We start from the raw sequence: 144,179 nt of genomic DNA on the forward strand, positions 1-144,179 counted from the left end.
GTGTTATTTTGATATTCAAAGAAAAATTCTATTTTTTATTCATTATAAAGAGGAAGGTATACATCAGGCAAATGACGACCACCACCACGCGTACAGGACAAAATGGTTTTCATGAAATTTTCCATAACCGAATTGCAAAGTGGCTGCCCTATGTCCTCAATATCCTCACGAATTCTATCTTTGAGGTCTTGAATCGACCCTTGTCGTCTTGTTGAAAATAAACGTTGTCCAGATCAATACCATCCAATTCCGCCCATAAAAAATCGTTAATCATCTCTCCTGTTTAACACCTAACACCTGTTATAGGAAAACCCCTTACTTATTCAGTACGTTTTTTACAGATATATCCGCATTGCCTGTGTATTTTTTGCATACTACTTTTTTGCAAGATATGCAACAATTGCGGCTTTTATTTTTGTTGCAGTATCTCATTTGGCAACTTTTTTGCTCTTGGAATAAAAAAGAATATAGTAGATGATGAAGAAGCGCCTGATGGTTGGAAAATATTCTCCTTGTTTTCCGCATCTAATTTTTTGGCTTGTTTCCCGGATATTATGGCTCCAGTTCACTATTTATATTGCATCCACGCGTTTATTTCTGCCAAATCTAATATATTTGAAAATATTAGAATATACCTGCTTTTACGCTAAAAGTGCATGCCATCTGGTCAACGACGACTACTCCAAACTTCGTTTTATTATAATATGAAATAGATTCTGGAAGACGCTTGTGGTTGTCTTCTATTCGCACACCTCCATGTCGAGTGTTTAGAAGGAAACTTTCTTTTATATACAGTAAGGATGCGATTTTCTGATTTATATAAATATGAAGAAAAGAAAGTCATCTTATCTTTTTTTTCCTTTACCGGTTTTTGGGAGTTCTTGTTTGTTTGGTCGAATGGTGCGAACTAAAGTGGTTTTTCGAGCAAGTAAGTTTTGAGCTTACGCGATGCTTGTAAAGAAATTATATGTTGTTATATTTCTGGTTCGATCTAAAGATGGTTCAGCTAATGTCAATGTGACAAGCTCACCCAACAATTCTGAACTTCTCCTCCTCCCTATCTTAAGGTACTTCTGTCCATCTACTTTCAATAGATTGTGTAGTTTCACTTTCGGGTTCGCTTTCGTCTAATTCACATTCATTTTCTTCGAAGGTATCCTTCGAATAATCCCTTTTGATCTCTAGAATTTTATCCAATATATTATTATTTATTAATAATGTGCTTTAGTTCCATAACCTATTGTAAATATTTACATTACAATAAGCGGAGACTATCTACGGGAACCGAAATTTTTGACACGGTCTTTCTGAAATGTTCGTACACTGTAAATGCAGAATTCTTACTCAAGATCATTTCTTGAGATAAGCGGACACGTCGTTTTAACGGATCCCGTAGAGATAGTTATGATTCTCAAAACGTAGAAGGCTTAGGAAAAAACGAGTGTGTTTCAAAATAGTTTGCCTTTTTCAATAAATTATTTTTCGATGCAAGACGGTTGAAATCGATCAAGCGGTTTTCGAGATACTTCATTGCAAAAGTTTGAATTCTTTCAAATTGACGTGTTCGGTTAATCTAGTGTTAAAGTACCCTCTTTGACCTGCCCCTGCATATATATTTGTAAACGAGTATACGTATACATACATATGTTTGGATATAAGTATCCATGCAAGCACAATTGAATTACGCCAATAAGCATTCAAGCCTTCGAATAGTTGATTAATTTTGTGCGTGCCTAGTTTAATAAACTTCGAACTGTAGTCTCAACAATGTTTATCATTTTGTTTATAAACAAATGCAAACAGCAAATAAAATATAAAGAATAGACAAATCATGACGGATACAATAAGTGCTAATCAAATAAACTTTAAATGAAGTTAAGAGGCGCGACACGACATTTTAGCTCAATCTATAGTAATTGGCTAAAAAATATAACTTAAATTAATAGCAAAAAACAGTATAGAAATGCGAAAAATTAAAAACAAATAAAATGAGACTATTGGTAACAATTTTTATCATAACTTTACAAACTTTGCTACCTTTTTTAACTTCACTTCTTCTTTCATCAGCTTCATAACACTCGCTATATCGTTACTTGCCGTATTTTATTTTTTTCAATGTAGTTTTGGAAAATATATATTGTATTTTATAAGTCCTACAAAATATGTCATTTTTTAATTAAGTTTAGCCAATAAAGAAAAATGTCCTATTAAACTTTGAGTCATTCCCTATATGTCTCTGAAAACAAGGTCAGTCAAAAGTCTGATCAGCAATAACTTACAAAACAAAATTTAATTTTGCAAAAGCATTTAGCGCACTTTAAACATACCCCAAGCACAATAAAACTACCTTGTCGTAATAAAATCTGAAATTCAAACGGACATACGGAACGCCCCATCTTTTGAAATCAATGGGTAGCTTTAGAATTGAGAAAAGACACAATGTGGCATAAAATGAAACATCCAATTTTTTTTTAATTACTTTTGCTAAATAAAAAAATAATAGGGTGATTAATTCTGCGCCACCATGCATATGTACATACATATGTATGTATGCATGTTTTCGAAGAGATTATCAGATTTATTCACATCGCTGTTCCTTATACATATATTATACCATAAAAATGTTGTCTAAGGCATTTGAAAGTTCAAACGTGAAATATTTTGGTGGAAACGAGTCAAACAGAACGCACCATTATTTTATTTTGCAAAGTATAAAATTCGTATATAATTATGATCTATTGAAAAACAAAAGAAAATTATATTCAAACAAAACCTGCATTTCTATTGTTTGCTCTGTTTCTAACTTTTAAGCACTGCTTCGCTGGTCTTCCCAATCAGTTTCTTTATATTTTTTCTTTTCTTTATAGTTTATTGTTTCACAGCTGGTTTTGATAAAAGAAACCATAATTGAAACCAGAACTTGAAAGCTTTTTTTTGTGCTAATTGTGACGTTGTCTCATTTACATTTTATATCCGTAATTACGGGTTAATAAGTAAATTCATTTGAACTAAAGAGAGCAAAACAGGGCAGACTTGGTTAAGCTGGTTAAGCAAGTTCGTTTGTGGGTAGTTGAAAAATAATTAAAATGATTTGTGAATTTTCGGAGGTAGCTTTTATGTTATTGTATTTTAAAATAATTTTTAAGAAATAAGCCAGAAACGAGAATGCTTGTGTTTTTCTTTTAATGGTGATAATTTATTTTTTTTAATCCCACACGATATTTGTGCTAAATCTGTAGAGGCTAATTCTTAATGCTCTATTTAATAATTAAGAAATGTATACATAAATACAAATATTGCAGTTCGTGGGTGGGGTTTATGGTCAATTTATTTCACAGAAAATTGCACATCCAATAATTATCTGAAGCTGTGGAAATGACAGCTGACACTTCGGTTATAACACTTCATTAGAATTCATCATATGTGTAGTATATACAACATATTATATTTTGAAATATCTTTTTTAAATCGAGATAAACTCTGGTGTTATGGACTACTTTTTTATTCAGCATTTTATGGTGTAATGATAGAATTTACAAAATATTTTATTTAAGAGCAGTACTCACTAAGAAAATGTCTTAAAAAAGCAGAGATGCGTCATTCAGAGTCTTCCTACCCTTTATAAAATATTACCAATATTTTTCATATTAAATTTCAGCTTTTAAAATGCGGTTTTCAATTTTTTTATTTTCTTAAAAACTTCTGGGTATGCAGTTTTATAGCTCATGTATTTTAATTCAATAAATAATAAGTTTTCAGCCCCCCAGAAAAGGCGTTGATTTTAGAATTTTTTTTTTCATGTAACATATGTATATAAAATCCATGTTCGGAAATCCTTTATGTGGAAGAAAATGCGCAACATCGATTGCAAAAAAACAAAAAATTAAAAAAAAATCAATGTAATATTTGAGTGACTTCAGAATTGTATTTCATTATGCTAAAATTGAACAGCCCGGTAGTTTCCTAAGGATTAAAAAAATTCAAACTTTATTATACTAAAATTAAATGAGCTACAAACGAGTCACTTAAAAAGGTCTAAAGATCCTGATTAAAAAGTTGAAGATTTTGGTGAGCATTTTTTAATTTGTTAAATTTCTACAAAGTTTGGAACTGTAATTTTTAAGGTTTTTGGTATAAAATTACCCATATATATATTTATAAAATATTATTTTTAAAATTTAGCATGAAAAAATAGTAAAAAAAAAATAAAGTGACTTAGCCATGTAAACAGAACTGTATATTGGATTCCAAGTGCAAGTCCTTGAACTTTTTAGTAGGACCAATTGGCATACACCATTCTTCACATACGGGCTTTAAAGCATAATGTAATAGTCGAAATTGATGGTTTAGGATGAAAAACTTCAGATGTTCTCTTTATACAAATAGTCCGGAAATTATTTTCCATCCTTAATGCCATGGAACTATCTACCGAAAAAAAGTATCATGTTGCAAATCTAGGCTTTTCAGTAAGAGCGCTTCAACTTTTGAACTTTTTTGAATAAAACACAAACGGTTTGACTTTTTTAACTAATTTTTTTTTTATTATCGAGTTTGAACATATACATTTAAGTATGAAATTCGATTTCTTTTGCATGACCACCGCGTGCACGTTGAATCGCAATCGTTGAACTCAATTTCCGACCACTCTTTTGCATAAATCGGCCGAAATTCCAGCAATTTCGCGTTCAATATTGGCTCTGAGCTTCAAATCGTCGCCGGCTTGTTACTGTAGACCAATGACTTCACATAACCCCAAAACGGGACGGCTTGTTAAATGGACCGTAAAAAATGGCCGTAATGCTCTTAAAGTAGCAGCAACAGAACGATTATTTTCATAAAAAATTTGCACGATTTGCAATCGTTGCTCAAGTGTGTAGCGTTCCATAATGAAATGTATACTAATGAAGTTTACAAATGACAAGCGAAAAATAAAAAATATTGCGTCGTTCGCCCTCCCTATCGGAAAAAATTTGAAGCGCACCTATTGAATAACCCATTACTTGTGTGTCTTTTATTTAAATTTATAACACTTGCTCTTTTTCTTCATCTTGATGACTTCATGCCTAACCTAACTTGAATGTTACCAATTAGAAACACCAAGTGAAAACAAGTCTTCCTTCAATTGGTCTTTCCAACACAGAGGATACCTTCTAATCCTACAACACCTTCCACACCAACTGCTTTAAAGGCTATATAGTCTATATACTTCCATGTACTTATACATTCGTACGACGATGGGGTTTGGATTGTGGTATTATGCATATGTTCCAACAAACTTCATACAGCCTCTTGTTCCATCATCTTCGACATTCATCGCTGACGAAGCAAAAATGGACATAGGTAAACCTTTAGCAGACTCTTTCTATCGAATACTACCAACCTTGCTCATCATATAATACAATCGGTTGTGTTTGGGGGGATCTTATGAAGTGTGATTTTAAATCGTTTAGAAGGGATTTTACTTTTCAGTTGCCTATTTAGCACGTAGTGCTTGTTGACAAGCGAGATTCTCCGTTGCATTTTAAGACTAATATTATTGTTAGTGTTGGGTACCAATAAGTGAAGCCCAAGTTTGTGTACCGAAATGAGGGTTCATCGACTCTTTGTTTGATTACAGTCCCTATCTCGTTTTGTTCTGGTTCACCTTCATATCATTTCATTAAAGTATTTAAATTTTCTATTCGAATTATATGTTGCACAGATATCTCCATTTGCATTTTTATAATGTTTTTGATCGATATAGGGATTAGACATCGCTTCGGAAATCTTCGCTATTTTTTACTATCGAAAAAACATGGTTTAAAGAATATGCATTTGAGGGCCAAAAAAATTCCATAATCAAATCTTTAGCTAAAGTATTCATCGAATTGGCCCCTGCGATTTTTTGCTGCTCCAAAAAATTAAAATTTCTGAGAAAAGATGGATATCATCCAAGATTACGGGGACATATGCCGCAGAGCTGAACCAGATCAATACCATACAAAAAGGTATGTACGTGAAGTATTGCGCTACAATAAGTGTATTATATCTGGATGGCAGATTACTCTGAAAAAAAAAAAAAAAACAAATATACATACATATATGTGTTGATTAAAAAATAAATAACTTTTGGAAAAAACCAATCTATACTTTGATTGGCATTATCCTAATGCAAATCATCCTGCTGAGAGGAAAGTGATTGAAAAACATGCCATTTGCTCAAAGAATGCTAGGTATAGGAGATATGGCTTACCGAAGACATGTAGGATAAAACTTTCAAAACTTTTTACTTGACCTCACCTCCAATCGCTATGGTTAATGAGCTTCTCATCCATTCTATTTATACATATATGAAATTATTTAAATCAAATTTTTTTTCGTAGGCTTGGTTGTAATAATAAATAAACTGAAAATATTTAAAAAAAAATTTATAATTTCGAAATTTATTCACTGTTGAAAATTTTGGAATAAAGTTCCTTAAAGTGAAATGTCTCTGCTTAACATTTTTATACAGTTTTTTTTTTATTTTTTAGGATAAAGTTTTGCTGAAACATCAGTACAAAATACCGTTTTAGCGAAGAGCTAGCATACGTAACCGTATAGTACGTATCCCTTGAGTAGGACTATTACGCAGCAAAAAGCAGAACGAAATATATCTTGAAGTTACAGGGGAAAACCCGGTTATTTTCTTCTGACACAGGCTCTACGTTTGCAAATCAATCGAATCGTCCTTACGTGGATAAGTAAGCAAATACGCGGTATTTTTTCAAAGATTTGTTGTACATACATATTTGAATATAACTCGAAAATTTATAGAAATTCCTCTATGAAACTCTTCTATTACTATTCTTCAACAATTCCACAAAAAACAAAAAATCAAAAAATCATTAAAAACAAAATTTTGCCGATAAAAAGATTGTTTTTAAAAATTGTATTTTTTCCTAAAATGTTACAGAGAAAAATTATACAAAATCTGAGGTGGAGTGTGTTTTTCCAAAACGACAAAAAAATGTTTACCTCCAAATTATAACGAAAAAAATAATAAAATAAAATTATTTCCAAAAAAAAAAAAAAATGTTTTTTGTTGGAGTATTTTACCTCAAAAAATTAAAAACTAAAATGATGAAGGTATTAAAAAGAACCAACGATACTTCACGTTAATTTTATCAAAATTTCTCAAAAATCTCAAAGTTAGAAAATTGTTTTCACAATTTGTTCAGTTTACATCATACTCAAGCCTACAAATAAACCAATTTCCAGAAAAGTTTTGGACCACTTAACTTGGAATTGTTCATGTGGAGTTATCCCGTACCTGTCTTTAAGTTTTGCAAAGTTTAATTGAGGGTACATAAAAAAACGCTTTTTCAGTAACGAGATCAAGAAGTTCTTTGAGCTCCCGAATCACTATTTATCAAAGCGACGTTAATGTTTTCCAAGCACATAATTGAATAATAAAAATAACCTTCAAGCAAGTTACGAAAATTAGCGAACCGTTAAAAACGCTAACTGCTAATACATGTGCATACATGCACACATCTACATATGTATATATAGGTAGGTGCTATAAAAATTTGCGTCGACCTTGCCTATAACTTGGCATAGGAAACTCTGAAACGACAAGTAAACAAACCAGTTAGAAGTGGGATGCGGGTTAGTGTGTTGTTTTTTTTTTTTGTTTCTTCTACTACAATTGCCGCCAATAACAGTTTTCGAAAATGCCAAGCCAAGCAACATCAACGGCGGCCAATTGTCCGACTCATCCGCATGAAATCTGTGTTTGATGAAATAAAAAAAAAAAATGTGAAAACAATCGAAAAATCACATTTCTTTTTGGATCTCGCTACGAAATAGCACGATTTTCACATTTTAGTTTAGGTTTCGCTTTGCTTTTTTCTCGATATTTTCTTATCTCCGGACCGACATGGAACCCAGCCAGAGAGCACGTGAAGCTACTCATCCGCATTTAATGTGTGTGAGTGTGTCGGGGTAGTGGAGGTAGTAGTCGAAGTGTATATTTATATACATACATACGTACGCACAATGCATGCAGGTTTTATAACCTTCGTAAACGTGTTCAGTTGTTTTGAACCACTTTTGCTATAAAAAATATACATATATGTATGTATGTAGATATGTGTGAGTACGAATGTATGTAGTTATTTATGCGTGTACATTTATGCAAGTACGTGCTGTTGTTCTGATGCTTTGGACCACCACGCGGTACGACTATTGGGCTAAAAGACTTTTCCTTTATTTCATTTCGTTTTCTTGTTTTTTTTTTTTGTCTCTATGACAGCGGCAATTTGCAATAGCATTTCAACATTGACGTCATGTAGCTGCTTGAAATTACTATCAGATGCATATGGCTAAATATATGAATGTATATATGTATGCTTTTATATTGCATCTTCAGATATTCGCTTTAAAGTCAGAAACAGTCCAGAGTACGCATTTCTTCCATTAAAAATTCTATGTTGAAAAGTAGGAAATGCATAGGTCTAATTAGATGATTTTCGGGAGGGTATTTTTAACGTGAAAGCCGTATGTTTATAAATTTACGTTTATTTTAATGAAAGATTATGCCTTACTGGAACGTTTGTCCATTGGCAAGTACATACCTTAAAAACTAGGATAAAAAAATAGATAATTCGTAATATATAACAATAATTCAAAGCAATTATTAAAGAAAATGATAAATTGTCTAACATATTTTGATAGCAAAATAGCAACATATGTATGTATGGTACAAGGGTCGCTTGAATGCTCCGTGCAAAGTCAGTGAGGTGGTACTACTGGCGCGTATTGAGGTTATGCTTCGTTAGTGGCGTTTCCTGGAAGAACACCCCAAGTTTTAGCCAGATCGTTCTTTTTCTTTGTGTTTGCCGTTCGAATCGAGGAAGTCGAGTTATATTATTTTCCATAAAAACAACGTGCCAGCTAATGCCTCAGCAGTTGCGGTTGCAAAATTAATGGTAATAGGGTTACAATTCGTTTCAAAAGCTCCCTATTCTCCAAGCGTGGCTCCATGGATCCCTTGGGCCACTATTGTTTTCGCAATTTCAAACGGTGGACCTCATTTCCATTATATTGTTTTTGAATTTACCTAAGTTTTGCGAAATATGCGAAAAAACAAATGTTAAAATTTAATTGAATTTTGTGCAAACCTACTCATTTGCTGAGTGAAGAACAATCCATGACAAAAACACTTAAGGTTACGGTGGTCTAGAGTTCGAAAATTTAGGGTATTTTCCGGAATTTTTTTACAATAAAAAAATGAAAAACGATATTTAAATTTTATAGGTTTTTTATTTACCTTCTTTTACATACAACAATGGAATTTTTTTTTTTTAATTTTAATAATTTTAAAAATGGCGCTGAAGTTGACCCTCCCAAAAAATTGGATCCGGACGGTGTTGTCCATTTTGGCTCTTCTATTTATCTGAAACACGAAAACCAAAAAATTTATTAATCAATATGACTGTAGCTATGTCCCGTACTAGAATAAAAAAAAAACGACAAAATGGCGCGGTTTTGAATTTGGCAGTCTAGAAATCGGTTTTTTTTTTAGTTTCTTAATGAAAAAAATACAAAATAATTGAAATAATAATATGATTCTAGTACGGGTGATAGCTGATGTTATGAACAACATATTACAATTTCAGACGATTTGGTTGAATAGGCCGAAACAAGTAGTTTTGAAATAATTGAGTTTAAAGTTTTGACAGTGGCCGCATGACGAATCTGGCTCTAGCTGCTAAAACGGCTGTAGAATTGAATATACTGGGAATATCCTTCCAAAAATTTTACGGTATATTCTAAATCCTATCCTTTCGATATCAAAAAAACAAAAATCGATTTTTTGAAAACTCTAGACCGCCTTAATGAAAATTCTCTTATATTCTTAAAAAAATGCAGCAAAAAAAAATTTAATTATTTTGTATTATTCTTCACGAAGTTAAGATTAAGAGGTGCATATGACTATGTATTTCTCAGACTTGAATAAATCCTGTTATTCCAAAGCGACCAACAAACTGGAATAGCGTGCCAAAAAGTCGATAGGCCTAAAAGGAGACTATGTCGACAAATAAAATAAGTATTTTCACTCGACCCATTTGTGTGGCAACATAACATAGACGCACACCACAAATATCAAACACCCAAGAAAAGGTGTGAGCGCCAATTATGATTGCAAAACTTGGAAAAAAGTCTTATGTCAATATGAGAAATTTTGAAGCAATAGATTTTGATTTGGGAAAATATATTATTTTATTTTAAGCAAGTTAAGAGTGCTATTATTTCAAATGGAAATAAACGTGTAGATCAAATAAGCAAACTTTTCCTAATCTTAACTTTCTGATGAATAATAAAAACAATTAAATTTCACGTGTTGTACTTTTCAAAAACAAAACTGAATTATTGATTAAAAGCTTTCCTCATAGGTTGTTCTTCACTAAGCATATTAATGAATTTGAACAAAATTCAATTAATTTTTCACATCTGTTTTTTCGTATATTTCGCAAAGATGCCTTTTGGCAAATTTGAAAACAATGCAATGGAAATGAGGTCTCACGTATTCGACGCACAACACATTTCACTCGATATACATATGCACATACATGTTTATGTATAAATGCATGTATATATTGACATCACACCAACTATTGACTTTTTTATTCAAGATTTTTTTTATTTTTATAAAAGTTTGAAACTTTATACAAAAACTATAAAATACCACAAACTTTTCATTACAATTCCATGGTTTTTAATTAGAATTTCGGAAGTGTTTTTGGTATGCTGCTGTATAGCTTATTAAATTTTAGTGCAATTAAGTGCAAGTTTGAGGAAGCTAAAAAATGCAGTGGATTTTTTATAATTTTTTTCCTTGACGGTTTTACGCATTTGAATGTAAATAATAACAAATGCATGCCATTATTTATCGTATGGAGAAAATATGGAGGAACTTACAGGAGTGCAGATAGTCTTTTCATGACAGGAATACACTTGAATAGTTAGCATTCACTGCTGAGCTGCGGCCGCTGCGCGAAAAACGAATACCTTTGTTTTAATACCATGTTTCACATCTAAAATGGGATTTGAACACCGACCCATCGAATAACACTCACGCACATATCTACTCGGCCATTGTGTAAAAATATCATTTTGTCTTTTTGCGAATTTTACTTCCCTTCTATATTTTGGCAAAAGTACCACTGCAAGTTGTCGAATGTGGTGGCACGTGTTGCATGTTCGGCAATATGTGGGAGACTTCGCCAAAACATATTTGGAAATATCTAAATGGAATATCCTCCACTCTCACAATCATTGGCCGCACCAAATTGTTGTTTTCAATGGATGCAATGGCTGTTCTTGAATGGCTTCGGGTTGTTCTTTAGCCCAAATACGGCAATTTTGCTTATTGACGTAACCATTAAGCCGAAAATGCGCCTCATCGCTGAACGGTTATGTACACCATAAGTTGGCCTGAGCACGCGATGAGCACTTTTCACAGAGCGTCGATTTTCGTCAATTTTATTTCTTAGAGTATACATTATATTACATTGCCATCAAAAAGTATAATAAAAAAATCATCTGTCGTTCGGAGTCGGCTTAAAACTGTAGACCTCTCTATTCGTCCTTCTAATGAACAAACTCAAGACGTACGCCACAAATAGGAGGAGGAGGAGCTCGCCAAACACCCAAAAGGGGTGTAAGTAACAATTATAAGTATATGCAAATACTATATATTTAAAAAAATAATTGGCGCGTACACTCCTGTTAGGTGTTTGGCCGAGCTCCTCCTCCTATTTGTGGTGTGCGTCTTGATGTTGTTCCACAAATGGAGGGACCTACAGTTTCAAGCCGACTCCGAACGGCAGATATTTTTATGAGGAGCTTTTTCATGGCAGAAATACACTCGGAGGCTTGCCATTGCGTGTCGAGGGGCGACCGCTATAAGAAAAATGTTTTTATTAATTTTGCTTTCACCGAGATTCGAACTGTGAATTCCGAATGGTAATCACGCACCAACCCATTCGGCTACGGCGGCCGCCTATATATATTATATATTATTTATTATACATATATATATTTGGATTACAAGGAATTCATGCAAATTTAGATTCAGACCCAAAATTTTTTTAAGCGTTGTTAATTTTTCCGCGGTATGCAATTAAAAACCTGCCCTCAGGTTCCTTTGTTATTAAGTATTATTTGGTTTTTTTAATTGTTATTTTTTAATTTTAAACCTCTTTTTAATTTTTTCTTTAAGTTAAGTTAAAACATTTTTAGTTAATTTTTTCATATATTTTCATAAATTATATTAAAGAGTTATTTTATTTTTACCTAATTTTTTTAAATTATTTTTAAGTGTTTATAAATAAAAAAAATTCTATATATCTTTTTTTACTTTTTATATTTTCACTTTTTAAATTTTTTACACTTTTTTAATATTTTTTGGGAATATTTTATATTTCGTTCTCTATGCCGGAAAGCTTGAAATAGTTTAATGCATTTCCTAATTGGTCTTTAGCATCGGAAGAATAATGGTAATGCACAGTTTTTTCGCATGAAGTTTCTTCCTCAATTAAATGTATAAATATTTGAAGTAAAGCAGCTCAACTGCGCTGTTTCTATAAGATGAACCAGCCATAGACGCTCGCTACGAAGTTCAATTAACCGAGATGTGCAACATGTAGTGTCCCCTTTTTTCGGACAGTGTTAACAGAGCTTTACAATTGCTAACCGGTTTGTTGTAGAATTACGGAACATAGTGATCAGCAAAGTGCAGGGATAAATAATATATTTTTTTAAACTCTCTTTAGTTTTGTAACACATTTTTCAAGTGTAAAGAAATTTATAAAAACCAAGAAAATGCTCGCACTAATAAGCTTGTCGGGTAATATGAATTAAAATCGATTAATTGTTTCTTCAAAAGTTTCGCCATTTGGGATCCAGTGTTTTGAGTTTTGAAACTCTTACTTCGGATTTGTAATCATTGGTTGCGAGGTTTACTTAAAATTGGTTAAAAGGTTGATATTTTCGTCACTTTTTATAGACTTCTGGTTCATAACTAGTGCACTAAAATTCTCTGTGCTCTTGTACCTGCCGTATGTTTATACGAAAAGGATTGTATATTTGTTTTAAATAAATCTTTCAAAAGCAACAATTTTTATTAATTATTTATAATAAAACTGTTTATAACTACTTAAAAAATTTGCTCACAAATATATACTTTATATGTTTGTATAAACGTACATTAATATGTATCAGAAAAAAGTAACCACTTTGCAATTATCACTGCTAATAGATTTTCAATTTCGAATTGCCTCCATTTGATAATTACCTATTACAATGTGTTCGCGTGTCGTTCATCATTCAACGTGCGCCATTGTGGTTTTTGTGGTTGCCGCTATTTATGCCGACAGACGACTAATTGCATACATGTAAATTATACATCTACAACATTGAGGCATATTACTCTCTCGTACAGTATCTGATCAACAAAATATGAACGCTAAGAGTTTGTTATAAAATTTGCCATTAACAGTAATTTTCTGACCCAGACAGTAATTTTCTACCGTCTAAAAAAAGTGAGCGTGAGCTCTGTTCAGCTGGTTTTTGTTTATATCTATGCACAAGTTCGTCAAAATTGTTGTTCAAAAATTTTCATTGCTACAAAAAACAAAACAAAGTGAGTAGAATCATTCCATTTCATTATATTCAATATATGTACATGCATACATATATCATATTTGATTATATTAAATTTATAACTTGTGCAAGCGTAGAATTTTTCTTATTCTCTTCTCATATGAAATACGTAAAATTTTCCACTGCGTATGGCAATATTTTCGCAATGTCGACATGTAATGAAACAGAAAAGAAAACGCTGTAAGTATGTCTTGATATAACGAAGACGTTATTGTAGACTCAACTGCCTAAAGACTACGTCTCAGTCCATTCGAGCAAATTCATATTTTTGAATGATATTATTTTGGGCACTTGTATCGACAATGAAAAATTTCATACGTTTGCTGACAAAATGCGGGATTACAAGTAGGTACACATGGAAGAGAGAGAAGAAACAATTTATTTCATGCAAGGAGCCTAAGTCATTACCAACAATGCGCTCGGACCAATAAATTTCAGCGCTTAATACTTTTCTGGTACCGCATTTACTTGTATATAAAATTTATGGATCATACCTCAGACGAGCGTATCTTCATGTAAGATGGTGCACTTTGTCATTCAGAAGTCTTATTTCACTTAACGAGCTAATTTTGTACTTAAATTCGATCAATGATTCGAAGATACACCAATGAAGAAATTATGGGACAGTAAGAGTGTATAAAGCATGTGTTGGAAAACGAAGTCGAACTTAGGGAAATGAACTCCCGTTTACCAAATGGGTAGTTTATATCCGATGGATTTAATGTTTTTAATCGTTGAATGACTAAATAAAGAACAAATAAAATTCAATTTTCGTTTTTGTCGTTGCTCAAAGATAGAGTTTGAAATATTTACTAAATGTTCATAATTTGTTGAACAGATACTGTACTTGAATTCTCTATTATCATGTGAATGGACTTGAAATTGTGTAAATCGTTTATCGATTTTCAGTCAAATGTTTTCCTTTGCTCTCCAACAAACCTTAGTTAGGCTGTAACGGTTGTTCATTTTGGAAAGATATAACTCTTCTAAACAAAATACAAAAAATCGAATGGATAACCAATTGCTTACCTTTACTAGGTAATAGTAGCATATAATAGATGGAAAGAAGGACTACCTGAATGGCATAATTTTGTAAGACATCTGCCGATAGACGAGATAGTGCTTGATCTTACTATTAATGCGCTTGTAGTTGGCTCTCAGAGCGTTAATCAATGATCAGTGACCTAACGTATGCTCTTGATGTACTCCAAAGGAGTCAAATCCCATGACTTGAGATCAGTACGTCGCTAGAAATTTGTACCAAAAAAGTAATGTTTTTAAAAGCTTTAACGCACATCGCTCAATCTGGCTAAAATCTGTTATAACTTGCCTAATAATGATTGATAAAATACCGCCATCATAAAAAATAGATTTGAAAATAATTAACCACGTTGCAGATCGTTCTTCGAGTGTAAATTTTTGTTTGGTGACGTATTCACAATTGAAATGCCCAAAAAGTGTGCTTGATTGGGCAACTGGCTTGACCAATTTTGCTGTCGTGAGTTTTGTAGATCTCAAAGAACACCCGTTTTGTATGTACATGCATACATATGTATGTATCAGCGCAAATTTAAATTAGCAACCTTGAATTAATTATTTTATTCTATGCATTTCGACATATGCCATTTGTATTTTTTTTTTTTTGTTAATTTTATTTATTTGTTTTTTGTTTTGGAAAATTACTTTGCTAGCCAATAAAAAAGAATCCCAAAACTGCATCGAAAGTGCCAAGAGAAAAGTGTATTTGTAGTAAACAAAATAGTAAATAGATAATTCACGCTTTCCATTTCGAGCAACTTAAGGGGTGGTGCCCTATTTAGAAACAAAATATTTACACTCGTACACTGTCTAAACATATTTTATTGACGTATGTATGTCTTATAGCAAAACAATTTGTGTTAATGTGTGCGTGTGAGAATATTTATACTTCATTTCGTTTATTTACATTAGCAGCAACATACTCAGAATTTTAGGTCGTTCGCCAAATGTTTGATGAAGGCACCTCGAGGTCAAAATCCAAGCGCCTTACATGTAATTTACATATAACTCATAAATGTAAATATTATCGAGAAAACTACACTGTGCGTAGATTCATACCCAACTCTTTGAGAAATTTAAAATGTTGTTCAAATAGTTGTTGTTCAGATGTTCAAAAGTTTAGCGAAATCCAGGAAGTAACTCAAATTTGAGTGAGTCAAAAATCCATTTGATGGGGATTACCAACATAAAGTAAAAACTTTGTCGGCGAACTGTGTGCCTAATGTGAGCTGAGTAAAATTATTAAAGGAGTTGGGAGAAAAGTAGTCACATTTTCAAATCTGGAATATATCCCGGGCTCAAGAATTTCATCAACTTCAAACCGAGAACATGAATTGTGGCCTACGATCTAACTTAATCAAGCGAAAAATTTATTTATACAAAATGTAACTTTACCTAAATTTAATAAAATAGTTAAAAATAACTTGTTGTGCAAAGTGATTGGGACTGTATGATCAACTCGGCCGGAATCGAGCGAGACCATTTCAAGCCGTTGGCTATCGAAAGAAAGTTCATATAAAATGTTCTATTTTGTATGATTTACTGAACGATTGAGAATAATGATATTGAATAAATATGTATAAATTTGCACCCCATTTTTTGTGTCCTAAGCTCGATATCATACTGCGATTCTTTCAAGGCAAACAAAGATGAACCGGGTTACGAAGGCATTTTCTGAATGTACGTACCAAGAGTAAATCCCCAGCTGGATTTTGCAAAAGTTAACTCGATTTTTTATAGCCACTTTTTTATACATTTTTATACACCTAAGTCTTACATCTGAATTGGGTTTATTGGAAAATATTCAAACTTTGTTCTTAGGATTGGTTGCAGAAATGTAATGAATTAAAAAAAATGTATGTATACTGCAGAATACCGTGGCCGCCGTACCCGAATGGGTTGATGCGTTACTATCATTCGAAAGGAAGAGAGAACGGTGAAACATCAAAATGAAGAAAAAGTTGTTTCTAATAGCGGCAGGCAATGGCAAACCTCCGAGTGTATTTCTGCCATGGAAAAGCTCCGAATAAATAAAAACCACCGTTCGGAATCGTGTTGAAACTGTTTTTGACTTACATATATAGATTGGACAGTATAATTCACACTTATTTAATATAGTATTTTTTCTGTCTGTCTTCTGAGTAAATTCGTATATAGTAAATTCATATTCAACTTTATCCGTTACATAAGTTGGTGGTTAAAGTATTATATTTAAATCTTTGCGTTTTTATAATCATTTCAGCATTTTATGCACTATCCTTACAGGTGCGTTGAAACGCATCTCATTGTTTTATTTGGCATATTTTCTAATCTATTTAGTTGTGTTTGGTTACAGAAGGTATTCAGGATGGTTGAACAGTATACAAATATATATAAATATATAATAATAACATATTATTATTGTTATTTATATAAAAAAGTAAAGAAATTGCGAATTTTAATTTTAATTTTTATTAAATATTCAAATATTTATTGCAGTTTTTGTGTTGATTTTACTTGGTATTCTTTTGAGGAGGCCAATCTTGTTTCCAACTCTTTTGCACACACCGTCAGCGTTAAAATAAAGTGTACACCAAATATTGTTAAGTTTTGACTATTTGTTTTCTTAATTTATAGTTTCAATTATTTGATTATAAAAATATGGTTCGTACTAAAATAAAATCCATATAAACTAAGGTTTCGAAGTTAACACAAAATTTATAAAAATGCTGCAAATGTTCAGCAAAATTTCACAATTTTTACTAAGAATTTATAGGAAAATTGCAGGTACACAGTTTTGTAGATTATTGAATTTTGGTATACTAAAATACAATTTTGGTATACTGAAATACAAAATTCAATTAGTTCAAAAATTGCGTTGATTTTTGACAATTTTTTCTGCTGACGGTATAGGATGTTTTTTCCATATAAGAAAATTGTGTCGAATAGAGACAAGACCGCTTCCTAAAAAAATTGTCAAAAATCAGTGCAATTTTGAATGTACTTAAAACTTGCACTTTATTATAAATACCAAAATTGAATGATCTATAATACTAGATAACCGAACATTTTCTACAAATTCTAAGTAAATAGTCTGAAATTATGATGAAAATTTGACGAATTTTTACAAGTTTACAAAATTCGAAACTTTAGTGTATATGGCTTTTGTTGTAGTTGAACTATAGTTAGAAAAAATAATAGAAATTTGAAAATAAATAAGTAAATAATCAAATCTTAACAATATGTGGTGTACACTTTATTTTGACGCTGACGTATATTCCAAGTGCTCATAAAATTTCATAATTTTTTCTATTATCACATCTAAATATTTTATTCGATCGATCTATTCAATAAGAACATAACTTATTTTGAATTTAATTTGGCTTTCATATTTATTTCCACCATTTTTGTTTGCTGTTCGTTTAATTTTAGTTTATTACGTTTGCTTTAAAACGTTTTCAATGCAGTTTTTGTAAATAATACAATACATAATAGAACACCTAGGATGGACCCTTGTGGCACTCATATTTCTACTTCTCCGAAATCAAAGACGCATCCATTTACTTCGGTAATTTGAGTCGCTTCGCTTATATAGGAGTTGAAGCAATTTAATTCATTATTTCTTATTCCAAATATTCTTAGTTCGTCTAACAATATTTGTCTTTCTATTTTCGTTTGCCTTTCAATACTTTTCCACTCGTTTACTCGTATTAGATAGTCTACTGTGGTTTCGCATGAATATTTATTTCTGAAATTAGATTGGAATTTGAAGAGTAGGCTTTTAAGGAGCCTGCTTTAGAGGATTCAAAAAAACGATTTTTCGTGGATTTTTTTAAGAAGGAAAGAAATATTCGATTGAAACGAAACTTTCAGGTTTTATTGTTATATATCTCAGCAGTCTTGTCAAACTTTTTCACTAAAATATATAAATTTTTATATATTATGCCTGGTACAAGCATTTTACCGAGGCACCTCGAGTGTACATGTGTCGTGCGGCGGGAAAGATGCAGGTCGCACTTTTCATCAGAAACCAAAAACCCAAAAAAATTTTATTTTAGTATAGTATAGCTTCTAGTTAAACCAAAAAAATTAAACAAAAACTGAGAAATTCAACAATTTTTCGCTAATTAAAAAAAAAAAATTTTTTTGGAAAAACAAATTCACTTTAGATTGGGTAAAAAGGGGGTTAATCATAACTTTCTTAAGGTTTTTTAGGTTCAACTAGAAGAGAATTTAATTCCGAATACAATTAATGCTATCTCGGTTCGATAGAATGTTTAACTTTTTCCCTTATGATCCCTATCTTTCCCGCCAATTAGGAAAAATCGTAAAAATAAAAAACCGAGAAATCGCACTTCGAGCGATCCGGCCGCTCGTATACCTGCTCGACGCTTGCTCACAATTTCTTCTGTAACTCCTAAAATATTTTGAATTTGCTTCTAAAATTTTGAGGACACATTTTTGGATAGTTTGGGAAGACATTTATGCAAAAAAAAAAAATCGATTTTTTGAAGCCTCTAAAGCAGGCTGCCCCCTTAAGTTGTTTGACAAATTTACTTTGTAATTTTTCGTAGATTTTTAACCCCTTTGTCTGAATTGTTCGCAATTGTCAGTATCTTTCATTTTCTCGATAGGTGTTTTCATTGAATCTGTTCGAGTTATTCGTGAAGTAGAGTCAGAACACTTCAACAAAGCTTTAAAAAATTGGGATGGAAAGGTGCACCACTACAAAGCTCGCCGATGCCATTACTTGAACGAAGTTGTTTTCCACGATTACAATTTATAAATACTTGTTTTATCAAGAAAATAAATTCATATTATCCATTAATAATATGAAAATTTTTATCACAAGAAATTTATTTCTTTTATTGTATTTCATTTGCAAAAATATATTTACTTGTATATGTACTCCCCGGTATACGAATATATGTACATACATACATATACGTACACAAACACATATATTTGAATCTTTATACTATTGCAATTTTATTTGAAGCACTACCAGAGATTTTTCGTTGTTTCTAATCTTCATCCGCAAGTACTCTCAAAAATTGTACATCGTTATTGATTTTATGACTGTAGTATAAAAATTGGTTTCATCGCCCATAGATAAGGCACGAAATATAAACAATAAATAATAAGAAATATACAAATAAGTATGAACTTATATATTTGTATATTTCTTTCACTTTTACTACGCCTACATAACTGTTAGCATGCAATCTTATCGCCGCGCAAACAACAGAATGCTCGCTCGCAAAATTAATTTTTAGACGTTTAATGCCGAAAATGTTCGTGACTCAACATTCATGTCAACTTATATGTATATAAATATGTATGTATGTGAAGATTAGATGCACGTTTTTATGTACATAGATATAGGTGTATGTATGTATGTGTTAAACATTACTAGATAGTACTTCATAGTAGAAACAATGCAATGGGCATTTTTTAATACAAGTAAAACTCTAATAATTAATACTCACAGCTACGGCATTGTATGATATGGTCAAGTAACACAGCATTTAAAATACAATTCATTAGTATAGAAATTTAACAACACACAAAAAATAGCAAAATATCTTAATTAATTTTTGCTATTGAACATTGTGCAACCGCTCGCTAGCCCAGGCAAATGCCTTAGCGTACGTCATTATTCATTTCATCACCTTTGCCTGCGAAGTGTCGACAGCAGCATTGTGTGATTTTGCTTGTGTGATTTGAAAGATGAACAGTGAAATTAAAAAAAGGGAAATATTGAAATTATGAATATATTAAATGTACTCGTATATGAGTAATGGAATATCATAAATTTTAATTTACATAAGCTACATAAGCGACCTTAGATCGCTTACGATATATGTAAGTACATACATTTTTATTTTAGTCTGGATGGGTTTAAGGTTCTGTTAGAGGCTCAGATTTTATAAATTTTTCAAAATATTGACCAAATTTGGACACATCTATTTAATATTTTTCAAACTTGGTTATCATTTATGTACCTACATATACTGACATTGTTAGACTCCAAATGTCGGACAAATATTGAGGGACCTTCAATACTTTAGTACTCGATGTAAATTCCCCTTTTACTTACGAGTTTTGAGAAAAGTCCATTAGTAGTTTTCAATATATCTTAGTCGTCAGTATCAGACGTTTGCGCAGTCTCTCTCTCGGACTTTGAAAATTTAAAGTGGTGGGTTTAACATACAAGGTGGCTCAAAATTAATTACACTATTAGAAATTATAATAAATATATGGCATGCCTGAAGGATAATAAGGCAGTTCTCACATCTCAACATGTACTCCTTAGCTACTCTGTTTTATAATCTAACAGTGTTTCCGTTTCTACGAAAAAAAGTCGCCCTTGGCATGTTGTTTGTCTACTCAGAAAAGAGCACAAAATGCTTTGTGTATGGATGTATCTTTGTCTGGCACACACATTTATTAGTATTAACGTAAGTAGTCAGCTGATTTTCAGGGTAACCAACTCTTCTAACAAAGCTTTCCATGGGAGATAATTTTGCCTTATTTGCTGTCATTAAGTGTGACAGTTTTAGAAACGAACACGATAAAATTAGAGTGTAATGGAAAAGTTCAAAAATTAGTACTTGACAAATATTTTCGATAATTTAATTTAGTAGTTAGAGCAAGTAGAGAAATTTTTCAGTAGTCTGCCTGGCTAAAACGAAAGAGAAAGCGAAGGCTTAGCTACTCCATGTGCATTTTTATAAGCATTTTCATTTGAAATTTTTTGATTTTGTTTGGGCTGAAGTTCACTGTTGATCAATATGCTTGAAAAGTCATATGGTTCTATTTGCCAATTTGCGAAAGATACTCTACATATTTCTTCACTCATTCGCGAGGTACTTTAATTTTTCCAAAACTTAAAACTTTCTTTTTCCCTTTCAAACTTTCTACATCCTTGTGGTAACCTCTGAATATAAAAATGAATTATCTTCTACTTAACGCACCTGCAGTGGCTAGCACTTATTTTATTGAAAATTGCTGAAACCGATTAATACGATGTATTCATGTACCTGTAAAATATTTCCTCGTTATCTGAGACTAAAAGCAATTATCTCAAATTTTAATAGATTATCGTTATAGGTATTTAAGATATTTATGTATGTGAGTATGAAGCATATGGATTGTTTTGTTTGGTTTTTTGCATTCTCAGCAATAATGAGAAAAAACACGAGAATTTCACGAACGCGGCTGAAAATATGAAATTTTAATATTCCAACAACAAATTACCGATTTTTAATTAATTATTACACTATAGTGAGAACAAATTTACCAATAACCGCAAACCGGGTTTTGCTTCTTTAATCAATTTAGCAGTTCAAGTCGAAGCATTTTTTTGTATCAAAATTTTAGGGAAGCACGCAGTAAAGCAGTAAAATAGGCTACATAAATGTTACTTATCTTTGATAGTTAACATTATTTTTAGCAAAAATAATGCTTAAGTTAGCAAAGTAAGAGGTGATAAAAAAAAGTAAAATTTGGTGGAACAACGAAATGTTAATAAAATTTGTTTATTTGCTAAACTTATCACTTATCCCTTAAGATCTTTTTGCTTAGCATTTAAAAGTTTGTTGTAAAGATTATGAATACTTTGAGGTATATATGTAAGTATTTTACTTATCAATACTCAAATGAGTGTCGTTCACTAAATTAGGGAAACACATATGTAACTGGGGCAACTTCTATAACTTGCTAAAATGCTAATGCTAAATAAATAATTGGTGCAACAGCAGCCTGTTCACACCGGTTTGGGAACACTTAATAATTTTTTTACACAAGAACAAAATCATGCAGTTCCTATGTAAAATCGATTGCAAAACCGCATATCCATATCACTTTTGTTTTGTGTCATGTATTTTTAGAGATATGTAGGTTATGGATTAAAGCAATAAAGAGGAACCAGAAAAACTTGTAATATCTGGAGAATTCGTTAACCGATCAAAATAAGTGATATATTAGATACAAAGGTTATTGTATTTGGTATTTTCCACTCACGCTTTATTTTTCATTAATTTTTCTATATATTAATAAAGTTTAAAAAAATGGTAATATTTTTGCAAAAAATCAAACATTTCGACTTACACTGGCCAGCAGCACTAGGTACATACGAGTTTTTGTTCGTTTTAATTTATAATATATTTCAGGTTACCATTTCTTAGTTATTCTTTTTTTATATAGTTCGTGCTTTAACCAAAACCGTATAAATCAATTTTTCAGACTTTGTATAAAATATAAAAAATTAAAAAAAAAGTTCAACTTAATTTAGGAATTTGTCGCTGTTTTTCTTATGAGGATTTTCGGTCTCAGCGACCGATTGACATAGGAATAGGAAGGTCTGGTTCTTCAGCTCTTTTTGTTGTAAATTGGTGCTGTCAATAAAATGCGAAAGTAAGAAAAGTGACACCTAAATGTTTGTACTGAATGTACACTTTCTTAAAGTTTTCTTTGACATTTGTCAAACAGACAGAAGTACAATTTTACACGGTAGAACAACGCGTTAAGGCCCTCGCCTCATGAGAAATGGTGTGTTTTGGGTATTTCTTTAAAACAGTGTAAAACGGAAAAGAAAAAAGAGTTTTTATTTTTATTTTAAGTATTTCTTTTTCTGATGTAGTGTTAAAAAATAAAAATTTTCTTTGGACCATACGAGGTTTGTTAAAAACTTTTTCAGTCTTCAAAAAGCAGTCTTCCAAAAAAAAGGTATGACGCTGGCGACACGGATTCCGGGACTCACAGGTGTCTGAAAAGGTTGTTGTTCAGTGTGAATGTCGTTATCGTGTGAACTACGTTCTTAAAAAAAAAATTGAAAAGATGGCTCATGTTTACAGATGAAAAACCGTTTTTGACCCTTTTTTTGGCCTCTAAAGATCTGAAAAAATACTAAAAATTGTTTTCCCAATTATCGTGGTTCACACGAGAACGACATCAATTCTACGTCATTTAAATTTTATTTCCCCAAAATCGGTTCAGTAAAACCGGCTATATCTGTGTCCATTTTCCATGCGAAGACCATTTTTTGAAGGCTGATAACTTTTTGAACGAATCTGGCCACAACAATTTTTTTTTAAATAAATAAGAAAATAAAATACTGAAAGCAAAAATAAAAAATATTTTCTCTTTTCCGTTTTCAGTTTTCAAATGAGGCGAGGGCCTTAAAATTACTCAAACTCATAAAAATGGTCGATCTTTATGAACAACATATGGCATAATTCAAGATTTTTTGGTAGAAATAATTGTCCGAATGAGTCGAAAATTCAAAGATTAGAGTCTGGCAGACCAAAGACTGGACGTTCAATTTTTATAGCCATATTTTTAATAAAAATAGTGAAACCAGAACGAATCTAAATTTTTATATGTTTTATTTTAAAACAACATCAAGCGTCGTGTTTGAAAATAATCTTTATATGTATGTTTTCTTAATTTTATTTTTTTAACCAGATTTCATTATTTTATTAGAAATATTAATAAAACAATAGAAATAACGTTACATCAAAATTAATTCCAAAGGTCTACTAAATAATTCCACCTACACTCATAAAAAATGTTGTATTTTGGGGGCGCGCCTTTGCCTTACCTTTGCTTAGAGCACTTGCTATTTATTTCTTATCTGCAACCACCTTGAAAATAAATAGACATGCATTTATATACAAGAATAGTATCGGGTGTTGCTTTAGCTGCATGAGAACTATCGATATCGATAGCTATGGTTTGTCAGCTGAGAATGGCAAACTGGGCTGACACTTCTGTTCAGTAACGTTTGCCTAGCCATCAAGACGCGCAGATTAACGCTAATAAATTAGAATTTATATATATATATATATATATTGTAATAATTGGCGCGTACACCCTTTTTGGATATTTGGCCGAGCTCCTCCTCCCAATTGTGGTGTACGTCTTTATGTTGTTCTACAAATGGAGGGACCTACAGTTTCAAGCCGACTTCGAACAGCAGATATTTTTTTATGAAGAGATTTTTTATGGCAGGAATACCCTCGGAGGCTTGACATTGTCTGCCGAGGGGTGACCGCTATTAATATAGAAAAATGTTTTTCTTAATTTTTGTGTTTCACCGAGATTCGAACCCACATTCTCTCTTAATTCGAAGGGTAGTCACGCACCAACCCATTCGGCTACAGCGACCGGAATTTGCTTCGAATAAAAAAAACATAATACATAATAAATTTATTCGCGAAGCTCATAGAGCATTGTCGAATCCAAAATTAATTTATTTCGAGAGGACCGTTTCAGTGAATTGCAAGCGCTATCGAGTCATGCTGAATGAAGTTTCGTTTTAGAATTGACGACATTTAGTTCCATACAAGACGGCACAACTTGCCATAAAGAGCGCTTAACAACCCATGGGCAAAGTAATAGAATATTGGGCTGATAGAATGGATCATGTAACTCGCAGTCGCGGCAACATATGCCAGATATCATATTCAAAAAATAAATACCATGAATTAGTCTACCAGATTATAATAAAAGAAAACTCATTCCAACAATTTTTCTGTTTTGTATTGGTATTTTATGTTATCAAGCTCTTAAAAAACACCCGATGCAACGCGTGTATATGTATGTAAGAGAATTTGTATAACAATTACACACACCCCAATTTAAAAGGCGGTTATCAATGCATACCAGTGCACATTGCACTGCTTTGTTTGCTCTCATTTGTCACCACCAAGTATGTTAATATTTATAAATATTTCTCCGCTGCAGCGTTCACCAAGTGACGCGTATTTGAATCCACATTAACTGGTTACTTAGGAAAAACCGAAATTTGCAAGTTATTGCGATGTCTGGTGTTTGCGCCAGAAGCCCGTTTTTGTTGCTATTACACATAAGCACATGCCGGTACACAGGCTGGTTGAAAAGTAAAAATGCAAAAATTAAATAATGTAAGATTTTATATGAAATTATCATTTTTTAAATCAATCAAGTTTTTATCTCCCTCAACTTTAATACACCTATTCTAATACAATCTCTGCAGTGATTTTCCGCAAGCTTTGCTAAATAATAGGCCTCTTCTTTCGCCAAGAGTGGCGAATAGACGAAGCAACTGGTACAAATGAACATATGAACAACGCGGAAAGAGAGTCATCCCAGTCTAATGAGCTATAATAATAATCACTAGCGGCGAATCTTACTCGATAACTTTGATGTTGCTTTTGCATGCAAATTTTTCGTGAAGTCAATCAAGATTAGAGATAGCGAGCAGGTAAATGGCGAATAGAAAAGGCCTACTGTTTCAAAGCTATTTGCTGATTTTTAACGAACACAGCATTAATTTTCCGAGTTTTTTCATAAGTGCCTGTGGTAACAGCAAATTCACACTTAGTCAGACTTGGATCTTCACCAGCAATATCAAGCACTCGCTTAATGATTTCCGATGGTTTTTTTCATGAGTTTTCGGACGTCTACTACCTGGCTGATCTTCAAAGCCTGTAGTAACGAGTATCACATTCTTTAAAATATTTCCCTAGTATAACTTTTTGTTAATCTGTCGTTTCTGCCACTGCCAGCAAAGAGAGAATCATTTGGAGCGTACAAGAAAAGGAGTTTTGTAAAATATAAAATTGTAAGTAAATTATCATTATCAATAAAAAATAATATGCCCTAGCTTAAATCTTAATTCAAATTTATTGCGTTGCGCAATATGTGCACAGTTCCGGTTAGCTTTACTTTAAATCCCATCGAAGCATTTTTGAAATCCAAAGGTAGATACTTGTAAAACTTTCAACATTTTTTTAAATGAATGTCTGTTGCTCACAAATATTTAAAAAAATCTATCGCACGATCTTGTAAACAAAGCATAAATTGAACAAAATTAATTTAAGAAATCAATGAAAAAAAAAAATATATATACAACATTTTGACTCCTCTCCTGGCTAATAATAGTTGAGTATAGCTTTGAATACTTTTCAACCAACCTATATTTGTATTGCAAATGGACATTCACTATTTTATTTGCATTTCATCTCGTGCCTTTTCATCTCAAAAATTACGTAATTAATTACTAATTAATTGCGGCATTTGGAACTGCAATGTTCTCATGAATCGGGAAATTGATTAACTTTTTAAATGCTGTATGGTTCTGAAGCCAATTACTTTCACTACATTAACTATAATTGTGTGAAAAGATATACACACATCAATATACACATGCATGTATGTGTATTAACTATGGGGAAAAGCCTAGCTACTCAGCAAATATTCTAGTTAATGAATTGATATTTGATGAAAGCAGTCAAACTAGTTCAAAAGTGACTGGAACTGTACCAGTTGCAAACTAATAAATTAAGGCTATACAAAGTAAATATCGGGCATGTGCTACAATTCATTTTCGCATGAAACTGCCACCGAAAACGTCCTGACATGTGATGCATTTCACTGTTCCGTTTTCGTTTTCGAACATCAAATCGCAGCGATTTGGTCAGAAATCCAAAATGAAATTCTTTTGTTCAGTTTAAAATAGGGAAATTATTTGTAATTGGTCATTATCGATTACTTCTACGGAAAATGCGACCATCATTATTCAATAAATTAAGATATTTTGGGAAAAGTACAGCATGCGTTAAAAAATTTAACAACTTTCTGCGGGGTATATGGCAAAACAGTTTGCAAACATTTGAAACTACTTTTGAGCCCTTCGATTACTTTTTTAAGGATGTTACGAGTTTTTGGTATTGCAAGTTAAATTTATGTTACGATATTCCAGCAGTTGGATCAGTATAACACGTGAGCCGGAACAGCCGGAATCTCCTAGTAACCAGAAATCACCGATTTCATAACTCGATAACAGAGATAACATAGCCCCTAAAACAACCTTTCCAGTTCAAATACAAAGGCTCGTTGTCGCGATGTTTTAATAATTTGATGTGCGTTCCGTCGATACAGTCAACCACTCGAGCGATTAAAAGTTTGTTGTTCAAATGGAAATTAGATTGCTGACCTTCATATTGCGTCCTTTGAAGCTTAAACTACTTTAGCCACTATGTTTGTTCGAAGATATTTAACTTTTTTTTTTTAAATTTAAGGTACCGTTTTCTTATAAGGTGCCTTTCCGATGGATGGTTGGAATCCTCGTTCCGCAAGAAATCTCAACGTGGCTGCTAATTAGGACTCAACAGCCACATACCATTGTTTTATTAGAGTCTTAGTATTATTAAGGCGGGAGGAAACACGTTAATGTAGAGAATATAGCTTTGTACTCATACATTCTCTAGAATATCTAAAGGATTGGGGTGGTCTCTAAGAAGACGGTGCTTAAATTGCTCATGACTTCACAAGTGGCTTTGATGTATTAATTAAGCAGAAAAAATAAAAAACCCTCATTTTAAAGTTAGAAATAAACTGAACTATACACTAAATGTGGAATATATTTTATCCTAAGTATTAAATTCAATGTATTTTTTTATTCACTTCGTGGCAAAAATTAAGAAACATTTTGAGCTACTTGAAACTTGCACTTTGTTTTACTAATATAGAAAAGCTATAAAACTGCATTCCCTGAACTTTTCTGAAAATTGTGAATAAAGAGTTGGCATGAATAAAAAGCTGGAAATTTTGATGTATTTTTTTCTTTTTTTGAAAATAATTCAACTTTTGTTAATTTTCTAAATTTGGCGGTTTGAGTTACAGTCATACGTTGTTTGTTATAGAATGCACTACACTTTTTTAAAAACATAGAAAACTAATTTATACCACAAAACACAAAAAAAAAATAAAAGTTGAAAAGTATGCTCGAAATCAATCTAAATGGTGCCGTTCAGGGGAGGAATAAAGCTGTAAGAGCTTCCAGTTTTGGGAAAACATTAATACGCACGCCACAAATAGGAGGATGAGCTCGGTCAATAAACAGATTAAACTAAACAATTACATTTTATTTTAAAAATTTATTTAAAAATAATTTAAACCTATACTTATTTCATTTTAATGTAGAAAATGAAACATTTTGTTTAAAATGAAAGAATACTTAGAAGCTAGTTAAGTAATTCATTTAGTGATAAATAGTGATAATAATTTATGGAAGAAAAATCAAGGGTAATAATAATTGAAAGGCAATTGACTGCTCTCAAAGTTTTAGAAACCGCTAAATAATAATTCAATAATTTAGAAATATCTCAACTTTACTAACTATTAATTTTTAATATAATTTTTTACAAAAATGCAAAAAAAAAAAAAAATCCCGAATATGAACCAAACCATACAATAAATACGATTTTTCAAAATATTTTACTCAAAATATAGATACACTGCAGTATTCTTGCTGTATATTTATGAAAAACAAAGGAAATAAATAAAAATAATTTAAACCGATTGGGAAGCACAGGAGAAAATTTATCGCAAGAGCATTTTATTTCTATATTTCTTCTATGCTCGACTGGTTACATATAAAAAACTGGAGTGTTTACGGTATATGTGATGGCGATGTTCCCATCGATTGCATGAGAGGCGAAGATAAAATCAATTTGGCTCTCAGCACTGCCGTGAGTACTTCAGGTTGAGCTGCTTTCAATGAAGTTATTGTTTTCGCTGAATAAAATTCTAATTTTACCAAAGTAACATGAAAAGTGTCTACTTTAATTAGTTTGTTGCTTAGATAGTGACTCTTGCAATTGCACCACTCTGTGTAATGTGAACAATTCATTCATTATGAGCCAATTAAAAATACTGATTCTCGATTAGGTGACACCGATTGCAGGATTGCTCTTATTGTAACTTAGTTGAGCTTATGTGCACTCGCACATAAATCATCGCATACAAAAAATATGTAAATGCACCCACACTAAAATGTAAGCCAAAGAGCCGAATGCGTGAAACTTAAAATTCCAGTTTATGTCCATCCATTTCACTAAAGCCATACAAATGCTTATCATTGCGTTTAAATCAATCTTTGATGAGCACATCTATCACTCAATCAATTTGTGGTACTTATTGATTTCGCAGCAAAAAGCTCTACAGGCAAATTTGCAAATTTATGTGTGTAGTTATGCACACTTATCTATTATTTGGAGTCTCAAGCGCATAAATCCAGCAACAAGTGTACGTGTGACTGTGGAATTCCAAATAAAATTGAGTTTTTTGGCTTTATATGTTATTTATGCCATTTAAGGTTTTATTGATATTTATTGAGCGCCTCTGAAGCAATTTAGCCCCATTTAAATAACTTTAATAACATAAATAACAATTTGGATGCGAATTGCGACAATTACGCAGACAAAGTGGGCTTAGCAAAAACAAGAATTTCTTAGATATTTGAATACATGCATATACGTAACACTCATTACAAAAAAAGTCTCAAATCATCAAGCAAAAATTAAAAACAATTTAAAAAATCCTACATGCAACATCTGGCGTTTTCATTGCGCAATTCTATCTTCATACTCAGTATGTTGAAAGAATGACTCACTTAAGTAAATCTTAGTAAATCTCTTAGTAAATTTTCCCATTTAAACTGTAGCACGTTTTTCGTGAGTTACGAAACCAACAGCGCATGAATAAAGCCAATAAGCCGGCTCCTTCCTCTTCTAATAATCTCATATTTCATGTCTAAATTATTTTGTTTAAAGATACTTATTCCATCATAATGGACACGTGTCACCCACTTAGGAGCAGCTGAATATATTAAAATCTAACAATATGTATTATTTAAATTTTCAATCTCCTTTTTGCATATTTGCCATCACGGTTTTACATGTAATTATTGTCATTATGCGTTTCAATGACAAAAGAAAGAAGGTGTGTTTTGCATAAGCTCATAAAAATATTAGCATGACAAATTCTGATGAGCTCATTCATCTTATGTGCGATTGTATAGAGTTCAATGAATACTTAGACCTTAGTCTAGCACAGGTAGCCCTTGTAAATCAAATTAACAATGAACTATGAGTATGTTTCAATTAAACACACTTTGTGTGAAGGATAGCTGAAGGGGGTTATCATTTATGCAACATACTGGAATTAAAAGTTAAAACTTTTATTTAAATTTTAGATTTTATTTTAATTTATTCTACCCTATAGTACTTAAGTTTTTTACTTTTTTTTATTAATTTTAACTAAATTTTAGATTTTGTTATATTTTATTTATTTATTTTATTCGGCCGCCGTAGCCGAATGGGTATGTGCGTGACTACCATTCGGAATTCACATAGAGAACGTAGGTTCGAATCTCGGTGGAACACCAAAATTAAGAAAAACATTTTTCTAATAGCGGTTGTCCCTCGGCAGGCAATGGCAAACCTCCGAGTGTATTTCTGCCAAGAAAAAGCTCTCCATAAAAAATATCTGCCGTTCGAAGTCGGCTTGAAACTGTAGGTCCCTCCATTTGTGGAAGAACATCAAGACGCACACCACAAATAGGAGGAGGAGCTCGGCCAAACACCCAAAAAGGGTGTACGTGCCAATTATATATATGTATATACCTATACCTATATTTTTTTTTTATTAATAAACTCAAACATATAACCATGGGTTATTGTTACAATGATTGACATTAAGAATAGTTTACGTAATCAAATCGTAGATAAAAGGATGAACAGTAAAAATCAATCAAAATTAAAGTTAAAATTACAGCTAGTGGTAAAGAAGTTGAAGTTGGAAAAGGTATTAAAAAAGGAAAGCAAGGTAAAAATAGTAGTAGTAGGAGTAGGCATTAATTGGAATAAATTGAAATAATGTAAAACCATTTGAGTATATTCAGCAATTTTCGGCAAGGTAGCAAAGCAATTTATGTTTAAAGCACGAGCTTTCTTTTATACGTTTAATTTTATGAGGTAAGGTATTCCAAAGACGGACAGGGAACTCAAAGTATTCACGTTCACTCAGCAAACAACTATATTTCATCGGGACTATGTGCATCTTTTATTGGTGTATTTATTGTCCTATATTTTTGTTTTTTATTTTATATTATTTAATATAATTTTATTTTATTTTATGGAACTTTATGTAATTTTTTTATTTTGTTTAATTTTACCTGATTTGCTTTATTAATTTTTTTAATTTTTTTAATTTTATTTATTTTATTTTTATTTTTATTTATTATATTTTATTTTATTTATATATAATTTTTTTTTAATATTTAATCATTCTACTCTATTTTAGTTAATTTTAGTTTAATTTTATATGCATTTCTATATTACTTATTTTTTAAATTTTTATTTGTTTACTTTTATTTATTTCACTTTATTTTTTTATGTTTTAGGTTATTCTATTTTATATTATTTTACTTAATATTATTTTAGTTTATAAAACTTCTTTTATTTATTTTAATTAAATTTTAGATTTCTTTTTATTTGGACCTTTTATTAGTTTTTGTTTGGCATTTTACTTTTTTACGATTATTTTATGTTATTTTGTTTTGTTTATTTTTTACCTCAGTTGGTTTTTTATTTATTACACTCTGATTTATTCTTTTTAATTTTTTCTGTTTTAGTTTAATAAATTAAATTAAATTTTATTATAATATACTATTTATATATATACAATATATATATATAATTATAATATATGTATCACTTCTTTTTGAATTATCTAAACTTTTTATTTTATTTTGTTTTAATTTATTTTATTTCATTTTATATTCTAACAGAATAGACTACACTTTTTATATTATTTTATTTAAATTTAATGTTTTTATTATTTATATAGTTTTATTTTATTTTTTTTGTTACTTTGTGTTATGTCTTGTATTCTATTTTAATTTCTTTATGTTATTTATGTTATGTGTTTTAATCAAATTTAATTTAATTTATTGTATTTTATTTTATTTCATTTTATTTTTTCCTTTTTTATTTTTTTATTTTAATTAATTATTTTTATTAACATTTTTTAATTTTCTTCTTGTTGATTGACGCGGTAATCGCTTACGCGATGTGGGGTGAGTTTAACAAAGCGCGCCAGTCGTTTCTTTATCGTGCTAACCGCCGCCAGTTGGACACCAAGTGAAGCCAAGTCTTTCTCTATCTGATCTTTCATATTTTATTTTAATTTATTCATTTTGGGAAATAAACAGCCAAGCTTAAAAGTTATTTATCTACGAGTATTTGAAAAATTTCTATTCAAATTTCCAGGTTTGTGTAGTAAATATATGAATTGATTGTACAATGAAATCTATTTACACAACAAGTTTAAAGTAGTCAAAATGTTGTGGTATGATAGTTTTTTCACGGGCTATGTATATACATTTGGATCGCTGCTATATTCCTTATCTGGAGTCTGTAATACTCGTAGATTTTAGGAACTTCGTTCTACGAAATTTCGAGACGCACTTGATTTACAATAAAGCGATTACTGATAATACTTATATGCGTCTTATTTCATTATTCTTTATTATGTCGGTTATTAACCCTATGTTAATTAATAATAAATAATTAATTATCTCTATGTTTTGTCATTGAAGCACCCACTTTATAAATATTTGTCACCTTTAGGTGCCCACTATTCCTTTAGATTATTTTTCAACCAGGTTTGAACCTTAAGTTCGCCTCTTAGTTTGAATCCCTCTGGCAAACATCCCAGTCGGGGTTTTTAGTGGGTCCCAAAAGTGTGGCCAAATTTCGTGGAAGCGAAGATACTTAGGTCACCCGAGCTGACTTTTTTCTTTAATTCTCCTGAACAGAACCGTCACCATGGTCATAGGGCGGTGTATGAAGGTCAACAGAGTAAAAACATCTTAAGGTCGAAATATAAACTGCCACATTTAAAATCTATTTGGCAGAACGAAGTCTGTCGGGTCCGCTAGTCTGAATAATAAATCTGAATGCGCCCAATGGTCATTTGGCTTGTTGAGTGAATGACAAAGTTTATATTACTTAAAACTCCCAAAAACATTAAAAAATAATTATTAGAAATCATTAATGAATTACAATCAGTTAAAAAATATTTCATTTTTCTCTTTCCAGGTAAGAAGGCTAAATACACTCTACTGAATAAAAGCAGATACTTGCGCACGAGGTATTTGATATAACTTTATTCTGCCTAGAAAATAATTATTTGAGTACAATATAATTTGCTAATTTATATTCTTCAGTTTATATTTTGTTACCAGTATTTGTATGAGGCAAATTTATTTAAGTTAGTGTGATTTTTGTTTAAAAATGCATTGCCAATCCGGAGGTCAAAATAAAAGAAATTAGTGACTCTTTATGTTAACATTTAATATGAATATCCAGAGATTAGCCCTCCCATTGTGCTATAATTATTTCATTAAACAGTCAAGTGTGAAACTAAAGATTACGCGCTACTTCATACTGCAAAATAATCATTGTTCCTTAAGTCTTCTTAGAATTTAGGATTCTTTCAGGAATAATAGCGCTTCTGAACCACTTCCGAAAAATTTACGCAAGAACTGCAGGCTTATTGATAATATTGTAAAGAATACTAATTTAGCCAGGGTTTGATTCACAGAACCATATTATTAGTTAGAGGTTTTTTTGAAGGTAGAAAATTAAAGGTATAAATGAGGTAGAAAACAGTAGAAAATTTAAATTAGTAAATTTCTTGGCAATACTTTCTATGCGAATCGTTAATGAAAGTTGCGCATAGCATCGGTTCTTCATGGTACCTCACAAAAAAAATCTAAGGCAAATAGCAGGTGGCCAATGGACATCGCCGAGATGGCTAATGACACGATTAGTGAAATAAAAGATCGCTTAAGTCGACGTCTGCAGACTTACCTGTGACCGAAAAAGCGTTTTCAGCACTCTCTTCTTGATGCTCATATGCGGGTTTTCCGATCATCAGATGTGGCAGTTTTGCTTTTTAACATAGCCGTTGAGATGCGTTTCGTTAGAAATTTTGGGTTTATTTTATTTTGAATAAATGCACTTAATATTTGGGCTATACGACGTTGACTTTGAAAATAAGTTTGTAATATTTCCCAACGATTTATTTCGATCCGCGGGGATATGCTATTGACTTTCTACTAAGATTTGCAGCGGGAAAGATCTGTCCCCATCCAACTAATATAAGACTTACAAACAGATTAGCAATGCGGCGTGTAAAGATCAAAAGATTCCAATAATTTTTTATATTTAATAAAAATGTTATTCAGAAACAAATTAAGTGATTAAGTTTGCGCCACCTTGTATGTGTAAAAGATATGTGAATCCCATTTTATATATTTTCTCAAGTTCCACCTGCAATTTGAGATGGGCGTCTTTATGTCGTACCAACATTATAGAACCTATAGCTTTCTTTAAACCATAGCTGGTTCTTATGGGAAGCTTTTCCTTGGTAGAAATGCGGTCAGCGGATTATCGTTCCCTGCGGAGAGGTGACCGCGATTAGAGCAATTTTTTTTGTTGCAGCTTACCGGAAATATTGCCCGGATTTGGAGAACAGAGGTCAGGTATGTTTACGACGTCTGGGTTCTGTAAATAAGCCGAGGCCTAACTTCGAAACTTTTAGGCACTACTTTACAACTGAAGCACTCTAGAGAAATACTAATTTAAAAATTTATATCTGGATCTTTAGTGCCCTCATTGGCCTCATGGTTTGCACCTAATCCGAGGTAATCAGGGCTGATCGAGGATAGTCTGTTCACTGTGATTCGGAGAAGGATTGCCAGGAATTTTTCCGATTAGCTCAACTACAAAATATGAACACAAATGATTCATACACAGAGACTGCGTCGATTCGAAACTAAATCGCATTTGATATGTAAAACAGGTATTTGTAGCAATAACTGTAAGTACATACGTGCTGATGAAAATAGATATAATAAAAAAATAAAACATCGACGTACTTACAGGAATAATTACAAATTTTTGACAATGCCAGCAATTTTTTTTAACTTATGAATACAAGTACAAGTCGTAAATATTACGCCAACCCGACAAGCAGCAAAAAATATCAAAAAAGCAAAGCTATATTGTATTTATAAGTAGCTACATTTTCACTTTGTATTGAGTGTGCGACCATCGAATATGATTTATTGCTTTGAGACATGTCTTGAGTAGCAAATGAGTTAGTAAACAATTCCATTGAAGTTGTCAATTTCGGCTTAAATGACAAAAGCGGCTAATGACAATTGAAAATAAAAACGTTTGCAAATTAAAAAAAAAAAAAAATTGTAAAAAACTAACTCAAGTAAAAGCAAAGAGAGGCCTAGCCTTTGTACACACACACGTTCATAGTTTTTGGCTTATCAAAATTTATATAAGCAATCATGAAGGTGAGTAGTTTGTGTTGCTAATGAGAAGGTGCAAATATTATTGGCTATGATGTCAGAGAATTTCATTAATTAGCAAAAATGTAAGAAAAAAATTTACCGTGCGACTTTAATTGCACGTGAGCTAATATTTTCACACAAAACCGCACCGCGAAAGACAGTGCTGGCCTACAGCTGTCGACTTGTTTATGTTTAATTTGTGTAAATAAAATTGTTCCTATAAAAAATCACTACATAGAACGTTTGAAACAAGCGGGCAATGCTTACAAACTGTAACGAATTTCAAGGCCCAGAGGGAATTAGTGCATTGAAAGAGGCGAGTAAAGGCATCATTAATTGTGCGGGCGAATAAAGCTATAAATGTACATACATACACATATGTATGCAACACATGCTTATAATCGCGTATTAATACAAATAAATACCGACATAAGTATGTATGTATGTATGGATACGCAAGCGAACTCCAACTGCATGCCCGCATACGCAGCGCACGAAAAGAAACCAAAAAACTGAGTAAATAAAAAAAATAATTCACCTTTCGACAGTAAAAAAAAACAAACACAAAAAAGCACATAAAAATTCGAGGTTATGTAAATAAATATTTCAATTTTCACATACATGCATCGGAGTAAATTAAAGCTTTTGAATAATTTCGCTTTTTCAATCTGCTATAAAAATTGTATGTTTATGCACAGGAAATAAATTATTCGCTTCGATTCCGTTGAAATGAAATTAATGATAAAGCTCACCTCACACCACTGATTTTTTATAAATGAGTATGCAATCCTCGCTAATGCTCTTTGAAGTCAGTGTTATGAAATTTGAAAAAAGCATCAAAGAATTATGAACTTATACAATACATAGAGTAGGTTGAGAGTCAAGAGCGATGGGTCCTCTTTATGATATTTGAATTTGATATACGCTAGAAATCATTGCAATAGCAAACTAAAACCTTAAAAAGAGAAGGGATAGAAAACAAAATTTTTAATTAAATCAGAATATTCCAAGTATTTAAGATCTTCCAACATGGAAAATATTTTTTCAAATATATTTTATTTATGTATGTAAAACAATGTAGCTACTTGCAAAACCCGTGAAAATCATCTCCAAAGCAGACCAATCCGCCAGATACGTACTAGCCCTGTCTGAAAAAGAAAGCAGAACTATCATAGGTATACTGACAGACCACATCTTGCTAGCGGCACAGGCATACAGGATAGGAACTACAAACAACGATAGCTGCAATGAACTGGAAGACAGGGAAAAGCTAGAACATTTTCAATCTTCTTGCCTTGCGTTAGCTAGGATCAGATTGAAATGCTTAGCAGCTCTACAATATGCCTCTCGGGGCCTTCAGAGTTTACTTAGATTCGCAAAAGACGTAGACGTATCACAAGATCCATCTGATAAAACTAAGAACCAATAGGTATATGACAGGCCAGCCTAACCTAACCTTACCTCTATTTATATATAAATATACAATAAATATTCAACGAAATTATTCAATACCAGCAGCACCATCAGAATTGGGAAGGACCCCTCTGAGCCGTTTGATACCAAACGAGGTTTCAGACAGGGTGACGCGGTATCGTGTGACCTCTTTAACCTGATATTAGATCTGCCTTTTCCAAACTGAGGATAAAGAGGCAAAGCGAATGGTTCTGGTGGTGAACGAGGACTGTTTTCAAGGCTGGCTGGGTCATGTCGTCCGAATGGATACAAACACTCCGGCTCTGAAAGTATTCGATGCAGTACCAGCTGATGGTAGCAGAGAAAGAGGAAGGCCTCGTTTGCGTTGGAATGATTAGGTAGAGAAAAACTTGGCTTCACTTGACAAGCCAACTGGTGCCGGTTAGCACGAGAAGAAAACGACTAGCGCGCTTTGTTAAATTCGGCCCAAAATGCATAAGCGGTTATCGTGTCAGTTAAGAAAATGAAGAAATATTTAACAACAAAAACAAAAAAAGAACAATTTTGACTTGACAAAAAAATCATCATATGCTCAGATACCAAAACTATATGCTATCAAAACTGCACACCTTTGCATCCTACGCAGCAAGCATTGGCCTAACAATAAATGTTGATAAAGAGCTATAAACATCAGCACTCCGTCTGCATCTTTCAAGGGTTACAACAAACTAATTGACGAGATGCACGAGTTCACGTATGCATGCAGGTAGCTGGATAGCACCTGATAGAGGAGCAAAGAACGGCCTCGACGCAAGAGCACTGAAAGCAAAGGGTGCATTTGCTAGCCTAAAATGCGTTTGGTATTCGAAAAAATTGAACACAAATATCAAATTACGAGTGCTCAACTCTAATGTCACATCTTTGTTGCTCTACGACTGTGAAACATTATTGGTGTCCAAAGAAACATCGGATAAACTGCAAAGTTTTGCCAGCGTACCATCTTCGAATCGGGTGACCGGAAAATTGGATCTTCAGCAAAGAAACTATGAAGTGGAGTAGGCAAAAGCCCTCGATTTTGAAATTAGAGAAAGAGACTGGAAATGGTTGGGACCTACCCGCCGTAAACCCGAATATTCTCTTAATTGGATGACATTAGAGTGGAAACCTCAAGGCTGAAACTAACGAGAAAGACCCAAAGGTTCTTGGCGCAGATCTATTCAATCTGAACTCCAAGCAGTTAATAGTGCTCTATCATGGAACCAGCGGAAGATTTAAGCGAGAAATCGGCAGCAATGGAAGTATTTCACTCTAGCACTATGCGTCTTCGTCAGCATGAGTGAAAGACATGAGTACCCACATATCGCCACAAAAAAATCGAAATTCGAATATATGTACGTAACCTGTGAAAATTCAAAATTCGCTACACACTTCGTACATACACACATATAAAGGTATATGTCAGAAACATTTAATTTTATTATTGTATTATGTAATATGTATGCAATATGGCTCAAGGTATACACTGGACCGGTTATTTAAGTGCATGAACCACAGAAAAAAAAATGATTACAATCCAATCATCGCAAAAGCAAAGGCAGACCTAAGCTGATATGATTACAAGTCATCACCGAAAACATGAAGAAGCTTAAAGTAAAAAGATGGTAGCTCTTCACCGAGCTAAATGGAAGAGGATCGTTGAGGAAGCTAAAACTCACTGCGAGCTGTACGGCCGTTGGATGATGATGATGAATGCCGCCTTTAAATCGCCGTATAGTATGACACGATGCAATTTTTAAATCTTGAGATCTGGCTTAGAAACATCTAGCGGGAAAGAGCCAGAGAATTCCGAATGGTAGTCACGCACCAAGTCATTCGGCTACGGCGGCCGCCTCGACTCGCAAATGACTCCCAGAAGATGTATTCACTTTCAAATTTATTTACAATCAATTACTTTTACATATACATATATAAGTATATAGTAAATGTTGGATAACGTTCTCTTCTCTACTCCATTGCGCACATAATTAAATTGGCAAAAAAGGAACGGCCAAGTAATGATATAAAACATTTAAGTTTTTGATTGGTTGCAGATATGTATGCAAGTAAAACATATATGAGCCACTCAAAACAAACAATAGCAAAATATACAATTGAGCCTTTAAAATCTTTTATTATCCGTAAAAAGCGTCCAGATGTTTTCAATTTCACAGGGCATGCGAGTGATTCTGCAGCTATGTATGTCCATACATGTACTTATATGTACATGTGTGTGTAGGCACCACTGAATGATGCTGCATATGCTTTCTGTTTGCCTGCATAGAATGTAAATACTGCATGCGAGTTTCAACTGAAATACAGCGGTAAAAATCTTTTTATTCAATAATTGTACGCTTTTTCGCTTTACTACTTCTTAGAATTCGCTTATATGCGCCTCCCATGAAAATTGAATTTCAATTCAGTAGTGGTAGTATTCGAATATTCTCTAAAGCGTTTTTAAAATATTAAATCTCATTTATCATTTTTATTCTATCGTTAAAATATCGCTTGCCAGCGAGCCTCGCAGTTATTGCCATGACAATTTGAGCAGGCAAATAACACAAGGACTAATGTTAAGGGAAGATTAATTGCAAATTCAAGTTTATTAAAAAAATAGTATTTAGCTAAAATATTCATTTATTTAATATATATAATACACGCACTGTTTATGAAAATACATTTCTTGAAAAAACAAAAAATGTTGCTTGTATGCTTCCCTTATTTAGAAGTATACAAAATTTAAATTAATATATGTACTAAAGTGGTGCACAAGTCGACATATATGTGCTTTCAAATCATTTGCTAAATTCACACAACAATGCAGTGTTTTGTTCTCAACTAACAGTAACAGGCAATAGCAGCTAGAGAGAAAACCAAATCATGCTTTTGTATGACTTGTTTCTCTCTCAGCATTATCACAACACACATATTTCGGCAAGATAGCAAGAAAAGCAATGACACTGAAAGGCAATGAAAAACAATTCAATTCAAACAAGTGAATTGTGTCAAATGTGGATTATTTACTTACATGAATTCCTGATATTTTAAAATCAAATAGACAGTTAATGTTTGGTATGATGGTTTTGTAGAATAAAAATTAAATTCTGATTAATATTTGAATGTAACTTACACTTTGCCTGCTAATATACACTACGTACATACATACATATGACACCAATTCACACATTGTACTTGATGTCTTTCGGCAAGGCTTGTATGAGAATGTTTTTCTACCATTGCCATGCAAGCATATAAGCAGCGTCGTGCAATTCGTGCACTGTCGATAGAGCCGAAGTAGTATTGCTTGTTGAAGACAGTTTTTCTTCGTTGCTGTTCAAGTTGTGTGCCTACATTGCTTTTTGTCTTCACAAACAGTGTCACATGCAATGTGTGACTTGTTGCTTTGTAATAAGCAAGTCATTTGTGCACCACTTTAATATGTACATACTTAGGGGGCGTCCATAAATTACGTGAGGTGTTTTTTTTTAATTTTCTGACCCTCCCTCCCCCCTGGTGAGGTGTCGTGAGATTTTATTCAACCCCCTCCCCCATCCCCCAATCTCACGTGAGATTTTTCAAAATGTGGGTTTCTTATGTAAACGCGTTAGATTGTTATTGTAAAAAGAAAACAAATTGCTTCGTGCTTTTATTTACGACTAGTTAAGACTAGTAATCAATATTGCTGAGAGTTATAAGTGTAATAAAAATTTAACAATAGAAGACTTAAATCGTAACTACTGCGATTAAAAAAAGAATATCTACTCTAATTCAGTCCATGGAGAATCATGTGCGGCTTCAAGAGAGACTATTATGACCAACATGTCCATAAGATTTTCAGTAAAATCATCTGCTCCTTCAACTTCGTTCTGATCTATCCACTCTAAGGCGTTGACGCTTGCGCACAGTAACTCATTAGCTCGTCTTCTGACAATCCGTGAGGGTCGCACTTTGCTGAACATACGCGCTTGCTTAGCTGGTGCAATGTGAGCTGCTGGCCTGTGCTCTGCAGCTCTTGTGATAGATGCGAAGTAAATGCCGCGTGTACTGCAGCATCTTTTCTCTAAATTATCACGTATACTTGGGCAATAGAGAGCATAAGGCGTGCTGATGAAGGCATTCAGCGGTTGAATCGGTAGGCATATTAGAAATGGAGCAAATGACTTTGCGTCATGCTCTTTAAAGTCCGGAATTGTCAAACGTCCATCAACCTGAGTGATAGGGTATGGAGGTGGTAGAAAACGGTCGTGAAGAATCATACGCAGATCCGTGTGTCGCTGCCACTCAGCTCGTACGCTCTTGTTCATCGAGTCGCGCGTTCGGCTGATAGTGGCGCGAAAACAAACGACGGGCTACACTGTACAGTAAATTCAGATTAAATTGAGCTATTTGGTATAAAACAAATATGGTGGTTTGACAGTTGTAATGTATAACGTCGAAGTATGAATGAAATTATTTTCTTTTGAACGAATTAGTGAATGATCTTAATCATACTACGATTACGCTTAAGATTAAATCTTAAGCATGTACAATCTGGATAATGGACTAAAATAGTATACTTTTTTTTTGTTTCAATCAGAAAAAAAATTGCGTGATATTTGCCGTACGGTGGAACACCGAGTTGTGTGAACTAAATATATAGGGTTATGTACATAGTTAAGCGAGTAAAAGTACAGTGGCTACGCTGGTTTGGCAAAGCCACTCGTATGAAAGAAGACACTACAACAATGCAAATCTACGATACGATAGCCCAAAAAGGTAGACGAGGTAGAGTAAAACCACATCTCTCTTGGATAAACAAAGTGCTGCAGGATATGTCAGCACTTGAGATTTCTAACTAACACCGCACGATTGAAACAGTTGGCGCTTTATTTTGGATTCAGCCAAAACCGACACACGGTGGTAGCACCTCTTAAGTAAGTAAGTACTTATGTCAATGATTTTCATCATTCAAAACCACTTTTTTCGGACTCTATTCACTTAAGTATCTGGATTATAATATTTGCATAACAAACAAACAAGTTTGATATAAGCTGTAATGCTGTCAAGTGGCATCGCTAATAAGGCCTGTCAACCCGAATAACAAACATATGTAACTCCAACATGACTAGGGATCCATAATATAAATAATAATTTTAATTTAACATTTAGTTGGTCGGCAATAGCTGAGACGCCCGACTTGTTGTGGTTGTAAATGAGGTACTTTCCTTTTTAACTTTTGTTCAAAGTAAGCCATACAGAAGTTGGCTTGACGAAAGAAGAAGTCAGTATCTTTTCCATTAGTGATAATAGAAAAGGAGATGGTTTCGGAAGATTTGGAACCATCTATAAAGATCAGCTCCCATTGATCTTGATGAAGATGCACAGTTCAAAACTTAATGTTTCAGTGATGGAAGGTTTTTGTGGAAGAGGGTTTTATTCACTTTGTAATCCACAAACAATTGTTCTTACTGACTATATCCTTATAAAAAGTTTATATAATTACACAACACAGTTTAATTAAGCAGAAAAAACATGGTTCAGATAATGTGAAAATTCAAAGTATTTTTAGATATCATTGAATTCATGAAGAGAGTGAGCAGAAGGAGCATTGCAGGCATAATTTGTCCTGAGCTTTTTCAAATGGAGCGCATATTTATTGTGTAAAGGCCTGGTAGGGTCTGAAAAATTAATCCTTTCTGAATTGAGCCTTTCATTGGAGAAGACCAAGTTTTAAATTATTAGACCAGATAGGTAATATTTGCAAAATTAAAATTACCAAATACACATACATAAGTGATTATTTGCTAACTGATTATGGACCATGCATGAGCTCAATAACTACTCCCAGGTGGGACGCATGATGCCAGTAAATAGAAAATAATACGCAGATGTGCAACCTTTAGTACATACCCATAAACATATAATAATTGATCTGAAACTGAATCATTATTCCTTAACGAAACCTGTAAAATACTAAGATACTGCCAAACTGCAAGAAGAATTCCCTCACAATGAGTAAATCCCGTTCTCTTAACATCGCGGCCTTTGCGGAATACGTTCAGAAGAAAATATTCACTATCAAATTTGAAGTTCGATTTCAGCTATGTTTCCACAAAGACTAAGATCAAGAAGCAGATCAAAGTCAGTCAATGCTGACTAAACTTTGCAAACTTTAAGTGGAAAAATTAATTACAAATTAATACAAAGTTCTAACCGTGCCAATTGGTGCTTATAGTAGTAGCAGCCTTCTAGTTATTTGGCGTTGGAGAAGATTATAATACAATTTTTGGTTGAATTTTGTAATAATAAGCTAAGCTGGTATTTTATTGCAGTTCACAAAAACGGTTTTTTATTTTAACTTTTTTCTTACTATTCTCCAAACAATTAAAAATGTGTTGCTTTAGAATCAAACTGTGGTATATAGAGCTTATGGGAGACGTAAAGATGTTGCAATACCAAATAGTCCTTGCTATTTATGGTATTAAGTGGAATCTGATAGTAAATTGTTTTTGATTCGATTGTTGAAACAGAAACACCAAACACCATTAACTTATGTACTATACATATTTTTGAGTTCTCGGAAAAAAGACGAATCGATAAGTGCTAGATTTACATAAATTGGACTCAAGAATTTTTGGTTATTTTGCAAAGCTTTCTCAATCTTTTTGTAGCAAATGATTTAACTTGCACAATTCAGTTGGTTCTATTTGACTGTAATAGTTAAAGTAGGTATTATCCCAATTTATATTGAATTATTTTCAAAGAAGTTAGAAGATTTAAAGAGTGTCAGTAGTAGGGAAGATTTTGAGGTTCATAAGAATATCTAAAATTTTCCTCCTCGCAAATAATTTATCTTAGTATTTTCATTTTTGAAAATTATTATAAAATTATTTCATTCTTCTTTATTGTGATACATGTGAATGTATATGTATGTATATATGATTATAAAGATATGCATCACGTTTAGTCAAGTACAATTTTTTTTATTTTTTTCTTGTCCTTACAACTGTTAAACCATTTCAATTTAGCTTGTGGCTATTCAACCGTTTGTTTTTAATATGTACGTGCACACTCATATGCTTATTTGGCCAAAGGGATATTCTGTCAGTAGAACGTAACCGCATTTAGTTTTTGCCGACTTTCATTCGTGGTTATATTTGAGTTTTCGATTTTGCACGTACACAGCTTCATTTCATTTTTGATATGCGTATACACATATATATTAATTTATATATAATCATACACACACAAATGAGTGCTATACAGACATATACCAAAGCTAATATATGTGGTGCACATCAGACTATTAGGGAGAGCTTAAATCAAAGCATTCACTCTTTACAATGTTCGTGGAAATAAATAAAATTGTTTAGTCTGTTAAATTTATGTATACATGCAATACCAAACATCAATACTTCATATGACACATGAAATATATTCTGCACGGCTTTTAGTAACAGATAGCAGTAAATGCATGTTGAAGAGATTAATAGAGGTGCGGCCAAAATAATACCGTTAACCGGCTCCCAGCGAATTTGAAAGAATCAGCTAATTGGCTAACCTGGCTTGGGTCATGACAGCGGTTTTATGTACGAAAAAACTAAGATTCTGTTGATGATGTATGCAAAAATCAATGCAGTTTCCGTTGATGTTGCTCCGTTGCCGTTTGAACAACGGCTGACTGGATGAGGGTGTGAAATGACCGGGCATAATTTCGCTACCGAGTGACGTGGCAGCCGATGTTACTTTCACAATTTTGTTTTTCTCCTTAGTGGATGGTCAAACCTGGTATCCTTGTAAATGTCTCCCATATAAAAATGTACAAAATTAATCATCCAATTTAGTTTTTGTATAATGTTTTTACTAAAACCCAAAAAAAAAAAAATATTTTGAGTGATGGAAATCATTATCTTGCCCTTTGAGCGATCCATTATCTGGTCGATTGTCTGTTTGCTTACTGTAGCTGTTTAGTTCAGAAATCTTAAATATTATATGATTGATGCCTTTAGTAAAAATTATAAATATTTCGACAGAGGATTCTAAGGGCAAGAAAAATTAACCTTTCATGAAGATAAAACGTATATTAATTTTCGTCCGATATTTGTAAGTAAAAGAGGAAGAAATGTAAAATAAGAGAGAGAAAAGAAGGGAATAGGGTGAATAGAACAGGTAAGCCCGTAAAAAATGTTTAACACAATTATTGGAACGCTGAACTGAGTCGAATAAGCTTTTTCGCCCATCCGATGAACAGGACGTCTCTTTCAACGCAAACAAGTCACTTAGTTTTATAGATATCTGCTGAAATTTAGTTGGCTGACGTCTTTTTATAAAGCTTCATAATGTATTTTTATAATGATACTGTTGAAACTAACAACCTCAGATCACGCGTATATATATTTATTTCCTGATTGTTTAGATGTGAAGTTTTGTTCTGATTTTTTTTTTATCAACCATCACCTACTATTACGATCGATGTTCTGTAATGATAAATCAAAGATAATTTTTTCATATTCATGAAAGTATGGGGCAGAACCGAGGACAACATTTTACTTGTTATTACTTTTTGTGTGTTAACTGATTAAAGGTCTTAAATTAAAGAAAAATAATAAAGCAGGCACGGCAGAATGCTCAGAAATTGTAAACTTATAGATATTTGAGATATTTGAATCAAAAGGACTCTTCCATCTCTTGCTCCCTTAAACGGTTGGTATAACATCAAGGCTCTGTCAACTTGTCCACGGATGGTTCGAAGTTGAATGGGAAGTGTGGTATCGTAGTCTTCTGAAAGGAAGTCACCATTCATATTAAGTTAATGCTTATGGATCAAGTGTGGTGCTTAAGAAGATGCAGGAGCTAGGCGCAGTAATGATGTATTCAAAAGTCGGTGGATGCCTGATTTCCCTTTTGGGATAGTACAGTAGGTTGTGCGAGTACTAGGTGATAGGCACTTTGCTGCAAACTGCATAAGTAATGACTTACTACGAAGGGATCCGTAATTTGGAAAAGAGGTCTGAGTTCACTTGTTCACCAGAGATTTGAACTTGAATACACCAGCTTTGGGTCAGTTTAGTGAGCATTGGAAAATATTATATATCATTATGATCACGTGTAGATCGGCAGCAGTCGAGAAAACTTCTGAGAATATATGAGGGTTCTTAACTGGATACTGTTTGGCGAGACACAACACAACTGGTAATAGCATAATGAGATAGAATTGATCCAGCTACTAAACTTTTACGAGAGTAAGATTCAGGAGTCCCGATTTTCACAGTTTGACTATGCCCGAGGTGTGTTTCCTGATTCTCATAGTTTCAAATAAATATTTTTATTTCGCGCTATCCCACCCATTTCCTTTTAATAGTCTTATAATTAATGGTTTAAACTTGCCGTCTTGAATTCTCCACCTTTCGGGTAATTTTCTATGTTATCCTTTTAACCTATATTAACTTTTGTATTTTCGTTAGAAACTTGTTTTCTTATAAGCGGGTTGTAGTTGAGGTTGAAATCATGTTAAAAAATTCATATGGCGCTGCAAACTCCGATTTCACTGGCATACACCTGTACATTTTTGATATTTTCTTGCCCAAAAAGGTGAGCTCGAACCCGCAACCTGTATTAAGAGAATAATCACACTTGTCAAAATTAGCAGCAGAGGTCATAAATAATTGGTTTGAGTAAATCTTTGCGTATATAGATAACAACAAACATATGCCTAGTAATAGCAGAGTACTTTACAAAAATACCTCATGTTAGCTCTATTTGGTAGAACCAATATCATTTAATTTTTACTTCATTTTATTCTTGCTGGTTGAGCTTTCATGCAAAAGTAATTAATATTTGAATTTTCATTTGTTTATTCTATGAACGGAAATGACAATAGCGATTCCTACTTTGGTTATTTTTGATTGGGTAATGCATTTTCTTTTTGTTGGTTCGGATATTTTGATAGGGTAGGTTATTAGATTAGGTAGATAGGTTGGAACAAGTATGGAAAATATTTTGTATGTGCAAAATATATAAATTTTTTTAATTTTATGCTTGTGATTAGTTTAATAGAATATATTCATATTCAATGCCAGTTGTTTTGATTGAAAATTAGGAAAGCAATTACATCTCATTTAACAGGGATTTTTGTAATTCTCTTTTGATTTTTTAGTTCTCTTTCACTAAGACATTTTTTCACTTCCTATACGGGCAAAATATTGTTCCAAGGTATATGCAAAATTTCCTGAGCTATTTAAGCTTAAACTGATTTTTTTGTGGGACATTTCACTGATTATTGTGTGGGACATTAAACTGGTAAAAAGAAAATAAATAATAAGATGGATATATAAAATTTTCAAATTTTTAGTAAAGAAAGTATCGTATAATATTTGGATAGCAGCATGTAGGAGTGATTTTATTTGTCCGATTAGTAGACATAACTGTAAATTTTCGGCCTGCTCGTTTTAAAGTGTCAAATAAATTGGGTTGGGTGTAGTGGCATTATAGGTAAAGTATGACGATTTGTTTAATAAAACTTGGTGTGGATACTTAGGGGCAATCTTTACAACTCTTACTTTATCACAGCTACCTTTGTAAAGTTAGCAAAGTTACCTAAGAATTTTTACCAAAGTGCAAATACAACTTTTATCTCCTATCACAAAATTTATTAAAATCTTATGTAATTATTGCACATTTTGTCTTCGATCAAGTACTTTTAGATTAGATTAAACAAAAACTAAATTAAAAACATCCTTAAAATTTTACTCATATTTGCATAGTACTTACAGCAGCTGTGGGTAAGAATTTATTTTCAATTCAAAAGTTATTAACATTTAGTATGTGATGAAATGATTTGATGGACATAGTACTGTATCTTGCTAAAAATTAAAATAAAAATTTCTTGCAAGCAACAACTTTATCCAAATGATAAATGGCATACAAACTATTCCCCATATATGGTGCTTTTCGCAGAAAATTTAATAAATAATCTTAAAATAGATGCATCCATAATATGCAAGCGAACAGATGGCAACGCAGAAATACGTAGTAGCATTATATGTACACATACGCGAGCAACTGACTGCTTGGCTTTTGTATGATATTGAGCTGGTAGGACCTTTTCGTTTGCCAATATATGCTTGCATGAAGTGATTGTAACAGCAGCAGCGCGCCAGTGCGTATGAGTGACATTCGACTCTAGTCGACGACACAAGACGGAAATGCTGTCGTTACTACAACTCGATCGTTTTACCACTTCCTGCTGCTGTTGTTGCCAACTCTTAGTACTTGCAACCATATATCGGGCGTCCACTATTTGTCAGTGTGCTGATGTGTTTTTATATTTGTCAAAGCAATGCATTTTCAGCATTTCCTATCCCATTTGGATGCACATACATATGTACTTATTTGCATATGTATGTATGCATATAAAAGGCAGTGCCATGTATGAAAAGCATGTGCCATGTACTAGGCGACGTAAAATTTTGAGGAAGTTTTCCCTTTTTATTTGAAAAATGAAATTAACATAGGATCTGATCTCTGATCTTGGCAAGAATTTTTTTGTTAATCATCAAAGACGATTTCCTCGGGAATGACGATATTTTATGATCCCAGTGATATTTCGACAATTGACATATCATAGCGCATTGCAGCTTCGAAGTGTAATATTAGCTGAATTTTTTTATCTTGGACGTAGTGGTACTGACAAATTAATCTAATTATCAATTTTCTTTCCTTAATTTTGGAATGCTGTAACAGTCGACTAATTTCAGGAAAAATTAAATTAACAAACAAATGTTTCTTAAGAGAGTGGTGACTTCTGTCCTCTTCTGACGTTCACAAAGAAAACCAAGTACGGAAAATATAAATTTTATGCAAAGAACCTAAACAAAATTTAATTAGCTGTATAAAGTTTTTTGAAATTGGTGCGGCAGTAAACTACAGTATTAAATAATTCGAAAAATTTTCAATAAATATTCCAACTTTTTAGTTAAAGATTCTAAAAAAATATTGGTGACGCAGTTTTATAGCCCATTAACTTTTGTTATAATAAAATGCAAATTTTAAGTGGTTGAAAATTCGCGTGATTGTACATATATATATATATATATTGAATGAAATATAGTTAAAACTTACTAAAATATAGTGTAATTATTACGTCACTAAATTTACTTAAACAAAAGCAGCAAGCGGGGTATACTTTTCGATGCTTTCTCTCGCACGCCTTGCATCAAGCTTAGATAACATTACGTTTTCGTGTTGAAGCGTGAATAAAATTTATACAGATTTTATTGATAATACACACTGGCGTAAAACTGCTGTTCTTAGTTATAAATGAATGTATGTTCAGTTTCGAATTTAGCTGAGTCTTAATGCCAATTCTTAGAAGGAAGTTTATACTTGGCATCTTTTGATTCTGTTCCAGATACTATTGATTTCAACTCATCAAAAATATGCCTTTTTTGCTGAAAAATCCATGATGTTGTTAGACGCCAGTCTTCTCATTTTCTCATCCACATGCTTATAAAATAGTATATTTTGCTTTTGTTCGCTCCAAACTTGAAATTGCAGCCTTTATATATATTGAGACCCTATCATGCAATAGACATAAACCAATTGGAAATAGTCCAGAGACCCTATTCTGTAACTCGGTTCGAAAGTTGATTATATTCGAATTTATTCATCGACTCGAATTTGTGTAAGCATTCTGTAAAACCTTCGGATCGAGTTATTAGTTTTGCGAAAGTTGTATCACCGTGTTGTCGATGTTTTGGAATGTTATACGTCTATTTCTCAGTAATTTATGAAACAAAGACAAGAAAATATATGACTGGGTATAAACTTGTTAATGTTTATGGGTGTCATACAACTTATCTATAAGATCTACGGCAGTAGTGGCAACAGTAAAACTTCCTGTTACTACCAAATTACTTGGGAAAGGGGACTATCAGCATTAAATAGGTCTAGACCGGTTCCCATAGTTAGCACAATCACACCAAAGTTTACTTTCCTCCATGAAGCCACATTCCACAATGGTAGTGCGTCTCCATTTAACTCTTCAGTTAATTACACCTACAATTTGCATATGCTTGCTTAGCATCAGCGCACTTTATTGGTCAAATTTCAATGCAATTCCATAATGGCTTCGTTTTTTTGGGCTGGAGTTTCCGTACTCAATCTCTATTGATAAGTATTTCAAGTTTAAACTTAAATTTTTAAAATAGTTGAATTTTTTCAAATTCATTTCTACAACCCAAACGCCATCGAATCTTTTTTGCGAAGATCGAATGAAAAATTCGAGTACTAAATACGAGTACGAATACTAAATTTAAATTTGTACTAATAATTGCAAAACTCAAACTAAAAAATTTTATTTGGTATAATAATTAATTTAATGTTTATTCAGTACCTAAGCCTCAAGTTTCTGCTTTATGAATTCGACATAAATAAATAAGTTAGTAAAAATAGTGCAGAGCAAGGTATATGGTCAGTTTTAAGTTTTATGCATTGCTAACTAACTGATCTAGTGCGTCAAAACCTGCTTCTATTTACTATATATAGACCAACACCTTTATAAATCCATCATAGCAGACGTAATGATACCATATTCACAAAACAATTTGGTCTTATGACGCCATTTTCTTCGTGTTCTTGATTAAACCGATAACCGCTTAAGGAATTTCGGCCTAGTTTAACAAAGCGCGCCAGACGTTTCTTTCTCGTCCTACTACTAGCTGGCCCCAGCCAACGAAGACGCTGAATCTTTTTCGTTCGATTATTTTACGCATGACAATTAACCAGAATGTACTTCTAGGTACAAAGGCATTGCTTCCAAGCCGATTGAGAAACTTTGGTGTGATATTGAGCTACACTTTAAGGCAGTAAAACCAAGCATTTCGAATGATTTGTGGACACAAATGTCTGGAACGCAATATCGTAGGAAAGTTGTACAACTTTTGGGGAGGGTTTGTCACGGCCATGTGATGCTGTCATTGAAAATAAGGAATTTCTAATTAAATATGAAGTGGTTTTCTCTGTAATTTGCTCTTATTTACATTAAAGCATATGATTATTTTAAAAGCACTAAATTCGTCTCTAGATCTTACTGGTGCTACTTACATGTAAATACAGGGAGTATTAAAAAACTTTCTATGAAAAGTGTTAGAAAAACTATAGAGAAAATGTTGTCTGGGCACAAGTGCTAAACTTCGGTCCACCACTGCGTTATTTGGATTTGCGTCGTCTAGTAACCAGTAAATACAGCGTGTCAAAATCATTGTCTACTTGCAATTATTTCCTCTTACAATGTGAATATGTACACGTACACATACACAGATGTACATATACATATTTACAATGTACACTTAGTTGTTCATGTAGTGATAGTAAACCGCAATATCCAATTGTAATGCTGGCTCTATGGTGACGTCTTGGCTTGCTTGCTGCTTTGATGCCACTGTGACAACTCTCTTCAACCAGATTGAGGTTGCCTTCACAGCAACGAGTATTTGATTTTCCATTGTAATTGCCTTAATTATGTTTCAAGCAGTTGGCCTTTAAGTGCAGATATGCTTTTGCCTATACACAGTAGATAGATATACTATCACCGTTCCTATGGTATATTATAAGTATTTATCGATCTGTTTGACCACTTATTGACTGGCTTTCAATGCAGCGAGTACAAGTCGTAAATGGTTTCATCAATAAATGCACACTAATTACGTTCACACATACAAATTTAAGACTAAGTTTGTTTATAAATATGTTACGTAGAGCAAATGTTGCTTACTTTTTCATTAGGTGAAATTGTTGATTAAGACTGAATGAAAGATTGAAATGTCCTTTAATGTCCAAATTGTTTCTAGAAACGCATTTCATGAAAAAGTATACTAAAAGTTGTGAGATTGAAATTGTTAAAGCCCTCCTTTTTTCCATCAAAGATTCTACTTGTAGAACATTACCGCTTAGCAAGCTACACAATTCTACATTTTCTTCTCCTACTTTTAAATGAATAAATTCCTACACGTAAATATATTCGCCTGCTGTAGAAATATACGGACTGGTTAAAAAGTGTTGAAAATAGCAACTACTAACCAGTAGAGACATCAACATTTATTTCAATCATTTGAATATTTTAATTGAATTATAAAAAATTGTATTTGCAATCGCTTATTCATTCGTTTAAGTCTTTGTTGTGGAAGGTTTATGAACAAAAGAAATTAAGTTCTTGGGTAAAAAAATTAAATTAAATAGTGAACACTAGCGTGCGTTGATTTTCCGTGACTTTAAAGTAGAATAAACCAACAACAGTGGGCCCATCACTACGCTTCGACAATGTTGTGCAAGACTTTTATCGCAGCAAGTCCAGTTCCATTCCATGGAATGAAGCCAACATCGGAGCCAAGGAAGCTTCACCGAGGAAGCCAAATTGAATACGTATTTACATTTTCTATAAGTTCCGACTCGTATCCAAGGGACCGAACTTTATCGCGAGTTAACGCGATTTAAATGTACATACGTTTGTCATGCGGATGAATTTGTATTCCCCACAGCCACTCGAAAAGGGTTTCCAACATAACGGCTAAACACTGACAAAACTAAACTGGTATTTCGTTTCTTTTCCATAATTAAACACAGGAAATTTAGTGTGCAGCATGGCTACTTTTGGCTATCAATATCGAAGCATTCCATGCTTTTGGCATTTTGGTTCCGCTGTTGCCTGAATATTGAATATTTGTATGTATTGTGTTTTTGACGCACGCACTTAGCCATAAGGCGCGGCCTGCTAATGAGATGCTAATGAGCTAGCTAAAATTTCGAAATCGATATTGAACTGACATTCTTTGGGACATTCCTTACGTAAATTATAGCGTACTAATTGCTTTGTAGGACTAATTAATTTCAACAAAGGGGCGAGATATGGCTTTGGAAAGTGGCAAAGCTAACGGCTGAGGTAATGTCAGCAATTCATCATTTACGTAAAACTACTATACACATACAATATCCTTATGCACGTATGTGAGTCGCTTGGCGGTGGGAGTTTAACATTCCAGCTTTGTTTGAAATTATCATAAGTTTTGATGTAAGTTCGATTATTTCGTCTTGCAATTAAGATACTCATTGAATTGAAAACAAATATTGAAACTTTCGCTAAATGATAAAGATAAAGATAGAGATAAAGACAAAGACAAAGACAAAGACAAAGACAAAGACAAAGACAAAGACAAAGACAAAGACAAAGACAAAGACAAAGACAAAGACAAAGACAAAGACAAAGACAAAGACAAAGACAAAGACAAAGACAAAGACAAAGACAAAGACAAAGACAAAGACAAAGACAAAGACAAAGACAAAGACAAAGACAAAGACAAAGACAAAGACAAAGACAAAGACAAAGACAAAGACAAAGACAAAGACAAAGACAAAGACAAAGACAAAGACAAAGACAAAGACAAAGACAAAGACAAAGACAAAGACAAAGACAAAGACAAAGACAAAGACAAAGACAAAGACAAAGACAAAGCCAAAGATAAAGATAAAGACAAACATAGGGGTAAAGGTAAAGAGCGATATAAAAAAAAGACTAAGGAAGAAAGAGAAAGACGAATAGAGACAAAGCTAGAGAGCAATATAAAAATAGAGACTAAGGAAGAAAGAGAAAGACGAATAGAGATAAAGGCAAAGATGCGAAGATAAAAATAAAACTGGTTGAATTTCAGTCAGTAGACGAACACTGGTTATAATAAAACAACGGGGAGTATTGAATTGTTTAACTCTTGCAAATATTAATCAAAACATTATTGTGGATGTCAGGGAATTTAACAGAATATAAAAACAATGGTGGCCTGTTTGCGTGTTTTTGCGACGGAAGTAAATTATGCTCAAGCAGAACTAGAGGGAAACTTGCAAAACGGAATCGAAAGTCTAACGAGGAAGCTGGGTCTAGTCTGAAGTTTATTGGGGGGTCAAAGCTTGCCCTAATTTAAGGTGAAATATTGGATCCACTATTTCAAAGTACAAGCATATGTAGTTATTATTACTAACTTTAAAAATGTTTAGCACATTTATTGTTATTTAAATTCGAATTAACAGATAATGGACTTAGAGAGGCCAATTTCATTTACGTGATATCTCAGACTACAGAGGCCTGCAAGGAACCAGTTAAAAGTCTTTAAATTGCTTTGATGAGCGAGTGAACCTTATCAGAAATTGCGCTGTGCGGCGATAGGAATTGTTTCGCTTGTCGCTGACCGAAAAATTTTGGCCAGTGATCAATGAATTTCTTCTTCTTTCACTATCTGAGAAATTTTTAAATGTTCACAGAAAGGCTCAGGACCAATTAGTGACATATTTGCCCCTTCTTTGGCAAATTATCAGCAATTTCATTTCCTTCACAGACTCAATTCCATAGTACTCTGTTTTCTAATGAAGGTTCAGTAAATTATTACCATTTTTGAAGTGATTACAGGTGATAGATTGGCTTTCAAAGCCACCTAGATACCTGAATGTGCTATGTGGGGTTCTTTCATGGGAATAAACTTTTTGAACTTTGAGCAGTTTTTTCCTGCCCTTGTTCTAGCATCTTCTAATTTTGACCCATCAGTAAACCAAGCGCATCAAGTTATATAAGTAAGAAAGGAGGTTTGCCATCGGCTTCCCGAGGGCGACTGCTAGTAAAACCAACAAATTTATTGTTGTTCAATGTACGCAATAAGGATAAAACCTGGGAAATAATAGCAAAAACAAATAAATGCACTGAGTGTTGAAGATTGAACAAACTCTGCCAAAATTGGAGTTTGCCACGATTGTATGGGGGCTTTAAGATGTATTTCACAACGGATAGTTGGAATCGGTGGGCGCAGAGAGCCCTTATTTGGTATGTTTTACGGTCTCAAGGCGAATTGATCAACCTGATGACATTGCGTAATAGAATAATTTGTTTCTTCCATCACTCAAAATCATTTTGGTGCTTTATTTAGCAAAACAGTTATACATAAATAAAATTGGATGATTAATTTTGCGACTCCTGTTATTAGTCTATAATACGTGCATACTTTTTTTTTATATTGAGACTACTAAACTTTTGTCTACTTAACTTTCAATTAACCAAATATTCTTTCACTTGCTCACCTTAAGCGCGTCTCATTTCGTTTCCATAAGTAAATACTTCATATAGAAAAATAGTTTTCGAAATATTTTTTCGCTCATAATTCGTACTGCACGTCCTCTGAATACTTTGAAATTCTTTCAGCTGTTCAGACGCACAAACTGCCAAAATACCAGAAATGTTAAATGGAATAAATTTTAGCTTCCTCGTTAATAAAATTTGCTCAAACGAGGAGACAGAAACATGAAAGCGAACAAGTAACCTCTAAGGGATAAATCTTTAACATTTCTGGGTTTGCAAATCGAACTAAATGAATAAGAAGTTTTCTTTCTCAAAGTTTGCATACTTAATTGGAAATCCGCTTAGTTATAGTAAGTATTTATCAATATATGTACGTACGTTGATAGACAAGTATGTATGGATGCGTATTTTTGATATTCACATTAAGTCGACTGTAAAAAGGAGAATTTTATGAATTTCATATAAAATTTGCCATGATTACTATGTATGTCAGGTTAAGTGAATGATAACACATTCTCCCATGAATTATATGTATGTACATACATACACACAATGTACACTCGTTCTTTTACAGCCGCTGTCCTTCATCCTCATGCACGATTACTCCACTTTGATTTTGCCCGGCATTTAGTTCAACTGCCGGGTATTGTTAAAATTTATTGTATGAAATTTTATTGGAATTCGTAAACTCTCAATAGCAATACATGTAATAAATATTTACTCTTAATATTTGTGTTTGTATATGCACACATTCATACGCGTGTATGTACATAAATGTAGGAATACGAGTACGTTGAAGTTATTGTTGTCGGCCAACTGGGAAAGAATTTGCCTTTATACAGAATATTTGTGAACAAATACTGCGGCATCTATCCGTACTCTGATTTGGTTGAGCAAGAGCCTTTAGTATGATAGAAAGATTGTGAGTTTCATATTTATAAAAATGTTAGTAAAATTGTTACCGACAACTGTGGATCAATGCAACGGAATATCCAAGTATTTTTATTCTGAAGCAGCTTGGACTACATTTTTATATAAGTATTATATAAAAAATTGAATCACTTAGTAAAAATTGGAGAAGAAGCTCAGTTTTGCCGCATTGCTTCAAATTACGACTCTGTATGTATTATTAGTAATACAGTATTATGTTTATTTACAGTGAGAGTGAAAATCATACGCTTTGATAGAGGCAAAATATAAATAAAAAAGTTCAAGCTTTTTTTTTTGTATTTATAAAAATTAATGAAACATAGATAATTCAATTACTGGACTCATTATGAATATCATATACTAATAAAAGCTACTATAAAAATTTGGAGTTAAAAAAAATTAATATATCCATGTATCAGAAAAGGGAGTTTAAGGGAGAGTCAAAAAATCATTTTGCATGAAAAAACTAATTTTTTTTTGTCGATTCTAAGAAATTTGTATATGGTTTTTCACTTGGTGAGACACAAAAAGCCATAATTTGCTGAAATATTTACTAAAAGTGCAGAAAAAAGAGGTAGAGATCTGATGAAACGTATTGATTACCTTTAACAATTTTGCTTGTTTCCACTTGCAAGTCCCCGCTCCGTAAGTAAGGTTACATAAGTTTATTTATATTTTTGGTTTATAACATCCATTATTTGATTTTGCTTTTATTTGAATAGGTTTTCGCTGCACTCGGAACTTGAGCACTATTTATTCTCGACAAATAGTAATATTTTAGTTGCGATATAAGAAAAGAGAAAAGATACGATATTCTAATATTTATTTCTAAAATATGTGACAAGATCTCTATGACATTGCCGTATGAAGAAGGAGGCGGTGTTTGAATGACCTTTGAGCAGTTGTATAATAGCCACCCTTGCACAACGTTGGCATTTTGTCTGCGTTTAATGCCTTGAAATTTGCTCTAATTACCAAATTAGCAGTACTCTCATAAAGACTTTTGTTTTTGAAAATGTCGAGGTACATAAACTCATTTATTCATGCATGAAAGGAACTTACAATGAGGGCTTGCAATGCTAGTCTCCAATTCCTGACGCTAACATCTCTCACCAAATAATTACACCTATGTTTCTGCATTTTTTCAATTGCCCTCATGACAGGATTTTTCCACACATTTACTTGCCCATTTGATCTACAAATATTAAAATTACTTTCACCCGTAAAGAGCAGGCACTTTAAGAATTCAAATCGATTCATACTGCTTAGTAATTTTTTTTCTAAGAAGCATATTTTATGTTTGACGAGTATCGCTTTTTACGGCCAATCTGCCCGTTGAAGCCCTCTTTTCATAATAAAAATATATGGCATTCAGAGTTACATGTCTTTTCAATTATAAATACAATTCAGCTCCACAACTACTTTACGGATAATCCATTGCTCGTAAGCATCATTTAAAATCACTTTTGGTTTGCCGTTTTTCTACTCTGTTCTTAATTGTATGGCGTTTTTTGACACACTGAGTAGTGATACTTTTATTCAATGCTTTAGCAATATCTCGAGACATTTCTACGGACCTGTGGAGAATAATTACACTTTTACTTTTTTGATTATCCTGACCTTATTCTGGCACGAAGTTTGTACAACTGAATAGGCAATGGACGGAACTGATCTGCAAAAACTGTGTAGTTGAAAAAAGTCTTAGCTATGTCTTCTTTTTCTTAATTGGCGCTATAACCGCTTACGCGATTTTGGCAGAGTTTAACAAAGCGCGCTAGTCGTTTCTTTCTCGTGCTAACCGGCGCCAATTGCACACACCAAGTGAAGCCAAGTCTTCTTTACCTGATCTTTCTAACGCCGAGGAGGCTTTCCTCTTCCTCTGCTATCACCAGCTGGTACCGCATCGAATACTTTCAAAGCCGGAGCGTCTGTATCCATTCGGACGACATTACCCAGCCAACGTAGCCGGTGGATCTTCATTCGCTGCGCTATGTCTATGTCGTCGTAAAGCTCATACAGCTCATCGTTCCATCGTCTGCGATATTCGCCGTTCCCAACGTGCAAAGGTCCAAACATCTTCCGCAGAATCTTTCTTTCAAACACTCCAAGCGTCGCTTCATCGAATGTTGCCATCGTCCAAGCTTCTGCGCCATACGTTAGGACGGGCATGATGAGAGCCTTGTAGAGTGTTAGTTTTGTTCCAAAGTAGCATTTGTTGGCAAGAGAGATTCTACGTTGCATTTCTAAGCTGACATTGTTATCGGTGCTAATGCTGGTTCCTAAATAAACGAAGTCTTTTACAACCTCGAAATTATAACTGTCTACAGTGACGTGGGTGCCGATACGCGAGTGAGCCGACTGTTTGTTTGAAGGCAGGAGGTACCTCGTTTTGTCCTCGTTCACCACCATGTCTACTATTTGAGTTTTTCAACTCTAACCACCGAAACTCATTTATTTTTTGTTTTGTGACACCATCGGGGTCCGCTATTATTTCTCTTTAAATAGCTTAGTGAGAATGGGGAACCAAGGATAGCGGATGTCTTACCAGAGCTTCTGGATGAGACCTCCCACAGCTTTATTTATTTGTGCTTAATAGCTTGTAAGACCAGTGTGGTGCGGCTAAACACCTGCTTACAAATATATTTCTGTTATCGCAGATTTTCCCAAAATAATTGATTTTTGAAAATATGTCTTAACAAATTGTATAACTTCTTCCGCCTACATACATATGTAATGCTTCAATTGAATTCTCTTTCAACCTAAAAGACCTTTTATGTGACTACCTGGTGGGTGAGTCTCAAATGCATCACTGAACAATTTGTCTGTAAGATTGTTAGTGAATTTATGTACTCGTATGAATGAAAGTAAATAAAAGTGTGTGAAATGCCCCAAAGCATGTGATAAAATACTTGTCTGGTGAGTCAAGTGAGCAACGCATAGCTGTGGGCAGCAAAAAATAACAAAGTTACGCACATACATATTTATGTATGTAATAAATGTTATACGTTTTATATACCAGCAAGGAACGGTTAGTCGAGAATTTGTCACAGATCCTGTTAGGAAAAAGGGATTCTTATAATAATTGTTTGTAAGAATTGTTTTCTTAATTTTTTTTAAATAAAATAAGCAAACATTTTAGAAAAATATTTAACAAATATATACATGAATGTATTAATGTACGAATATTTTTTCACTTAAAATATCAGGCTTTTTCCGTATAATGTGCATACACGACTTTATTTCACGTTAATTGGCAAGGTGACAAATTTTACTAATTATGAAAAAATGTAATCTAAAAATATAAAAATTTAATTAATTTTTTTTTAATTTCTGATAATATGTATATTATAATATATTTATGTACATATATATAACTTATAACGATGAGAATCAGACCGCTGATTTAATCGTTTTTTTCACAAATTATTGTAGATCATGGGCTTGAAGAAAAGAAACTAAATTCTATTTAGAAGAAAAGTATACAAATTTATTGAATTCACTTAAAAATTTTTGCTCGGAAGTTTTAGAGATCACGAAATATTAATTTGTCATGTGATTTTTGAAAGTAAAAATGCAATATGGCAGATGTATTTTTGATTTATTTTTAAATGGACTTGAATTGAAATTGAAATTTATTATTTTTAAATATGGCAGCAATTTTTGTTTTTTTGGTGTTACAATTCTTAACTTTATAGTAGTAATAAATGAATCTAATAAGTAATTTGGTAAATAATTCTATTTTGACATTAATAACTAATCAAATCAAGCGGTTGGATTCTCCTTAGCTTTCTTGTTAGGGTTGCTCCAACACGAAGTACGGCAGCTTCATAGCTTACAAGTGTTTGTAGTCTTTGAAATAAAAAAAAAAACGATTTGTGAAAACAAAGCCCTCGACTAGTGGGTATCGAGCGAATTATTTCTGCCTCCTAAAACTTCGTTCGCCAGATGGGATTTCACAATCAACGGTCCCTAAAAACCTCTGGAAACTGGAAACAAAAACTCAGTCCGCATGGCTCAATATCGCTCGCCATTTACTGTAACGGCAGCTCCTTCCCAGTGCTCAGTGAACTTCGTGAACAGATTTATTTTCTTCAAAGTAAATTTTTACATTTTGGAAGAGGTATTCTGGTTTCAAACGATTTATGGTAATTTGCCAAACCTTCTGAACAGAAATGAACCATAGTAATCGATATCGGTAGTTCTCATGCAACTAAAAGAACGCCCGATATAATATTGTATGTGGTATATCGGCGGCCGCCGTAACCGAATGGATGGTACGTGATTAGCACATGGTGGTGTCCAGGTTCGAAACTCCTGGCATGAAGAATCAAGTTATAAAAAAAGTTGTTTTTACTAGCGGTTGCCCCTCGACAGTCAATGGCATACCTTCAAGATTATTTCTGCCATGAAGAAGCTTCTTAAAAAACAAAACCCATATACCATTCGGAGTCGGCTTAAAACTGTAGGTGTGAAGAGGAGTTCGGCAAAACCCAAGGCAACAGATGTTCTAGATATTTCTGACGGATGAATATATAGCAATGTGATAACACTTCTTTCTTTTTCTCTTTAATTAAGTCCTACCACATTTTGAATGGCTTGACAAGACTTTCTTATTATAAATATTTAACTATTGTTGCCAAAAACATTTTAATTGTGCGCTTCGATGCATACGAACTTAAGGACTTGAATATGCATTATCTTTCGTATACTCACAAGAAATTATCTTAACAACTAGAAAGCCAAAAACTTTCTAAGTACTATATCTTTAAAGTAACTTTTTAAAGTACATCAGACGAAATTGTGATGTTTTAGCGTTGTCAAAACAATTGGTTCGCTACGGGAGTTTTATCATACATTACGGGCAACTGCACTGGCAAACCTCCAAGTTGGATATGAAAATATTTCCGATTATGACCATATTTTTTATTGGCCTCAAATAGAAATGACACGAAAAGGAAAGTTTTTTCATTATAATGCCTCTCTTTGTCATAAAAGATATCATAATCAAAACCAGGTATTATTTATTCATAATTACTTAATGCACAATTACATTCATTTACATCTACGTTTCTATTTACTTTCTGAAACACAGATAAGTCTGTTAACAACTTCTGGCCGTCGATTGAGCCCAAGCCGAACTGTGTGCCTATTTGCGGCCAGACTGACACTACAGGTGAGCTTAATTGACAACATTATAATCAACGTGTAATTGGCGCGGGCTAAGCTACTCGCATCCAGGTTAACCTAACACCAAAGTAATGAGTTTGCTATGCTTGAAGCGAAATGCATGGGTCCAACCATTTGCAACCACAACACCATGCCTTACAATAATTCGAGTATTGCCAGTTTAAAATAAACAAACGCCTGCACCTTTTATCGCTAGTGCAATGATGGGCTCAGCTGCAAGGGAGATGACTAATTGTATTGTGAATGGAATTCATACGATAATTCTACAGTAACTCAATGCATTTATTAAGCTTAAATGCTTGTATCAAAAGTACTTTGACACATATATGAGAATGCATCTAAATTTAAATACGCTTTTGAAGCTTGCGTCTCAAACTAAAATAAGTGCAAAGTTCACTTCACAAACTAATTAGTAATCACGAAGGAAATGCCTTTGTTAGAGCAGACTCGAGCTTTATGCACCAGTCGCATGTTTTTTGTGATATTTCAGCCATAATTATTCTCATATAAGAATCACAGCTTTTTATAATTTTCAGATTGCTTTAAATGTGCTGATTTTTCAGAATTGCATTCGACTTCTTGTTGATGCTGCAGATGTGACCTAGTGCAATGCAGGAATTGATTGCGATCGAATTTCAAAGAGTGCTCTTTGGTTAACATATTCACACTAATAAGTGGGCAGTACTATAACGCGTTTCTGATTGAATTATCGCCGCAAATAGCGTTGAAGACGACAAAATAACAAAATCTCAAAAATAGAAGTCATTTGATTTGCTTTTACAATTTTTCGGTGTAGGAGAATTCAAGAAACTTATCCATAAATAAAATATATATTATACTTGTACATACGAGGTGGCGCAAAATTAATCATCGAACACAGTTTCTGAATAACTTTTTTACTAAATAAAAGTGAAACTATTTTGTGTGATGGAATATAGTACAATACTTTATTTCGATCTTTACGCGCTCCATTGATTTTCTCTTTGTTTGTTGCAGCTGTCTAGTTCATACGTGTAAAATATTATTGACATACGACGCTATAGGCGAAAATTATAAGTCCTCCGACAGGGCGATTAATTTTGTGCCACCTTGTATATACAAACGATTTTATGTCAAGTAATTCAAATATTTTGGACATTGTTGTCGATTCTTCCAGAAATTGGTTTATTTGCAGGCTTGAGTGTAACAATAAATAAACTGAAAAATTTTTTAAACATTCTGAAAAAGCAAAAAAAATAATAATTTTCAGATTAAATTAAGATTGGAGCAAGGAACTCGATCAAAAATTTATATACTTAAATGAAACCTGATCTATGTTCTATTCTTTCTCCAAAGTAGTTTGGTATTAAAAATTGGCGAAATCAATAAATAACCACACTCACCTCCCATTTTGTGTTAACTCCCAAAAAATAAAAAAATGTGATATTTCTGTTATACACGAAAAAAATATATGAAAAACGAGCGGTAATTGTACGTATCGCGATGACGACTTAATAAAACTCGGTCAAACTTATTACACCCTTGCTCCCTACCTCCTTTAGATACGTCATAAATATTATTGACATTGTACAACAACAACGCCCACTTTTTATATGTTAAGACTAAACGTCCGTCTATCTATCTGGTGCTAAAGCCTTATTCCCAATGAGTTTCCTTGATTTCAAAAATTGACCGGCACCCCAAATAAATTTTATTAAAATGAGCGCGGGTATATTAAGTTTGGTCCACCCGGGTTTAGCCTGCCTTATTTGTTATCTAAGTATTCGTCTGCACCAGGTGAACAGACACACATCCATAGCTTAATCAATTCTTCTCAGAAAACTGAGCAATTTTATATATTTACATTACCCAGCGCGATTAACTACTGCTCAATTTTTTCTTTTGATGAATTGCTGGAAATTGAATTTTGGTTTTAAGGTTCACTCTGCGTCGTAATTTTGGAGATCAGCTTGTCTAATCCGACTAAGTTGCGTTTTTTTTATTGTAAATAAAGTACTTACCTTTCAACTTGAGATATACAGTGCGTTTCATAACTATAGCATAGGGACTTAGTGGCAATTTTTAACACTCTAATTTGTTCTCTTCTTATTTCAATATGTTTTTTTTAAGAAAATATAGTTCATTCTTCGGAAAAACCCAAACAATCTTAGTCTCAACTTTGTTAAATTAAAAAAATCTACAAACTTTCATCAAAGACTCAAACTTTTAATAAGAATTTTTAGAAAAATTTCGAGTATCTACGTAGTTTTATATCGTATTAAATTTTGGTACCTTAAAGTGCAAGTTTGAAGTGACTTAAGTTAGGCTTAAGCGTTCCATAAGTTTTTGGTATAATTTGCGACAGAAATATTATATTTGTAGTAATAGAAGCATTAGATCAACCGACATTCTCATTTTAGTGTTTTCGCTGATGACTAAAGTAATGCGTCTAATGTCGCCTTGGGTGTGGTGCTACCACGATATGTTCAATAATATGCGTATTGAGCTAATACAAGTGATTTGTTTCGAATTTGTATTTCGATGCTTAGCTGAAATTGTACTGGATGGACTTTTAAAAAATCTCATTGATGAAGTCAATCATTGCCAAAGTTATTCAATAGTTCCATTGACTAAAACCGTTTCAGTTCCGGAATCCGTGTCGCCAGAAACAAACCTTTTTTTGAAAGACCATTTTTTGAAGGCTGACAAACTTTTTGAACGAACCTCGTATGGCCAATATAATTTTTTTTTTTTACAATGGAGCAAAATATAAACTGCTAAAAACAAGAATAAAAAATCTTTTTTCGTTTCCCTTTTACACGCTTTTAAAGAAACACCGAAAGAGCACCATTTCAGATGAGGCGAGGGCCTTCAATGGCTCCCAAAAATTATACTATCTAAAAATCGGCAAGTAAAAATCAAAATAGTTCATTCAAAATAGAGAACAGAAATATTGTTGGACTGAACTATTTCTTTTATTATAATTTGATGTAGATGATTTCATGGCATTTATTTTTGAATTTATCAAAATTCTCATACCCACAAATAATTTTCTTTCAAAATTGGAAAACAAAAATTACATTACCCATATTAAGTGAAGTAAAAAGTTCGTAGTTAAAAACAAACTATAATAGCAAAGCGATGCTTTCAACGTTTAGATTCTGGGTATGTGGACGTCGGACCTATTGTTAATGTTACAGATACTCTTTTACAGTCCAAATCAATGATCAATTGATTTTTTTTGCAGTGTCTTAAAGACTAATATCTTAAAAATATTGTGTGAAAATTTGAAGTGAATCTGACAAATACTTTTCGAGTTATTCAACAATGAACAAAGGAGGCTCCGGCAAAAACAAAAAAAACTTTAAATGCGTTTTTCTCAAAACTATGTTTTTTGAACTGGTAATCACAGTAACTTAAATACCGTTTGGTAGATTTCAATAAAATGTATACTGCTTTTAAAAAACATAATAAACTCGTGCCTGACTTCTAGCAAAAAAAATAAAAAGTTATTGAAAATCATCACTTTTTCGAGCCTCTGACTACTCCTAACCCCTTAAATAACTATAACACCGTGGTCTATTGACAATCTTTGTCAATTTATAGGCCCCTGGCTTAATGTAAAACATTTTTAATGGCTCATTGAATTTGCTGCATGTTTCGAATATCTAAAAAATTGAGTGGATATTTGAAATATTTTTTGGTAAGTTGTTGGGTGTTTCTTTCCACATTAAAAAATTTAGAGTGTTTGTGTTATGAAGAAAATGCATACTACCTCCAGCAAAAAAAAAATATTGTCAAAAATCAACGCAATTTTTTAGTTGCTTGAAACTTGAACTTCTTTATATCAGCATTTAATAGGTTTAACTAGAAGTTCGAAACGAGAATTTACATGGAGATGAACTACTATATTTCGTAAAATATTATTAATATTAAAAAAGAAATATAAAAATTGTCAAAAGTGGCCAATAAGTTCAGACACGATGTCTGTGTCAATTTAAAACAAAACAACGGTCAGAAATTTACACTTCATCTAATACCATTTTTCTAAATTCGAATAAGTGTGATCTTAAGCTAATAAAGAGTTTTGTTTTTTATTTTTTAATTAAACTAAAGACTGTGTTTTCTTTTCTTTTTTCTGCTAATAAAAGGAATTTTCAAAGGACGCGCTTAATTTTTATGTTTTAAAATAAAATATGTAGAAATTTATATTCCTTCAGTTTTAAATATTTTTATTGAAAATACGGCTCTTAATAATTATATATAAAAAGTAACATCATTTAAATGTTCACCGTGAGCATGTCTTCAGGTGAAACCCGCCAAACTGCCGATGCATGAATATGTACTTGTTGAAAACGTCGAGATTTCGATGGGGTCCAGGTTGTTCAGCAACACTTTGTGCTTCAACAGCAATATTATCAACAGGAGAATTTTGGACAATTTGGTTTTTTTTTAAGCGCGACAATTTTCATAATAAATTTCGTCTAGGAATTATTCACTACTGTTATTTAAGTTTTATTTAAGTTACACTATTGAAATACTCTTTATAAAGTTATTAGTTGCCTCTGTGCAAAGTCAGCGAATGAGTACAAGTCTGCATTCTACAGTCACTAAAAGCTTTTCAATTCGGAAATAATAAAATTCACTGCACAAATATACTTATACACATACAAAGTGTGTGCATACACAAAATTTTGTTTCTTTACTTTTTGCCCATTTGCCAATTTTCTACTCTTTCTTTCTACCTCCGCCAACTCACCTCTCTGCACGGATGCCTGCATGGTGCTCTACGCCCGTAGCTGATTCCTTACGATATCCTATTATTTCTAAATTATATGTTTGCAACAGGTGTTTCATTGTTGCTGCTATTACCGCTGTTTCGTTACCAAATGCTGTCAGCAATATCAGCACTTTATTGTTGTAGTCAATATTAAAAGGCTCACCATCATTTGTGGATTGTAGGTATTTATTGGTGTCTAATTCGTAGTAAGTTAATACAATTTCTAACTATTAAATGCACTTAACAGTTGAATCAGTTGTTGATAATTTTTTTCACATACAGTTAAAAGTTTTAATAAAAACAAATAATCGCGCCCGTAAAACTCTAACGAAGAGGAAAATCACTTTTGATTTGTGCTGGTGGCTGGTGCCAAGATGCGTTCGTTTTAACGGTAGCTACTCGATTGGAACCCCAAGCTCAGTAAGATCTCACAATTTATTAGCGAGATTTTTTATGAAGCAATAAAATTGCCACAATAGAAAATACAAATACACCAAGATATATGGCAAATTGCAATGCTGTAGCTTTCATCAATAAATGGTAAACTTGATTTTCATTGACAATCACTAAGAAGCAACTCAACCGGAATCTAGTAACAGCAAGGATATAAATATGTACAAGTGCATAAGTGTGTAGTATATAATTCGTACATAAGCATACACAGGCAAACTTCCACATACAATTTACCTCATACAGTAGCCAAAGCAGTGTACACCTAAGAACCTTACCACTACTGGTATGTAGACTATCGGTGCGGCATAGTTTTCAAGGCGCTTGTCTGCCTGTAACTGAGTATCATTGAATAGCAACCCACAGCTTTGCTTCGAGTCCTATTTTCCGCTTGCCCATATAAATGAAATAAAAATTTGTTTCACTGCAGTTTGCGGTTGAATTAATTTACGGCAAGTGCTGAGCATTAGTAACAATAAGTGATTGTTGGAGGCGAGGGAATAGTATTCAATGCAGAGAGGACAGCTTGGCAGCTGCGCCTGTGCAACATGTGGATGTATAAGTTAATAAGCTTAAATATTGATTGATATGTCACGGTGGACCACCTAGTTATGGCGTTCATTTTACAAGGGGGAAAAATACTTAACTCCGCAACATAAATGTGTCCCTTAAGCAGAGTTGTACATAAAAGAGGCTTTTAAAATTACTATGCACTTATAATTATACCTAAAATTGAAGATTGTCACTGAGTTAATTATATTTCTGCTAAAGGAAGGTGGTTTTCAATCACTTGAAGATCGCACGAAATATCTCAGAAGTCGTATAATATACAAATTATTCTGCGATTCCACTCATATTCTTCACCATAAAATTCGTTTACTGAATAAAAGAAGAAGACCACTTTCACATAAATCAACATTATGCGAGGTAAAAGAGCTCGCCGATAATTTAAACTTGAAGATATCTCCAATGAGAATACCTCAAACCAAGCTACCACCCTGGGCTCTAAACTCTGAAAGCTTTATCGAAGACTTATGCTATTTACGTAAACAGTGCACGAACAACACAACATATCAGCAAATTTTCTGGAGCATAGTGCACCCTCTGAAACGAAGTGGTTGGAATCTCCTTTTCACTGATGGCACCAAGCAAGTCAATGGCATCGCATTTGCTGTTACAAATGAAGCTGGGCAAACCCTTTCTCACGGACTACTACCGCAGGACGCCAATATCTTTGAAGCTGAATTACAGGGCATAATTTCAGCATTAAATCTTGTAAAGATTAGACAAAAGGTTTTAATATGCACTGATAGCCAATCAGTGTTCAATGCTGCAAGAAACATTCGAATGGATGTAGGCCCAATATATCACATGCAACAATTGTTAATTAAGAAAGCGTCAAACACAAAACTAATGTGGATACCTGGACATTCGGGCATACTCGGCAATCATCATGCTGACTATGCCGCAAATCTTGCCTTAAATTCATGTTTGCACTTTTATAACCCATTTAGTACAACATCAATTAAAACCATATACTCCAGAGCTTTAAAGTCTCAGCTGGGTGCCAATTGGTATATCTATCAGCATGAATACAAAGAAGTAAATCCACACGGTTCCGCTACCATACTGCCAACTTCGACTACTACTTGGATGAACCGATGCTTTGTACGTTTAAGGCTAGGACATACTCTTTTAACACACCAATACCATTTAACAAAGAGTCCACCGCCAATGTGTAACTTTTGCAACGCGAACCACTTAACCGTACGCCACATTCTCCTACATTGTCCATCTATCTCCGCCTTACGCACCACAACACTGGATAACGCAGATCCAATCAACGTTCTCTCCATCTCTTCTGAAGCAAATATAATAAAAATGTCAAATTTTCTTAAAGCTATAAACATATTTCAACTTATTTAGTCTTATAATCTTTATTTAATTACATTTACTATCACTTGACTAGCCGATAGCCCTGGTAGCTAGAGCTTTTATCTTAGATTAATCCATAATTTTAATTATATTTTAATAAATAATAATAATAATAATAATTATATTTCACTTTGGTTTAGATAGTCATAATGGACCATACACTTCACATCAGAATGGGTACTATCCTCTAGGAGAGTAGTACGGCTGTATCTCTAATAATTACGCGAAATTTGCTAGAACGTCAGGCGGAACACAAGTATCCAATGTTTATCTAGTTGTTTCTCTAGTAGAGGTTGATATGAGATAAGACGTCTTCGATTCGCCACATGTAACCAACAGCAAAGTTATCGAGCAACATTCCCCTTTAGCGAGTATTATTCCTCATAAAACTGGTATAACTCACTATTTTCAATGCCATTAAATCACTTTTCACTAAGAACTCATAAAATTTAGAACGAGTTCCGGTTAATATATTCTCCTATGGCAAATATATTAAATAAATAAAGAGTAGTATTGTACTTTTTAAATTATACTTTGATAAGCTCTTCTTTGAGTCCTGGTCCTGGTTATATTAAAAAAATGGTTAATTTAAAATTGCTACATGTACAACAAACAGCGGTTAGCAGCCACCGTAAGGGTATATACAATTCAAGTACCGACATTTTGCCAAGTGATACAAGCAATTTTTCTTCTGTTTTTGAATGTTCCTTATTTTCATATAAAAGCATAGTTTGTTATCTAACAAACCCTATATAATATAATGCATATTTATTACAAATGCATGAAATATTTTTATATGAAGAAAAAGTTCAACATCGTGAAGAAAAAAGGTTACTAAAATTCAAGGACATTTTTAAGCAACATTAGAACATTGGAACTTTATTACACTAAAATTTAATAAACCTTATAACTGCATAGGAGAAACATTTCTAGAAATTTTAATTAAAAACCGTGGAATAAAAAGTTTGTGTGGGAAAATATCGAAAATCTGTATTTTATTTAAGAAAGTGTAGAAATGTAACCTCAATTAGCACGAAACGTGTTTAGATATTCAATTACAGACATACTAAATTACAGGACAGTAAGGTTCTGGCGGCCGCCGTAGCCAAATGGGTTGGTGCGTGACTACATTCGGAATTCACAGAGAGAACGTCGGTTCGAATCTCGGTGAAACACCAAAAATTAAGAAAAATATTTTTCTAATAGCGGTCGCCCCTCGGCAGGCAATGGCAAACCTCTGAGTGTATTTCTGCCATGAAAAAGCTCCTCATAAAAATATTTGCCGTTCGGAGTCAGCTTGAAACTGTAGGTCCCTCCATTTACGGAACAACATCAAGACGCACACCACAAATAGGAGGACGAGCTCGGCCAAATACATAAAAAGGGTGTACGCGCCAATTATATATATATATATGTATATAAGGTTCTCATTATGTTCATAAAAATATATTTTTGAAATACGTACTTAAGTGTAGTTACGTAGTTATTCAGCAGTCTCATTTTTCTCAAGACAAGCTGAATAAATGGAGGTGCAATTAATGATGATTAATTTCTGTTGTTTATACTATAAAAATGAGCTGTTTGAATTTGGAGCAGATACTTCGATAGATTTTCTAAGGTTGATATAGCAAAATTCCACATCTCCTACCATTTAAAAAGGTTAGCCCATTCCTTAAGGGTGGTTTGCTTTTCAAAACACAGGCATCACGGGCACACAACTTCGAGAAACTAGTTGTTTTCTATTTGCTACTTCTCTGCTCGCTTAACTGAAACTATGTAAGGGAAAACTGATGGAAATTAGGCGACCTGCTTTAACGAGTGCTTAAAAATTTAATTGAGGAACATACATTCAAGAATCGTGCTTATTGTGCAGTATCAAAATGACGGGCCCAAATATGGCTCAGAATATTTACTAAATTGTTATCATTTTTACATATTTTGTAAATATCATTTTCTCCGCAGCGAGTTTATTTACTACTATCAGCAAAATTTAATTCAAATTTAAAATATGTACACAACAAATAACTGTTTTTTGTTTTGTTTTTGGGCAAAACGATAAGTTGTTGCCGAATCAAAAGTAGCTTTGGAAAAAGTATATGTACTTTTTTGTGTGCCTGCGAGGTATTATTTTTAAGTCATTTTACTTGAAATTAATCAACATTTAGCTACTTATTTGTTTATTTATCTGTTTCTCTAAAATGAATAACAGCTCTTTTTTTACTACTATATAATACAATTATATTTCAGAATTAGTTATAGCATCTAGCAAACGAATTTTTCTAATTGAGTGAGGTAGCTGTAAATATGAAAGTTTGTTTTATTCTAATTTTTTACATAGCTCCAATTTAGAACTCCTAAATATGTATTGTAATAGTTTGCAAAACATATTTCGCTACGAACAGGAACAATGAAAGAAAGGGTGGGTCAGTTAACACAGTCGTTTGGAATATTAATCATAGTAATATATAAATATACATATTACAGGGTTGGCCATATAGCGTTTGCTTTTTGAACCACCTATTTTTTTGAGAATGATAACACAAATGACATGTCAAATGTGTTCATAATTTACTTAAAAGTTTGACATTTACGAAATGGGACGATATACGCTTGAACAAAATTGGGAAATATTGAAAACCTATTTCTTCTTCTTCTTCCGCGGTTACAGTAAATGGCAAGCGTTACCGTGACATGCTCAACTAGTTTTTGTTTCCAAAAATTGAAGAGGATGACATGGACGACATTTGGTTTCAACAGGACGGTGCAACTTGAATTCCGATATCAAATGGCCGCCTCGGAGCTGTGATTTAAGCCCGTTGGACTGTTTTTTGTGGGGAGCCGTTAAGGACAAATGCTATGCGAGCCATCCAGAGACAATTGATGCTTTAAAACACGAAATCGAAGTTGCCATTCATGAAATTGGAGCCCAAACAATCGAAAATGTGCTTAAAAATTGGGTTGATCGAATGGCCTACTGTAAAGCCAGTCGTGGCAGTCTTTTGAACGATATTATTTTTTATTCAGAAATAACATTGTTCAATCTTAAAAATAAAAGAATAGTTTGAAAAAATATTGATTAGTTTTTTTTTATAGTCGATTCAAAAAGCAAATTTTACTTGGCCCACCCTATATATAATATATTAATATTTTAAAAGTGCAGGCAGGAAGATTCCTTCTACTCAGTTACCGAAATTCGAGGGCTGTATGATAAATACTGGGCTTGACAAGAAAGAAAAAAATCATTTTTTTTTTTGTAGAAAATATATTTTATTTTTCAACGTTATTTTTCAGCTCGATCGTTAGACCTAAATTTTTTCCATCGAGCAATTTTTTCATATTTGTGAATTCGAAATAATCGCTGGGTGCTAAATCTGCGGAACATGAGGAATGAGAAAGTAAATTCGTATTCTAATTCGTGGAATTTTCGAAGTTCACACGCGCATATTTATTATCAATCGTGAGAAAAAGCAGCACTAATTTCACGGAAAGTTAGTTGTTAAAATATTTGGTACCCATTCAATGGAAATAGCCACTATCTAGCAATCTCAAACTTTCTTACTTTCCGATCGTTTATCCCAATATTGTAATTTTTTTTATCACTTCTTAATAGGTAACCTCAATTGGATGGCCTGGTCCTCATGGTCCATGTATAAAATGCTTACACGGCCCCCAATATTTTAAAGTTGATAACGAAGGCGCAGTGTCTCCATAAAAGCCTCTTAGTCTTTAGCCCCTTGATAGCTTTTAACTCCGTTTTAATCACATTCTTGGTTTTCTTAAAAAAAAACAAATTTTGTCACTGCTCTGTACTCTATTTTTTTATTATTTTGAATTAGCTACATATATAATTAAAATTAGTTATAAAATATACTCATAATTTAACAGATTACAAACAGTGAGTGACTGATCTGGGCCACTAATGTAGTATATTTACAATCCTCTTACAAACATATAGCAATCTCATATACTGATGACGAATTCCATCTTACAGTGGCAATACATCGATTAGGCTTTAGAGGTTTATGCTCTACTAGCGACTTTCATCAGAGTATGTACGAGGTGTCTTGAAAAAGTGAGGTGACTTTTTATATTTCGCGGGTAACGTGCATTCGATTTTCGCTTTCGACTTTTTTTAGTTTGCTGAATTGAGGCGCATGTCCGGAAAAATGTTTATAGGTTCAACTGTATGCCATATTTAGTTTGTTTTTGACCGATACAAAGGCTATATGGTGTACTCAATGACTTTCTGCTATCGGAAGAAATGGGTCAAAGAATCGGCATTATTTGGCCAAAATAATATCATTCATATAACCGAACTTTGTCCTTTGAGACAAAATAAGAAGGTTCTTAAACTTTTCTGTATGTTGACATTTTTTTATTTTTATTTGTTTTTATTTTATTTCATTTCTTGGTCTTTACTTAAGCAAGACTACAACGACTAGATTTTCTTAGAGAACATTTTTTAATAATTATTAGCTTATTAAATTTAAGTCCACGTTTGAAAAAATAGTCTCCCTTACGGTGTTGCGCATTTTTACCATATACAACAAAATTCTCCTGTAAGACTTCTTACCACCGACTAGTTTGGTATAAAGTTTGAAACTAGGATTTGTATGTTTGTTTTAAAGAACTAGGTTCACTTTTGTGAAAAAAATACCGAATATTTAAAACACAAAAAAAAAAAACATCGTGGGCTGAACCCACTTTTTCCTACACATAAAAAATTCTAAAAAAAAGTTTTGCCGTGTACATATGTAATTTCATCAATAAGAGGCAGTGCAATTTCAGAAAATTAAAATTCAAATTATAATATTTCGCCATTTTTGCTGTTACATTTTTTGTCAATATCACGATTGGACAGAAATTCAGAGGCTGATTAAAAAATGCTGAAAAATTGTTCATTAATAATTGTACATTCACCGATAGTTTCAGCTGTTCGGCAGCTGGGTGTCATGGGTTGGTGCGTGGACACCATTTGGTAATGCCAAGGCTGGAAAGCTCGGGAATGAAATTCCAAGTGGTAGAAAAAGTTTTTTCTACTAGTGGTTGCCCGTCGGCGGGTAAATGCAAACCGATGTGCGATGAAAAAGTTTCTCTTAAAAAAATTATTCGCGGTACGGAAGCGGTATAAAACTGTGAAATATGTAGCTTGGTGCATAACATACTCCGTACTTGATGAATACATTTTTGTGTTAAGCCCCGTTTCTCATGAAACTTGAGGTACGGAGTTATTCCGAGATAGGGGCAGTGCATTGGAGTTTGAGCTCCTTTAACTTTTAAAGTGAATTGCATTACTGCATAGTAGAATTCGATTATTCTCTACTATCGCTAAATGAAGGTAATCAGAATGATTAGGTTTAGGCCCAGAGTCACTACAGCCCCGAGTAGTGGTAGCAAAAATATCTTCAGTAAGTAAAAAAAATTACCCGAATTTAAAACCATATCAGCAGTTTGAAGAATCTTTAATTATAAATTGAGTAGTAGAGTAGTATGCTCTTCGTTCTTCGACTTGATTGTCGTCATTGATACATAAATAATTTTGGCGAGGCTTTATACCAATCCTAAGTTAGCCAGTCTTTCTCTTGCTAATTGACGTCAGTTGAAACCACGAAACAAATTCAAGTTCTGCTTCACTTAGTCTATCCAACGCAAAGGGAGCCTTTGTCTTTCTTTGCTACGACCAGCAGGCACCGCAACGAATTGCAGTACTCGGAATATTTAGTAGTCCTAATTTTTGAAGTACAAATTCTTAGCTTCCTCCAGCACTAAGCTCGTAGTTGAACGTTTGTTTCACTATTTCTGATACGTGTGCTCGTTAATTGTAATAGTGTAAATCGATTTCCTTCCTCGAAATAAGTAGATAACTGTACCAATTAGTTCCAGTACCAGCAAGTTTGTACGACAGTGAAGGGCGTTGTTCACTCAAAACCTACCGCACTAGCCTTTGTCCTACAAAGGAAGAAAACTGCATTCGTATGCTGCTTTGTAGCAACCTTTTACCCCTTTATTAGCCAAATAAAATAATTGAAATCTCGGACCTATGCGATCTTTACATGTATACGCACACATGCATAAACATATTTGCCAATTGTGGTACGAGTATTAGCTTTAATTTGTTCCTTCTTCCTTCATCCTTCACCCTTCTTCCATCATCACATGTTTACTGATTAAACGAACACGAAACTGTACTATTCGTTACTATACCCAGCTATAATCTGATGCGTGTGCGTTAGAAAAAAGTGGAGCCACCCAAATATAAAATGAACAAAATATTCTTGAATTCAACACAAATACGAAGTTGCTGCGCCTCATTAAACTATGCACATAAGAAAACTTTTACCCAAGCTGATGAAGTGGATAACAGACAATGATGAAAAGTTAGTTTGTTCGTACTCGCACTTTTTATTGTAGTATGTATGCGTGTATGTATGAATGTAAAGGATACAGTTGAGCTAGGATGCTAGTGCTAGTCGGCGTTTCAGTGACGTGCGGTTAAAATGCCTTTGGAATTCGTTGAAATGGAAGAATGAACTTGCGACTTTTATTTACACTTTTGTGAATTTGTAATTTCGTGAAGGATTAGCAACGCGGATATTGATTAGATTTATTGATTAGAAATGATTCGACTTTCAAAAAGACTGTGAACTGTAGTCCAGTGTAATCCATTTCTAATACACTAAATTGTAACGATTTAAGAAAAACTTTATTTAAAGAAACTGATATAAAATATCAAATACTGATAAATACTTAGCACACAATACACTGTTCGAAATTTGTTGTCCAGTGCTTCCGGAAAAGTCTTGCATTAGAACAAAAAAAAGCGGAACTGTAATTTGATAGACATCCCTGGTATCAATTCAAGCATACAACATTTGTTATTGCCTAGAAATAAGGCAAAATAAGTAAACTCTTCAAACTCTGTTCTTTATTAACTTCATTTCATTTACATATTTGGAAATTCAAATAAATTTGAAAATTAATATAATGAAATTTAGTTCACACATAATTACTTTAAGATTTCTCTACATATATACTCTGTTTGATACTTTCTAATTGCAAAATTTACTGATTTTTGGCAGATCTCACTCGAGATAAGCCAGTATTCAAAATTATTCGTCCAATTTTGTTTTTGAATAACTTTTTTAATAAATTAAAACAAAAATGGTTTCGAGTGATGTAAATCTTTGTTTCGACCTTTACGCAAAAATGAGTGATGAAAATCCTAATATTGACCTTTATGCGCTCCACTACCTATCTGTCTTTGCTTTTGGGTGATCAATTTAGAGGTATTGGATTTTAAATTGAAATAAAACAACGAAAATTCAAGTTGGTGGGACAATCTTTATTATTTCTGTGTAGACCCATTCATAATATTCACATATTTCTTAAAGATAATCCTTTTCAAATGTTGGCCGCAACTGCGTCGTAATTCGGCCATCGGTAAACACCAATTGTGGATGACTCGCTGGAGGACTTCGGTTGGTATTTCGTGCATAACTTTAGTAATATTGGCTTTCAATACCTCAATCGTAGCCGGTTTAGCCACAAAGAATTTAGGTGTTATATACCCCCACAAATAAAAGTCCAAATGTATGATATCACACGATCTTGGTGGCCAATTCCTTGGTTCGAGACGAGAGATAAATTGCTCACCGAAACGAAGATACACTAAATTCATTGTTTCAAATATTGTGGACATCACGGGCTTCAATCTCCGGTGTCTAAAAGTCATTTGTCATGGCGCGATAGCGTTAGTCATTCACTGTTCCATTGGTGCTAGCCACGTCTTTGAAGAAATATGGGCGGATGATTCCTCCAGCCCATAGACCGCCGCAAAAGGTTGTTTTCAATGCATGCAATGGCTATTCTTGAATGGCTTCGGGTTGCCCAAATACAGCAATTTTGGTTATTGAGATAACCATTAAGCCGAAAATGGGTCTCATCGCTGAACGGTTATGTACACCATAAATTGGCCTGAGTGCGCGATGAACACTTTTCACAGAGCGTTAATTTTCGTAATACAATTGTAAAAATTGTACTCGGTGCTTAGGCGTAAGTCTTTCAATGATGAAATGTCAATGAATAAAGGAAAAAAAGTTGAAAAAATTATAAATCTTCTGAATCTTAAATCCACCTTTGCATGTGTTTTCGATTTTTCACAGTTCTAGAAATGGTTTTAAATTCACAACAACGACTTTGGATTCAATGGTGCGAGAAATGTTGGGAAACTGTTTGGTTTAATGATACTCTAAAGAAAACAGCTATTTACGTGTGGCATGAATGCTTCAGAAAAGACTGTGATTCCATCCGAAATGACGAACGTAGTGACAGGCCATCGACATTGATAACGGATGAAGACATCAATAAAGTGAAAGAAAAATTGATCAATAACCACTTAACCTCTTAATTACCAAAGACCTGGCAACGGAACATTGTAGTTAATGATTTGCGTTTGCGTCGCCTAGCTGCAAAGTTGGCCCAAAAGGATTTGAATTTCATGCCAGATACCGTGTTGATACCACCAAAGACGTGATTTCTTAAGCTGAATCCGGTCCAACATTCTTCAAATGAATCAGTACTGAAGGCGAGACCTAAGTTTATGAGTACGACACGCAATCCAGACATCAGGCGAGCGGAGAGCTCCGAATGAACCAAGACCAAAAAAACCACATCTTTTTCAGTTAACAAAGACTACCATATTATTTGGGCATTGTGAGACGTTTACGTAAAATTTTCGAAAAAAAAGATTTGTGGAAAAACAATGCGTGGATTTTGAACCATGAGTGTCACCATTATCTATGAATTTTTGACCAAGGGCGAAATGAAGCGAATACCATCCAACAGCCATCGAGTTTATCGGGCGTGGCTTCCTGCGATTTTTTTCTATTTGATCAAGTCAAAAAACCACTTCAAGAAACGCGTTTCAACAGTTGAAAGGCGGTAATGGAAAAATCGACGACTCTGTTGACTACACCGAAAATAAAGTTACTGAAAGGCTTCGAGGAGGCTGGATCAAACGCTGGGATAAGTGTGTTGTGCTGATGGGAAGTCTCTTGAAGGCAATAATATGTCTTTTGAGGAATTTTCGGAATATATTCCGCGAATTCCTAAAGTGGTATTTCTGCGAAATTGTCATTTTTTATCTCGGACACGTGAGCAGTCACATTGAAAATTTTGTTGACGATATAACTTTGCTCCCATTGTTTTTTCACTAAGTAAGAAGCAGTAAAAAATTATTTAAAATATACTGTTAAAAATAATTTCTTATTTGGTATGTGAGCATTTTGTTATATTCTGAGAAAAGAGTATGCACAGAGTTTTTGAGTTAATTGCTCTATGTACGAGTATCTAGATTAACAGAGATAAAAGCATGTATATATGTACATATAGTATATATATGCATTAATTCGTTTTGGAGGCGTTGGCTTTTAAATTTTCCACTGAGTCATAGCAAAGGAAATAAAATAAAATAAATATTTTTTCATATATATTTTCCCTAGAATTTCAGACAACAAGAATGTTAAAGATGTTTCAGAAGCGCTGTAACGTGTCACGCTTCAAATACCTAATATTGAGTACACACTTTTTCATATTAATCTTTTACCAAATTAGTCATTCTATGTAAATAAAGTTCTTTTAATAGAGAAGTGAAGTGAGCTTAACTGTTCCTATCATGGATACCATTTGTGATTATTTATTTTAAAATGTCAATTCATATTTTGTTTGCTGACTAAACAAATGCCAGATGTGAAGCGTCAGCAAATTTCTGGTATTATCGATATCTGCAATTATGAATGAATTTGGCGCCAATGCACGATAAGAATCTTACTGATAGTACATATATGATAAATTTAAGAATGAATGCCATGAAAGATATGTTCGAGTACATATGTAGGTATGTGTAAATACTCAAGAGCAATACCATCAATGACGCATTCAAAGGGCGATTCGAGTGTCAATGAAAGGAAAAGTGAAAAGACAGGGAGTGAGGTTGAGTGCGTCAACAAAAAACGTTTGTAATTTCTGTTTTCTCCCCAAATAGGTAATGTTGAATAAAGAGCGTGCCTTTTCAGCGTTAATTCAATATATCTTAAATAAAGTTGAGAGTCAATACGTTTTTTTATCTATGTATGTATTCCTCATAATTTGAATATCTGTTGTTGGTTGACGCAGAGTATGTTGTTTATTTATTTAACATTTTTTGTTATTGCTGTTTTTTTTTTGCTTTTGGTTTCTGCTTTTGGGTTTTTGCTTTTCTTGTTTTGCCTTAAGATCCTCCACCTCACCTCAATTGCTTGCGTATGCTGCAGTTGCTATGAGAGTAAAATTGACTCATTCATGTTGATATATAAAAAGCGTTGCTGCTGGTATATGACTTCTCAATTCTTTAGCTGAATCGCAATACGCTGGACGTATTCAGCCCCGAAAAATACATACATATATATTTCCTTTTGCGTGTGTCTGGCAAGCAAAAGGAGTCACGTACGCGTAGTGTCCTTAATTGAGGTAAGATTTTATGTGTACGAGCTAAATTGTGAATAACTGTTAAAAAATAAAAATAAAAATTTATTTATTGCTGCTGGCAAATTTGGAGCAAAAAAAGTGAAGGTTATAAAAAAAGAAAAATACCAAACCAATTGATCGAGTGATTTACGCAAAGTGGTTTAAGCAGCCATAACACTAGTCGTTGGGACAAACAACAATAGAAAAAGTAAATATTTACATATATGTATCTGCATAGACTTAAAAATGTAAACAATATCAATTGTGAGAGTTTGCGATCTAAGCCAAAATAACAGTGTGCATGCATTGAAAAAATCCTCAAGCAAAAATTTGTTCGTTGAAAACATCTGACCATTGTTTATATATTAAAAACAAAAAAAAAATAAAAGGAAATATTTGTGCCTTGCTTATAAAAAATAGAAAAAACACAGTGACTTAAAATAATATACATTTTTTGATAAATGTTTATATGAAAAACCTAAAAAGTATGGTTGAATAAAAGTTTAATACAAAATGTTGCATAATTAAAAAAAAATATTTTCTATACGAACACTCATACTCTGCAAATAAAAAATGAAACGAAATGTGCGCTCATCAATGCGTTTATTGTGGAGAAATCCACGAAAAAGACTAAAATTAAGTTATCCTTTCTACCAAAAGTTTTTAATTTTTAATCGGGTTTTTTAGATAAATATTTATCCCAACAACAAATCGTTTTCTATAAGAACTCTACTGACAGCCAGTGACATACGAACATATGTGTATTCTACAAACGATTGTTTAATAATTTTACTAGCCCATACTAATTAATTCATTTTAGAAAAAACGCTCATCGGCATTTGATTGTAACCAATAAAAAAATTGAAATTATCTACAACTACTTCATAAAAACTTAAGGTGCAAAAGCATATGCGCTTAAAAACAATCATAGCGATTAATTAAAAAAAAAAAAATACATTGGAAAAAAAATTTGTTACTGTAAACTACATAGATGCCATAGGTATTAATGATTCGATTTCCATTGGTGATATGAAACACCAAAGAAAAAAATAAATAACTTTAACCTACGCTGGATAATGAAAAAATGCCATGAAACAGCTTCTCATAGAAGTAACTCGCGCCAACCAGGTGCAGCAGCAAACTTTATGAGAAGCTCACCCGAATACCTGGAAAATGGATGCAAAAGAGCAACAACTTTAATTATTCATGGCATACGTTTCAAATTTAGTTGCGACTTAAACTGGAATTGCAGTAATTCACCTTTACGACCCACCTCTTAGAGATCTGGTCAACGGTTACTGGCTCTTTCTCACGAGTGGTTCGAATAATACCTATTTAGGAGTCTAAATCCTTTCAGTGCTAACCAATTCACGCTGGTTTTTCAAAAAATTCAAAAAGAATAGTTAAATAGTATCTCGAAGTTTTATCCAGCAAAAGCCACTGATAACACGCGCAAAATATCGATTGTTTCATGGTCTGAATGATGCGCCTTCCTGCTGAACTCATAGATCTTCCAAGCTCAAGCTTTTAAATTTCAACCCATAAAAGTTCAGAAACACTATGCGGTGCTCATATTCGACAGAAACGCTGTTTCACGTAGCAGTATCGAAAAAAACACAAAAAAATGCTCTAAAAGAAATGTGTCAATACTCCAACTTTGCACCAAACGCAGAGAATTGATTGGCTTCTCGTCATACACCTGCATTTATTGCATTTTTTTCAAGCTACGCTGGCTACAAATATTTCAATTGCATTTGTTTGCGCCTGTGAGCGGAACCAATTGACAGGTGTACGCTGTAAAATAAAATTTAATTCTAATATGACTATCCACTATTACAGAAAGTTGTCGATTATCCATACTGCGAGTTGGATTTGGTGCTTTAAGAAAGGCGTAAAGTATTATAGGGTCCACTTGCTAATAGAGATGGTAAAATAAAATAACAGCGAGTGTAAGCGAGTGGTCGCAAGTAGATATTCAGTCAGTGCACCATTTAATTACAGGAATGAGAAATGCCGTTTTAAAATTAAAATTAAATGCGAATCACGCAAATAAAATCGTTTATCTAATAATAATATATTTCTTCTTCTTTTCATTAGCTGCTCCCACTCCTTCCTTCTACATTTTTCTGATTTTTATTTACGATGGTCACATTTGATTAGCTTTGGAAAAATATCCCAACATTTTTTTGCTAGATTGTTGATTTTTTTATTAGACACGTTGACATGACACCATATAATGTAGCTCGTAAATTTTTACGACACGCTAAAAAGACTACTGTTGAAAAACATGCATAAAATACAAATAAAAAAACCGAATACATATTTTTTTCAAGCGATGGATTAACAACAAAGTGTTCACAAATATTGTGTACGAGCGTATCAAAGTTTATGCTGATGAAATAATACATAGATGAATACCGGTATGGCTTTAGAAGCAATCGATCAACAATTCATCAAGGTTTACTGGTAAACCAAATTTTTGAAAAATTTTTCGAGCGTAACATTGATATATTCTGCCTATTTATCGATTTTAAACAAGCGTTTGATAGTCTAGACAGAAAGCAAATCAAACACTGTTTCCAAAAGCTTAGCGTTCCGTTGAAACTGATTGAACTGGTTCTTTACACGTTGAAGAATACTACCAGCAAGGTGCTATGTCAAGGAGAAATGTCTGAACCCTTCCAGGTCCTCTCTGGTGTTAAACAAGGAGACGCATTGTCCGCTCTGATTTTAAACCTTATGTTGAACACAGTTGCAAAAGAAATTAACTTGCCCGGAACAATATTTGACAAAGGTTTTTAAATATGTACCTATGCTCATTGGCAGAAAACAAAAACAAACTAATTCGCATATTAAAGCTGCTATAACCAAAAGCAAAAATTATAGGCCTGAATGCCAAGGCCGAAAATACTAAGTTTATGCTTCGCTCAGTACGTAATATGGATGCCAACAAACTAGCCATAGATGATTTTGTTTTTGAAAATGTAAATGAATTTTCGGCTTGAAACTGTAGGTCCCTCCATTTGTGGAACAACATCAAGACGCACACCACAAATAGGAGGAGAAGCTCGGCCAAACACCCAAAAAAGGTGTACGCGTCAATTATTTATTTTTTTTTAAATGAATTTAAATACTTCGGATTTAATTCTTTCATCTATTGCAATTGATGTGTTTTTACTCGCTGATGGTAAAAACACATCAATTGCAATAGATGAAAGAATTAAATCTGCTAATAAGACGTACTATACAAATATAAAATTGTTCAGATCAAAGGTTTTATCACGAATGCAGAAAATCAAGATGAATAAAACTTTGATACTACTGGTTTTACTTATGATGCTGAAATCTGGACACTGAAAAGCTAATGATATAAATCAGTTATTGCGATTTGAAAGAACCATAATGAGAAAAAGCTACGGTCCTATTCGGCTTGAAAACGGCACGTATCGCAGCCGTTATAACAACGAAATTGAAAACCTTATTGGTGGTGAAAATGTAATACGTTTTATTAAAGCGCAGTGAATTAGAGGGAATGTCCACATCATAGGAATCCCCATAGAAAGAATCCAAAAAAGGGTGTTTACTTTGCGTCCAGTTGGAGGAAGAAAGAGAGGCCGACCAAAAAGAGATGAACGTTCGTAACTGAAAGCTAGAGAGGAACGGAACAAAATCAAAATTAAATGGTAAATTTTTCTCTACATTGTGGAAGTTTTGCAAAGTGGCTGCCCTATGTCCTCGATAACCTCACGAATTTCTTCTTGGAGGTTTTGAATCCTGGGCTGTTGGCGTAAACCTTCTCTTTCACGTGGCCGAACGAAAAAGGTCACAAGGTCTCTTTGAGAGATAACACGGTCCGGAAACTTTTCCCGTAAAAGATCAATGGTTTCATTGCTTGTGTGACACGTAGCGCCGTTTTGTTGAAAATTGCGTTGTCCAGATCAATACAATCCAACTCCAGCCATAAAAAATGGTTAATCATCCCTCGATAGCGATAGATAACACCTGTTATTGGGAAACCCTTTATTACGTGTATGATTGGCACGCATAGGCATTTTTGTGGTTGTATCGACATTGCACGTTGATAAAATTTTTTTTTAAATTTACTTCGTTCTGCAATAAGAGCCATATAACTTCTATTTTAAACTATGTACAAAATGTTGTTTAATAAAGTGCAAAACTGAAGTGGCTCAGTAAACGCTTTGAGTTTTGCCAATTTTGTCATTGCTGATGATTTTGACGTTATCAACACAGACAGAAAGGAAAAAGTGCGTAACATCGTTAACAAAGTTGCATACCTAGAATTTTTCGGAAAATCTTAAATTAAAAAATTAATAGTCAAAACTTTGCCATATATCGCGCTACTATTACTGTAAACCAGGGTCGCAGTCACTTGCGATTTAGTTCAGTTGCAGTCACAATCGATGATTTCAATTTTTGAATGTAGTCATTGACTAATGTTTGTAAATTAAAAAATTAGCCCTGAGGCCTTTTTTCGGAAATCCCATTAATTAGTCATTTTGGGAAGAAATTTTCATTTTTCAGCGTAGTCACAAAAATATTTGTAACAATTTCTATACAAATAGTTTATAATCATTAATAGCATTGGAAATTAATTATTTTAAAAGCTCTTCAATTATTTTGCAATTGCGAATCTATTGTCTGATAGACGGGGTCTGCGTGGTGCATTAAGTAGAGGGACAAACGAAAATAGTCTTTTCATGGCGACGGAGCTAAATAGGGCTGCATTGAATTAAATGTATGCTCTTTTAATAGTAATAGTTAATGAAAAAGCGGAAATGACGACTCTAGATAACTGAAAAATACTTCAATGAGAGACTTCATTCACATGACTTCAACTGACTTCTGAAAATGACTTCATTCAAGTGATTGTCTAACAAAAACAAACTTTAAAATGAATTATTAGTACCAAAAATTTAGTCTAACTATGCCATAAATGGCTCGATTCTTTTACAACTCTGCTGCAAACACAGGTATAAATCATACCATAGTTTCAGCTAAACTGAGCCAATCATTCGAAAGATACGAATTATTGAAATATTTTTAGAACCCTGAACATTTGCCAGTTAGCAACTACCGAAAAAAAAACGCAGACATCAATCCCATTCAAGCAAATTCAAATGAGAGATGGGAAAGACATGAATCAGATTTTTTATAATTACGCATTGCTGTTCGGGACTCTAATTCATTTTCCATATAGTGTGTTTGACTGACTGTGTTTGAAATATTATGTTTCAACATATCTTGCAGAAGCTTCTATCAAATTGGCTTAAGGGGTTAGGGGTAGTCAGAGGGCCGAAAAAATAATGATTTTCAAGAATTTTTTTTGCTGGTCAATTGCTTTATTTTACAAAAATAAAAACATAACATTAATACATCATGTTTCGACTTGACTTAAGCAAAATTTCAAAAAAAAAAAAATAATAATAATAATGATTGTAAAAGTTTTCGCTGTTTGTGGGGAGGCCTTTTCTCCAGAAGACCCTTGCGGTGATCATCACATGTCCTCAGAGATTTATCTAAAATCAATCGGACAAGAGAAACTAGTTTTATTAATAGATAATCTTGAGCCTGGTTCAAGCTTTTTTTTAAATTAATAATATGGTGACCTCAGAAAATATTTTTCAGGTTTTTCGAGAAAAAACTGGTACTTAATTGTTTACAAAAAATTGAAATTTTTGAGAAAAAAATCCTTCGATCAGGCACGAGTTTTCTATGTTTTTCAAAAGCGGTATTAATTTTATTGAAATCTATCAAGCGGTTTCTAAGTTACAGTAATCACCAGTCCAAAAAACCTAGTTTTGAGAAAAACGCATTTAAAGTTTTGCTATCGATTTATCTAGTGTCTGAGCGCACTTTGTTAACTGTTGAATAACTTTGTCGGGTTTTGAGATATTATGCTTGAAGAAAATGCAAAACAAAAAGTCCATTGTCTTGAAAACTCAGTCTACCCCTAACCCCTTAAATAAAATAGTGCAAAGAGGTACTAAAATATTTTCTGAGTTTACCTTTCTCTTCTAGTATTTTGATTTTGACTTATCAGATAATAAATCTATGGTTAAAGCTTCATTGAAAAAATTTGTTGACCTAATCATAAAACATAATGAGTTTCATGTTTAAAATAGACTAATTCATATGTAAGTAAAATACAATATATATATATAATACATATAGTATTTAATATTTCTTTCTTCGTGATGGCAAAAAGACTCTATCGAGAAAAACTTTTTCGAAACATACTTATGTATATATTTTTAGAATGCACTTAAGAAAAACATAAAATACGCTACCAGTTGCTGGCATTTTTTTCTGCATAATATAATGGGAAATGCTTAAGTGCTTTCTTGTGAATAAATTTCTTGCCAAAGTCAATAATTTTTATTTTAGCTTTAGCAAATATGCATTCGGTCGTGACCAACTTACTTAGTGTCAAAGTACTTGAGTACGTAAGTAAGCAAGGGGTGTTTTATTAAAAGGATAGAACTGAAAACGAAAACAGAAAAAAAACAATATTTCAGTTTCTTTAGCTTACCCTTAAAGCTTCTAAATAACTTCGAGCACATTTCGACTCGATGATTATGAACATCATTTGGTCAGTTCAATTGCGTACATATCAGTGACCTTACAATTATGGTTCGAAGTAGTGAAATCTCGCGATTTACATATTTGGACAATTGACCCGAGTTTCTCGAGTAGATTCAGGTACCAACATTTTTAGGCTAAAAATGATATTATAGTTGTTCCTGTGTAGCAGCGTCTGAGTAAGTAATGTCTCATTTATTTCTCAGAGAATTCAGGAAATTCAGGAATTAGGAGTTTGTTTAGGGAATCAAAAATACCCAAAGCAATTTTCTCTAGTGCTCATCATTGAGAGCAGCGTCAGTTTCAACCTCGTTTTGAAAACTTATGGAAGAGTTATGCCTCCAGGTCATAAACTGTACTAATAGTGCATGGTTAGGGGTGAATCAGTAGTTTCCAAGTCATTGTCTGAAGTTGACATTTGGTTTATTTACAAAGCTTTAACGTCAAAAGTGAACCTCGTCACCTAACACGGAACATTGGGCTTGGCGCTGTGTGGACAAACAGATGAGAAATAGAAATAGATTTTCATTTACATTATTTCATAGAGTGAAAAAATGTTAAGAAAAGGCAAAACCATACCAGATATACTTATAAAAAGTTGTGCACATCTCAAAAAAACACCTGTTACAAACTCTTAAAAATTGTGTAAAATAACCTGCCACTGCCATTTGCTTTCCATTAACTTTTCCACGTTCCGCGCAGGCATTTCCAAATAACAAGCACTGCCGCAAAGCGAAGTTATGCAATTCAAACTTTTTCCATGTACACCAGAATATTTGGCGGCTGTCGCGGCGAAATTAAAAAGTTAACCAAACAAATCTACTGACATGATGAGTGAAAGCCACAGTTGTTGCGGTTAGTTACAGTGCCAAATTCCAGCAGCGTTGGTAAAACGCCGAAACTTGCTTTATATACCAAACTTTAGTTTTAAGAGAAAAGTAAAAATATAAAATAACTAATAAAGAAATGATGTATCTTATGAGAAAATATAAATGTGCACGAGTTTGTATGTGCACTGCTTCCCCGCTGGGAATTGTATCGTCCGTTCACTTTTAATTCGTTTCAAGATTGTGCAGGCGTTAAGTAGGGCTCGGCCAAGTTTGTTTTTTTTTTTTCAAAACATATCAAAAACCTTGTGTAATAATTGAAAATATATATAAAAAATTTAACATATTTTGGTCTTGAATCATCTCGTTAATTTTTTTGCAAAGTTTGGTTAAAATTTGTTAGAATTATAATATAATTTCGTCTGAGAAGACCCTTACTGAAAGTTTTCATAGAATATTTTTATGGACAATTTTAACCTTTTACTTAATATTTTTCAGATTTGTAAAAATAACGGTCAAAATGATCTACATGTGTGAGAAATAGTGGTTTAAGATATTCCACAAAAATATCCGCCAATAAATTTTATTAAAGACTCTTAAATACAATATTAATTGTACTCATATATGTAGGCGACGAGTATTTTCAAATAAGTTAGATCTGCTTTAGACTTAATTAGGAAAACTTCTATACACTTTAAAAAATATATAATGCTTAAAAACCAAACGGCGCATGGTCCAATAGTTGTTCTATAGCTCTTCTGCTTTCCTACATGATTGCTGTACAGTTTTATTGATGATTTAGTATGTATTTTTTTTTTACGAGTCGGTATTTATAACACAAATACTCTCGGAGGTTTGCCATAGCTTGTCGAAAGGCGATTGCTATTAGAAACAACTTGTTCCATCATTTGTTGTTACGTATCCGGAGCCTCGAATCCATGCTCTTCTGAATGGTAGTAAGACACTAATTCATTCGGTTACGCTTCGCGCAAAGCAAAACAAAATACTTTCGAAAATAAATCATTTTATCTTAAAATACTGAGGATTTAATACGTCAAGTAAAAAGTGACAGTGGCAGCATTCTTCGCTTCTTTTGTAAATATTTTAGAAAAACAATCGCATTTCTTTCAAACCGTTTATTAGTAAAGTGTGTGATTGTGTTGGAAACACTGAGGAGGTTTGGTCATGGTCTAGGGCCGTATATGGTGGCGTCTAGGGTAGGCAACATAGTTTTCACTGAGTATACAATGAACAAAACTGATTATTTACAATATTTCCAGCTATAATGGTACTTCAGTTTTTTTTTTGACAAAATTAAATAAATAAATAAAGATTGAGACTATCAGAAATCAGAGTATTTCAAAAGCCACGCAATATATAGAGACCCTTTTCAAAGAAAAATAAGCTAAAATCTCTTCATAGTACATAACAAAAGATAATAGCGTAATCGACTTGAAGCAGATGATGTGTTAAAGTAAAATAGATTATTTATTATATATGTAAATGATATAAATGATTATATTAAACTACTAAGACGACTAGGAATATAGGCTATGAGCCTATATACATTAGCGTGTCAATAAAAAGAAATGGCGGTTTTTCCATCGGAGCTACGCAACTTATTAAATTTTTAGACGCACGCTACAATATTTTCGAAGAATGTTTAGATTTACGTGAGATAGATTCGTTTGAACAATCTAAGTTGTATGTAAAAACTTATTTCTTTTATAAAAGACTCAATTTTTTGAGGTTCACGTAAATGAATTTTTCGAAATATTTTCGCAGAATTATTAAAATATACTGCGTTAAATAACTATTCACCAGTATTCAATGACAACTTTTGAAAATAATAATTTAATAATTTTTGTATGAGTATATAATTCACTTTCCTACGAAAACCATATAAATACAAATTTCAGGCTTTGTAATTATAAAAAGTTTCAAGTTTTTTTGAACTTCTTGTTGTGGTCTTGGGCATTTTCTTCATATATCGAAGGCTCAACATATTCTTTACGTGAAAGAAAACACTCAACATAGTCAGCAGACATTTTTGAGTTACTTGAAAGTTGCAATTTTTATACCAAATTCCATGGGTTTTTAAATTCCAATTCTGATTAAAAGTTGTTAAATTTGATGACGATTTTAGATTTTTTTAATTTTTACAACCATCGACATTTGAATTTATATGGTTTTTGTAGAAAAATGAAATACATTGTTATGAAAAAATTATTAAAACTAAATAAGAAAAGAATAAATTGTCAAAATTGGCTAATAATGTGTGCTATAGTCATTTAATGCGTGCTCAATAAGTTTTGTAATGCTGGTTAACAACTTTTTTGATGAGGTGCCCTAATTTGCATAGTTTTTTAATGTAATGAATATTTCTTATTATATTATGACGCGCAACGACCCAGTAATTTAGAAACTTCTCAACTATTTTCAAGTGTGTTTTGTTTTTGTCTATTGTTTATGTAAAGTTAATATATTATTTACAAACCTTTTTATCTTCTTCCCATGAAGTAAAACTTTTCGTGAAAATAAACAAAAAAAAAATGGTAATGGTTTCCTAAAATATTATTATGTACATCCAAAATGCTCACGGAAAATGAGATAAATCCTAAAGAATACAAAAAAATGTTCATCAATTCAATTTGGAGTTTGGAATTGCTTAAGCTGATAATAGAATTACAAATTAAGCGCTTGAAGAAAATTACTTTATTCTTTCCTGTACAATTTGAGAAAGTAGTCTTTGAAATTTTCTCTTTAAGCGAGCATTATAAAAGAATTTGTGGTACACAAATATTTCTTTAATAAGCCCCTCCTGAACCCAAACTAGAAATTACCAAAATTTAGTTGAGTGAAAAGAAAATTAGTTTTTCGGTGATATCGGCATACAAAAGGAATCATTTGAAAGCAAGTAAAGTAGTCAAAGTGAAAGTGATAAGTAGTTGACTGATAGTGCATTTAACGTGAAATTAAAGTCAGCCGAATTTCTTTCAGGGATATTTCTCATGAAAATAAAGATGTATAAAAAAGTAGGAATTGCTAATGTACTTCCACAAGTATATGTTTGTAAGCTGTATAGGCCTGGAAGTTTAAGTAAAATTGAGTGCAGTAACTAACCAAGCAACCACAACAAGTAATCAACCATCACTGCCAGAAATAGGGTGCAAGTAGAAAGCGGCACTAAATTTACATATTTATCTGTAGAACTCAAACTCATTTATTTCTATGCTTTTTGCATTTTCCTTTTTGTTTGTCTCTGATTGTTAGCGGCTGTGAGGTAAACTTCTTAATGGTGTTTGTGCAGGGGAGTGCAATTCTTCAGCTGCCATTTTTATTGCTTTCTGCATATCTAATAAGCGAATGCACACATGCACATATGCAATCGCATGGATGAGTATATTTGTACATCATGTAATTGCTAATCCGACGGTTAACAAAAAATATACACTATAAGGCAGGCATGCCACAAGCAATTTATGTGTATAGAAGATGGTGATATGCTCATGAGAAAATGAGGAAAAAAGGCTTAGTACGTCAACTGATAAAGGAGCCAGTATTAAATATATGCGATTACTAGTAGGTGCAATACATTCCTTAGACTCATTTTATATAAAAAACGCTTTTGCAAGGATTACACAATACTTTGTTTGTTGCTTCTCCATGCGGTGCACGTAAAAACACACTTAGGATGGCTGGCTCACTTTGGTATCACTAAGTAGAAGAATAGTTTTTTCTTCTTTCTTCCAGTGATAAGTAGAGTTGAGTAGTGGGGTTTAAGAAGCGTAAACTATTCTGAACTTTCGCCGTATTATGGATTGCTGCTCATGCAAAGAAGTATTTTTTAGAGAGACCGGTGCTGCATCAACGCTCTTAATTTATAATAATAAGAAATTCGTTCCAATAACACCGTACCTGGATTGTGAATCTTTTTTGTTGTAAAGGTTTTTATAGTTGATCTAACTCAGTTCGGGCGTTCTAAATTAAGGGATGCTCCCGTTTTACAAGATAAGCTTCAGTTGCCGAGATATCAGAAAGGGTTTATATTGAACTTGTAGAGAGGTGGTGTATACTTTATAATTCACCACATTCTAAAAAAACTATGCTATACATTCCAACAAAATCGTACAAATAATTGAGTTAACTTTTGTAGTTCATTTGCAGTTACCGGTGGAAATATTAGTAATTATACAACGATATATTATTGATGAGTTAACAGTTGTTTCCACTTGCTATCCGTTTCTAATAAATATTTTTTATTAAAATAATACAATAACATCAATTCTTTTTATTTTGGAATGTGAAAACACAGAATTATGGCCTAAAGAAATTTAGGCTCTTTACAATTTATTCAAAATGTTTGCAACAATTTTTAGCCAAATACTTGTAAAACATAATTTAATACCGTTACTTGTTCACTCTATACTGCAACAAATTTGTCTACTACTAGATTGAACTAATTTTAATATTAATAAATCTTTCTTCAATCTATTTCCCCGAAAATATTACGATTAAAGAACCCTTTTTTATTTACAAGTCCACCATTTTGGCATTTACTAATAAATATCGAGAATTTAAACTTTGGAAATGAGCCTGAATACTGAAAAACATATTACATAATCAGTGACAATTTGGCGTTTGTATTAATATTTTATCTATCTCTGTATCGTTTCCGATTTATATCAATTTTTGTATTTCAATAAACCGCAGAACTTCGGCGCTTATGTAATCACGATTTAATTGGAATTTAAAATGTTAGTGGAAAACAGAAATATTGTTGGAATGAATTTTTTTATTATTATTTGGTAGATAAAGTAATGGCCTTTTAATTTTTTGAGTTGCATGGTCTAATCGATCAGTCCAATTTTTTACTACTTCCTCCAATAAAGCTAGCCGTATGGCGTCAATGATGGCTTGAATATTGTAATAAATCAAACCGTAACGCCAGCTCCTTTCTCATTTCGAAAGAAATAAGGTCCGATGATGCCGCCACTTCTCTATGAACTTCGCGAACAGATTGATTTGTTTTGAATTACATTTCCACAATTTGGAACCGTTATTCTGTTGTTCTGCCATTAAACGATTACCGATGAAGCCATATTCAACAGAAATGTCAACACAGTTTGCCATTCTCAGCTGTTAAGCCACAGTTATCGATGTCGATAGTACTCATGCAGCTAAAAACCCGATACAAATAAACAATATAATAATAATAATAATTTTTTAGCGATATGGTACTGCTCTTGTGGCTCTGTAGAAATATATGTAGCTCTGTATTTTCTAAGTAATAATCACTTATCTCCATTGCGTTCACTATTGGCAACGTCCGTCACGACGTATGAGTAATATTCACCTGCAGCACGCATTCAAAAAGTTGCGTATACGATCGGACGCGCTTTAAATGGAAATTATTATGAAAGAAAAATACATAAATAACTTTTTGTTATTAAAATAGTTTGTTTGTAATCTAACGTACGTATTTATTTATTTTTTTATTTTATTTCAAACATTTGTTTCAGAGGCAGCATATAAAATTCAACCAAAAAGTTTTTAGACGAACATACACCCTTACACGCTTACTTCTATCTTGCGGCAAACGCTAGAGTTTAAACGCACATAGGTAAACATTGTTTCTCAAAGCACACACACCTACAATGATGACCTGGTTTAGTGGCGTAACTACGTCGTGTGTCAGTGATTTCCGGTGTAAGCGGAAGTGTCACGGCTATTTGTTTTTGGCATGTGCTTTGCTGTTGATTGCGGTGCCGGTGAATGCACGTCCCAAGGAAGCGGAGAGCGATATTGTCGTACCGCTAGACGAGGGAGTGCCGCTGAGCGAGGAATATAGCGATGTAGATAATATTGAGGTAGGTTAACGAGAAGTGCTGTGCATACATACATACATATATACATTCACATGCACGAGCAGGTGGGTGCTCATGCATTCGCCTTAAGTTTTATTTAATTACATGAAATTAAAATTTTCTCTTCAAACTTTTAGCTTCATCAAGCTAAAATTGTTGATGGCATATTAAAGGAGGATCATCCAGTTATAATGTACAAAGAGGATTTTGTAAGCGAAGATTTTGGTAAATTTGTGCATATAATTTAGTTATTTAATTCGTACAGCTAATAGTTATACAACATTTTATTCTTCGCTTCTAACAGTTCCCAAAAAAAACAAAACTCATCGCTTGCGAAAACATAAAGATCCGGCACACCGACGTCGTCGCATTGGTGATCATTCTGCCTCTGAGGAATATCATCCGCTGCAGCCGGAAAAAATCTATTTCGATATATTATCATCAGCGCCCATTATCGCCTCAGATGAGTCGAAGGCGGCCTCGTCAAAAATGCATGTGGAAGTAATTTCCTTAGCTGATGCTGACTCCAAACTGGTAGAGAACGAGGATGAAGTGAAGCGCGTGCTTAATAAGCGCCCAAAGAAATTCCATCACCGTCGACAACGTCGCGACACCGATAGAAACGGAGATGGTGCACATGTGGTGCAAAAGCGCAATCCATATTATAGATTTTCAAAGGTTTCTACCAACGCCAATAGCTTAAGTGGCCCAGCACACATTGCCAACTACTATTTGCCTAGTTATCCACCAGCAAAGCGTTTTGAAAAGTGAGTACTTCTTAGACTAATTTGTTATTAAATTTTCTTTAGAATATCTCAAATTAGTGACTATTTATACCGAAAACAACTATACAACCCTAGTGAATATATATCCTAGCAAATATACGTGGCTGCTAAAATAACTAGTCACTGGAAAGGAGGGCACATCATAAATATTTTATATTTTAACAAGACTCGAGTATTAATTAATACATGTGGCTTTTGATGGTTAAAAAGCTTGGCTATAATCGATGTACAGGACAATTCTATTTGACTTATCCCCTTTGAGGGTTTTGAGGCAATAGAATACCTTTTGGGTATCTGTACGGCAAATACCCGTAAAATATTCAGTGGGTTCCGTGATCCACCCAAGACTTCTCCTGCTAACATAATTAAGCTCAATTAGCGTAAATTAGTATTCCGTATTGCTTTTTTCGATATACATATATACATTTTTAACTGAGAGAGGAATTGTAGAGATTGTGTTGGAAATTAAATTTGATAATCAAGTCCCTAAACCTAAATGAACTGCCTAAAAATCCTACTATTAGAGAAAGCAAACAAGCAGTTCTGATATTTGGGGAATTAATTTTTTAACGCAAAAAAGTCAAGATTTCTGCTATTAGAACTACTTTTTAGGTGAAGAATAATGTCGAGAAAAGGCTCACATTTAATTGTTTTTTCGCCTTCAACAAAAATAAATAAAATTTTTTAATTGGGCGACTCCTGAGAATGCAATATATAACTTGCAATATGAAAAACATGGATTTGCTAGGCTTAATATGCACACTTGATAATTGACCTTGAGACTTGTTAATGGCCATAAGGAATTCAAGAGGAATAGCAGAACGGCGGGAGTTGATAAGACTGCGTGAAATAAGCACGACATTTTATTTCTTTCGACCTTGCATTCAGAGTAGCAGCCTCAATGACATACTGCATTATTTTCCTCACAGCGAGCTTTGTTCTATTACACAAACGAGGTGGTTTAGTTTTAATTGGGTATTCCGATTTTGAATAACGAATTGTACCGTGGCATACCGAGAAGATTCAATTGATTCAAAGACTCGATGGGTTAGTCAACAACTTCGTCCCCATTCAGTGCGCTCTCAATATATTTGTAAGCAACTGGTTTGCCTGAAATTCGTTTCTGAATTACGTAGTTCATTGCGCCAATGATTACTACCGAAATGGCACGCTCAGAAATCAATTTAAACATTTTATGGTTGGTGATAATTTGCATGAAAACCTTCAGAACGAGTTATTTAACAGATGACACATCGACACAGAAATTCAAAGAAAATGAAATACAATTTGCAGTAGCATCAATTGGCACTTAGCATCCACCATTGGGCAAAAACTCTTTTGAAAATATGACTGCCGATGCATGGTGCTTTAAAAGCACGTGCATTCACAATTCTTTAATATTTCGATCAAGCTATTTCATATCATATGACCTTCAAAGAGGGCGAAGGCGCTACCTATCGAATCCACATTTTTTTATTCTCTTGCGTCTCCTGGCCTTTCCTAACGGAATTTTATATTTATTTTTACTATAGGTTACAAGCCTACACCTTTCTCCAAATACCATCAATAAGTTAATAAAATTTCATGGAAATAAGTTGAACCGTAACAAATATACTTTCATTTTTATAAAGTGTCCTTTCAATGGCGCGTCTAGATGTTGTTTCAAAATAAAACGTGAAAACTTTTAGACTATTTCAGGTTTCACCATTTTTGTTCAAAATACGGCTCTTGACAATTATATGTGAAAAATTACATTATTTAAATGTCCACCATGTGCAAATCTACAGGTAAAATCCGCTAAACAGTCGGTTTATGAATGTTTCATTCCCAACATAACGTCTAGTTTTTGATCTACAAGTCCTTTTTGTATCTTCGATGGAGCCATTTCCTTGAAATTTTTTCACCATTCTTTGAATTGTTGACCCGCTCAGACGAGTATTTCGCACAAAAACATCCCGACTTTTTGGATGTCTTTTAAAAATCGACCATTTCCATTATAAGTTTCAATAATTTTAACGCGTTGTTCCATCGTGTAAAATTGTATATCTGTTTGCTTGACAAATCTCAAAGATGGCATAAGACATTCATCTAGAAATTATTTATTACTAAAGACCCTATTTATGTAGTCAAGAAGATTTAAAATTTGTCACTTATCTAATCCTTTCTAATATTTTATAAATATTTTTTTCAATCCACATCCAGACATCCAGTTGCTGGAGATTACTTTAACGGCCCGATCAATGTCATTCAAGTTGCTTCCAGATTTGGTGGCCCCTCCAATACGGATCGTGTGGTTTGGCGCGATTACACGCCAACTAGAAATCGTAAGTACCAGAAAAATTTTCATCATAAATGCCGATATGTAGTTATATACTCGTGCATATATGCCAGTAAAAGAGTACTAACCTCTTCAAACTTATAGCCAATCAACGTTTGAACATCACAGTTGGAGCCCCTGCACCGCTATTTCCTCAACGAACTACACCTTCACCATTGCCAGCTGTAAGTAAGTGCCCAGTTTATTTTCTTACATTCGTAGTATTTTTACATTAACAAATTTTTCTTTTTTCTCATTCTTTGCAACCCAGCAAGTGGGCCCGTTAGCAGACCCCAATCTAACTTCAATGGTGCGGGATCTATTTCTAATACCATAGTCACAGAAGCGCCCACTCGTTATCCCACAGCAGCTCCACCGAAACAATCTTCCTCCACCGCCTGCGTTTGGGCCATCGCCAGCTGCTGTACGCCCAATGAACAAGCTGTGCGGTATAACTGCTTCCAACGCTATGGTTGTAATTTGGTCTTTTGGAATTTGAATCCTTGCGCGGATAATATACGTGACAATGTTGTCAATTATCTGAATCAACAATTCGAATAATATGAAAAGACGAGAAGCGTAATGCAGATTTATTTTTCACAAAGCATTTATTAACCATAGTTTAGTTTGTAAGTTTAAGTTATTTTGTTTGTTATGTTTTAATTTTAAATTTTTGGATTTTTTAATTAATTTTAAGTTTTAGTATCTGGAGAGCTCTGTGTTTTTTTAATGTGCTAATTTCTCAACATGTGTATTATGCAGATATGCAAATGTATTTAATGTAAGCTTTTTGCATAACGTCTTCCGTCAAGTCCCAAACGATGAATTTGAAAAAAAATATATATCTATTTATAATATTGCTAATGTATCATTAATTTCTATATGTCATAGGTATATCTAAAAAACATTTCGTATTTAAAAAGCGTAGCATGTCCGCCTTTCGAATACTCTTTTAGCGGAATTGAAATAATATTATATGATCGGTCTATTTTAACAGAAAACTTACCATTATTCTATTGAAAAGTTTTAAAAATTGCAAAGCCAATCCACCAACCTTTGGAATTTCAACCACATACAGTGTGTTGCACAGAATAGATTCGCCAGTGAAATATTAAAGAAAAAGTGTGTAAAAATTGTACCTCTATTTGTTTTGTATCTTAATTCCTAGCAAGCCAATATTTTCTAATAACTTGGCAATTACAAATTTTTGCTTGGCTTTCTAGGAGCAGATCTCCTAAACTTTTTTTAGCGTCGTAGAGAGCATTTTTGTTGTAGACATATTTTCCCTGTCCCTCACATTTATAATTGGATTTAGACAAGCATAAATTTGACATCGAGAATTTGTGTAAAAACTCTTAAAGTACTGATTCCTTTTCCAGAAATGCATCCATAAACATGGACCTTGGTCGTATGTTTAACATACACCTTTACTCATACTACTTATGTAGTTGTCTTTCTATAAGAGCTTCAGTCAAATCAGGTTTTTGAAATGTTAGATTCCTTCAACGTCAATCTGAACATTCAAATGGACAAGTTTATGCTTTGCAAGAAATAGTGGCATTTTTTAATGCATTTTTAATGGCTTGGATATAACTTTTTATGGTAGTTTTTGTAAACACACTTTTTATAAAAATTTAGTACCGTTATCGTGCGCAGTAAAGACGGTAGGCAAGTCTGTTCTGTAAAATACACTGTGGAATATTTTAGCTTTGTCAATAAGTCTGAAGTTAGCTTCGGCACTCAAATTAAAGAAGCATATACATTTTCGGAGTGGAAGGGTCTGGTTATAAGGATATTCTTACTACTTATTTCTGGAATATCGTGAGCAAAAGGTATTTTTTCTGATGAACGCCATAGCTATACAGTATACATAGAGTATACTTCTGCTCTGTTGTCATTCAGTTGATTCCGATGCGGATATGAACCATAAAATAACAGAAGGAACTCTTTCTAATAGTGAACAGGCCTCGCCAGGCAAAGTATAGATATTTCTATCATTCAAAAGGCTTTTCATAGAAACCCCATCTACCATTCGCACCTCCATAAAACTTTAAGTCACTGTATTTTTAAGACAACTTTAAGATGCACACCACAAATAAGAGCAAAAGCTTAGCCAAACACGTTATAAAATATGTATGTCGAGGGTTGCTTTTTATAATTCCCTTGCACAGTTTAGTACTATCATGGAGTCTGCCATATCCTTTAGAAAGGTTGGCATATTTTACCATAAACGTGATTTCAGAGATCTTAAAAATTCATCTCAACAAAAAAGTAATAGAATAAATGCATCGATAAACCAAAATCATTATATTGCGAGCAAGTATCATTCCTTTAGTATCGTAAAAATGGTAGAATGAATTTTTATCGTGGTCGCTGTTCACTCACAGACGAATTTCGGGAAAGTCGACCGAAGTCAGTTATTGTGCCAGAAAATATCGATATGTATGATCTCCTTGCAATCTTTTTAAAATATAGCTGATAGTAGATGGAGAGATGCAAAGAGATCCAAACTTACCAGAACGTTATAGCCCACCTACATAACAATCAAACGTCAACATATGAAACGAATGGATGCCTGTAGCCTCAAGGTTGTGATAACTGGCTTCAGGTCCATAGGATAACAGGCAGCCAAAATGGGTATCCCTTACAATATATATTGCCATAGTTATATCCACCGGAGAAAAAGGAAACTATCCTCCACTTCCTCTGCGAATGTCCCGCCCTATGGAAGATTTATGGAGGATTTTAACTCTTGGTAAACCGCTTTTTGAAAGCTTCGGAGAACTGGCCTCATAAAGTTCTGAATCGCACAGACTGCATGTACTCATGAAGGAATAACCGTATAACTTGTTGGTAGTGAAGCTATGTCAAAAAAAATGGTGCAGAAGCACTAATTAGATTATTGGTGAATCACCACTTCAACCAACCAACTAACCATTATCTCCTTGTGGTAAAAAGGTGTATTTGGCCCGCACCCCCCACAGTTTAAAAAACGCTCTGGAAACACGCCTGGGCAAAATGCTTGGAAAATTCATTCAAGCGAACACAAGCGTGTATTTATCATTTTTAAAAACCAACGTTCAATTTTCTATTGTCGGGAATATATAGTAAATAATAGCCATCATATTAAGGCAAGTAAAAAGTACGAACATTTCTTTTTACATTCTTTTAAGAATTTCACATTACTTTACGAAGAACTTCCGTTAACGATGGCTGATTTGAGAGTGAAAATATTGCAAATATTTTTACAACGAATGATACGCATTCGTCTTTTTCAGCATTTGCGCGTTTTTAAGGAAGATAAAATAGCGGAATATTCATAATAAGTGGACACTAAATGTACAGAACTGACCTTGCACAAAGCATAGCGCGTTAATTTTATATATAATATAATATGACACTAATAAGAGGGATAAAAATGATATTTCTCAACATATGCGCGGCGTTGAATCGATTTAGTGTCATTGGCATTAGTTTGCCAATCGTTAAAATTGAAAACATTTAAAAGGAGAGCTGAGTAAGCCATGTCTGTCTAACTTAATAACTTATAACTTATAATTACTTGATATACATAGACATTAGTTACATCCCGTAAAAAGTGAGTCAGTATATTTTAATATTTAAAATATGTATGTGAAAAACCTCGGCCGCCGTAGGCGAATAGGTTGGTGCGTGATTACTATTCGGAATTCACAGAGAGAACGTTGGTTCGCATCTTGGCGAAATAGCAAAATTAAGAAGAACATTTTTCTAATAGCGGTTGCCCCTCGGCAGGCAATGGCAAACCTCCGAGTGTATTTATGCCATGAAAAAGCTCCTCAAAAAATATTTGCCGTTCGGAGTCGGTTTGAAACTGTAGGCCCCTCCATTTGTAGAACAACATCAAGACGCACACCACAAATAGAAGGAGGAGCTCGGCCAAACACCCAAAAAGGGTGTACTCGCCAATTATGTATATATGTATATGTGAAAAACCTCTAATTATGTGGCGTCATGAAAACCACGCCATCCATGGCTTTGGATATCATATTACATCTGCCACCCTAGATCTCTTCTGCAAATACTCATCGGCCTGTTCAGCTTTAAGGCTCAGAGCGAGCTCACAATGGAAGACTGTCACACATAGGCATTTAACCATCTTAGACTCTTATATGGATATACCCAGTGATAGTGATTATCACCCTCCCATTCTCTGCTTCGAAAGGAATTTCTTAATGAAAATCTCTTTTAGGCTGGAATGGCTGGAAGAAGATCCATCACCCAACACACCCATTAAGATCTACACGGACGGATCTAAAATGGACACCGGTGTAGGATCAGAGTTACATTACGAAGAGCTTTTTATCAGTGAATCCATTAAACTACCGGATCACTGTAGCCTTTTTCAAGCGGAAATAAACGCTATTCATGAAGCCTTGAAATGGTTAGAGATAAACAGAATATCATCAACAGATATCTGCATTCTATCAGAGAGCCAAGCTACCCTACGTGCTCTGGATGCATTTCAAATAACATCAAGGAGTGTCTTACCTTGTCGCTAATCTCTTAATGAGATGGCCAAACAGTATCGTATTATCTTATGCTGAGTCCAGGCCACAGAGATATACCAGGGAACTGTAGGGCTAACCCACTTGCCAAACATAAGTAGTTTTATGGGGGTACCTCTCGCAACTTTAAAGCTTCAGTTCTGTAAATCAAATATGTATTAGTGCCAATACCTGTGAAATTGCTTTGCAAACATTGCCAAGGCTAAATCTAAATAAATATTATAAAATTGAGTAGACTTCAAATTAGGAACTTAGCAGGGACCCTCGCAGGACATTGTCTCATAGGAAATCATGCAAGGAGATTAGGCGCTTACATGAATGATTTCTGTCGTAGCTGTAGGAATGATGAGGAGCTGGAAACAATTCAAAACCTTCTTTGCGCTCGCCCGGCTCTAGCCAGAAGCAGGAATCGATATTTAAGATCCTACTTCGTAATGAATATAGATAATCTATGCACTTTAGGTATCAACACTCGTTTACGCTTTGTCAAAAGCTCAGGATGGTTCAATATGGAAAAGGAAATGTAGCCCAGCCCCTGCGCCTCATAACGGACCCATTGGCGGTCTAAATGGCATCGCTGTCTCTATGAGCGATGCGGCTGCCAAACCTAACCTAACCTCTTATTAAATGGTAAATGGAATAATATAGAAAATACGAATACCATAACATATAATTTTTAGAAAACGAGAAAAACACAGCCCGCTTTTTTAGACGAAAAAGTTATTCTAAGACTACTCCATAAAATTCCATCAAACTTAATTCTTGGATTATTAAGTTACGTCTGCAGCATCGGCATAAAATCTAATTAAATATAAGTCTGAAAAATCAGAACATTGAATTGAACAATGTTAAAGTTATAAAAATCTATGTTTTTCTTCCGACAATAATTGTGGCAGCTAACATGGGACTGATACAATAAGCTCCATTTTACTCTACCACATGCATTTTCTTCGTGGTTACTAATAAACTTCTGAATCGAACTTTGCACTTATTTTACTTTGGTACACAAGCTTCAACCTGCGGGTGACACAAGCATCTATAAGTAAAAGATCAACTCACTGAAAATGTTTTATATAAGGTTGTCAAAAAAGTCTTGCGGTATTTTTATTGAATTTTCAATTGTTCATAAAATTGGTTATAATAATGCGATTTAAGTCAAATATGCGCCGTTTTGTTCGATGACGAGTTCCCAACGAGAAGCCAACTTCATAATGCCCCTCTTATAGAAGCTCGCTTCCCTATTGTCAAAAAACTCGGAGAGCCAATTTTCACAGGACTCTCTTGTGTACAACTTCCGACTACCAAGCTCGTTCGCCATGGACAGAAATTGGTGGTAATCACTTGGTGCGAGATCCGGAGTATACGGTGGATGCAAAAGAACCTCCCATCCGAGCTTCCGGAGCTTCTGGCGCGTCACCAAAGATGTGTGTGGCCTGGCGTTGTCCTGATGGAAGACAATTCGGCCTCTGTTGATCAAAGATGACCTCTTCTGCATGAGTGCTGCATTCATGCGGTCCAGTTGTTGGCAGTACAGGTCCGAATTGAGCGTTTGGCCATAGGGGAGCAGCTCATAGTGGATGATTCCCTGCCAATCCCACCAAACACACAGAAGAACCTTCTTGGCCGTCAATCCAGGCTTGGCCACCGTCTGGGCAGCTTCACCGCTTTTCTACCACGACTGTTTGCGCTTCACGTTGTCGTATGTGACCCACTTTTCATCGCCAGTCACCATCCGCTTCAAAAACGGGTCGATTTTGTTGCGATTCAGAAGCGATTCGCATGCATCCATACGGGCAAAAATGTTTTTTTGCGTCAAGTCGTGTGGCACCCATACATCGAGCTTCTTTTTGAATCCAAGCTTCTTCAAATGGTTTATAACGGTTTGATGACTCATGCCCAGCTCTTGGCCGATGCTACGGCTGCTACTATGCCGGTCTCTTTCGATCAATTCAGTGATTTTATCGCAATTTTCGACGACAGGCCTTCCGGACCGTGGCGCATCTTCGATCACCTCTGCACCAGAACGAAAACGTTGAAACCATCGTTGTGCGGTGGAAATGGAAACTGTATCGGGTCCATAAACTGCACAAATTTTATTGGCAGCATGAGATGCATTTTTGCCTTTATCGTAGTAGTACTGTAAAATATGCCGTATTTTCTCTTTATTTTGCTCCATGTTTGCGACGCTATAACTCACGAACGACTAAAAGCAAACAACAATTAATCAAACACGTGTTAGCACGTGAAAAGAGCTTTCCAAAAAGCTCTAGCGTGAACCGATGCGACGAATACAACTAGAACTAACCGCTTGCAAAGACAAGCTTGCGGAAATACTTTTTTGCCAACCGTATACAAACCTATCGTATTTAAATTTACTTTAAAATTATGCATTACAATGTAAATTTAGATGCATTTTCATACACGTGTCAAAATACTTTTGATACGAGCACTTAAGCTCAATAAACGCATTGACTTAATGTAGAATTATCGTACGTAAATTGAATTCCACTCACAATACCATTAGTCATCTCCCTTGAAGCTGAGCCCCATTATTGCACTAAGGATGAAAGGTGCAGGCGTTTGTTTATTTTAAACTGGCAATACTCAAATTATGGTAAGGCACGGCGTTGTGGTTGCAAATGGTTTGACCCATCCATTTCGCTTCAAGCATAGAAAACTCATTACTTTGGTGTTAGGTTAGCCTGGATGCGAGTAGCTTAGCCCGCGCCAATTACACGTTGATTGTGATGTTGTCAATTAAGCTCACCTGCAGTGTCAGTCTGGCCGCAAATAGGCACACAGTTCGGCTTGGGCTCAGTGGAAGAGCAGAGGTTGATAACACAGTTAGGTTTACTTCAGTAAATATGATAGAAACGTTGATGTAAATTTATGTAAATATGCATTATGTAATTATGGAAAAATTAAGCCGGATTTTTATTATGGCATTTTTTACAACTGAGAGTGATATTCTAATGAAAAAACTTACTTTTTAGTGTCACTTCGATTTGAAGACAAGGTAAAATATTGACAAGAATCTGGAATATTTTATATCTTCAGTTTCAGCTTTGAGGTTTGCCAGGATATTTGGCCGTTAATGGAAAATCGTCAAAACTAACCTGATTCATCTGATTTCCTCTTTTAAATGATAGAGTCCTTAGAACATATTTACCCATGCCTTTCTAGGTCATGTATTGGAAGTCTAAAGGAATTGTGTTTTAGTTTTTGATTACATTGCCATTCGTTACCCAAATAATCCACTTATATTTCTTACTGCACTCCTCCTGAAAGCTATATAGAAGTAATTATTTGCTAATATTTTGATTTACAGGGTGCGTTTCATGTTCAGACGGAATTTTAATTAATTGTTTGAGTTTGGAAGACTTGTGATTGTTGGTGCATAACATACCAATCTTCTTTGCTATTTCATTATGTTCAATATAGCCTTTAATTTGACCTTTTTCAAAATCGGTTAAAGATTTTCCCCGACCCATATTAAAAAAAAATGTTAGCAATTACTTTAAATTTAAGTAGACCGAAGAAATTATATGTTTTCAATCACGCAGTCAATCAAAAAGTGAAGTCAAAGTTGTCAAACCTAATCAGATGAGTCAAAAATAGACCACACATTTAGCGAATTTCACGATGAAAGCAAAATTCTGATTTACCGTTGCATATAATCCGTTACATTTTTTTGTCCTACATATAATGAGCAAATAAATGAATGTTCAAAACAAAAAACAAAGAAGGAAAAAATGCCATAGGAACAAAGAGAGAAGAAAAAATAGAACAAATAATTTTCAAACCTATTCAGTTGAGCGGTAGTGTATAAAGGGGCCATCAAGAGGAAATTTTAATTTCTTTTGTATCACAGTGTGAGTAAATTCGAAAATTTACACCGTATGTAATTATATTTCAATTTCTTTGCCCGTACAAGGCTTTTTGGAAAACCATGCTGACTGAACGCCCGAATGACTTACTGCGCATTCATTACAGTTGTTAAGCCAATAGTCACGCTTCCCTAACATGGTGGCCTAAGGATAAGCAACGACTTGCGGCAAATGAACTCAATAAAATTTACCTCAGCAGGCTTTGCTCAATAGATCTCTTTTGGTCGCAGAAGAACCTTAGCAATTTTTCTTAATTTTTACTGAAATCAAAGGAAGGTCTTAGTTTAAGAAACTATTTGCCTTATTATATATGGTATTAAAGATTTCGATACCACATTCCACAAGTCTAAAGTTTGGCCTAAGTTTCGACACCAAACTCAGTTGGTAATCGAGTATGTAGTTAAAAAAGTAAACGGAGAGTTTTATACCAGCAAAAGTATGCTGTGCAAGAAGTGTGGCCTCCACTGCAACTGTGTGGCCTATTTCGAACACACGTTTGGTGACTTGCATTAGTTGAACGCTACATCCAAACCAAACTCTAAAGGATACAAAGATCAGTTTATATTCTAATAACAAAGAGGTATTTCAGAATTTCTTCACCAGGGTTAGGGTTTATTTATTTTATTTAACTTCGCAGCTTAACTGCTCTGAATGCAACACCCAATATGTCGGACTAGCGGATGTAACATTTATTTGACTATAACTTTAATTTTACACACCCTATATTTATTTGACTATAACTTTAATTTTACACACCCTATATTTGAATAATTAATTATTTGCAAAAGTATTCCGCTAATTCACAAATTGCACTTTAAGTTCAGAACTGCCTTATTCCTTTTTCGGCTGATTCTGCATAAGCATTAACTATTTCTCGGAAGCTATTTGCATACACGTACACAATTGTTCATACTCCCAAGTATATCGGATAGTCCGTAGTACGGCGTACTAGCCCATTTAGGATGATACTAGACCTCATTCACTCTTTTGCAATTGATTTTAACTGTTTATTTTGGAGAACATGCATTTAGGATTAGTTCCTTATTATATACGGCGCATTAAATTTTAAAGAAAAATTCAATTTTTTTAAATAGTTTTGTTTACCGAAACAGAAGTAACCATTTTGAAGTAAAATTAAGAAATGTTTCTTTTTAATTTTTTTATTTAAAATCACTTAAATATGTATACGAGTATGATACATACAGTCAGTGTCAGAAGAAAATAACCGGTTTTTTATTGTAACTTCAAGATATATTACGTTCTGCTCTTTGCTGCATAATAGTCTCACTCAAGGGTTACAACGCCAGTGCTAACTCAGATTAGTGTCGTTCGAAACCTTTCCGTAAACGTAAGCAAACAAAAATTAGTGAGAAGTACGCGAAGCGTTTTGAGGCGGTAGTTTTATGCATTCGAAAGGGCCGAAATTATCATACGCCACGGCTGCAAAGGTAATTAAAAAATCAAAAAATGATGTGGAATCAGCGGTATAAGGTGTACAAAATTTTTTATGACTTTTCCGAGCGCGAACATATTTCTTTTTCTCTTTTTGTAGATTACCTATAATTGAATTGTTGGAAATTTATTATGGAACCCTACAGTACAACACAACGCGTTAAAATTATCAAGTTTTTCTATTCTTGTCAACGATCAATTGTTTTAACGTAGCGTGAATATCGGCAACATTTTAATTCCAGCTCAGCTCCCACAGCCTTCATGATTAGGAGTTTGGTCGGTCGTTTTGAGGAACTAAAAATCAAAGGGCAACACACTAACACCAGTTGCACCCATCTGTATTGTTTGGTGCGGTGTTATGGCCACTAGAGTTATTGGTCCATATTTCTTCGAAAATGAGGATGAAACGCCGGAATCGATTTCAGGAGCTTCTTACAGAACATTAATTGAAAACTGGTTGCGGCCAATAGCGGAGCAGTATCCTAATTTGTGGTTTCAACAAGATGGAGCAACTGCGCATACTGCTAGGCAAACTATGGACCTGCTGCGTGAAATATTTGGCGAACGTCTGATTTCCAAAAATTCAGACTTCCCTTGGCCACCTCGTTCGCCAGATTTGACTGCGCCCGACTTCTTTTTATGGGGATATTTAAAAGACAAAACGTATCTTAATAAACCGCAGACTATTAGACAGCTGAAGCAGAATATTCGAGACGAAATACTGAGCCTTCAACCAGAAGTATTATGTGGTGAAATGGAAAACGCGTTAAAAAAAGCCAATCTTTGTATCGAGAAAAATGGGGAACATTTGTCTGATATAATATTTCGTACATAATTTCCAGCCCACCCTGTATAATAAAGGGTTTTGCAATTGGCGCGGGTCGATTTTGGCGCCCTGTGGCAGCCATTTTGTTTTGGTGACATCTGTCAAATCTTTTGTTTATTAGTCAGTTGTTTATGCCAAATCATCATGGCAAGTTACACGATTGAACAGCACGTTCAAATAATAAAACTTTATTATCAAAATGAGTGTTCATTAACGCAAACGTTGCGCGCATTGCGCCCATTTTTCCATTTTCCGTAGACGTGGTGGCCCTTCCAATTTCATATGACCCATATTGAACCATATGGACCTAGACGACATGTGGTTCCAGCAGGACGGCGCGACGTCCCACACAGCAAACGCCATTTTATTCCATTTCAACATCTACCCGCCCTTATTGAAAAACCCTTTATTATTCAATTTCTCACGATATCCGAAAGTAATTTTAACGCATTGCTTCCAGTGTTTTTTGTTTAATTTGCTCCAACAAATCGCATGAATAATTAAATAGAAATATTATATTACTTAATTAAAAAACAATCAGATCGAAATAGTTGTATACAAGTCAACTAGAATCATGATTGAATATTAAAACGGTTGCTTAGCGAGAAACTGTATTGCTAACTCTAGAAATGTTTAGCAAGCCCGGAGGAAATGTAAAACATGTAGGGAAAACATTTCGATTTGAAAAGGGTGTGCTTCTAAACTCACTTCTGCTCAAAGTTTGTATCAGTATGTCCAGGACCAGTATGACATAGAATGCATCCTAACATACCGCTTAAATTGGGATATCATAGAGCATTTGACGCAATGTGCGCGAAAAGTTCACTTTTTGAAAATCCGATACTGATGCATTTGGAATACTATATATCATAGGTTGCGAAGGTGCTTACTATGTAAGTTGCTTAAAACATTAACAAGTTACCAAGAGTTCACTGAGCGGTATGTAATAATCACAACCCTCAACACCCGTGATAGTATCCAAATTGCTGAAGCTGAGTGGCTTTTCCCAATCGACATATCAGTGGATAATTTAAAAACTTTCTTTATGATAATGAGGCAGCAAGCACCAGCTTTGGTACAACTCTTTGGCACTGCGACAGATACTTTGAAGCTATCGGTTGTGTGCCCGTAAATACCAGCTCCAACGGCAAAAACCTTTTTTTTCACAACAAGGTTACACGAGTATCAATTAATTAAGAATTAACTCAAGTTAATTCGAAATAAGAAGAGTTTTTAAAAAAGTCCTTTTAACTTCTTCTATGAAATAATTCTTTATGACCTTGGTCACATGATAGGGTTTTACTGGCGAAACTTCCCAACTTCGTGATTTGTTTCACTTTTGAAAACTAATTTGAAAATATAAATCGTGGATCAAGTTAAACCATTTTTTGTTTTAATATCACACTAAGCAATTTCTGTCGATAACTTCTATTTGTACTATATTCCATTTCCTAGTGCGTTCTGAATTTAAGCTTATTCGTATAACACATGAATTTAGGAGTACCTCAACTGTTTCAAATGATTTCACTCCGGCACCTGTTGCCGACATTTACTGCAACACTAAGCATTTATTTATTAGATTCCTTCCTCATTTCAAAACCTAACTAAATATTTTGTTCTTCGTACTTACCGCTGCCACCATCGTAGGATTTTATAGTGGAGCCGCTAGTGTTGGACCTTTTAATCTCTCGTCGTCCCATTTTGTTTGCTGGTGGCGTGGCTAAAAAGGTTTTTACTGCCCCTTCGTTTGCTGGTTTTGGTGGGCTTAGTTGCTCCTCCGCTTCACTGCTGAAATTTCCCTCAAATTCTCCGTGTGATTGTTTCGAAAGGTGTTGGTAATGCTGACGTTGCTGTTGTTGTTGTTGTGATTGTTGATGCGAGATAACTTTGTTTTGATGGTGGTGTTGATGCTGGTGCAAATGGGGTTGGTAATAATGTGAGTGATGTTGTGACTGGTAAAAATTTTTGGGTGAATTAGTGGCAGATGTGAGTGCGGGGGTGCTTGTGGTGGATGCGGCTAACGCTACAGCTGTTGTTGTCGCCAGCGATGGGGTAGAGCCAGTTGCCAGTAAAGCAAGATTTGGTGGAAATTCAAAATATTTCACCTGCAATTGATTGCTCGGTATATTGCCAGTAGTTGCTGACGGAGTAGTTGATATGCCTACTCTGTGTGCTGTAGTTGTGTTGTCGTTTGTACGATGAGTGATGGTGAGGTGACTTGTGGTGCTGGTGCTTGTACCTGTACTGTGACTATTGGTTGAGTTTGTATAATTTGTGTTGTTGTTGTTGCTGGTGCAATAGCCGCTGGTGCTGTGCGGTGTGGGTGGAGGGGGTGGACAAGCGTTGATGCTACCGCTGCTGCTGCTGGCAAATGATGGTTTGCGCAGTGATAACGGTCTCAACCCCTTAGCAGGGTGGAGTGGGTACTATCGGCCAGCAATACGAACCCAGTCGCGATGGTCACTATTATACCAGACACCTGTAATACAAAATTAAAATAATAAACTTTATAATGGGTGTATTTAAGAGCTGCCGGATTTGAATTAATGACCTCGAATATTGACTTTATTAGACTTATAATAGTTTCGGGCCTACGACTACTTCATATATGCAGTCACTTCACTTAAGCGGGGTTTTTTCAGCAAAACAGGCCTTGTTTCATTAAAACGAGGCTGGAGGCTGTCATTTTAGTCATTAGTATTAGCTGGTTTAGCGGCAGGCTAATCACCTACCCTGTCAAAAAGCAAAATAGATTAACGAAACCAACGCAAGACTGAATTTCATCGAGGCCCTATGCTACCGAGTCGGGTGAACAAGGAAAAAAAAATTAGCTGGTTGACCATTACAAAAAATCCATGTGGCCAACTTCTTGAGATAACTTCGTCGTCAAAAGTTTATACCAGTAAACTGAGGACGCGCTTTATGGCATGTGGGGCCATCTTTCTGAAAGCAGATATCACTAAGAAGAGGTGAACATGCAAAAAATCGTTAACCATTCGTCTGAAGCGCTAACCATTGGTGGTAATATTGGATCTTTCTTCAGTTTTGAAAAAAAGGACTAAATAAAGAGATTGCTCGGCCATGTGTATATGCGTACATGCACATGAACGAAATCGGTATGCCAATCAGTATTTTATGCTGGTGTAAGTTAATGTTGTAATTTTGACGTTACTGGTACTAAAACTGAACTGAACATACCATTGCATTTGCTAGAGTTATCTCAAACGTAAATATTGTTTTTCAATTCTTCTAGATGTTGATCTATTCTGGTATGAAAAAATCGTTCAGGGACAGCATACACCATTCTGCATGACACAGAAACATAAAAAAGTGTTTACCTGGAAATAAAATTTATGTACGTCTAAAGAAAAGACCCGTTACATGCACACAGTAACATGTTTGTCGTTGATGTTAATTAATCTCTTATTGGATTAGTGAAGATAAAAGTTTGGAGAGCATAAATGCAAATATAGAGGGTGGTAAAAAAGGGACGAGAAATATTTAAAGAGGTAATAAGTAAGAACTAAAATATTGTATGTATAAAAAGGTAGTATGGACGAATAGAAACAAACAATTTTAATAAATATGGATACGCAAGCTAAACATTTTAGAGAGGTGACATGTTATTCTTTATAAATTGTAAATTTCCAATGACCTGTTTATTATTATGCACGAAAAATACCGGACCTGAAACACCAAATTATAGAAAAAGATAATGGCAAACCTCTTAGTATACTTCCGCCATGAAAAAGCGCTTCTAAAAACTGTAGAGCCGTTTAAAACTGTAGATCTTTGCATGTGTGGAAAATTATTAATTATCCACAAACTAGATTTTTCCTCGGCAAAACAGCCTAAAAAGGATGCAACAGCCCATTATATACCAAAACCAGTTACTATAACAAAAACGCACAACTTTTGTTGATGATTGATGCCTAAAAATATAAAGTCGAATCGGCTAAGAATTAGTATCAGTAGTACTCTAGAGTTAATATAAGGGTCCAGAAAAAATAAATTCATTATTTTTTTTCCATTTTTCTAATAGGTGGCTTTAGTACTCTATATCTCCCGAGTTGTGCAGGACCGATCAGTGGGTAATTTTCGGCAACGTCATGCGAAAATTGCGGTGATCCAATCGCGGGGGCCGGGAGCAAAGAATTGTTCCTTAGGAAGTTTGTGTTGGCTATTTCGTGAAATTTCTTGGGAGTTACCTACTCTGCGTCTTTACGGCCAGCTTTAGTAAAAGGAGCCGGAATTGAATTCCATCAGGACACTGGTTTACGAATAGCGCACATAAGCTTGTATAATTTCACCGATTAGCAACACCCTTTGGAGATTACCTGGAGAAACATAAAAAAAACTACTACTACTAATTTAATAGCATCGCCAGCAAAAAAAGCATTTCGCATGCCAACAGTTTTTAATGGCATCCCACTCGGTGTTCAGCAAAATTCAATTAACGAATTTCAATGTGGTTGCAAAACGCGTACACAATGAAATATGCTAACTTCATTTTGTAATTAATTTCACTATAAATTAGCATCAACAAGTGTTTTCAGTGCAGATGAAAAAATAGCAATATTTTTATTATTACATATACAAATGCATGTGTGTGGCACAGTAGGTGGCTGGTTTAATTCGAGTTGAATTAATGCGGTGAAATCCAGAATAACGTCAGCTTCGACTTTGGCTATGTCGAGGTAAATTAATTTCAGTTCGCTTTCGGTTCGGCTTCGGCCCAAAATCGAGTGGGGCTAGTAAGCATTTGCGTATGCTGGGGGTCAGCTCTACGCCTATAGATGGTGCCACTTGCAAAGTGAAAATGTGAAATTTCAGCGTTAATAATAATAATAATAAAGGGTTATATTAAACTTTAGTCAAGTAGACAGATATACAATTTTAGAAGATAAGGCAACGCATTTAATTTATTGAAACTTCTTACGACAATTATTGATCAACATGTCGCAAAATTCGTGATTTTTTTGTATATGTAAATAATCATCCGAGTGAGTGGCAAATTCAAAAGTTGGTGAACAAGTTTCAACAAACTGGTTCTGTCGAGGATAGGAAAAGGACTGGCAGACCAAAAACTGTAAGCTCTTTTACTGCTGTAGCGCGAAGTTTTGCTGAACAACCTCCAATATCGATATCTTAACGTAACTCGCAATTAGGCGTTCATGAATCGATAGCTTGGCGAGTTTTGGCTGCAGACCTGCTCATAGTTTACATTTAAAATGTAACCCTTTTCTACTCTTAAGGTGTAGCCGGAATATGTAGGATGCCAAATGACGCTGTAATACTTAAGATTCGACTTGAGAAATAAATTATGAAATGAATGAAACTCTTGAGGGTGGAGAGGTCCCGGAACTATTGTTTTTTTAAATAAATCAAACCCTCAGGGTCGTAAATTGGATTTAAGTAGAAATATTATATATAAACCAATTCTCATTCAAGACGACAATGGTCCAATTCGTTCAACGTGCTGCAATGATTTCAAAAAATTAATTAGATAATATAATATATTGATTTGCAAATGTCCATTAGATTCGCGTACAGGATCTGTACGTGCACAAGCCACACTCGTGAGAATACGGCAAGTATTATCTCCCTTCTTTTTGATAGAATCACCTATAAAATGACGTAAATATCGAAATTTATTTACAAACAACTTGTTTATTTCTATTTTTTTATTTTATCTTTCTTGTTTAGATTAAGTCAATCTAACTTTTAACTTCTGCATAAAAGAGCTGGCTTTTCTCTCCTTAGTTCCCTCACAAACTTCATCTAGAACTTCGCCACAATGCAATCTTGGGCTCTATTATTCTTTTGTACGTGCTAATAAGTCCAATATGTGGGCAAGGAGGGAATTTCTGGTCCCAAGGTCGGAAAATTCAGCCTGCACAACGAAACATCCGGTAACGAACAGAGGGTGATCGACTTAGCCGGCCCCGAAACATGGTAGTCTGCAGCACCAGATTCCAGCATAAAAAGATACACTAAGCTACCTGGCTGACTCTTGATCGAAAAACGCGAAACCAGATCGATCGTGTGATGATAGATGGAAGACACGCGTCTATGCACAACAGACCGCTTACTGAACTCTCGCTCCTGCTCTCAGAGAGTACTGCTAAAAAATCCGGCATGCACCAGCAATACAGCAACATTTCTCGTTGTCTGCGTACCGTCACCGAAGAAGAAATAAGATTTTGGCGAGCTCGAAAAAACAATTGGCACGATGAGCAATGTCATACTGCCGCGGAAAGAAAGGATGCTGCCTATAGAGCTACGCTGCGATTGGGCGCAACGCGAGCGAAGTGGGATCGCTACCGGGAGCTAAGAAAGGAAGAGAGAGCTATTATCAGAAAGAAAGAAACGAGAGGCCTAAATACGTGAGGGTGAGGTACTTGAGATGCTGGACAATAGGAACAACTCCCGAAAATTCTACCAGAAAGTTCGGCGGCTTACAGAAGGTTTGAAGACCGGGGCGTTATCCTGTAAGAAAAAAGACGGCAATTTGGTGACTGACCAAATCGAATTTAAATTATGGAGGGAACACTTCTCGAACTTGTTAAATAGTGATAGCTGCGCATCTCACAGAGAATTTGGGATGACGAGGTGATAATAGCGATGTCGCGGCTAAAGAACAACAAAGCAGCGGGCGCCGACGGACTGCCGGCTGAGCTATTCAAACATGGCGGCGAGGAATTGGTAAGGTGCATGCAACAGCTTCTATGCAAAATATGGTCGGATGAAAGCATGCCTGCCGATTGGAATTTAAGTGTGCTCTGCCCACTCCATAGAAAGGGTCATTCTACAATTTGTGCCAATTACCGCCGGATTAGTCTTATCTAAATATCGCCTATAAGGTCCTAGCGAGCGTATTTTGTGAAAGGCTGAAGCCTGCCATTAAGCAATTGATTGGACCTTATCTTAGACCTGGAAAGATATTCACAATACTCCAAGTCTTGGATGAGACCCATGAAAGGAGAATCGACACACACCATCTTTTTGTTCAAAGCTACATTCGACAGTATGAAAAGGAGTAACCTATATGCCGCGATGTCTAAATTTGGTATCCCCATAAAATTTACACGGCTATGCTCAATACGAGCAGCGCCAACAGAATTGGAAAGGGCCTCTCCGAGCCGTTGATACCAAACGAACTTTCAGACAGAGTGACTCGCATTCGTGTGACTTCTTTAAATTGATGTTGGAAAGGATCGTACGAGCCGCAGAACTTAATCGTTCAGGCACAATATTTTATAAGAGCGTACAATTTTTGGCGTACGCCAATGATGTAGGCATCATCGGCTTTAACAACCGCGCTGTTAGTTCTGCCTTCTCAAAACTGGATAAAGAAGCAAAGCGAATGGGTCTGGTGGTGCACGAGGACAAAACGAAGTACCGCCTCCTGTCTTCAAACAAACAGTCAGAGTATCCGCGTATCGGGGCCGACGTCACTGTTGACAGTTATGTTTTCGAGGTTGTAAAAGACTTCGTTTATTTAGCAACCAGCATTAATGTCAGCCTTAATATCTACGGAAGAATCTCCCTTCCCAACAAGCTTGTGTGTATCGTGAATTATTCTTTATAATCAAACTAGCAAACCCTGTGAACTCCGTTTCGCCACCAGATTGCTTCGCTTTTTGTAAGATTTCGTTTGGGGATTAAAAGATGAAGAAAAATTATTTTTTTTGTTTTAAATATGAAAAGGAAAAATATATTTCATTTCACAACAGCAATGAATTCATTTCGAGTACTAAACTGAAGTGTAATTTAGTTGAACTTCTCTAAGTAAAAAATGAAAGTGAATCGAAAGTAAATACTGAATCGAAGCGTTATACGTGTCCGCAAATTATCCGTTTCATTGAAGTGCTCTTTGGTAAACCCCATTTTTTGTTCTTTGGTCTGACGTTAACACAAATAGAGCGGATGGTTTCCCAACTCGTGAACACGCAACGTATAGCTGCCCATGTGAAAAACAATGATTTTCTAAAACGATAGAATTTTGGATCATTTACTACATCACCGGGATTTGTTATGGAGTCAACGGATTTGTATGTCACTAAATCGCCAACCATTTTTGATTGATCTTTGCGTCGAGAATTGCTCGTGGATCAATGAAATGACAAATGTTTTCCCTCCTCCAGGAGCGTCCAGGAAGAATAGGCCACCAGTATTATTGTCCACCGCTTTCATTAATGTTTCGTATACCTGTTTTTGCTGTTCATTCAGCAACGGCACATTATTTCGAACGAATTCCTGCAATGCATCAACATTATATTGCAGCTCTCGATTTAATTCTTGGTTGAATGCATCGTGCATCGATCAATTTTGCGCAATCATTCCTACTTCAATCAGTAGCTTATTTGCAATAGTCAAGCATTGATCCTCACTCAGAATCAATCCTTCGTTGAAGTTGAATAAAAATTTGCACAATACGCGTGATTGATTTGATGGTTTCCAATTGAACTTTTAGGAAATGAATAACTTTATCCTCTATTTCACAGTGAACACAATACCGGTTTTAAGTTAGCGTTTGAAAGAACGTGCGCATAATAAATGTCATATGAAATTAACTGAGCAGAGTACATGTTATAAACCTCACGGAGCCCGAGACCTTTCCAACGAATGCAATAGCGTCAGGAAGGGAAACCCGACTTATTTTTATATTATAGACATGTTAATCACCTAAATCACTAAATAACAAACAAGTCAAAACCAAAAATGACAACAAACAGAGATAAAATTGGGATTCTCTTGACTACCTGCGGTGGTGGGATTCGCATCAACTCAGCAACCACTAAGCAAGCACACCAATTTGCGGGATCAGAGGTGTTCGAGGAGGCTTTTGGAGTTTTTCCCTTCTAGATCATCACGATAAACATTCATCAAATGCCACAAAATTTCAGTTAGTTTTCGCTTCGGCTTCGACAAAAAACAAAACTGAGTTTAAAAAAACTTATAAACTTTTAATATTTGTGAAATTTTTCGAATATTTGTATATGTTGTTCAGTCTATTTCTAATTATGAGTAATAGTGGCAGATAGGTTATAACCGAAAGCAGAGGAAATATTTTAAATATTTTCTATGAGTCTGTAACTGGTGAGAGAATGAATTGTGAGCTACCATATATGAACGCTTCAGGAGTGGTGATTCTGATATAGAAGATTGGTAAAGCGATGGAAAACAAAAAAATTTAAAACATTCAAAATTGAAGTCACTACAAGACTTAGCACAGGGGGCCGGTAGCGAGTGAAATTAATGTGTTTGATCTGTTTATTCTGTTTTTGGTTTGAGATACGACCCTCCATGCCCATTTTTGCATTACAGTAAAAAAGCAAAAGGTTCAATATTTCACATTGAAACGAAAGACAATTTCAATAAAAACCCCTTTCTTAATTTGGGTATATCAAATATCACGTACTGCAGCGCCACAAAATGCAATGCTTAGTATTATTCGAATTTAAAGCTTTACTTTTCGGCTACCTAATTTTATAACAATTTTCAATTTTAATTTAAATATAACAATTGGATGCTTTAAATGATATTTTGGTATCCAACTGGTTCGGTTTCCTTTGGTAATGCGTTCTATGTTTACTTATTCACTTCAAGTCGTTTGTTTCTTAACCATAAACGGGAAGCGAAGTAATTCAGTAGGTACATCAGATTGAAGAAAATATATTCGACTCAACCAGTTATATTGCACCATAAAAATCCTTTTATAAAATTTCGAGGTTCTTTAATCTCTTCTAATTTTATTAATTTTTCCGTGATTTGCTCAAAAATTCTTGCAGCTAACGCGACATGTACCAATGTAAGTGAACAATTTGACAACTCGGGGCAAAACATGACACATAAGCATGCATTAGCTGCAGACACTCACTCATTCAATCATTCGTTCATTTATCCCTTTCCTCAATGCTTTCCACTGAATTAATGACAACTCGTACATAAAAGTCGTGATCTTTTTACTATTTTTGCCGAGCGCTACGTCATTTACATCTCAATCGATTTCGAATTGAATTACCATCAAATGACACCAGCCGAACACGGAGACACACAGACACAGGCATACGTACAAATTTACACTCACATATGGAATTACATACATACGTTCAGTAAATTGAGTCGACTACAAAGGACATTAACAATGCAAGCGACAGTTGAAGGATTAATGTATTGAACCAAGAGCGGAGAGGAAACCTAACCGGAAAAGAGATAAACAAATCAAACAAAAAAAGGTTTTAACGAAGAATGATAGCAATGAAAATGCTGACTGCGGGCGACCAAAAAGCAGAATGAGCCAAGATTGTTGCATAAATGAAAAATGCTGGAAGGAAACAATTTTCACAGCCGCTGTCGATTTCATTTTGCTTCAAAGCTTTTCGTCTTTTTTGTTTCTTCATTTTTTGGTATTGCTTTTGCCTTGCGGAATTAATAAATTCATTTGCATGGTTTAACAGGAAGAGTAGCACGCACAGCACAACACAGCACACCATAAATAGCGCAACGAAGATAGACCGAAAAATAATGCTGAACAAGGTGAAAATTTCTCTTGACCACAAGACAACCACCCATAGTGCCGGACGGATATTGAGTTCTTTATTAGCATTGGCAATTATTTTAGTGACCCAAGGATAACGACTTGTTGCCAAGAGTACACGAGTATGTACATACACACTGTGTTCACTCATTTGTTCGCTATGTAAGTATGTTTGATATTATGTACGATTACTAGTACAACAAATACCTTCCCACATTAGTACCCAGCAGACTAGCAACAATAAACATATTGAAACCCGCTGATGGCTTATTTCTTTTGGGCATCTACACACATATTATATATACACGCAAGAGCGTTGCACTGGTCCGAAATGCGTGCAAAAACGTCTTTGCTTCAATAGCCTTGAACATTTGTTTAACTTCATGCAAGTAACTAAAGGTTCGGCCGTATTTTGTTGGTATTGTAGTATTTGCAGCCATCCTTTCACTATTGACTCTTCTGCACGTACGCATGCATATACAAGTATTATGCCTTTGAGGTTTTTATTTTTCCTGCATGTCATACGAATACATTTCCAAGAGTACACGAAGTTGTTTTTCTGCACTATCATCGCTCCCACTATTCCTTTCTTACTCTACCTTCATCGGAGACATCGACTCATTCTGCAATGACAAGCACAAAAACGCACGCATAGTACTTTTTCAGGCTTCTCTCATCTGTAAGCCCAACACTTTCGACCTTTTATTGATGGTGAACAATATCGACTCATTTTTCTTTTTAACCTTCATATCTCGCACTCATTCACTTCTCACACTTATTCACTGCTTACATACATATGCATGTTTATTTACACTCCTTCCCGGGCAAAAACTCAGTTCGCTAGAGTTGTGTAAATATTACTGATTCAACTTTTGTCGTCGCACACCTGGAGTGATGGGAATTTAATTTTCTTGTGGGTGAAATATTCAAATACGATGGATGCGCCTGAAAGTAGGCAATCCGATTTATGTTGCCTACACACCTACATTTCTCATGGTGGAGGAGAATGAATATGACTGTTAATAAGTAAAGTGTTCATATAGAGGGTGGGACAATGACTGATTTCTTCTTCACCTTAGAATTACCAAAGATTTTTTATAAAAAGCTAGCCAATACCAAGCCGGGAGACCGATGCTCTTTGCTTTAATTTTGCTTTTGATGTGATATCATTTTCATGCAAGATCTCAAAGATGGCCTCTTTTCTAGGAATTCGATGAAGGAGTTTTGTCATCCACAAATATATGGAATTCTTCAAACGCTCAGATTTCACATAAAAATGGTAATAGAATGCATATTTATTATTTATTTATAAAGTTACTCGTAGTAATCAGCCAATTCTGTACATTTGCAGGAAAACAGGTATCCGAATCACAGAACGATAGTGAATTTGAACCAAATCAAGTCCGGGAATAAGATCTAACTATCCAAATAAATATTAAGGACAAGTTCTATTTAGCTGTGCCCCACTATAAAACACAAAAAGAATACTCGCCCAGTCTAGTATAAGTATAGTATATGCCAGATAAAATGCAAAAATTACTGTACTAGTCCTTCAATATTTCGCTTAATTTTTTTTTATTTGAATGAACTTTGAATACAGCAATTAAAACTGAAATAAAAGTGTACTTACCGTAACTACTTTTAATTCGAAACATTTTAAAAACACCAAAAATTTTTTGATAGAAATATAGTTCGTATAACAACAAAAATTATATATTATAATATAACGCAAAGTTTCAAAATTTGTACAAAATCTTTCAAAATTATTCACTCCATCAAAACTTTTAACTTTTTAACCAGTAGTTTTGGAATTTATGTGGACAAGCAGTTTTATAATCCATTCAGTCTTAGTATAGGTTAGGTTAGGTTTTTTTGGTAGTCGGTTTTAAAAAATAGGTCCGTTATGGTACCACCGTGTAACACGCGATCCTCAGTATTTATTTATCATGGAATCATTTAGATGCGCTTATGAAGCGTGGGATAGGTTCTATTCCAACACCGGATACTTTCGTAAGACAGTAAAAAGATTATTTTCCTAACAATCTTTGCTCTACTCCTAGCTAAGGCTAGACGATTATAGAGGAAGTGTTCCCTGCTTCTTTCGCTTCCTCGTCTCTACACCCGCTACAGTATTCATGAGAAGATACTACTAACCTACCTAACAGCCAATGACCGGTGACACAAGCCACGACCTTCGAGATGTTTTCCCTTGAGAGGCTGAGCAATTCTCCTGATCTTTTGCTTATAGAACACGTATTTTCTTCCCTCCATGACCTATTGGCCTCTTGGAGAATATTATTTTTGCCATTGGTATTCTAATGTTAATACCCTTTATCGCTAAGTGATCGGCTTAGCAATTTTCTTAAACATGTCTATATCCCGGAGCCCATATAAGACTGACAGTCTTAGTACAACAAAGTACCAGTTTTAAGTGACTACAAAATACCGGTCGTAATTTTAAGCCTAGCACGGTTAATCTGAAATTAAACTCGGAGAGGCCGCCCTGGTATGTAATGGTAATTTTAGACGTAAGCATGTTACTTCAGAGATGTTCAACCTCCTACGGAGAACCTCTCATGCCAACAAGTGCTACCTTGGACTAAAGACACTTTATAAATCTCTCATTATGCCCGTTCTATCATATTGTGCAGAAGCTTGGACAATGATATTATCCTGTGAAGACCATCCCTTAAAGTGTTTGAAAGAAAAATGATGCGGAAGTTTTCTGGACTTTGCTCATGGAAGCCGACGACTATCGTATGCGATGGAATAATTAGATGTATGAGCTTTACAGCGACATTGACACAGTGTTGCAAATAAAAATCCAGCGCCGCCGGTGGCTAGGACATATCGCTCGAATGGATGCAAACGCTCCGGCTGCCTGAAAGTTTTTGGGGTAGCACCAGCTGGTGGTAGCAGAGGAAGAAGAAGATACCGGACTCATAGCATTGATCTTCAATGACATCCCAGGATCTAACAATAACAAACCGTGGCTTTCTTGAGGCCGCTTCGCATTATCAAAAAATAGAAAATCGATACTTAGGCTTGCGTGACACGTAGCGTCATCTTGCTGAGATCAGGGCTCACCCACATCTAATTCTGAAAAAAAAAAAAAAATGGTTCCGAAATAAAATTACTTAGCGTTGCTGCCATTTTTAGTTACTAAAATAAATGGGAAGCGATATCAAAGTGTATAGTCATTTTTCTTCAATGTCTGAGTTAGTTCAGTTCAAATAAGAGAATAAGCTTACATTTTTGCGAATTAATCTTCGCCGATTAGTTGTTGTTAGCCGTGTTTATGTGCTGGGTTTCAAGAGCGAAGTTACGTTTTATTGTCCTCGGACATGCCATATTTCCCGAGCTTTATTCATAAACTTACGTATAAATTTAAATTTACGTATACATTAATGCATTTCAAACAGAGATCTCTACTATGGTTAGACTTTCCTCGATATGCGTTCCAATGTGTCCAATATCTCAGAGGAAAACGAAAAAGCAGGATAATGCGTGAAAAAGGATGATGGAGATGAGACTCGGAGAGTTGAGTCCGAGCATGTAAGTCTGTTAGTGATTCCTGCTCTCACAAGTTGAAGAGAAGACTAGAGAACCCACTAAAAACATGTTGGCTAAACTGTATCGCGTTTACTGGATAAGCGAAGAAAATTGAACTTGCTGAGATTCTTTAAGTCGAAAATATGGCTTCGCATACTAACTGAACCCTTGCCCATTTGGCGGCCAGGTTTGGTGGTCCTCATGATAGTTTTTGGCAGAAGCTGTAGAAATGAGGGAAAACGCAGAATTTGCGCAGTGCCACAGATACCCGTGAAATGCTCCACATATCTCTGGAATTTTTTCGGTGACTTGGACAGTTTGAGCTCGTTTGAGCATTGTTTGGAAGTAGTTATATTTGTCTTCATCAGTGTCGTCATCAGCTTTCTCCAAACTGGATAAAGGGGCAAAGCGAATGGGTCTGGTGGTGAACGAGGGCAAAACGAAGTACCTCCTGTCTTCCAGTCAGCGCACTCGCGTATCGGCACCCACGTCATTGTTGACAGTTATAATTTCGAGGTTGTAAAAGACTTCGTATATTTAGGAACCAACATTAACACCGATAGCAATGTCAGCCTTGAAGTCCAACGTAGAATCGCTCCTGCCAACATGTGCTACTTTGGACTAAGAAGGCAACTGAGCAGTAAAGTCCTCTCTCGACGAACAAAACTAGCACTCTACAAGGCTCTCATCATGCCCGTCCTAACGTATGGCGCAGAAGCTTGGACGATGACAACATCCGACGAAGAGACGCTTGAAGTGTTTCAGAGAAAGATTCTGCGTAAGATTTTTGAACCTTTGCACGTTGGCCACGGCGAATATCGCAGGCGATGGAACGATGAGCTGTATGAGCTTTACGACGACATAGACATAACGCAGGGAATAAAGATCCAGCGGCTACGTTGGCTGGGTCATGTCGTCCGAATGGATACAAATCCTCCGGCTCTGAAAGTATTCTACGCGGTACCAGCTGGTGGTAGCAGAGGAAGAGGAAGGCCTCCACTACGTTCGAAAGATCAGGTGGAAAAGGACTTGGTTTCACTTGGTGTGTCCAATTCGCGCCGGTTAGCACAAGAAAGAAACGACTGGCGCGCTTTGTTAAACTCGGCCAAAATCGCGTAAGCGGCTATAGCGCCAATTAAGAAGAAGAAGAATAATTATATCTGTCAGAAGATCCACGTGATTCAAGGATGTGTAGGGGAATGGGCTGAGGAGATCTTATCCTGATCATTGCCACTGTGTCCCCCGAATGAATTAAGTCTTGGCTTGAAGGGACGACTGAAATTTCTTCTTTAAAATTTTCAATACTTGAGCATCACAGCAGCCTTTTTATAAATCAATTTTCAGTATTTTGATGCGTTTATCAGACGTAGAGAGACCCATTGCCTACCACGGAGTTATAGCACTGAGATAGTGTCACTTCTTTAAGCGCAAAATAGCTGCGAATGCGAAAAGAATATGCAAAAACCCCATCCAATGGCTCACCCTTTCTGTGTAGATACCACACACACAATTTGTATGCCGTCATTGCAGATCATTGAGTTGTTGTAATAACTTATACAAATAACTTTTGTTATAGGTAATGAAGTTAAATTTGTTTTCCAATTAAAGTTCGGCGGGGTAAAATGTACAAGTTAACGGATTGAATAGCAATGCTCTCGCGCACACTTTCACAAACTCTAATTTTTTGTTGTAATCTGTTGATGGATTTACTTTGTTTAATGGGTTAAGTTTATTGATGATTGATTGAAGTAGCAAATTTCATATACACACCTACATATATATGCGCATACATTGAAACAGGTGCAAATATTTACATGGGTTTTGATTTCAGCATTAATTGTATTTACCCATTCAAATAGAATCGAATAGTAAAGGTTTTTGTGCGTGCGTAAGTAACTGGCCTCTTTCGCTTAGGAAGATGATGGTCGGGGAATAGAAAAGATGCGCAGAAAAAAAATGTGTATATATCCTGGGTGTAGATATACAATTGTTTTATTTTACGTTGGTATTGAGCAACACCATAGAAATTCGAAATTAATACTTGAGTCTAATTTAACTCAGTCACGAAATGAGGTACACAAAATACCAAATTAGCAACCTACATATAAAAATAATATATACATTACAAAGTAGAATATATTTATCAAAAACATTTTATGATGGTTAAAGACGAACAGCTCTGTCCTGAATTTGATTAAAAATATTCCGTCATTGTAAGAAATACCTTTGAAGAAAGTTTATTTTTCAAATGCTTAAACAGTTAGCAATAAACAGCTTAATAAACATTTATATTCCCGTTTAACGATTTCATCCGAAAGTTTTCCAAAACGATTCCGAACAATTTAACACACATTAACGATATAAATACAGTTGCGGACATTAAAGTTCCAGCACCTAAATAATCATTGTTTTTCATACGAGCGTAAAGCGTGTCTACCATTCGGCTAGATCTGACTGCGATGCCTCTTGTGAACACGAAAAATCAAATAACAAGGGTCTTTCAAAAGTGACGCCTAAATGTCTGCAGTGAACAATTCCTAGACGGTACCTTTCATTCATGTCATATTTAAAATTTATCAAGTAGAAAGATGTACAATTTTACACGATAGTTGAACGCATTAAAATTATTGAAACTTATTATGAAAATAATCGATATTTAAATGGGTATACTATTCAAAGGTTGGCAAAAAAAATTTTAAGAAACGGGTTCTGCTGAAGATAGAAAAACGACTGGCAGACCAAAAACTGGATATTCTTCTGAGAATATAGCTGCTGAACAACCATCAACATCGATACCTCGACGATCTCAATAATTTGGTACTACATTTAGATAATGTTAGAAAGTGCGAAAGCTACAACGTTTAGTTCATATTGCCATATTGCCGTCGCTGTAACAGCATACAAATTACCAGATTATTCGCGATAAGCTCACACGGATTATTTTGTCCTACTTACGACACCTGGTAGCTATTGAAAATGTTGAATTTTGACTAACTAACCAAGCTTAGTTAAGCTTTGGTGTGCTGTTGGTCACCGCAGTCAATATTTGTTGTTCAAAATTGGTAGCAAAATCGAATTTCTTTCTATTGCTTCAAATGTCTTCAGCAGCTTCGAAGCGCGCATGTAAGCTGACGTGCTCTTCTAACCGATCTTTCCATAAACTACTTCTCTTTCCGACTGCCCTTCTTATGTGAAATTTACTGAATCGAATTTTCCAGGAAACTATGGCATATAATTTCCGTTTCTATTTCGGTAGTTTTCTTAAATTCGTCACAACTTATCTTTAGTTATACTTGTAAAACTACTTGCCATGAAAAATAAATCAATCTGATAACAATATTATCATATCGTACATGTAATATTTATCTAGAATTAGTGCTTTCTCGGTTGAATTTAACTCCCGCGTTTTATGTGCATGACGACCACCTGTACACATTACGGTGTCCACACCTTAGAGGAAAACAATAAAAATTTAATCATTTTAATTGCAAATTAAAAATTGTTACGAGCATTAAAATAGATGAACAATTTGGTCGAGTTCTCACATTAGCTTTACGTACATGTATTTCTTTGTCTACATCCAAACCTACTATTCAGTGCCATTATCCCTTAATCTTGCCATTAGATATTTGTATGTAAATGAGAGAAAAATAAAATTTTTATGTGGGCAATTTAGTTTCAATATAGAAACATAAAAGTTTAAGTAAAACAAGCCCACACGAACAGTCATTCTAGAGGCATGAAAACGGAAAATGTGAGTAAAATCTTGGGAGAAAGGAATCGAGTAAATGAAAGTGAGTAGAAAAAGGACTCAAATGGCAAAAGTGACTGAAATGGCAAAAAAAAATCCAGAAAAGTGGGAAAGAAGAACTTTTATAACCGTTGGGAGTTGAGCTGCAACTTAAGTCTTTAATTAAATTTAAGCATACATAGGCACGTCTACACGCTTTTATTGGGGCTTATGAAAGAGCTGCTACATACATTCACGTACATCACTCAGATTGATATGATGCTGGACATGAGAGCCAGGTGTAAATTTTTCGCACATACGTGGTTTTATGTAAATTTATGCAAATATTCAAAGGTGTTTGCATATTTGTACTGCGGTTGTGAATGCGTAACTCTATTATAGTATCTCCTTGAATATAAACTTATAGGGTGATGCAAGGGTAAAGCAAAACTTTGTCAGTGTAAAATTTTTAATTTGCGTTGTTTACCTATTTGTCAGATTGGTACTACACATTTCGGCAAACTTAGTGACGGGGCGAAATTCAGTTGTTGATACAAATCTTTTATGAACATGCCCGTACTGCGTGATTGCGCAGTTAGGGTCACTATTTGGTGTCATTTGTGGGCTGGCGGAGTTGGTCGACCAACTTCTTCGAATATGATAAGTAAGGTTGTTACGGCGAATAGTGAACATCGTGGCATAGATTACATAGGCTTGGTCAATATGACGTTTACGGCCAATACCTATCTATTTATTTATTGAAGTAAATATTAGTTAGCAAAAACAAAAAGATAATATTAATAATATTAATGAGTAATAAGAAAGAATAGCAAAACTTTATATGAAAACCAATTATTTATATTATATATAATTAAAAAGTTGAAAGAAAGGGTGTTTAGAGGAAGTAAAGTCAGTCTCAAAATTTTTTTGTAAAAATATGTTGATAGTATTGAATTATATCACAGCTCTCTCTCTCATCCCCTACATATAGAGTTATTATAAAGTCAATATAGAAAAAATCTAAATTACGGAGCACTTAATACCACATTAAGATAGATTCGCTCCAGAAGGAAGGGCCAATCCTCAACTCCTTAAATAATAAAAACCATGAAAGATAAAGAAAAAATAGATCGCCAAGACGGCAGAGATTTCAAATTGATAAGCAGGCATCTGTAAGTAGAATAGTATGAGGATATGTAGTAGGGCGGGTCGATTTAAAAATCGCTCATTGCTCTGTAAAAATCATATTCTAGGGATCAAAATAAGAAACTTTGCCGAACGAACCATACCTCTAAAACGAATTCTGATGTCCCCCAAATTTGGGTCGAACGAAAAATCCCACTTTGACCCATTTAGAGTGCTCCAATAGACTCCAAATGTATGACCGACCCCCACTAACTTTGGACAGCCGATCCACCCATGCCAGTGGCACGCCCCCTGGAACTCCCCTGGGGGTTTCCCCATACAATCATTTCAAAATATCACCATTTTTGGCCTTTACATGAGAAAAGAAACTAAAAAGTTCGACCCAAATTGGGGGACATCAGAATTCATTTTAGAGGTATGGTTCCTTCGGCAAAGTTTCTTATTTTGATCCCTAGAATATGATTTTCACAGAGCAATGGGCGATTTTTTTGCCTCCCCACAAATCGACCCGGCCTAATATTATATGTAGTCATGAAAACGAAGCAAAACCAATGAACACTTTTGGATATATTCAACTCAAGTTCTATGACTGGCTTGATAAGGTCTCCAGATGAAGAAAGCATATTCCAATTTTGAACGAACGAATTATGTTTAGAGCAATTTAAGCGTGTAAGGACTTGTAAATTCTGAGCTGTTGCGCCTTACAAACGCTAATATAGCATACGATTTCGAAATAATAATATAATTACTCTTGAAAATAATTCCTAAATATATATTAGAGACATCTTATTTCCGTCTTCAAAGGAGAAAAACACTTTGCCACATTTAGGGTACCGATAACCCAAGTTTTATTTCTAGTGCACGCAGAAAGCACTTTGTCAAGATCTTTTTGGAGTATTTTTGAATAGATTTTAATAACATTTTGGTGAAAAAGAAATCCATTAGCTTTATGGTCGAACTTTAACATCAAAAATGCCTGAACGGAATCGACGAAACGAAGATTGCACTTGATTAGCCGTTACAGTATCGTCACCATAAACACCATTCACAATTTCAGAGTCCTGGCTGGCATTTGCATCTTTATCAAAGAAAGACTCTAAAAGGTACCGCATTAAACTTTAAATTGATTGTACGAGATATCGATCACTACAGCCATCTACCTAGAAAATAATGTATTTTTTTTTCCATAAATTCTTATTTTGGGTAATCAGGTCTGAAAGTTTGTTCTGTGTATCCACAAAATCATACGCTTTGATAATGTGATTGCTTATTCGATACGGCCAAAGAAGTTATGACAAATTAGCACTAATTGTAAACCTTTGGGAAGATGGCAGTATATTCCATCTAAACCGTAGAGAAATAATTCCAAATTTTTGGTTACTTGTTGATTTACGTTGTGTATAGAAAATACAGCCACATTTGGAAAGCGGTGCGACAGCCAATCTTAAGAAGAATGACGGAGAACGTATTGTTTATGATTTAGTTGATGGATTCGAAGGGCATAATTTTACCATGGACAACTTTCTTCATCACACAGAATATAGACACGGCTGGAGCTATAAGTAAAAATCAAAGGTATTTTCTCCAAAGCTATTTCACGATATGAATAAATTTTCTCCTTAGCTCCCGTTTCATATATAGATATGTTGTCACAAAAATAAATATACGATTGTCATAAGCAACATGAACTGTTCCATTTATAGAAAAACATCAAGACACACACCAAAAATAGGAAGAGGAATGTCCTTATAGTGTAAAAGTAAACCTGAAAGCACCAAGGATAAAGCATGATCCAACTATTTTTTTTTTTAATTTGTGTTTAGAGTAATAATTATTAAAAAAAGCGCAGACCATGAGAAAATGTGTGCGGTCCACTTGAGTGTCGAAAAGTCAATTGTTCGGAGAACAACACAAAACTATAGGTAAGAACCACACACCAAATTTTATTCACTCTACTATAAAGATATTAAAGGTTAAGAAATGTTACAAAATGTTGTTTAAATAAATTTTCCTGTTAATTTTCTACATTACGTTGAAATGAGAATATGTTTTCCTTTTAAAAATCTTAAATCTACTTATTAGACCGTAAGGGAGTGAATCTGAGGTACAGGGTGGCTGATGAATTTTGCTACATTAAGAAACTCAAATAACTTTTTTTTTTAGTGTATGGAATTCATTTATTTTTTTTTCAAGTTGAAGGTCATTAAATTTTATTAAATGTAGCTTAACTAGTTTTAAAAATAATTTAATATAAATGCCCCCCATGCTCGTTGACACAAGTGCGGCATCTTAGTAAAAAGTTGTTCATTGCTGCTTTGAGAGTTGCGACAGGAATAGCCGCAATTGTTGCCCGAATGAATTGTTTTAGTTCATCCAAATTTGTTGGCTTTGTTTTATAAACTTCTTGTTTACATAAACCCCACAAGAAAAAGTCAGGTGCAGTAAGGTCAGGCGACCTGGGGGGCCAACGAAATTCGGAGTTTCTTGAAATCAGTTTATTGGGAAATTTTCGTCGCAACTCTGTCATAACAGTCTGGGCTATGTGAGACGTTGCCCCATCTTGTTGAAACCACACAGAGTTGAAAGGAATTCTCTTTCGGCGTAGTTCTGGATAGAAAAATTCTTTCAGCATTTTCAAATAACGGTCTCCAGTAACCGTAACGGCGTGACCATTTTCTTCAAAAAAATAAGGCCCGACAATACAGCGTGAAGAAACCGCACACCACACTGTCACGCGAAGAGGATGCAATTCCGTCTCGTGGAGTATTTGTGGGTTAGAAGTACTCCATATTCGACAATTTTGTTTGTTCACATAGCCGTTTAAATCGAAATGGGCCTCATCAGACATGAAAAGGCAATTTAACATGTTTTGGTCTTCTTCCACCATTTGCAGGATCTTCTGGCAAAATTCCAAGGGAAACGGCAAGTCTGCTGCATTCAGTTTGTTAACCATTTGAATTTTGTAGGGAAATAAGTCTAAATCTTTGTGCATTATTGTTTGCAAAGACTGTCGGCTGACACCAAGTTGAGCAGATAAGCTTCTTGTTGAAACCCTTGGATTGCTTTGTATAGCTGCAGCTACAGCAGCGATCGTTTCCTCCGTCCGAACTGGTGGGTTTCGATGATAAGGCCTTCTTGCGACTGTTCCTTGCTCAGCAAAATTATTCACCAGTCTCATTATGGTCCATCTGCTCGGGGGATCGCCGCCAAACATCCGCCTGTACTCTCTCTGTACCAAAACTACGGACTCCAGTGCGTGATAGCGGCGGACTATCCAAATTCTTGTTTGCGTGTCCCAGTTATCCATTTTAATAAATTTTAAAGATCAATCTGCAAATTAAAACAAAAATGGAACAGATAACTTAAAAAGAAAAAAAGTTATTCAATTTTTTTTTGGTAGCGGCTTTCATCAGCCACCCTGTATTTTGATAGAAAAACAATTAAAAAAAAATATCGAGTTTTTTCCCCGTGTCGTCTTTTTATATTTTTCGATATGTTATACCTTCGATATACCATTTAAAGAGAGATTTTAAAGAATAATATGCTGATGTTTTTGAAATTGCTATATCGTTGTTTGTATCATTGGTCATATGTTAAATATACTAGAACTTATCCACCAGACTTCAGTTCCTACTACCGTAACGTACCTCCTTAATGCCGGTAGAAACTCGCGTTAAAATTATTGAAACGTATTATAAAAATGATTGATTATTAAGACCAGCATATCGCAAAATTCGTAATTTTCGAAATGTCGAATGAGTCGACAATCCAAAGGTTGATGAAAAAATTCTAAGAGAGTGATTCTGTCGAAGATAGCAAATGACTGGCAGACAAAGAGAAAATGACTGGCAGACCAAAAACTTGACATTCTGTTGAGGATATTGTTACTGAACATAGACACCTCGACATTCTCAAAAATATGGCATATATGAATCGACTGTTTGAGGATTTTAACTGTAGACGTGCTCATGGTGGGCATGTAAGTAATGAAATTTTTTACATACGAGTGTAATTGTTAAGAGCCGTCTTTTGAATAAAAATAGTGAAACCAGAAAATATATAAATTTGTACATGTTTTATTTTAGAATAGCATTTAGGCGCGTCATTTGAAATACTCGTTATAATATACTAAAATTATTTTTACAAGTAATTAATAATGAGATCGGCAGCTGTTTTTTTCATTTTCTAAATTCTTGCTTAACGCGGATGACCTAAAAGTTTCCACTTCCATTAAGAGGTTTGAAGATGCTTCTAGGGTTCAACTAAAGATCAATAGATTGCACTTATGGTGTTGTCGGTCTCTCCTTATCCATCTCAATGCCAATAAGTGTTATCGTTGAACGTTCTCCAAACAACGTAACCTAGTAAAAACGACGTACAGTATCTTTGGTACTCTACTTTAGTCTGTTGGCGAGATCAAACACCTTGGTGAATTTTCAATACCAATTTTTTATTCAGTAAACACATCAGTTTTACCATATCTAAATGCACCATATGATTTGGGTTTGTTTGTCGAAATAGTTCTAATTTCAAAGGCCCCTTACCTCTGTACATATTTTGTTCGTCTAAAGCTTGCATATACTGCATTCATCTGGATGTGTCATCATAAATTTGCTATTGATATAATTGAGCCTATTCAAAAGGTTTTCTTTAAAAATATTCGCTCTGCACTTTGAGCATTATGTTTTAATTTTCCGTTTTATTTCGAGACTCTCAGTAAGAGTTCCGCAGGAAATGGCGCATTAGATTTCGAATTCTATTTGGTTTGATTTTTCTTTGCTCAAGAATGTGGTTTCTAAATTAGTAAATCAATTTATTTTAGTGCTTTCTGCACTTTAGTTCTAAGTTATGGTGTTAGTCAGTAAGAATCTTTTCAGTTTACTGACACTTTTGAAATAAATAAAAAATGCTGCATACCCACTTTTTAATTTTCTCATAAATTTAATTTTTTAAATGTCTTTCAAGTTTCGAAGGACTAAATTTTCACAAAATAATTAAATAAATAAACAGCCGAGCTCTTCCTTCTAATTGTGGCTTGCATCTTGATGTTGTTCCATAAATGGAGAGACCTGCAGTTTTAAGCCGACAAAATAATTATAATTACTTATTCCCACTCCTTAATATTCATATTGGATATCAAATGAAAGAGGGCTGGATAGTGTCTACTTTCCACTTAGTTATTTTTGCTGCCTTATAAATATGTAGAAAAACTTGAAAACAAGTACACGAAAAACAAGAAAATGTAGGCAAGTTTTTTTTTTTAAATTGCGTTCCATCTTAATTATATATAATTTTTCATTATTAATTAATGAAAAAAATGGGGTATTAAAATAGTTCATTGTACAAGTAGCACGAATAGAATCTGAAGACATGACTGTGCTGAAAAACTTAGATTGCCGAAAGGTAGTGTAGCACTTATCTACTATTCTAGAATTTGTCAAAATAGGTAGCCACATATTCCCATAGCTGTGTAGCACTTGAGTCGGTGATATGTCAATCAAGAGCATCATCAATCATCTCAAAAAGGTATCAAATTTGTACGCAAGCACACAGCAAATAGTTAAATTGAAATGGTGAACATTTTATATTCCCCATACACATTCCCCCTGTACTCGTACATGTGCACTGCTCGTTTAACGCCACTTTCTGTTTTCAAATTGAATTATTTGTAGGTTCCCAACAAATATTTACTCAAGAAGTTTCTCAGCAATGTACCACTGTAGTTAGGCCATGTCAAGAGAATAGATCTCACGTAAATAGAAACAAATACTTACATACATATATGAATCTCGCAACCTACTTCTTAGTGTTTGTATTTATACTATGTACCTACGGATGGTGGTTGGTGGGAAGCTTGTTGAAATTAAATAAATATTTTAGATCTCACCCAAAACTTATATTACAACGCTAGAAGTGGACTGTGGCGTAGAGGACAGTGTCAGCAAATGCCCAATCAACAACCAACCAAAGGAAATACTAATAACACAGAAATATAATGAAAGAGTTTGAAGCAAGTGGTTGTTTGTGATGACATACTTACGCTGTTGCCTGCTGTACATGAAATGCCGCCGGAAAGGTGGTAAACTAAAATTTGTCTTTATCCACTGTGATGTGCCGAAGGATGCCATTTATTGCCTGCATGGCTATAGTCATCCCATCTGCCAAACAACTATTCATATATCCAACAAACCACTCAAAGCCTGCAGCTATCAATTTATATTGCCGTTGTGCGCTTACTTGATGGGCGCGAAAATACAGTGGAAAAGTTCAGCGATGATGGCAAACGATGGGTTGCGAGCTGACCAATATACATAAATGCCATATTACGGAACGAAGTGATATAAAGCCATGGCAGGTTTTAAGTTTTTTCCAAAGCGATATGCACAAATGGGAAAATCGATTATTTGAGAAATGTGTGTGCATGAAGTGATGCAAAGTGGTCACACCGAGGCAGATGCGGGCATGCATATTTATGTATAGAAGAAAGGGAGATGAAGGTTATGTATGTAACAACAACGTAAACTCACATTGAGCTAAAAAATATTTTGTTACCACCTTATTGCTGGATTATATTTGAATCCAGTTTAATAATTCATATTGCATGACAGATGCAAATGTTTGTGATTACAATAGCTCGAGTAAAAACTTCGATATTACAATAAAATGTAGTGCAAGAATAGTTTTAATCCGCTTTAAACGCTGCAATGCAACTTCTCATAAAGTAAAAACACTAAAAATAAAATCTGCGCTGACAGACTCTCCACACAAATCCCCAAATCAATACCTGTTATAAAGGAACTCATGGTACAACTTGGGTGAATGTATCGATCTGACAGAAGGGGCGCTTAGAATAATATCTACACGGTTGCTTTTTTTTATACCACCTTTGACATTTTTGAAGTAAACAGAAGCAAAAGAGTCTAAATTTTTACATGTTTTATTTTTAAACCACATCTAGGGGCGTTAGACCCTTTAGTCATATATTAATACACTGCCACAACACCTACTTAAACACTCTTACTACTATTTCTTTCTCTCCCCTATCCTCTCACATCTTTTGTTTTTATATTTGAGTTTCCAGAAATAACTGGTATTTATGTCAAGGATTTCCCTCGAAATAAACTCTTCTTTTTTCAGTACTTTATACCAATGAATATCTGCACTGTTTCCAGCTGGCCGACAGCCCTTTTTGCCCGAGTTGCTCGAATACAGTCGAGAGCGCAGAACATGTGGCCTTTCACTGCATACGTTTCAGTGAAGAACGAGCAATGCTGGCGAATGCATTCGCACACCCGCCATCCCACGCAAGATTTGTCCAGGATATGTGCTTGACCATCACTAAATGGGACGCCGCAAAAACGTTCGCGGCTACAGTCGTGGCGAGACTCAACCGCATTGACTGGGAAAGGAAAGCCCAGAAACGACAGCAGCAGTTGCTACTGCAGCAGCAACAGTGGCAGCAGCAGTAGAAGCAGAAATATAGACTAAGTATTCAATACTATTAAGATATTAAATTAATTATGTAGCAAGACGAACTAGATTATTTCTTATATAATGTACTTAATCCAGCTAAATCATAATTCGACAGTTCCTAGGAGAAAAGGAAGGAAAAAACCCAAAAAAAAAAAAAAAATAGAAAACAACCTTATAAATATAAATCCTATTCGTTGATTACAAAGTTTTTGGTACCTTTGGTAACAGGTGGACAGTGGAGATAAACTGTTTTAGACAAACCGACGACAGACACAGACGCTTGAGCCAACCACTCATAACAGTACCGAACTGAAGGCAAGACAATAGTTTGTGACTATCGGATTATTGCATATTCTCCGATGTTTCATTCCCCCCCACAACCGCTTTCGAAGTCAGTGGGAGCAGTGAATACTATCGATGGCGTAAAATCTCCATACGCCCAGAGGAGCGGAACCTGGACGCAGGAACCTGTTGTGTCAATAGACTGCTAACGCGGTTCCAGGGTGGAAATCAGCCGAGGAGGAGGAATGTTATAGTGTTAGTGGGAGCATGTCCCACATACCATTGGTGTGGCGGCACCTTTGATGATGTTTCAGACATTTTGATTTTCATCTCCTAACTAAAAAAACAAAAAATACCAAGGATGATATATTACCAGGTTTGGCCTTGGCCTTTGGCCAAAGCAAAATTGTGAGAGTAACTTCGGCTGTCACATCACTCGGGGCTCGGCAGCAGCATTTTGCCCACTCATTTTACACGTATTCACACACTCGCCCAATGAGTAGTTTTTCAGATGACAACGAAGTAACATGAGTGAAGGCTGGGTTGATCTTTTCGTATATCACCAACACAATCTAATATTTTTCGTAAGAGAGCTGCCGTCATTGCTCCCACGATATAAGCACGATTTGATGTTGGCCACACCCCTGCATTCTGTACATCGTCAGATCAACACAGTCCAGAACATCAAAGGAAATTTTATACTATTGGCGATTATGATACATCTTATAATATGTATATTATGGCTGAACTTCTCCGACGCTCCTTGATAAGAAACAGTTTCTCTTAAAACCCCATTTGCTATGCAGAGACGATATAAAACTCCACTTTCTGAATTTTAATCCAGCGGCATCATCGGCCCTTATTTCTGTCACACTGTTATTGGCAATCGATTTTCAACGATAGCAGCAACCATTTTAGGCTCGGGAATTGATCACTAGCAGGTGGTTTTAACAGAATAGTGCTACCATAAGGGTAAAAAGGGGGTTAACTTAGGCCTGAAGGCACATTATGGTAACAGTAGTTTGGACTCAAGTTCCCTCTCTAATTTCCAATGGGTTGAAACCGCTTTGTTTCTCCGCTATCGACATGCAAATAAGTAAGAGTTTAGACAGCGATATCGCCTTCTGGCCAGAGCGTTTTTACTGTTGCGTCAGAAGTCATTTCAAGGAAGTCCCACACTGTTTCCATGTGTTCCCATTAGGTAGTGTTCGGTGATCTTCTTCTTCTTAATTGGCGCTATAACCGATTACGCGATTTTGGCCGAGTTTAACAAAGCGCGCCAGTCGTTTCTTTGTCGTGCTAACCAGCGCCAGTTGGACACACCAAGTGATCTTTCCACCTGATCTTTCCAACACAGAGGAGGCCTTCCTCTTCCTCTGCTACCACCAACTGGTACCACATCGAATACTTTGAGAGCCGAAGCGTTTGTATCCATTAGGACAACATGACCCAGCCAGCGGTGATCAACCACTATATTAATGGAAAGTCATCTACATTCATAAGAGGCCTAGTTCTGTGTTCATTCTTTCTAGATCAAAACCTGTCTTGTTAGCATACAAATGGGCTCCATGGAACATCTACTGTTGACTTACGCAGAATAGATCGACCTGATCTATAACCTGCGCGAGCATAAAGGAACGACCACATATTGGGCAGAATTGAATGACTTAAGGTCAATTCCCCTCTTAGGCAGCTCATCTGCGATAAAATTTAAAAGGCGATGGAATGTTTTTTCGTATGGGTACCCAGAAAATGTTCGCAGCGCATCCCTAGCTGCTCATTAAAAATAGCTGCACATGCAAGTACTATTTTTAACGATTACTTTTGCGTTACACGGCGGCCGTCGTAGCCGAATGGTGTTGGTGCGAGACCACAATTCGGGAGCGCGTAGGGTCGAACCTCCGTGCATGACACATCAAAATGATAAAGAAATTTTTTTCTAATAGCGGTCACCCCTCGGCAGCAATAGCAAACCTCCGAGTGTATTTCTGCCATGAAAAAGCTCGTCATAAGTCCCTCCATTTGTGGAACAACATCAAGACGCACGTCACAAATAGGAGGAGGAGATCGGTTAAGTGCCCAACAGAAATTTACGCCCCAATAATTTATTCATATCTTGTTTTATTATTGCGCTTTAGAGATTTTATGGCAGCTTGACTGCCAGAGTTGATAGTAGTTGATTGTGCCTCGACAGACCGGTCTTTAACCTACAACGCAGCCGGCCTCTCAGCTCGAAAAACGGTACCGTAGGGGGGTACCCGTAGACTTAGATACGGTCGCAGCACTTTAGAATGGATGCCACTCTAGGCTCTAGTATTTATGTCCTACTCACAGCAAAGCCGAGGCGGTTATTTGGTCGCCTTCAGTGCCTTCTCATAGTAACTACATGACTATGGTGGTGGTACGCGCCAAAAACTATTAAGTACTTGTATGTTAAAGCAGTATTATTTATGTAAGTAAGGTTAATAAATTTTTTCTTACAACTTCACCCTTAACATCGGAAAAGAATTTTTTTAGTCTGCAAAAAGAAAATTACTAACAGGCCTTGTAATCTGATTGAGAAAGCATATAAAATTTAGCATTTCATAAGATTCAATAAAGAAATTGCCTTTCATTTATCGAAAGCCTACGGCTAAAATAACTCCAGGCTATCAGTCGCACACAAAACACAAAAAAGTATACCGAATTGCACAAAGAAGGAAAAGCGCAAAAAATACGGTTGGTGTTGAGGAAAAGCTGTGCATAAAAAAACACGACTTTGGGTATATCATTAAGTTGTGTGTGCACGTTATTTACCGCATGCATATGTATATACACATACTTATCGTTTGGGTACAAGTTTTGCATGTAATCTTTTCACCTTTTTCGTGAAATATCGCTTTCAACCACATAATTTTGTTGGTAGTAAAAAGTTCCTGCATGTACCTAACATGTAGACTAGTGTGTTTACATACATAAAGTTGTATGTTTATATGCGTGTGGTATAAAAACGTATAAACATACTTATATATCTACATATATTATGCTTAAAATATTTTCAAGTTAGCTTTTTATGTACTTATGTATATATATGTCCGTGTATTCGGAGATGTGTGTACAAAATATGGCTGCATGTGTGCATTTCGCTTCCATTATGTTGCTGCCATGTTTGTTCGTTTAATTTTGCTGGTATGTTCAAAGGATATTGTTTAATGTTAAGCAGTCAAGTGCATTAAATTCCAAGTTAGCCCAAGGCTAGTTATGGATGGAAAGGTGTTTGCACGCTTCAATGGAAATATAAAAAGGTGTTGATAGGTGTAGATATTAAAGCTTTTAACGTAGTAAATGTCTATGCACACTTAATAGTTATATGAGCTAAATTTTCGGTTGTTTTTTTACTACACAAAAAAATTGGGATATGCTACACATTTTGGGGCAGTCACTTATCTTGTGCAGAACGGATGCATAGTATGGCAATTGCCATAACTAAAGGTCACAAAGAGTTAAAGGTTAAAGGTTGGAATCATAGCACACGTACATATGTACATATGGAGGACAAACAATTTTTTTTTTTTACTTGAAAAATTTCTATATATTGCCTCATAAACGTTTTAAGTTTGTTTTGTTACTCGAAAGAGTTTTTATTACACCTCTCAGAGGGCCAGAAGGCATTAACCCGCCGTACGTTGCGCTACGTTTAACTACCCATATCCATCGTGAGGAGTCTTTTATGACCCCAAATTTAAATTAATTCTATTTGAAATATTTTAGATTTATTATTAAATTTCTTTAATAAAATTGTTTTAACATACAAATTATTTTGAATAAAAAACAAATTCATTTACTTTACAAAACACATTTATTCACATATAAACTAAATTTACAAAAGAGTCCATAAATTATGTGAAATTTTTGATTACTTTAGTAAACTACATATACAGGGTCCGCCATATAACTTTACGGAATTAAAAATGCTATAAAAAAGAAACTACGCAATATTTTTCCAAACTGTTTCTTTTATTTTGAAGTGCAAGGATTAATGATGGAATACAACTTCATTCATATGGCTGCCTCGGCTAGCCATGCATGATTCCATACGATCGGTCCAATTTTTCAACACATTTTCGATTGTATGCGGCTGTATTTCAGCTATGACATCGCGTATGTTGGTCTTCAGTGCATCAATTATTGCTGGTTTGTTGGCATAACACCGGTCTTTGACGGCACCCCAAAGATAATAATCCAACGGCGTCAAATCGCAGCTCCGAGGCGGCCAAACGATATCAGAATTTCGGCTGATAATGCGATCTTCGAAGACAGTGCACATACACGTACACATTCTGCAACATTACCATGATTTTCAAAGTAATGTCGGAATATTTCCCAGCGTTCTTTGTGCGTATATACAACCATTTTCGTTCAGCGGAAGAATAAAACAAATTTTCTGTCAAATCAGATGACAGCGAAGTGTTACCATTCTTCAAATAATACCTAGTTCAAATCCGTAACGATAGATGGCGGGCCCTATATAAAAAGTTCAGAGATAACAAATTCAATAATGTTTTATTTTTATAACTTTGAAGTTTTCAAAACTAGAAGAAGTATTGAAGTGAAATTTGAATTGGTCGAGCCAAGGAGCACCAAGAGATTTGGTGGCTCCAAAGAGAGCTCTGGAAAGAGAGTAGATAGTCAAGGGGGAAAAGAGAAAAGCATCAGAGAAAGAGATAGAAATGAATAGTCCTGTGAGAAATTTCCAGATTCTTTGGTAAATCTGTAAATTTCCTCCAGTTTCCTCCTCCTCATTCTCACGACATTGGAACTCAAACCTCGTCGTCTTGCTCTAGCAAAGGCAGGACACTCACAGAAAAAGTGCTCAGTGCTATCCGCCTCCTCCAAGCAAGAAAGGCACATTGGGTCTTCAATAATTCCAATGGTGGTCATATGCTGACCCCATGAGGTTGTGTCCCGTAATAATGCCGACCATCAACCGAACGCCTTTATTAATAATTTTTTTTAAAGGGCACATGTTTTTGTATATTTTCTGTCTAAACTCAGAAAACAGAATTCACATTTACGCTTCTTTCGTTCTGGTTCTGGGATATATTCTTTCAAACGAGTTCATTATGTAAAACGCTGAATGAGAAACCTCAACTTCCGAGGCAATGTCTTAATGGAGCTTTGACAAGCAAAATGATTTTCAGTTAGGGAAAATGCCAAAATCTTAGTGAAAGTCTTGCGTTTTATATTATGCTCTATTTGCAAAGTGCCAAATAATATATGAGCATTTAAAGAACCAGTATGGAGCGTTGAAAAAAAATAAACGAAGTGACCATCTGAATAGACTCAGTATATCGAAATCTAATAGACAACGTCAACACCACTTTTAGTAAGATTATACAATTCAGTAATTTCTGGAAGTTTTTCATGCGACGTGTGTATCGTTTTTTCGCAAAGTTGAAATTAGCAGTCTGCGAACTTCTCCTGCCACTTTCTAAGGAAAGAATTACCAAATACATTCAATTTATTATTTATTATTATTCGTCCATCCACCATCGATGCGGTCACCATCGATACCGTCAATTATTTTGTCATCGTTTTCCTCTTCTAACCACCGAAAAATGCGAGATTCTTACAACCAGAGATTCTTACAAACAGTAGTGGGTAACAAAGGAACAATGCAAAATAAGCCCTCGCGTGACCGAGAAAATATTCTATGAAATTTAAAACGATTGCCTTTTATAATAGCAATGCAACAATTGCATGCCCGATCATAACGGTATTAATTGGCCTTTAAGCGCCCACAGAGAAGAAATCGTGTTATGAGGATGCTTATTGGTTTTACGCTCAACTACGCCCCATACGTAGTAAGTTAGGGGATTAAAGTCTGAGGCGTTAGACTACCATTAACTCGGTGTTATACCTATAGTCATGGAAATTTTCTGCCATCCAATCTTGTGCCGTTATCGCTTTTTGTGAAGGGGTAGAGTCTTGCTGATATATGTCGCAGAATTCACTTGAAATCCTTGGGTGAAGAATTGTGGTGGCATTAAATGCCCCTTGCCCCTCATAACCCCTAAAACCATAACAGTGGGTGGAAATTACGTGTGTATAACAACAGGAACCTCTGTAGCATTGAAATATAGTCATCTGTCATTTCTGGGGTTGGTCTTTTCGTCTTGGTCAAAATTTTTTCATCAGAAAAAACCATAAATTATAACCACATATGTGCCCATACTATAGTTATTAATCGTAAATTTCACGATATCGTCAAAAACGAACCTTTAGATAGTGGATGTAATTTCAACGTTATACAGAATTCATTTAGTGTTAATTATGAAAGTAGTATAAGTCAAAAATTTTAAGAAATTACATATAATTTATATTTACTGAACGGAAAAATCCAAACCTGCAATAATGAGGAAGAGAAAATACAGCTTAGAGAAAGTCATGATGTACATTTACATAATGCCGAAAGAGCTAGGAACTGTCTTGCAGGGGGCCAGAAAAAAGCCAAACGAAATTTCAGTGAATACTATGGATCCTCGCTTGATTTACAAAACGCAATTCCGTACCCTACAATCCTGAGCACTATTATGAATTGATAAAAAAGTGTAGAAGGATAAAACCATATTCGGTAAAACGAATGTCGCAGCCGTAAAAATAAGATATTATTATTTGTTTACTACCATACCTCCCTCCAGCTTGTCATGAACATTTTAAGAATCTTAAAAATTAGAAAAAATTATATCAATGGATTACGTTTTAAAAATAATTACAAGGTCCGACACTCGAAGTGTAACCAATTAAAAAGGCCATAAATTTAATTTGTAAAATTACTTTTATTCAATTCAAAGTAAAAAATGTATGAAAATAATACAAAATTAAGAACCAATTTACTTTTGCTCGATATGACAACCTTTTGCCTTGACTATGACCTTGAGACGTTTCAGAAAGGAATCGCAAGCTGCCCGAATGTGACTTGCAGATATTTTGATATTCATCCAAGAGCGCCAATCTGCGGTTACAGCGGGCCAAATCAATACCTACGGCGGGTGCTGCCTCCTGGTGGCCAATCGATGACTCAAATTCTCGTATAAACGGTCAGTCAAATAAACCCTATCGTTTTGGGAGTTTACGAATTGCTCAATTTGAAAAGAAAACACAATGTTCGGAAATTGACCGCTGCCGGTCAAGCGAAGCAACTCCTTCGCTCTCTCAAGCTTGACTTGTTGCTGTTGAGGTATGAGATCATGTGCCTTGGGATTTTGTAAGGGTTGATTTCAAGATCATTTTTCAGTATGCGGCGAATGCTTCGGTCAGATATTTTAAGTTCTTTCGCCTTTTGATTGGCATTTCGTCAAATCGGTTCTTCACTTTTTGAACCATTTCTCTGACGTTGCAGTCTTTTGATTACCACCTCCATGACGCTTCGAAATGCTACCAGTATCATTGTAACGAGTAAACAAAAACTTTATTTACTTTAAGGTACGAGGGCTTATGAACAATAGCTGGTGTTCAGCCAAATATTATGCAATTACACTATTGCATTTGAAATCCGTTACTGATTTTTTTCGCGTTTACTCTCGTCCAAGTGGTTCCGCGTGTTTGTAGTCTGGACTGTCATATAATATAAAAATATATGAGTTAGACCACGTTCATAATTATGGGCACATATATGCCTGTCTTCAAATACCTTTTGCACTCTGTACACATTATGTCCTCATACATATATATATTTGGTTTACTATATTTCTTTATGCCCCTCTTGGCCAATACAGTGTAAATAGAATTACGAGCAAGCTTAAAAACTACTCATATATATAATAACATAGTCACGTCATCTATTATACAATACATATACATAATTATATTTTATATATATATATGTATATGTATATATATGTATATAGGTGCTTGTAAAAACGTAACGAATATTTTTTTCTAAACTTGTTTTGTTCCATCCCAAAACCTTTGTCAATTTCCTCCTGCTCTTTATAGCTTGCACCGTTATTTATAAACTCGCACACCTATCACACTTTTCACTTCATTTATACAGTTATGTGCTTGACAACTCGTTGGGCCATTAAAAAGCTTCCTCTTACGTTTTTTTTTCAATGAATTCATGAGAGCCAACAAAAAAATGTATGAGCCAACGGTTTGATGGTGAGAGCACTCGAAGCCAGAGATGTGCAATATGAAGGGCACTCGTATCTTTTGAAGTGCTGCATGATATTATAAACATATATGAGTTAAAATTTTTCCTAGAACTGCATGTTTTAGATGTACATATTTTTGACGTAGTTACTTGCTTAAAAAATCAATGACCATATATGCGAAGAAAGGCCGATAGTACTACGACCTAAAGTTGTTAACCATGACTCAGCATCCCGTTACTGATAACTACAATTGAGTGAAGCTCTGTTAGCATAAATAATCTCTATTTTTTTATTTGGCTCATTATGCCTGTGATTAAATTCCTTGCTAAAAATGGGAATACTTCAAAACAATTTTTCGAGAATATTTAATCCCTCTTGGAGAATTCTGCATCCTCATTTCCCAAGGAAAAAACATAGACTCGGCTATTTCAACAGAAAAGGGAAGTTTGTAAGCCAATCCTTGTTGTTCTCTGACTGCTCTAATAAGGAAAATACCTAAAAAAGTATAAAAATTGATGCTGCCTGATAAAAGAATTGAATTGTGACAGTCAGCAGGTAGAGTGCGTATTATAAAAGAGTAAATTCGAGAGGTTTTACATGATCATTGACACATGGAAAATATGAAGAATTGATAGATTACTAGGTATGGCCATCCGCTTTGGTGGATTTAGCAGCCCGCTCATATCACACATATTCAAATTAGTCCAGTCAAAAGAGACAAAAAAAATAGCCAACTAAGTAATTTTAGGAGTATGCGAGTTTATGGTTTTATTATGTAAAACCCATCACTGTGAACTTAAGTTTGAGTTTTCGGGGTCGGGGGTTGTGTCCCGCGGCCGCCATCTTGGAAATAAGGGTGCAACTGGTTTTTTGCGATTATCTCGTGAATTTCGAAAGTTACGGGTCAGACACAGCCCTAACCCCTAGAAACCACCCGCAAGCAAGTGTAGGGGTGTGGTGAGTCAGCACACTTATGGTGTGAGACAAAATTTTAAGAAAAATAAGACTCAATTCAAGAAAATTAGTAATCGACTATATCGTGTCCATGTTATCTTAATCGATTTTCAGGTGTAGGAAAATTTAGAAACATGAAAATTTCAAAATGCGATATCTCAGCGAAAAAAAATGATATTTGAGCAAACTCAACGCCATTTGAAAAAAGAAGGCTTGTATTTAAAGATGCCATCCTTTAATTTCAGTGAGAGAAAACATCTGCAAGGCTACATAACCTCAAATATGGGCAAAAACGGTGTTTTTTGCACTTTTAGGTTAGGATATCTCAAAAACCAGAGCTGATAGAGCAATTCTGAGGCCAGATTTGAATTCAGCGCATCATAAACCTTCGGAAATATATAGTCTGGTTTCTGGGTCTGAATGTTGGTTAAATTTTGTCGGCCTGTGTGTTCATGTACGCGCTTCGCTAATATAATGGTTGCTCCGCTTAGCAGCTCAAAGTCATAAGACTAAATAAAGATAGCGAAAAAAACTTAAGGACAAAAATGTTCACAAAAGAATGCTCTATAAAAAAGCTCTGATGTATATTTTCCATAATTATTTAATTTACAATAAAAAGTTTTGAATGAAAGTTGTAGATAATATTATTATCTACAAAAAAGTATTTTTACAAAATTTTCGTAACTTTCGAAATTCACGAGATAATCGCAAAAAACCAGTTGCACCCTTATTTCCAAGATGGCGGCCGCGGGACACAACCCCCGACCCCGAAAACTCAAACTTAAGTTCACAGTGATGGGTTTTACATAATAAAACCATAAACTCGCATACTCCTAAAATTACTAAGTTAAATCTTCTTTTGACTTGACTAAATACACGACCAATCCGTCGTTGTTCTGGGTGGAAACTGTGTGGATTTTTTTCGTATATCACCAACGCAATCTCAGTTTTTTCGTAAATAAACCGTCGTTGCAACCCCCATGATTTTGATTCTGAACTTGGCCACACATATGAAATATTTTTACCATGGAAAATATGAGTGCTTATAAGGTACCATAGATGTTCACCTCGGTTGAAGAGCAGCGACGATTGCAGAGATTGGAGAAATTGCGATTCTTTATATGAGTAAATGTTATTGAGTTGCAACAAAAAAAATTAGAGCAATGTTACCACAAATTTAAACTGGTACAGTCGCCGCCGAATATTATAGCCACTATTTTCAGAGAATTTTATTTATTAATTAACTGTTTACTGAGGCAGTCGCATAAAATGGACGGAGCAAGTAAACAAGCAGGGGGACAACGCGCCCGTCCATACTGTTTGGTTTGCGAGAGGTTTGTCTGAAAATCTACGGGACTCACAAAAGCTGGCCATCCACCCTATAGTTTTGACCTGTCATCCAGTGACCTTTTCCATTTCCAAATTTAAAAAATTAGTTACAGCGATGAAGGTTTTTGAACGGCAGTGAAAGAAGTTAGTGTATTAAAACATTTTCAAGAATTTGAGCAATATTTTTGCAGTGTCCGAATGGATATAAGACATTTAAAGCGATATTTTTCACTAATTAAGCATCTTCAGCCGCCCCTCGTGCATCTTAGAATTATAGAAAACTTGTAATTTTTTTTCCGAATAGAATTATAATACATACAAAACAAAAGCAAAGTGAAAGAAATTCTCTAATTAAACAACTAAAAATTCTAAATGGTTGCAGCATAATTTATTACCATAATTTATTTCCAAGTAATGAAAGAAAAGCTTAATTGTATAAAAAAAGATACGTAGTAAGTGAATTTTTCATAAGAATTTTTCAGGTCCGAATATTTCAATTTCCCGGAATTTTCTAATTGAGTACATTGAAATATGTTTCGATGGGCAAATCGACAGGTAAATTTTCAAAAGTATCCTTATACGATTGAATGAAAATAAAAAAGAATCGCGGAGTGTTCATCATAATCCAGAAAATAATTTATTAATTTGGTATTCACTCGTTTTCGACTATTATAATCCATGGTGAGAATATAGGGGGAGAATCAGCATTTATGCA

At 34.5% G+C, this 144,179-nt stretch overlaps 2 protein-coding genes across 4 annotated transcripts; one reads left to right on the forward strand and one right to left on the reverse strand.

Moving 5' to 3' along the window:
* The first annotated feature begins 5,774 nt into the window (after window positions 1-5,774).
* LOC129253206 (uncharacterized) lies at window positions 5,775-96,465 on the forward strand. Of its 3 annotated transcripts, none has more exons than XM_054891489.1 (7): window positions 5,775-5,987; window positions 92,162-92,509; window positions 92,644-92,731; window positions 92,811-93,273; window positions 95,494-95,615; window positions 95,714-95,793; window positions 95,880-96,068. In XM_054891489.1, exons 2-7 carry the CDS (start codon window positions 92,297-92,299, stop codon window positions 95,943-95,945), a joined length of 1,032 nt encoding a protein of 343 aa, XP_054747464.1. In that variant the 5' UTR covers window positions 5,775-5,987; window positions 92,162-92,296; the 3' UTR covers window positions 95,946-96,068. The 3 variants fall into 3 exon arrangements, with proteins under 3 accessions (XP_054747464.1, XP_054747462.1, XP_054747463.1); XM_054891487.1 differs by having other exon boundaries at window positions 5,777-5,987; window positions 95,714-95,797; window positions 95,880-96,465; XM_054891488.1 differs by lacking the exon at window positions 5,775-5,987 and adding an exon at window positions 79,402-79,420 and having other exon boundaries at window positions 95,714-95,797; window positions 95,880-96,465.
* An 11,459-nt stretch (window positions 96,466-107,924) lies between these two features.
* On the reverse strand, window positions 107,925-114,642 carry LOC129236017 (dual specificity protein kinase shkD-like). Its single transcript, XM_054870178.1, has 2 exons — window positions 114,532-114,642; window positions 107,925-108,725 (listed from the first exon to the last, which is right to left on the reverse strand). Exons 1-2 carry the CDS (start codon window positions 114,640-114,642, stop codon window positions 107,925-107,927), a joined length of 912 nt encoding a protein of 303 aa, XP_054726153.1.
* Window positions 114,643-144,179: the final 29,537 nt, after the last annotated feature.

This window comes from Anastrepha obliqua, chromosome 1 (genome assembly GCF_027943255.1).
Source record: "Anastrepha obliqua isolate idAnaObli1 chromosome 1, idAnaObli1_1.0, whole genome shotgun sequence".
Taxonomy (NCBI): domain Eukaryota; kingdom Metazoa; phylum Arthropoda; class Insecta; order Diptera; family Tephritidae; genus Anastrepha; species Anastrepha obliqua.

What these genes read in the sequence shown, in the direction of transcription:
- LOC129253206 (XM_054891487.1), top strand. Translation starts at nt 92,297, where the DNA reads ATGATGACCTGGTTTAGTGGCGTAACTACGTCGTGTGTCAGTGATTTC. An exon ending in CCAGCAAAGCGTTTTGAAAA is followed by an intron (nt 93,274 to 95,493) that starts GTGAGTACTTCT and finishes ATCCACATCCAG; the next exon opens with ACATCCAGTTGCTGGAGATT. An exon ending in TTCACCATTGCCAGCTGTAA is followed by an intron (nt 95,798 to 95,879) that starts GTAAGTGCCCAG and finishes TTTGCAACCCAG; the next exon opens with CAAGTGGGCCCGTTAGCAGA.
- LOC129236017 (XM_054870178.1), bottom strand. Translation starts at nt 114,642, where the DNA reads ATGCACGATGCATTCAACCAAGAATTAAATCGAGAGCTGCAATATAAT. An exon ending in TGAATGAACAGCAAAAACAG is followed by an intron (nt 108,726 to 114,531) that starts GTATACGAAACA and finishes CACCCTGCTAAG; the next exon opens with GGGTTGAGACCGTTATCACT.